The sequence below is a fragment of the Mobula hypostoma genome, chromosome 12 (assembly GCF_963921235.1).
Source record: "Mobula hypostoma chromosome 12, sMobHyp1.1, whole genome shotgun sequence".
Taxonomy (NCBI): domain Eukaryota; kingdom Metazoa; phylum Chordata; class Chondrichthyes; order Myliobatiformes; family Myliobatidae; genus Mobula; species Mobula hypostoma.
Genome location: NC_086108.1, coordinates 41,247,512 through 41,391,690, shown reverse-complemented (window position 1 = coordinate 41,391,690; position 144,179 = coordinate 41,247,512). Strand labels below are relative to the sequence as shown.

At 41.4% G+C, this 144,179-nt stretch overlaps 1 long non-coding RNA gene across 1 annotated transcript; it reads left to right on the top strand.

Annotated features, from left to right (window-relative positions):
• Positions 1-40,547: 40,547 nt before the first annotated feature.
• On the top strand, positions 40,548-140,109 carry LOC134355145 (uncharacterized). The gene is made up of 4 exons (XR_010019962.1): positions 40,548-40,720; positions 120,255-120,341; positions 128,955-128,973; positions 140,074-140,109. It is a non-coding gene; the product is annotated as an uncharacterized LOC134355145 (long non-coding RNA).
• The last annotated feature ends 4,070 nt before the right edge of the window (positions 140,110-144,179 follow it).

The following is a 144,179-nucleotide window of genomic DNA, read 5'->3' as shown; positions in this document are numbered from 1 at the left end:
TGAGCAAAGTTATGCACACTGGTCTAGGAGCATGATGGTCGAAGGGTAATAACTGTTCCCGAACCTGCTAGTATGGGACGTAAGGCCCCTATACCTCTACTCTGTTGACAGCAGTGAGAAAAGAGCATGGCCTGGATGGCCCGGATTGTTGATGATGGATGTTACTTTCTTGTGGCCGTGCTCTTTGTGGATGTGCTCAATAGAGAGGAGGGCTTTTCCTCTGATGAACTCCGCTGAATCCAACACTTTTGTAGGTTTTTCCATACCAGGGCATTGGTGTTTCCATACCAGGCCATGGTGCAACCAGTCAGAATATTCTCCACTGTTATCTATAGATGTTTGGCAAAGTTTTTGGTGGCATGCCAAATTTATGCCGACTTCTAAGGAAGTAGAGGCACTGTTGTGCCTTCTTTGTGATGACACAACTGTGCTTGTCCCAGGACACCTTTGCAGTTGGGATGAGTTTTTTTTCACTATTCAGGCTAATGTGATTTTCTCTGCTTTGCAGCAGTTCACAAATTAGAATGTGAAAGACAAATATGAAGTGAAGGACATTTTTCACCAATGTGTTTGTCATGCATTGGCAAGCTTCAGTATTCAGTAATCATATCTTTGGTCTCTGATGAAGATAATCACACATTGCTGTTGGAAAGTAAGTTTCAGAATTTCCAGTGAAGTAAGACCATACAGATACCTCAAAGTGAAGTTGGTATGTGATGTGGTGGTGTACCTGATTACCTGATTTGGGGTGCATTGCAATCAATCTGTGTCTTTTGATTTGAATGTGTTGAACTTCTTGAATGTTGTCAGAGCTGCACTTCGGTAAAGTAGAATGCATTGCATCACATTCATGCTGTGGTCAAAAGGCTTCTGGAGCTCTGTACAAGATGAAGGGTCTTGGCATGAAACAGCAACTGTTTACTCTTTTCCATAGATGCTGCCTGGCCCACTGAGTTCCTCCAGCATTTTGAGTGTGTTGCTTGGGATTTCCAGCATCTGTAGATTTTTTTGTGTTTGTACAAGTTCATTTACTTTTTGGCAGTCACTGGGGATCGAGATGGCTAACTTTGTGAATTCTGCGGAGGCTGATGAGTCCAATAGAGGAATGATGTATTGGGAAGGAGTTGCTAACGGGGTAGGCAAGTCATAGTTACTTGCAAAACATCTGTCCTTCTGCCACTTGCACAAGACTGTATACTCCCAATGCAAAGAATCAAAATTCTCAATAAACGAGATGTAGCTGCTTACCTGCTCTGTCAGTAACACCATTTTTGTGTCCGGTCCTTGTGTGGTTCTGGTTATAGTTGACCTCTCTCCCTGAAACTTGATCTTTGTTTGTGAGATTGATTTTCTCTGCCAGCAGCATTCTAATCCTACTGCTCAAAATACACGCAGTCCCAAGCTGTGGCTTTATCAGACTGGGTTACACTTTCAGCCTGACGCTGCACGTGGCAGGCTCCTGTAAATTTATTCAACCAAGGTTGGTTCCCTGGTTTGATATTATTGGTGGAGGTACACTAAGCCAGGTGGTTCAATGCAATCCTGCTGATGACCAATAATGCCTCATACATATCTAGTTTTCCCCCCAGATTAGTTTCAAAAGTTTCAAGTTTCAAGTTTCAAAGTACATTTATTTTCAAAGAATGTATAATTTATACAACTGTGAGATTTGTTTGCTTACAGGTAGCCACAAAGCAAGAAACATGAAAGAACCCAATTAAAAAAAATAAGGACCTGTACCTGATGTGCAAGAGAAAGGGGAAAAAAACCCACAAATCATGCAAACAACCGAAGTGAGCAACAACATTCTGAAACAAATTGAGTCCTCAGATCTGAACCCCAGAGCAGCCCGGAGTATGCCCAAAGCCTTGGTATCAGTTTGTCATATTAGCAGGCACAAAGCACAGCAGCCGGGGCAGTCTTCATAGCCTCAGTGCCATGGAAATGGGGGTAAACATTGTAGAGAGCACGTGAAATCTGTTCTCATCTCTGATCCTGACACTCTGTATTTCAAGTCTATCTGGGCTACTGGGTAAATTGTCCAAACAGTATATTGTACATTGCACTAGGACTTGAGAACGGCTGCTGTGAAAAGCTCTGGGCCTAGACCACACCACCCAGTGACATCTCTAACTTCCGTTAATGCCCACCCTCCCCTTCATACCACATCCCTAATTAATTAATTAATTAATTAATTACTTTCTTTACTTTTTTCTCCCTGTCCCTCTCACTATAACTCCTTGCCCATCCTCTGGGCTCTCCTCCCCCTTTCTTTCTCCCTAGGCCTCCCGTCCCATAATCCTCTCCTTTCTCCAGCCTCATATCCCTTTTGCCAATCAACTTTACAGCTCTTAGCTCCATCCCTCCCCCTCATGTCTTCTCCTGTCATTTCGGATCGCCCCTCGCCCTCCTACTTTCAAATCTCTTATTATCTCTTCTTTCAGTTAGTCCTGATGAAGGGTCTCGGCCCGAAACGTCGACTGTACCTCTTCCTATAGATGCTGCCTGGCCTGCTGCATTCACCAGCATTTCTTATGTGTGTTGCTTGAACTTTCAGCATCTGCAGATTTCCTCGTGTTTGCGTTTTTAACCTCGCTCTGGGCCCAGATTTCAATGCCAGACCGAAGCAGCTCTCAAATTCTTCAAATTGGCTTGGGACCCAGAGTGATCCAATCTCATACCCGGGCCAGTTGTATGGACACTGAAACTCCTCAGCCTCGACTTCTCCTCCTGAATGCTCAGTCCATCCGTGTTAATTCTTCAACACACCGGCATGGCTCATCTTCTGAACTCACTTCACCTTTGCTCGCCTCTTCATTGTTTGTGGTGATAATTTACCACAATTTACTTCAGAAAAGGTGTTATTACTCAAATTTCTTGCCTTTTGAAATACCAGTGAGCTGTCACATGTTTGGTAGCACAGAGTTAGTGCAGAATTCTTCATGTCAACTTCTGTGCAGGTGACAAAAAAGATGGAACATGCCCTCAGTGTGAAGAATGTCTCCACGGGCAACGTATGTGGTAACACAATCACAAATATCAGCAAAAATACAGTAGATTAATGGTAATAATGTCATGTAGGCTTATCCCACATGATAGTTCTGTAGCCACTTAGTACAGTCATTCCATCCCACACCCTGAAGGAAGATGGTATCAGGTTTTCTTGCCCGTGTGTGGGCTAATATCACAAGCCATCATAGTATTTAATGCAGTAGACCAATTGGGCTGGTGTCTCCATCCTATATGTGAAATATTTCATAGCCAGACACAATGATTAGGAATGTGGGATGTTTGCTAATAGGTGTGAATTTGTTGACAGAACAGCATTAAGAGTTCACGTGACTGCACTGTGGGACAACCTTTACAATTCTGGAATATTCCCAGATGTTCATGAAGAAAGCTTTTCCAGATCATTAGGCTGGATATTGTCGTATCAGTCATAGGGGTCTGATAGGTCTAATTTTAACTGTAATGCTTTGCTACAGAGTGAAAATTCCACTCGTTTACTAGGCATTTTCAGAGAGCAGTTAATAGAGCAGTTGCTCATGACCTTAAGGCACACACAGGGTGGAAAAGACAAGGATGACAGGCTTTTTTATCTGAATGATATTCGTGAACTTCTTAGGTTGCAAAAGTTTCAGTTTCCATGAATGATGCTAACTTTTGGCACTATACTGAACTATCAAAGAGGACTCCTGATTGTGAATGTAGTAATGTGACCATTCATCAGTGAACAAAGGGAGCTATTGTTAGGACCCCCAAGAAAGGAGCACTAAGTGATTGCAACAACTGGCATGACATCACACATTTGTCAGTGCCCAGCAAGGTTCTCGCCAAAGTCATTGTCCAATGGATTACAGATGCTGTCGATGTCTGCTTGAGGAAGGAGCATGCTGGTTTCAGGAAGAACAGAGGCTGTGTTGACCTGATCTTCACACAGTGCACAGAATGGCAGAGACAACTGTGTGTGAATTCTGAGGACTTTGAAAAGGCTTTTGATAACATCCACAGGGAGAGCCTCCGGTGAATTCTCGGATCATAGGGGTTCCCTTCCAAAATTGTCCAGCTTATTCAGAGTTTCTAATTTTATCTGCACAGCTGGGTATTGCAATTTGAGCTTTGAAGTCAAGGCAGGAGTGAGGCAAGGTTGTGTGATGTCAACGATATTGTTTAACCTAGTTATTGACTGGGTTATGAGGCAAACAATGAATGGTGAGCAGCGGGTTATTAGGTGGACTCTATTCTCTACTTGAGAAGAGCTTGACTTTGCAGATGACCTCACATTGCTAGCACATACACACCAGCACACGCAAGAGAAAACTCAGCATCTGTGTACCTTTGGTGGACAGGTTGGACTCAGAGTCAGTAAGAGAAAGACTCAGACCATGAGACAATGAGACAATGTACAGTCTCCTCCTCCCTTCAAGGCATATGGCATTGACTTACCCAGCAGTGGCAGATTCACCTACCCGGGCAGCATCATTTGGCAGGAAGGTGGATCAAGGATGACATCCAGTGCAGACTCAGCAAAGCTAGAAACATCTTCAGATCATTGAGCAACTTAGAGGGATCAATCAAGTAGAGCATCCACACCAAGGCGAAGCTATACCAGAGCTGTGTTCTGTCCACACTCTTGCAACCTTGCCAAGCTATTGTCATTCCACACCATGAGCCATCGGAAGATCCTCCATATTTTCTGGCCAAGAAAGATCTCCAACCATGCCCTAATCCTTCAGTATCGTCAACAGGACATAGCCAATATAATCGTGAGGTAATGGAGATGGATTGGATACATGATGAGAAAAGAGGCCGACTCCAGCATCAAGACAGCACTTCATTGGACCCCTGAAAGATGGAGGAAATGTGGGAGACCAAGACAATGTGGCACCATACCTAGAGGCAGAAATGAGGACCCTGAACCATGCCTGTGGCATAATAGAGAAGGTGGCCAAAAACAGACAGAGATGGAGGACCTTCATTGTTGCCTTAAATGCCATTGGCATAATGGGCAATAAGTAAGTAATCAGTAAACAGTTTTACAATAGTTACCGACCATAAGACATTGAAGCAGAGAATGGACCATTCGGCCCATTGAGTCTGCTCTGCCATTTGATCATGGCTGATCTATTTCCCTCTCAACTCCAAGAACACAAAGACAGTAAGAATCCAACACATTGCTGCAGCTCAGACAATGACTGAGAAGGAGCATCTAAAGACATGCTATGAAAGGACGTCTTGTGAAGTGGATATACCTAATGTCAAGTCCTTAAAAATATCTATTAGAACATAAAGTGATCAACCAATAAAGTAAAAGAAATATCAAAGGGGCAAATTATGGGCTCGTAGACAGCTCAGATGGTTAAGGTAATAAATAGTGCACAGTACTAAGCCAGAGCAAGAGCCCTCATGCCTTTTCCGTTCTTCAGTTATAAAATGGACATACCATCCCTCAGTTCCTATATTTGAGTATGACTGATACTGGCTAATTCCTGTGATGGGAGATTGCTTTATCATGAGCAACCAAAGAAATTAGATTTATATTCATTGGAGTTTAGAAGTATTGGAAAACATAAGATTCTGAGGGGACATGATAAAGTAGATGCTGACATGTCTCCACTAGTGGGAGAATTTCAAATGAAGAGCAGCTATTTAAAACTGGAAGCATAGGAAATTCTTCTCAGAGATGTTGATAAATCTTTGGAATTCTTTATCCTGGAGGTCTGTGGAGCTCAGATCATTGGGTATACTTAGAAGAGGAAGTCGAGCATTTTTCTGAAAGATTAAGGAATTAAAGGCTGTAGGGCACTGTAGAGCAGTGGAGATGAAGCCTAGTGTAGATTAGCCATGATCGTAGTGTTGGATCAGGTCTGAGGGGCTGAGTGGCCTACTCCTGCTCCTATTCTCTTATGCTTTTATGTTTGTACATGTAAAAAATACTCTTGATTTTCTTCAGGAATATCCAAATTATAATCTTACAAATATGCCAACAAATTCTGGTTCTGCCAATAGAAAGAAACACAATCGCCATATCCATCCCCTTGAATCCTGGGATGATTTTCATTTGATCACTCCTCAGTCTTCCAAACTCTTACGCAGATCAAGTTCATGCAAACTGTAACTTTTTGCCAACTAGTATCAACTGATAAGTCTGCAATATTTCTATCAAAATTGACATGCCATCTTTGGTTTAGTGTGCTCAATCCTGAATGCCGTGTTCCATTTGGAGCCTCCTGTAGAATATTAGAATGTCAGTTCAATACTTTGCTTTCCTAGAGACAGAGGCTCATGAGGCAGTCTGATTATTTTTCTGCACTAGCACTCAAGATTTTAGCAATGAGTTTATATAGGCACCATCTTTGCTCTGCTCCTATGTGACAGATGACAGATGGAAAGCACTATTAGAAACGTTCTCTTTGCACTGGGTCTCAAACTTTCTTACCAGTGTTTAGGAGAGCAAGCAGGTGACAGACTTCATTGCCTTGAGGGGTGGAAATGGAACCCTTGAAGCCTCGGCCCTTGCTGAATTGTCTGCAAACCTGGGAAGGCAGAATCAGCCCCTTGGAATCTTGCTCAAGTCCCAGTGTGTCAATGCCAGTCGGCACTGATGCAGTCTCCCCAAAATATCACTTAGTCCAGCAATCCTCCCTGCAAACCCGCATACGGAAATGACAAGGGTGCTGTAAGAGGCAGGAAGGATGCTCAGGAAAAGAGTGAAACATCTTGCTGATATCTATTTAGTTGCCTGGCATCATACTCGGGGAGTCAGAAAGATATGAAAAGGAGGGTGCAGGAATATCATGAGCAAAGGAGCATTTTCCTGCAGAGGGTGTCACCATAGAAACTATTAAAGCTCCTATCAACCGCCACCCCCTATTGCCATGGAGACAGGGCCCAGCCTCCCTCACACTCAGACCCCTCTGACAGCCTGTTCATTGCCACTCAGCTCAGCCTAGAGAAACTTTTTGCCACAAGTATGGGTGGGTCAGATATTGGTAGTTCAGATATGCTACAGACTAAAGCTGACACACGTGGCCAGGTCCTATCAGCTTTGCTTCAGTAGACTGGACCCACAGAGTGGGATGGCAGGAAATTTATGAATCATTCAACGAGTTAATAAATTTCAATGGCACCTCCAATTATAAACAAATATTATACATTCTGAAATTATTGCAATATAGTTTTAACCAAACAGCTTTACATCTTGGACTGTTATAGTTCGCACATAAATCATTTTATGACAGATCAATGCACCTTGCTATTAGAAACCTGACTGTTTAGTCAGCATGTTGTCTATTAGCATTCATTTTGCCTGTCAAATTCAATAAAGAGACTAATTTACTAATGTTGTCAAGGGAAATAACATAGATGATCCAGAAAACAAAAGACTGTTTATTTAGTTCAACGCACCCAATGAGTTGGTCAATCACAATCTTCTTAGGCCATATTGTCCAGCTGTGACGATTGAGAAATTGAAATTGACTAACACATTGAGTGAGTTGAACTAAGCAAACAAGCTTTTGTTTAATGGATCACTCATGTTATGGAAGTTGACCTCTTTATCAAAGACTGTCCATGAAGGAGTCAAGCATCTGTGGTATCATTTTTGCCCTTGCTTCCTCTTGATGGAAGGCATGATCCCAAATTGTGCTCTGTCCAGCACTTCAACTCATCATCCAACAATGGCAAACAAGCTCAGGACTACATTACCCTGAGGTTCAAATATTCTGGTTGATAAAGAGGTTCATTTATTAATTCTTTTGAATGAGGGATTCAAAACATTTATATCTTCTGATTCTACAGCAATCATAGGCTCCCTGTGACTTGAAAAATATATCACTGTTTCTTCATAGTTGCAGGGTCTAAAATTCTGTAATACTTTTGAAGCAACATTCTGGGAATACTTTCACTGGACGTGGTTCAAGAAAATGACTCACCACCACCTTCTTGAGGATATTGGATAGGGCAGTAAGTGTTGCACCTTCCAGTGTTGACTGCATCTCAGAAATTAATAAATAAAGCAAAACAGTGAAAATCGCTTTGAAATATTCAAACTATTTGTGTTAACCCTTCCACAAAAAGAACAAGATCCCAAGATTGATCGATGCTGTCAGCTGAGTTAACTGAGGTGACCAAAGGGTGGGTGTAGTTGGCTGATGTCCCATTGAGAGAAATAAAGGAAGAGAAAATAAATTGGATTAGTCCAGATTTACAGATGAAGAATGTTACTTGGTTGACATAATAAAAAGCTTCCGACAAGACTTCCTATGTTGGGGCAGCAGACAAGGAAGTGGGAAAAGGTTGAAGAAAATTCCTCAAGTGTTTGTGGGCAGTTTCCACTCGGTTGTGATCAACAGTCGGTTTTCTCAAGCTGTGTTTCTATTTTCTATCCAAATTTATTTGCATAATTTAAAAAATAATGTCTCCCATAATCATTGTGGAATCAGGCAATACTTTAAAACATAATTGCTAACACACTTGCCTGTTTTATTTTGTAATATTTAAGAGTGAAACATTTCAGTAGTTTTGTTACTATACCTGAAAATAGACTTACCACTGAAAAAGGAAATTTTATGAATCAGGTGTCTCATCTACCAAACACAAATGGCCTGATTTTACATAATTGAAAATGGCATTAAAAATATAGAGAATAATTTACTCCTCTCATTGGTATGCACTCACAAGTTTCTAAGTAGATAAAATATTTATTAATACTTAAAAGGTCTCTACTAGTACCGTTACTTTTAAGCAAGAGTAAGCTGAAGAGCATACAGCTAAACTCAATGAGCAAAAACTCACCACAGTGATCATCACAACCTGAGGAAGTGGTCCATTCTCTGTGACAGCTTTCGGTACAAAGCATTTAAAACAAATAAATATACCTCTGCATGAAAGTTCTGCTTGAAATTCCTCACTCTTTTAGGATGTTTTTAGTGCCTTTGAATGAAGTGAACCAGAATGTTAAATATGATTCATGTGGAGACAATAACTTAACATTTATTTTTAGTTAGAATTAATCTTCATTGATTTAACTAACAGATGTAATTGACGAAATGAAAATTTCAATATGCACTGCACACAAAATGCTGGAGGATCTTAGCAGGCCAGGCAGCATTTATGGAAAAGAGTAAACACCCGACATTCGGGCTGAAATCCTTCATCAGGATTGCAGCATAGAAATCTATACAGATTATATTAATGTACGGATTACAATATGTACATTAATATAATGTGTATAGATTTCTATGCTGCATCAAAATGTGGCTTTAGTTACATATAAATTTCTTTCTTTATTAAAACAATGCTTTTTTCTAACCAAACCGTCCTATTTGCTTTCCAACCTAATGATGTAGTTAACAAAGCTTATACCTGTTTGTCCATCCATTGTTGTCCGAGTTTGATACAGCGGAGACACTTGCCAGGTCACTTGAAAATGTGGTTCAGTCATTTGTTTGGGTGGGAAGCTGGAGATGTATTCAAACAAAGCAAGAATCAAAAATTCCCCATCCCCTCCCACCTCTCCTCTCCAAAGGTTACTAATTTATTTTCAACTATTTGCCACTTTTTTGTCACTTAGTAGGTTTTAATTCAAAAATTAACAGAAGAACTGTACTCATATTTTTAACTTAAATGGCATTTGAATTCATGTCCTCACTATCTGTGCGGACTTATTAGCTGGTCCTTTATGTGGTAAAATTATGACTCTGCAGTTTACTTTATTGTTAGGGTTTGCTTTGTTCAGTTTGTTCACACTGGATTTGAATAATAAACAGTCTCAAAATTAGCTTTTCACTTATTAAATTCAAAGTCAATACTGAGAGATTTGGGGAGGTAAGGTAATTTCACAAATTCTCGAATTCAATAACTTTTAAACCACAAGTGTTTATTGGCATTTGTATGAGGATTTAAAATACTCAGAGGAAACTGTTAAAATCACAGAATTTTACTGAAAATATATGGCATTGACTGGTGCAGTACCCAAAGACCTGTGTGGCGGTATTGCATTTCCTGTCATCAATCCCCACCTGGTCCTTCAGATCAGAAAACCAGCAAACTTCTTCCATGCTGCCCAGTCTCAATCCTTTCATCTGAATACAGCGACTTAGAAGTCTCCATTAGTTTTGTCTAGCCCTGTGCCTCTATTTGTCTAAAAAATACCCTCTGAGCGTCCCTGAGGTGAATCAGTTCATAAACATTTCACAAAAGTGATAGGAGAACTTGATACTTGCTTAAGCTTTTGATCTTAAGTTTTAGCATTTCAAATTTCCACTGAAAACAATGCAACTGCGTTTAAAGGTGCAGTATAACTTCTCTCCTATCTCAGTGAAATTCATGAAACTGCTGCTCTTCACAAAGAAGTACAAAACTCATTTAATTTTTAGCAATAATTTTTATTTACTCAATGACATGGGTAAACTTATAAAATATCAAAAGAAAACAAACCCATTGTACGTATGCTTGTGAATAATTTGCTAAAATACGAAAACAAATTGCATATTGACAAATATTTTTACATATTGACAAAAGATGAATGCATAAAAATGCCAACCGACATGCATATTGTTAATTTCTATTTCTGTTCCAGGGTCCATTCAACTGGATACTAATCTGCTTTACAATATTAACTGGAGGATAGACTTGGTATCTGTGAATTAGATCTATGTTGTTTTATTTAAAGCATCATACTGTACATTTGCAAAACATTTATTTCCATTCCTTTTTACCTCTCTGCTCATGCACAACATATTCATTTTTGAAACAGTGGATGGATGATCCAATCTCAGCATCCAACGTGGTTGCTTTGTGGCAGATTATCAAGATCTGTATCAATGAGGAAAGGGAAAAATAGCTTTCTAATTATTCATTGTCTACCTGTGAGGAAATACATGCTTTGTTTCTAGTACCTCACCCTGATGCTGTGACTCCATAAGGGAAAAAGTTTAGTTTTGCTGTGTTGAATTGCACCCTAACACACCATCAATTCTTGAGCTAAGTGATTATTTAGTGTGGCTCTTAGCATTGTCTTTTCAGTCTTGCACCAGGACTCTCAGTCACGAAATCTCTGCAACGCCTGCAGGACAATTCTACAGATGCTGGAAATCCAGAGTAACACACACAAAATGCTGGAAGTCAGCAGGTCAGGCTGTATCTATGGAAATCAAAGAACAGTCGCTATTTTGGGTTGAGATCCTTCATTAGGACTGGAAAGGAAACAGTATATAGCAATGGGAGTCAGTAGGCTTATAAAAGATATTGGTAGACAGTTTGTCTCCAGAGAAGGCAAAAGAGAGATTGAGAAAGGGGCAAAAGTTGTCAAAAGTGGACCAAGTAAATTTAAGGACAGAAGCTGGGGGCAAAGTTGATGAAATTGATGAGCTCAGATTGCGTGCAGGACACAGCAACAATGCAGTGCAGAAAGAGCTGGGAAGAATTACCAGGGAAGCCTTGGAATATTAGCTATTCCATGTAGCCAACAAAAAGGCAGGGATAGCTGGGACCAATGTGGGTACCCTTCGAGCCTGGAGAAAATGGGAGGAGACGAAAGAGAAATTGTTGAGTGTGAGGATGAGTTCTGCCAGACAGAGCAGAGTGGTGGTGGGACAGAACTGGTTAGGACTATTGTCAAGGAAGAAGCTGAGAGCTTTAAGGCCTTCTTGGTGGGGGAATAGAAGAGTAGAGCAAGTGGAGATCTGTGGTGAAAGTGAAGCAATCAGGGCAAGGGAAATGCAAGTTGTTGAGGAGATTGATCACAGATGTAAGAAAGAAGGGACTGAATCAAGGGAGATAGAATGGAGTCAAGGTATGTGGACACGAGTTCAGTGGGATAGCAGCAGGCAGAGACAACGGGTTGGGTTTGTGGATCTTGGGTAGGAGGTAGAAACGAGCAGTGTGAGGTAAAGGAACTACAAGTTTGGTGGCAATGAATGGGAGTTCCCCAGAGTTATTGAGGTTAGAAGTGGTGTCGGAGAAGTTCTGAGTGGGATCCTTTACAAGGGGTGAGAAAGAGGAGGTGTCTGACAGTTGCTGTCTGGCCTCAGCAAGGTAGAGGTCAGTCCACCAGACTACAACAGCATCCCCTTTGCCTGCAGGTTTGATGGTGAGGTTTAGTTTGGTGGGCAGACTTAGTGGGAGAGTGGAGGGCAGTGCATTCAGAAATGGAGAGTGTTAAGTCATTTTATTTGAAATCATTAGAAACATTTTAGAATTTCTTAAAGCTAATTTCCATAAACTAAGCTAATAGTCATAGACGAGAAGTGATTGATAAGTTTGTGGCCTAAGGTAGAGGGAGTCAATTTTACAAAACCTAGCACATTTGTTTTTCAACATAGTCCCCTCCTATATCTGTCCTGATGAAGGGTCTCGGCCTGAAACGTCGACTGCACCTCTTCCTAGAGATGCTGCCTGGCCTGCTGCGTTCACCAGCAACTTTGATGTGTGTTGCTTGAATTTCCAGCATCTGCAGAATTCCTGTTGTTTCCCCTCCTATATTTACACACTTAGTCCAGCGGTCATGGAGCATACGGATCCCTTCTTTGTAGAAATAGGCACCTTGGACCTCCAGAAAGTGGTCTACAGCAGGGCTGATTGATAAGTTTGTGGCCTAAGGTAAAAGGAGATGAACTATGCAGCTGTCATTACATTCACATGCACGTGTTCAACTCTTTGCATGAAAATACAGAAAGTTTGAAGTTAATAACTTATCTCCTTCTACCTTAGGCCACAAACTTATCAATCAGCCCTGCTGTGGACCGCTTCTGGAGGTCCAAGATGCCGATTTCTACAAAGAAGGGATCCATATGCTCCACGACCGCTGGACTAAGTGTGTAAATGTAGGAGGAGACTATGCTGAAAAATAAATGTGCTAGGTTTTCTAAAATTGACTCCTCCTACCTTAGGCCACGGACTTATCAATCACCCCTCGCAGAACAGCTGTAATAGTGTTGTTTACTAAATCAGTCTTTATTGGTTGGACAACACTGGTCCAGATATGAAAAAAGGGAACCTCTGTGGGTAGAGGACTTTATTTTAGAGTCTATTTTCCTGCCAAGTATGCTGCACTTCTCAGGAGTTGTCTGCCAAACTTTAACAGTCTGGTGGCTCTCAAAACGTTGTTGCCGCTAGTGGAAGAAAAGCCCATTTAATATTGAAAGACATATATTTCAACTGAGCATCATTAAGAACAAAGTGTAAGATAATGAAGTTTGAAGTTGCCTACCATGGCATTATTTATCCTGATCTGCATGCAGAGGTGACCAAGCGGTTCTGAAACAAGGTGGCCTTTACAAAACAGAGCAATGTCACAAAGTAATTCTTCATGGCATCAGATGCACAGGGATAAGTCTCGCTTAATATAGCTATGATGCCTGACACACATAAAGCCCATACTTACAAATGAGTGCTTGGCAGATCAGCAGAGTGGATTAATGGCTGCAGGAAGGCTTCTGACATGTCTTGCGATGTGACTTACAAACTGTTCACGAAACAAACAATTCACAAGAACACAACCTTGTAACCTGTAAAATCTGATTTCGGAATTTAATGTTAGGCTGAAATGTTCCAAAGGGTTTCTAGAATCAAATATGCCACTACTGTATATTTAAGTAAAAACCCAATTGTTTTCTTATTAATTTCTGATTTTAGTCTTGAATCAGAAAATAATAGTATGACAATCGTATAACCCTTTTTTGGGTCATATCCATTTTACCTTTGCTTTCTGGATATCCTCTGCATCAGCCAATAAGTCACCATCAATGGGTAAGTGTTGACAAGTTGACAAAACTGCACATCTCTCTTCCCAATCCAAGATTAATTCTGACTTTCTGGATGACAATTGCAATCTCTCAAACCTCTCCCAACAGTCCTCAAGATCTCAGTAAACCTTGTCTGATGCCTGCCCTTCCACTCCCTTGGTCTCTAACCCCTATGACCTGTAAGTCAGATCCGTGTTTGCTTCTGTGTCCTCTAAAATTGTCCTGTGCTTCATGTTCTGCAGAATTTTATTACATAGGTTCTTTGAGAAAAATACTCACTGTCCCATTATGATGCACTTTCTCTGACAATAAATATTTCTATGCTTCCAAGTTCAGGGATGACATTCAGTAGTAATTGGCCAACTACTTCAATGCACTAAACAAATATATGTTAGGTCATAGTTAAATATTTCACAATAAATGAGTTGATATTTTTGACAATTAAATGCTATTTTGAGGAGTCTGATATGGCAATTATTTTCGCATTTCCTGCCTTTGCTAAGTAATTATAAATGTGAGCTATTTTAGTCAATGGACAACAGGGGACTCTTCAGTTTATGAGGTGGTCTGTAGTGATATGATAAATAATGCCCCTTCTTCAAACATCTAAATTAATGAGCTAAAGTCAGTTTACTTGTGTAAACCTGCCTATAACTTATCTCTACGATACAGGCGATCCCTGTTTTACAAGGCCCCACCAGACACGTAAGACAAATGCCTGGTCTGTTCTTTTTTTTAAAAAAAAAAGTGAAGTCATTTTCTTTAACCTGGCATTTGAAGCGTAGAAATGTTACATATCAATCTTTAGGCTCTCAGTCGTCTAATTCCTACAACAAACTTGATTATAAAAAAATTAAGTGATTATTTCAACTTCCAACCTCTCACAATTTTAGACAGAGAAGAAAGATTCTGACTAGAAATTTGGAGTTCACTGTTTAATAAGGGATCCTGTAAGAAGATCAGAAACATTATGCTTGAATAGAAAGCTTTACTTTTCTCCTTCACAGTTGCTATGAAAATCAATGTTTAACTGCTTTAATAATAAATCAAAGAAAATAATATTTGGATCTAATTATTCAGCCAGCCAAGCCTGTAATCACAATACCTGTAATTCCTGATATAATTGTGCGCTGGCATTGTTAACCTTAGACCCTTCTTCATTTTTGAAAAGTCAGTAAAAATAGTCAGTGTTGTAAATATATTTAGATTAGATTAGATTAGGTTCAACTTTATTGTCATTATGCCGAGTACAGATAAAAAGCCAATGAAATGCAATTAGCATCTGACCAGAAGTGCAAAAGAATAGTGTTATTTACAAAATAACTGTGAATAAAAAGTAAGTGCTACAGCATGCAAATATAAAAGTACTGAGACAGTCCAATATGGGTGCAATACTGCTTAGTGCTGTGATGTGAGGTTCAGCAGGGTCACAGCCTCAGCCTCTTCCTGAGTCTGCTGGTGCAGGAGTGGAGGCTCCTGTAGCGCCTACCAGATGGGAGGAGAGTAAAAAGTCCATGGTTAGGGTGAGATGCATCCTTGATTTAGCAATCGAAACGAACCATAACAATAAACTGCTCACTTCAAGTAACACATTCAATGTGTCATCTAGTAAATTACCGTACTAATTAAAACTGTACAATTAAAACTGCATCAAACAATCTATTTAGCGCAAATACTATCTGTAAATTCCATTAGTCACTACAAGGCTGGAGGAGGCTGCAGACTATTCCAGCTCCTTTCCAAGCACACTCATCACATTCATCAGATGCTGTAACACAGGAGTGAACAATTGCTTTAAGCAGCTGAGATGGCTGTTCCATCAAAAAGTGTAGCTCTTTTCCTTTGAACATGGCTGAGCAAGATATAAAAACAAACCAAGTGAGTTTTTTGTAAAAAAAAATTATGTAAAATTAGATAAAAATTTATGGATTTTCAGAAACCACATTTCAGCTCCAAAAAATGTATGTATACAGAAAATATTGATTAAGACAGTGTCATTTTGAAATTAAGAAACACAAGAAGTATTTGTCACAGCAAGTTATATTTTATTTTTCATTCCTTTGTATTAAAAAACTTTTTTGCATCAGCGATAAGATGATTGCAACCAATGTGAACTTTGAAAGTATTGACAAAAGGTTGTTTGCACAGATAGAACAACAGAATAGATAAAATATGAGGTGTGTTTGGCTTTTTGTTTTAAATTCATATCATGCAGGCTATTTTATAATTAGCTTAAGAATCTAGTTACTGCAAGTAATATAGTCTTAAAATAGTTCACTCAATACCATAATAATATTCACTCAATAAATCTTTATGGTTTGAGATTGCCACTGTCATGATAGGAGAAGAGAGGATGATTAAAGAGAAGAGACTAGATAATGTGTATAATTCTTGGGCTAAGGAGACAGCTGTTCATGTTGTGTGCCAGTAATTGTAAAGATTGAACCAAATTTATGACTTTTGACCTACAATAAACTTTATTAGTCTATCTCTAATTAGCCTTAAATAAATAGAGGGGCCTAAAACTCTTGGAGTCATTATAAGCAACTCAAGTAATGTGAAGTGGATCCTGGTACATTTCTTTCTCAATGATGTCTTCATATACATTCATGCATTTTTGCTATTTGATCTCATATTAATCTTAGACTGCTGGACACTCCAGGGAAATCCAACCTTTCTGCACCAGCCAATTTTAGAAGTTCTTAGTTGGCACGCTGTGACTCTGAAACAAGAACTAACCTCACAATGTAAATCTAGACAAATATCAAGACTAACTGGTTTCTATTTCCTTTCTTGTTTTTGATAAGTTGCTGACCCAAACTCACCTACATAGTCACATCTCATGCCTTACTGAATGTCTCTAGAACATACATATTCTATTTGGATCCCAGTTAAACTTCCCCCTTCCGTATTTCAGATTCATCATAATTATGAGTATGTTTGAACAATACACCATTTCTTGAATCACTAAATTCACTACATCCTGAGATCCAAGGATTATGTCATCCATGAACATATCTATTGACTTCACTTTCTAACAGCATAAACTCTTTATTTCAAAGCCATCCTGGCCTGTAGTTCCACTTTATTCATTACTGTATTTGGTACTTCAACAGAATTTCTTTTAATATACCGCACATTTCCACAGCTCTAGAATACCAATACTCTCAAGTTTAAAGTTCAAAGCAAATTTTATTATCAAAGTACATATGTCTCTGCTGTACATGCTTGTCAGGTGGATTAGGGAGTCAATGCCTTTTTCATTTCTGGTATACAGCTTGATGTATAGGAGGTGGCTGACGGTCATGCCACTGTTGAACCTGTGCCCATATCCACTCTTTTAGGCATCTGATGGGCCTCTCTCACACTCAGTTAACTTCTAGTATTGTCCTCCAACAGCCCGTTGAGTTCTTGATGAAGGTTGGTAGTGTCTTGTTTACTTTGTATAGAGACAGACATTCCAGGATCCATGTGTGTGGCATTGAGTCATATGCTTTCTGGTAGTCAATCCAGGCTGTGCTTACATTGGTTTGCCTGGTCTTGGCGTCTCACACTACTGCTTCGTCTACCAGTAGCTGGTGTTTGGATCCTCTGGTTCCTTTACTAATCCCCTTCTGAGCATGGCTCAGGAATTTACACATGTTCCATGGGTATTATAAAAAGAGAGAACAAAAGTGAGGCAGTGTTGTGTTGGTGGATTCGTAGTCCATTCAGGAATCTGATAGCAGAAGGGAAGATGTTGTTCCTAAACCATTGAGTGCATGTCTTCAGGCTCCTGTACCTGCTCCCTGATGGTAGCAATGAAGCAATAAGAAGAGGGGATGTCCTGAATGGTGGGGAGGCTACTGTCCATGATGGAGCTGGCTGAGTTTACACCCCTTTTCAGTCTCTCGTTCAGATGGGGATAGCTTAGTAGCCAAAATCCAGCAGTAGCCCACTGAGTCCCACAGCTCACAACACCTTCTCCTACCCTGATTTCTTCTCTCAACACTCCCTCTCTTCTGAAATCTTGCTTCGTTAATACCAGCGTATAGCATTCTTTATGATGTCATCTCTCGGAGGGACAAGATTGTTTTAAAGTGACTGAAAGATGATTGTTTAAAAAGTGGGTGGACCATTATGCCATGTAGCCTGCATACTACAGTCTATTCTCGTATTAGATTGTATTGTGTTGCCTTTCAGTAAAAAAAATCATTCTTGCTCATAAATTGAATACACCCTAATGAAGTTACAGAGTCATAGAGTAATAAAGCACGGAAACAGGCCTTTCAGCCCAAATGGTCCATGTTGAGCACAGCATCCTCCCGGTTATCTGTGTTTGAACCATAACCCTCCAAACTCCTCTCCGCCATAAACTTATCTAAATTACTCTTAAATGCCCCATTTGTAATCACCTTGACTCCTTCCTCTGGCAGTTTTCCTCCAGGTACTCACTGTCCTCTGTGTAAAGCATCAGAATCAGGTTTATTATCACCGGCATGTGACGTAAAATTTGTTAACTTAGCAGCAGCAGTTCAATGCAATACATAATCTAGCAGAGAAAAAAAATAAACTAAATAAAATAATAATAATAAATAAACATGCAAAAACAGAAGTACTGTATATTAAAAAAAAAGTGAGGTAGTGTCCAAAGATTCAATGTCCAATTAGGAATCAGATGGCAGAGGGGAAGAAGCTGTTCCTGAATCGCTGAGTGTGTGCCTTCAGGCTTCTGTACCTCCTATCTGATGGCAACAGTGAGAAAAGGGCACACCCTGGGTGCTGGAGGTCCTTTATAACGGACACTGCCTTTCTGAGACACCGCTCTCTAAAGATGTCCTGGGTACTTTGTAGGCTAGTGCCCAAGATGGAGCTGACTAGATTTACAACCTTCTGTAGCTTCTTTTGGTCCTGTGCAGTAGCCCCTCCTACCAGACAGTAATGCAGCCTGTCAGAATGCTCACCATGGTACAACTATAGGAGTTTTTGAGGGTATTTGTTGACATGTCAAATCTCTTCAAACCTCTAAGAAAGTGTAGCCGCTCTCTTGTATTCTTTATAACTACATCAATATGTTGGGACCAGGTTAGATCCTCAGAGGACTTGACACCCAAGAACTTGAAGCTGCTCACTCTCTCCACTTCTGATCCCTCTATGAGGATTGGTATGTGTTCCTTCGTCTTACCATTCCTGAACACAATCAGCTCCTTTGTCTTACTGATGTCCAGTGCCAGGTTGTTGCTGCGGCACCACTCCACTAGTTGGCATATCTCACTCCTGTACGCCCTCTCGTCACCACCTGAGATTCTACCAACATTGGTTGTATTGTCAGCAAATTTATAGATGGTATTTGAGCTATGCCTAGCCACACAGTCATGGGTATAGAGAGAGTAGAGCAGTGGTCTAAGCACACACCCCTGAGGTGCGCCAATATTGATCATCAGCGAGGAGGATATGCTATCACTAATCCACACAGATTGTGGTCTTCTGGTTAGGAAGTCGAGGATCCAATTGCAGAGGTCCAGGTTCTGCAACTTTCTCAATCAGAATTGTGGGAATGATGGTATTAAATGCTGAGCTATAGTCAATGCACAGCATCTGACGTAGGTGTTTGTGTTGTCCAGGTGGTCTAAAGCCATGTGGAGAGTAATTGAGATTGCGTCTGCCATTGACCTATTGTGGCAGTAGGGAAATTGCAATGGGTCCAGGTCCTTGCTGAGGCAGGAGTTCAGTCTAGTCATAACCAACCTCTCAAAACATTTCATCACTGTCGATGTGAGTGCTACCAGGCAATAGTCATTAAGGCAGCCCACATTATTCTTCTTAGGTACTGGTATAATTGTTGCCTTTTTGAAGCAAGTGGGAACTTCTGCCTGTAGCAGTGAGAGGTTGAAAATGTCCCTGAATACTCCCGCTAGTTGGTTGGCACAGGTTTTCAGAGCCTTTCCAGGTACTCCATCGGGACCTTCTGCCTTGTGAGTGTTCACTCTCTTTAAAGACAGTCTAACATCAGTCTCTGAGACGGAGATCACAGGGTCATCAGGTGCAGCAGGGATCTTCACAGCTGTAGTTGTGTTCTTCCATTCAAAGTAGGCATAGAAGGCGTTGAGTACATCTGGTAGCGAAGCAGCACTACCAATCATGTAATTGAGTTTCGCTTTGTAGGAAGTATTGTCTTGCAGATCCTGCCAGAGTTGCCATGCATCCAATGTCGCCTCCAACCTCGTTCTCTCAGGTCTCTTTTAAATCTTTCCCCTCATACCTTATTTCTGCCCTCTAATTTTGGACTCCCTAACTCTGGGGAAAAGACTGTGACATACCAACTTATCCATACCCCTCATAACTTTATAAAATTCTGTGAGGTCATTCACCAGGGAATAAAGATCCAGTGTGGCCAACTTCTCCCTCCCTATAATTCAGGTCCACTAGTCCAAGCAGCATCCTTGTAAATCTCTACTGTATCCCTACCAGCTTGACAATCTTTTTACTATATCAGGGTATTCAAAAATGTATACAATAATCCAAGTGTAGCCTCATCAACAACTCAACAACAACTGTGAGAAGGCAGGTGTACGGGGTTGAGTGGGATCCGGGATCAGCCATGATGGAATGGCGGAGCAGAGTCGATGGGCTGAATGGCCTAATTCTGCTTCTATGTCTTATGATCTTATATAAGTGCAAATTACAATGCCAATTACAAAGTATTTTATGTTACCCTGAATACATTTCCTAAAAGGAGAAAAAAATAATTGGCTTATTCCTTTAGCTTTCAAGTATAAGACAAAATAAAATGAGTGAAATGTGGCATTTCTAAATCCACCCTTCCATAACCATGAATTGCAGACAATCAAATCAATTTTAAGTAATTTTCTGTATATAGTTGGTTATGAAAGTAGGATTCGAGGCTAGAATGTGAGTTGCATCTTACATAGATATGCACAGTGGCTAATTTATTAGGCACACTTGCTTGTTCATGCAAATATCTAATCAGCCAATCATGTGGCAGCAGCTCAATGCAGAAAAGCATGCAGACATGGTCATCAGTTTCAGTTGTCAGACCAAACATCAGAATTGGAAAGGAATGTGATTGAGGTGACTTTGACTGCAGAATGATTATTGGTGCCAGACAGGGTGGTTTGAGTATCTCAGAAACAGTTGACCCCTGGGATTTTCACACACAGCAGTTTCTAGCCTTTAAGTAGAATGGTGTGAAAAACAAAACAAAAAAATCCAGCGAGTGGCAGTTCTGTGGGCACAAATGCCTTGTTAATGAGAGAGGACAGAGGAGAATGGCCAGACTGATTCTAGCTGTCCTGAAGGCAGCAGTAACTCAAATAACCATATGTTACCTAACAGAGGTGTAAGGAAGAGCATCTTTGAATACACAACACATCAAATGGATGGGCTACAGCTACAGAAGACCATACAGGTTCCATTCCTTTAGCTAATAAAGTGCCCACTGAGTGTATATTAACTAGATCTTTTCTTTTATAACAATTGTAATTTTAGAATTTACTTAATACCATGCTGATGTTATGGTGAGGAAAGCTCATCAATGCTTCTACTTCCTCAAGAGGCTAAAGATATTTGGCGTGTCCCTGTCGACCCTGACCAATTTTTATTGAGGCACCATAGAAATTGAATTCTGTCTGGATCCATGATGGCTTGAGATGGTAAATGCTCTGCATGTGACCACAAAAAAATTGCAGTGTTGTGGGCACAACTCACCATCTCACAGGAACCAGACTTTTCTCTATGGACTCTGTCTATACTTAGTGCTGTCTCAGTAAAGCAGCCAGCATAAACAAAGAACTGACCTACACTGGACGCTCTCTCTTCTCTCCTCTCCCAAAGCCTGAAGGCAGGTACCACCAGGCTCAATGGAGCTTCTATCCCACTGTAATCAGATTCTTGAATGGACCTCTTGTATGATAAGATGGACTCCTGACCTTACAATCTATCTCGTTATGAGCTTGCACATCATCGTTTACCTGCACTGTACTTTTTCAGTAGCTTTTATACTTTGTTCTGCATTGTTATTGTTTTAGCTTATTCTGCTTCAATACACTGTAGAATCTGTATGAATGGTATGTAAGACAAGTTTTTTACTGTATCTTGATACATGTTACAATAATAAATCAATATTAATACCATAACAAAAGATGTTTACTTGCAGAATGCTTTTCAACGCTTCAGTCTGAGACGTTCAATATATATATCTCCAAACCTACAAGGTAGGGATTTTAACCAATATATCTGCAGATTATGTGACTCTTAACTGTCTACTGAAATGCAGTAAACTATATGTCATATTCATTCAGTCTTAATAATAACAGAATAATTCCTTTCACACTTCATGCCTTTGTGGATATCAGTGATGATGGATAAATGGCACTCATGTAAGTTTGTAATAAAGATACTGGCATATACATTTTTTACGGGTGAAAAGGAAATTTAATGTATAAAACATAGATACTTTCCCCAGGACATCCCAAACATCTTTCAAATGTTGTTACCATTGTAATTGGCAAAATATGGCCAACTTATGCTCAAAAATCTACTCTAAGTAGTAACATGATGATTATGAGATACTGGTGAAAAACTTCGTCTTTGTTTCTGGTAAAAATGATGGTAAAATTGATCCTCCTTGATGACTTAAACATTGAGATTGGAAAAGACATACTCTTCTGGCAAGGAGTAATCGACAAGGAGAGAATTGTGAATGCAAATTCCTGTAGGCTCCTCCTCACGATAAAACGCTTGGAGCACAGGGCTGTCATAAATAATGGTGACTAAAGGGTCAGTCTGCATGGAGCGAGTAGATAATGCTCAGCTCTTATCTGTTCATAAAGGAGAAGGACAATGCAGTTGGAGAATTCAGGGAGGAGGTCCTCAACAAAAACTAGGACAAATTAAAGGTACAATAGTGTGCAAAGGTCTTAGGCACACACACCCACACACACACACACACACACACACACACACACACACACACACACATATATATATATATATATATATATAAAGATGTTGGGAATGGTGATGGTGGAACATCACAGGCGGGGTGTAGCACGGGTGCAGACATATCAATCCCTGAGACACCAAACAAAATAATTTGATTCCAAACAATTGGTTTATTGATCATTTCAGAATGCCTCTCTGATGTCTCCTGCTCCTTCATCTCTCCTTTCCTCCTTTCCCAACCCTGATTCCCTTCTACCTGCCCTTTCCTACACTCAGTCCACAATAGAGACCCATATCAGAATCAGATTTATCGTCACTCACATACGTTTTTTTGCGGTAGCAGTACAGTACAATACATAAAATTACTACAGTCATGTACAAATGTCTTAGGCACCCTAGCTATATATATGTGCCTAGAACTTTTGCACAGTACTGTATGCATTGAAATATTCATTTCATCAATTACACGTGTTAGTTAAATCAATGAAAATTAATTCTAATTAAAACTTAAATTATTGTCACCTATTTGAATCATATCACTGGACAAAAAAAAAGTTTGCTTCTTGAATTCTTTTGGGTGTATCTTACGAATTTTGGGCTGCTGATCATGAAAGTTGCCTCGAAATTTCCCTATCACGCACCATTTTTTTTGAAATTGCCTATGTTTGTTATTTCAGTTCATAATTCAAGTCAGTTAAAATGTTGCTGAAAAGTTTTCTATCTTGTCCGTACATGCCTGGGCATGCTTAGGCAGGGCAGTTGCTGCATGGTAGGACAGGTTTTAGAAAGGCTATAAAAGCATCCTGTTCTAAGCATTACATTTACATCTTTATTGGTTTGTAGTCATGTTGATGCACACACTCTATGCGCATACCATATTGTGAGTACTCATTATAATAAAGTAAGTGTATTTTCAGGAGTATTTGTGATAGCAAAATGTCTCAACAATATTGCAACAGCTGCGATACTTTTTGTTATATTTGTGGTGAGTATACGCTTAAGTCCCTAAGATGGAGCATGACTCCTCTTATTAACAAAGCCTATGAGCTCTACTGCAGGTGTAAAATTGGTGACCAAGACAAAGCCTGGGCTCCTCACATTTGTTGTGCAACATGTGATGTCGATCTTAGAGCTTGGCTCAGAGGTACTCGGAAGTCAATGCCATTCGCTGTTCCGATGATACAGCGAGAGCAGAAGGATCATGTGACAGACTGCTACTTCTGTCTGACCAGTGTGTCTGGTCTCTCTGCTAAAACAAGAAATCCACTGAATACCCCAATCTCCCTTCCTGGGTCACACACCGATAGTCTTCCAGTACTGAAGCCACCAGGGACTTGAAGTCTAGAGAAGGCAGATGCCATGATGCACGAGCCAGGAATGAAAGAAGACACTGATACAGATTTTGAACCCTTTATGTTGAGTGAGCTTCATCTGATAACTCAGTCTGAGTTTAATGACCTGATCAGAGATTTGGGTTTGTCAAAGGCAAAAGTAGAATTACTGGGTACAGACTACAAGGATGGAATCTGCTGTCACCAGGCACAAAAATTTCCATTAAGGATTTCAGTATTTGAGATGGATATTTTCTAGAATAACTGATGCCAAGATTAAGGAAAGCATTTTTATTGGTCCGCAAATCAAACAGGTCATCAATGACAAGCAATTCGAAGAACCTCTAGTGGAACTGGAGAAAATCACATGGAAGGCATTCAAGGATGTCGTTGAAAATTTTCTTGGCAACTACAGAGCATCAAAATACATGCAGCTGATTGACAAATACTTCAAGCATACAAAACCATAAAGTGCAACATGTCACTAAAGATTCATTTTCTGAATTTCTATTTGGACTTATTCCCTGCAAATCTTGGCACTGTCAGTGATGAGCATGGTGAACGGTTTCGCCGGGACTTTGTGGTCATGGAGAGATGGTATCAGGGCATCTAGAATCCATCAATGCTGACTGATTATTGTTTGACAATTAAGCGAGAAGCCTCAGACACTGAGTACAAATGAAAATCATCAACAAAACATTTTTAGTTTAGTTGAACTATTGCAAAGTGTTAGCATTGTTACACAATTTAACACTTTATATTCAATAAAAGTTAATTTCTTGTTTCTACAACTTCCCTCATCATACAAGTAGTCTGAAATTATATTTCTGTTCACCTTCAAGGGGTCTGTCATAAACAAAGAAACATATCTAAGGAAGCAACACTCTGAAAAAATTTGCTGCCCAGTGTATACTGGTTTTCTTCATTCAAGGCATTCAAAAAGAATGATGAATTTCAAACGAAACATGCATGTAGAGGTATTATACTGTATATATTTGTTTTAAATGCATTGCATGGAAAGCTGACCCAGAGAATGGCCCACGCCCTCAGGTTGTGATGATCACCCTGGTGAGTTTTTGCTCATTGAGTTTAGCTGTATGCTCTTCAAATTACTTTTGTTTAAAAGGAAAGCTCACTTGATTCCAAACAATTGGTTTATGGATCATTACAGAATGTCCCTCTGTTGTGTCGCGTTCCTTCCCCCTTTCCCCACCATGATTCCCCTCTCCCTGCCCCCTTTCCCACTCTCAGTCCACAATAGAGACCCTTACCAGAATCAGGTTTATCATCACTCATATATGTCATGATTTTTTTTTCTTTTTGTGGCAGCAGTACAGTACAATGCATAAAATTACCACAGTACTATGCAAAAGTCTTCGGCACCCTAGCTATATGCATGCATCTAAGACTTGAGCACGGTACTGTATAAGATGCCACTGTGGGCTTAAAGGTGGATAAATTGTAAGATCTGATGAGATGTATCTCAAGCCGCCAAAGGAGGTAAGGAAGGCGATTGATTGGATTTGACAGAGGTTTACAAATCTTTGCTGGCCACAGGTAGGTCTCAGATAACTGAAGGACAGCAATTGTAGTACTTTTATTCATGAGAGGCAGCTGGATGTGCCAGATAATTACAGACCTGAGTATCTGTAGTTAATAGTATGGAAGTTACAGTAAATAATTCTAAATAAGATTAGATCACAATTAGGTAGCCAGGGCTTAATCAAGAATAGTCATCATGGCTTTGTTAACAGATATCCTGTCTAACCAACTTGACTGAATTGTTGAAAAAGTAAAAGTAATGATGGGAGCAGTCTGATTGATATGGTCTACATGACATTCAGTAAAGTCTGTGATAAGATTCAACATGAGGCACTGTTCCAAAAGTTTATAGCTCATAGGACTCAGACAAAGTTATCAAATTGGATCCAAACTTGACTCAAGTAAAAGCCTAAATTAAAGAGAAGAGGAGGATGTGAGGAAGAATTATCAGTGCTTGAATGGCTGGAATCTGGGATGCACTGCCTGAGGAGGGTTTGGAGGCAGGAACTCTCATAGCATTTAGTAACGCTTGAATCTCTAAAGTACGGAAGACTATGGGCCAAATGCTGAAAGATGGGATTACTATAGATATGTACAACAATGTTGATGCTGTCAAGGATTCAGTAAATGCACTCCTCAGGTCAGAAATCTGCATACAGCATACAGTTGATTGAGTTCTCCATTCTCCAGTCTTATGCCTGGTCAGAGTGACATATGGTAGTAGTATAGGAAAAGGAGATTCTCCAAGACTCTGCTATATAATCCAAAAGGATGTCATTGATGAAGTAAAGCGTATGTCTTTGAATTCTGCACTTTGCACACGCGCGCGTGCGCGCGCGCACACACACACACACACACACACACACATATACACACACACACACACACACACACACACACACACACACACACACCCTGCAAAACCTAGAGAGATTTAATGACGGAAGGCTAGCAGTTCTGATTGACTACATTTATCAAGCTCCTTCCATGTCTTTTATGCTCTGTATAAGCTACTTAATGCTGCCTATGTTCATTGATATGCTTGGATATATGTCTCAATAAATTTTGTGACAAATAGTACCTCTAACCTAATGAAACATACCAGAAGTACTTTTAATGAAGTGTTATAGATAGATATCAGTTCGGTTGAAGGACCATGTGAAAATAGATAGAGAGGCTGAGAGGCTTAGGGAGGAATGTTCCAGAATTTTGAGCCGAGACAGCTGAAAATTTAGCTGCCAGGGATGGTGCAATTAAAATTAATGGTTGTTTATGTGGTGAATAAATACTGTGAATCGTTAAGGCCTCAGCACAATCTGTCACCGATCACATATTGCTAATTAGTCCATTATATCCATCCATTATCCTTACACCTTGCTTTCTGTCATGTAGACAATCTCCCAACAAAGTTAGTGATTTTAATTCAGCTCCAACACATACAAGTATATTCATATTTCCTGAAGCCCTACTGCATGTCTGGATTGTTAACAGTGCCTTCCAGTCTGAATCAAAATATGCAGGGTGTCAAAACTCAGCTTAAGAAGTTACCTCACAGCACAGTAGAGGGAAGTAAGCAGGGAGTGTTATTATGTCATAACATCTTGTTAGTATGAATGGGTTCAGAGCTTGAGTTGAGTTTTATTGGTCAGTCCGACATCAAAGCATGAAGTTCAGAGATACAGTAATCTGAAGGTCAGGTGCTACTTACCTGATTTCTCACTCCACCAGTGGGCTAAGCATGCAGTTGACCAGAAAAGGACAAACTTTTGAGATGAAAGGCTGGCTGCACTTCACTTCTACAAGGATGGATGGCTTATGGAGCATGACCTGTTTTTGAAGTGTTGATACTTGCAGTCATTGATCCTACTTATACTGCAACAGGAGAGTACTGGATAAAAATCCATTATGATACCTAGTATAAAAAAAATTTGAAGTTTTGAAAAAATACGGTACACAGGGCTGAAAAAACCGGCTTTGATGTTCCTCAAGATTTAACTGGAATAAATTTTAGCTCATCTGGTTCTGGATATTTGGAGCCTAGTCCCTGAGGAGGAGAAAAGTCCTGTTGGTGAAGAGTTGTCAACGTTTTAAAGGGAATGAGTTTAAGGATATGGAAGCCCAATACATCTCAAATGTATTGCAATAGCTGCAAAGCACTTCAAGACATCCAGTCATAAGATTGTAAAAGTTACCAACTAAGTGTAAGTCTTCCCTTTTTGTTTATATCCTGGAGTCATTTTTGACTCAGGTTTCTTATCACTGAAGTAAGTCATGGAAATTATTATTTTGTGGCAGCAGTAGAGTGCAATACATAACATATACTATAAATTATAAAAAGAAATAGATACAGTATAAAATATTTAAATGATAGTACAAAAAGAGAACGAAAATAGTGAGATAGTGTTCCTGGGCCCATTATCCATTCAGAAATCTGATGGTGGAGAGGAAGGGAAGTTTATATGCCAGATCTTTAGCATGTTACAGTAAGTCATAACATCTTGGTTCAGAACCAAAAATTCACTTACCTGAAGTACAGGATTTTTTTAAAATGTTAATCATCAGCCCCAGAGGATGGGAAAAATGATTATTTTGACCTTGAATGAATGATGATTATATATAACGCTATAACCAGAAGTTGTACAGAGCCTCAGCTTGATCAGTTGAAACAAAATGGATGGAAAATGAGAACTGCACACATTTCTAAAATACACACAGAATGCCCTTGATATATTGATTAATCTATGGCTAGGAAGACATATTGCTAGAAAGTAGTAGGCATCTCAATGGCCAGTCACTAAAACTCACTGTTATGTTACTCAGCCTCTTATTTTCATCTCCCATCTCAGGAATTTTGTTACTCAGTCACTGTTACACTACAGCCCCTAATCTATGAAGACCTTCATCAAACAAGGCTGTGTCCTTGCCCAGGATTCCTCACAATCTTCCTTACTGTCACGTTGCACCCATTTCCAACAAATGTCTCATGGCTATGAAACTAGTCATCAAGACTAATTGGAAACTGTTCAATCAACAGCAAAACCTTATGACCAAAAGCCACGCATACCTTCATGTGGAGCAGTGTTTAGGCTGATTCTGCATTTGCGCAAAATTGGAGGCTGAGTACTGGGTCATGGTTAACTAATCCACTGAAGTGGGAAAAAATGTGCCTCAAATCTATCATCTATAGGACAAAGATCCTCTGTCATCTGCCCCTGCTACTTTTCATTCCTGTCCAATAACAGGGATTCACGATGAGACCAATGATCTACCCAGGTCTTCGTGAAGGTAAATTTCAATGACGAAAATCACTATTGACGTCACTGTGTCAAAACCATTTTTGATCAATTGAAGAAAAGGGTGTTTGAAGAGCAAGTCCACAAATCTGGGACAAAACTTATGGTCTACAAGGCAGATGTGATACTTACTTTCTTGTATGCTTCTGAGATTTGGACTATGTATGGTAGTTAAAGTAATCAAAAGTGAATGCAGTCAAAGAAGTCACCACAAAATCCTTCAGTTGATTGCAAGGATATATAAACCGAGGTCAGTGTTCTTTCCCCATCATTCAGAACCTATTTGTTCACATTAACTTTTTTAGTCAGGCCCAACACCAGACACCCAAAGCAAACATTCTGTTCTACACTCTGTAACAGAAAGGGATTAGCAGGCAGACTAAAAAAGTTCAAAGCTGCATTAAGCACTGACTATTAGGAATCCAAAGTCCATGTATGATCACACAGGAGAAGAAGATTCGAGATGGTTTTGAGAGTTTTGAGTAAGGCCCATAGAACATCAGAGTCAAACGTACACAGCAGAAAGGAATGCATCAGCCCACAGGCGACCCTGTGAGGCATTTGTAAAAGAGTCTGTGATCCCCACATTGGGCTTGTCAATCACCTCAGAGTAGAAGCAAGTCATTTTCAATCCTGAGGAAGTATATAAGAGTAAAATTGAGTTGATAGATCTCAATAATGTGTGCCAAGTGAGATTTTAAAATGTTTATTTTTCGTTGTAAAGTCCAAAACAAAAAAGCATGTGGGCTAGATTTTAGCTGACTGACAGTGGGCACTGCAGAGGGAGATTGAAATCTGGCTGAGTGGTGCCATAACAATAACCTCTTACTCAATGTCAGCAAGACCAAGGAGCTGATTATGGACTTCAGGAGAAGGAAACCAGAATTTCATTAGCCAGTCCTTATCAGAGGATCAGAGGTGGGCAGGATTAGCAACTATAAATTCCTTGGTGTTATTATTTCAGAGGACATGGCCTGGGCCCAGACGTAAGTGCAATTACGAAGAAAGCACAGCAACACTTCTACTTTCTTAGGAGTTAGCGACAATTTGGTATGACATCTAAAACTTTGACAAACTTCTATAGATATGTAGTGGATACTACAATGACTCGTTGTATCACGACCCGGTATGGAAACACCAATGCCTTTGAACAGAAAATCCTACGAACAGTAATGGATATGGCCCAATCCATCATGGGTAAATCTCTCCTCACCACTGAGCACATCTACATGAAAAGCTGTCACAGGAAAGCGGTATCCGTCATCAGGAACCTCCACCATCCAAGACATGCTCTCTTCTGGATGTTGCCATCATGAAGAAGGTACAGGAACCTTGTGATTCACACCACCAGGTTCAGGAACAGTGACTATCCCTCAACTATCAGGTTCATGAATCAATGAGGATAACTTCACTAAATTTCACTTGCCCCATCATTGAAATGCTCCCACAACCTGTAGACTCATTTCACCCCGCCACTTGCAAAAATGCCATTCCCTGTTCCCAGTTCCTCCGTCTCCGCTGCATCTGCTCCCAGGATGAGGCTTTCCATTCCAGGACATCTCAAATGTCCTCTTTCTTTAAGGATTGTGGTTTCCCTTCTACCGTCATCAATGATGCCCTCACCCGCATCTCCTCCATTTTCCGCACTTCTGCCCTCACCCCATCTTCCCGCCACCACAACAGGGACAGAGTTCCCCTTGTCCTCACCTACCACCCCACCGGCCTCCGGATCCAGCACATTATCCTCTGCAACTTCCGCCACCTTCAACAGGACCCCACAACTAAGCTCATCTTTCCCTCTCCACCCCTCTCCGCTTTCCGCAGGGATCGATCCCTCCGTAACTCACTTAACCACACATCCATCCCCACTGATCTCCCACCCGGCACTTATCCCTGTAAGCGTAAGTGCTACACCTGTCCCTACACCTCCTCTCTTGCCACCATTCAGGGCCCCAAACAGTCCTTCCAGGTGAGACAACACTTCACTTGCGAATCTGTTGGGGTCATCTATTGCATCCGGTGCTCCCGGTGTGGCCTCCTCTACATCGGTGAAACCCAACGCAGATTGGGGGACCGCTTCGTCGAGCACCTCCACTCCATCTGCCACAACAGACAGGATCTCCCAGTAGCCACCCATTTCAACTCTGCTTCCCATTCCCATTCAGATATGTCCATACATGGCCTCCTCTACTGCCATGATGAGGCTAAACTCAGGTTTGAGGAGCAACACCTCATATACTGTCTAGGTAGTCTCCAGCCCCTTGGTATGAACATAGAGTCCTCCAACTTCCGGTAATTCCCTCCCCCCCCCTCACTCTACCCCTATTTCACATAACCTCCCGCATAGTTCCGCCTCCTTCTACTACTACGCATTGTTCTTCTGCCAATCACCTCCCTGCTTCCCCTCCCCCACCCCTTTGTCTTTCAAATTACTGTTTTTTTCAACTACCAGCATTCTTCAAACCCTCCCCAAAGTTCTTCCTTCAGTCCTGACGAAGGGTTTCGGCCAGAAACGTCGACTAATCTTTTCAACTGATGCTGACCGACCTGCTGAGTTCCTCCAGCGCATTGTGAGTGTTCCTTTGACTGATTTCATTTCATGTTCTCAGTATTTATTTATTATTATTATTATTATTTCTTACTTTTTATATTTGCATAGTTTTCTGTCTTTTGCATACTGGTTAAATGCCCAAATTGGTGTGGACTTCCATTGATTCCGGAATGGTTATTATTCTATTGGTTTATTGAGTATGCTCGCAAAAAAAAATGCATCTCAGGGTTGTATATGGTGACATATATGTACTTTGATAGTAAATTTACCGTGAACTTTTGAACTTTGAACTTTACATTTTAACTCACCATTTCCCTTCTCTACCGCGTATAACAAGTTAGTTCACTGACTTTTCCAGATCTGATGAAAATTCATCAACCTGAATTTTTGATTCTGTTTTCCTCTCTAGAGATGCTGTCTGACCTGTTGAGTATACAGTATCTATTGCTTTCCATTTCCCACAACTACAAGCTTGTAACTTTTCAGATATTTTAACTATTTTGTGATTGCTGTCTTTGGAAATGGAAAACAATGAAGAGGCAATATTTTATTGCCTATCTGCTGATTTCCTGAAGGTCTTTCAGGTTGGCCATATAGTGCAAGACTATGATCAGGAGCTGACTTAATAGCTGAAAAACATTAAAGAACCATGTGTCTTATAAGAAGCTAAACCTTCTGCAGTCGCTAGTTTCTGGTGGCAGCCCACACAGGAACAGATACTGCATATGCAATGTCATCACTTACATTATAATCACCAGGCTATTGACCTGTAATACTTTAGTTATCCACTAAAATATCCCAGTTTACAGAAAACAAGACATTGTTAATTTGCTCCAATTACCAAACGATAGCTCACATAGTCATTATCTACAAGCTTATTGAGGCTTAAAAGCAGAAATAAAATCTCCCCTTCACTCTTTGCTAGCAAACTTTGTCTGCCTGTGTTGCCATGGCACCAATCTCCCAATGAAAGTCATTGGTTAATAATGTAATGGTCAAATTACCATGTATCTCCATTGCAAAGCCAATCCCCTGTGACATCAGTCTGATAGTCTACAAAAGATCAAGTAGTATGGATGGTGGTGGAGGGAGTTTCACATGCAACTCATCCAATCTACAGCGACATTGCTTACTTCACAGCTACTATAGGCTCAAGTAATTAGGCAAATGTTTTTTGACATGGGAAGCAATAGAACAGAGAAATCTAACAAAAAATTAAAAAGAGGCAACAATAATTACTGCAGTAAAACAATAACCTTTCTCTTTAAATGATTAGCAACAGCTCCTATCTTGAATCACAGAAATATTGGCTTCTGGACAAGTATTGGATTTCAAGATGCAAAATGTGTGCATGTCTGTAATTATTAAAATCCCAGGAACATTCACAAGAAATGATATGAGAAAGGATACCTTTGAGAGAGTTAGAATTTGCAATTATATTTAGTGTACAGTGGTAATGCCCTACAGCAATACAGATTTCAGTCTAAAGTGTGCATGCTTCAGGGTACAAATATAGTACATCGTAAAGTCAGTACAAAGCTGCCCTTGGGGTATACACGTGGAGTGTGGAATTGGTTGCTGCCTCTCAAGTTGTTGAACTGAAATATCATGAAGGCGTAATCAACTGCAAACTAAAGTATCAACAGAATCAGTGAAGAAAAACTCCTATTGGTAAAAGATTTTAGTTTATGGCACCTCCCTGCTTCCCCTCCCCCACCCCTTTGTCTTTCAAATTACTGGTTTTTTCAACTACCAGCATTCTTCAAACCCTCCCCAAAGTTCTTCCTTCAGTCCTGACGAAGGGTTTCGGCCCGAAACGTCGACTAATCTTTTCAACTGATGCTGACTGACCTGCTGAGTTCCTCCAGCGCATTGATACTGATGCTGCTGATCCTGCTGGAATATGCAATGTAAGCTTCTATTGATTATTCTATTGCATTTCATGAACAATAAAATTCTCCTCAATACTGAACAATTCATATGGCTGTGCATTTTGAACTATAAAGCCTTTCTTGTTTCCGTGAATCACAATGTTGGAATGTTAGAATGTACAGAAGATAAAGTTTCTTATGTGCTCAGCTGGACTGATTCAATGACATGCTGCATTTTGACCTGCCCCCCACACCTTCACAAGTTAATGTTCTTCCCTTTGAAAAGCTATGGGTTGAAAATACTTGCATTACAATCTCAGTATCTTATAGAGGGAGATGATTTGATCCTTCATGTCTACAGCAGCAATTTGGCACAACTATCTGAATAGCACTTTTCTCCTGACCCTGAAATTTCTTTACTTCTTCCATTTCCTTTTGAAATATGTTTGCTGAATACCCTTTCAGAACTCCTTCAAACAGTACATTCCAGATCATAGCATCACATCAAGTTAAACAAATTCACCTCATAATTCCTTTAGTTTGTTTGCCAATCATTTTAAACAATTAGAGATTGTTCTGCTCTGCTCCTGACTTTGAATACAGAAGATCCCTAACCACTCCCCTATGATATAACTTCAGTAAAACACTTGAAGGAGACCGTGAACATAAGAGGAAGGAGCAGAAATGGGTGTCTTTTATCTTAAGCTTCTTCAATGTCTTGAGTCTCCTCTGCCATTCAGTAAGCTCAGAGTTGATCTGAACTTTGACTTCAACTGTTTTCTTGTTTAATCTCCATCACAACTTGCCTGACATATACTGTATTTATAAAAATGTACCTGTTATTTACTCTTTGGTTTAACATCTTCTCGTCTTTGATGCAGGGAAATTCTACAACATCTTAAGACCGTAAAATATAGGAGCAAAATTAGGCCATTTGGCCCATCGAGTTTGCTCCACCATTTCATCATGGCTGATCCATTTTCTCTCTTAGCCCCAACCTCCTGCCTTCTCCCCATATCCTTTCATGCCCTGAGTAATCAAGAACTTATCAAATTCTGATTTAAATATACTCAATGACTTGACCTCTACAGCTGCCTATGGCAACAAATCCCACAAATTACTATCAAGAGAAAATCTGCAGATGCTGGAAATTCCATAAATTCACCACTCTCTGGCTAAAGAAATTCCTCCTCATCTCCATTCTAAAAGGACACCCTCTATTCTGAGGCTGCATCCTCTGGTCTTAGATTCCTCCATCATAGAAAACATCCTCACCACGTCCGCTCTGTTGGGGCCTTTCAACGTTCGATAGGTTTCAAAAAGGTCACCCTTCATTCTTCTGAATTCCAGTGAGTTCCATCAAACCCTCCTCATCTGACAAGACTTTCAATTCCAGAATCATTTTCTGAACCTCCTTTGAACCTTCTTCAATATCAGAACACAAGAGGCCCAAAACTGCTTGCGGTACTCCAAGTGAGGCCTCATCAGTGCTTTATAAAGCCTCAATATTACATCTTTGCTTTTATATTCTAGTCATGTCAAAATGATTACTAAGATTACATATGCTTTCCTCAGCCTGCAAATTAACCTTTCGGGAATCATGCATGAGGACTCCCAAGTTCCTTTGCACCTCAGATTTATGAATTTTCTCTCCATTTAAAAAGTAATCTATGTCTTTATTCCTTCTACTAAAGTGCATGACCATACACTTCCCGGCGCCGTATTCCATCTGCCACTTCTTTGCTCATTCTCCTAATTTGTCTAAGTACTTCTGCAGGCTCTCTATTTCCTCAAAACTACCTGCCCCTCCAAGTATCTTTGTATAGTCCACAAACTTGGTCACAAAGCTATCAACTGTCTCATCTAAATCACCGACTTATAACGCCAAAAGAAGTGCTGCTAACACGGACCTCTGTGGAACACTACGAGTCCCTGGCAGCTGACCAGAAAACGCTCCCTTTATTCCCACTCTTTGCCTCCTGCCAATCAGCCAATGCTCTATCCATCCTAGTATCTTTCCTGTAATACCATGGGCTCTTAACTTATTAAGCAGCCTCATGTATGGCACCTTGTCAAAGGCCTTGAGAAAATCCAAGTACACAACATCCACCAATTCTTCTTTGTCTATCCTGCTTGTTATTTCTTCAAAGAATTCCAAAACATATGTCAGGCAAGATTTTCCCTTGAGGAAGCCATGCTGACAATGGCCTATTTTATCATGTATCCAAGTATCCTGAAACCACATCCTTAGTAGTTGACACCAACATCTTCCCAACCTGTGAGGTTGGACTTATTGGCCTGTATCTTCCTTCTCCCTCTCTTCCTTCTTGAAGAGTGTAGTGACATTTGTTATTTTCCATTCCGCTGGAACTATGCCGGAATCTAGGGATTCTTGAAAGATCATTAGCAATGCCACCACAATCTCTTCAGCCAGCTCTTTTAGAACCCTGGAGTGTAGACCATCTGGTCCAGGTAACTTGTCTACCTTCAGATCATTCAGTTTCCCAAGAACCTTCACCTTAATAATGGCAACTTCATACACTTCTGCCACCAACACTTTCCAACTTCCAACATATTGCTGGCTCCTTCCACAGTGAAGACAGATACAAAATAATTACTCATTTCATCTGCCATGTCCTTGTCCTCCATTACTACCTCATCAGCATCATCTTCCAGTGGTCTGATATCTGCTCTTGCCTCTCTTTTACACTTTGTACTGTATATCAGAAGAAACTTTTGCTATCCTCTTTAATATTTTAAAGTGCAATGATTCATCCTTCAGAAATGAAATTCCTCCTCAGCTTTGACTAATTGTCCAACCCTTCAGGTTGGCTCTGATCTTCCTATGTAGGGAAACATTCTCACAGCATTTACTTTGTCAAGCACATCTGGAATCTTTACACTCACCTCTCACTTTCCTAAACTTTGAAAATCCAACTAAATGGTTGGAATTTATTTGATGTTCTGTTTCTACTGTTTTACTATTGAATGGCTTAGACTTTGCATGATTGACATAAAAGCCAAACTTTTAGAATATAAAGATGATAAAGTAGATGTAAGACAAAACTACTTGTTAATGTTCTTACTGATGATGAATATTTCTTGAATTCACAATGGTGACAGTGTACAAAGGTAGAGTGTTTAAATACAGTATACCAGAAATGGAAGATTCATAGTAAATACTCATAGTAAAAATTGAACAGGTTGGGGTCATATATCGAAAAATAATAAATTGAGAAACTGAGTTAAGATCTAATAGATATCCTTAAAAAGACGTTAAGTTTGATAGATTGGATACTTAGATTGTTCCAGTTTTGTTGGAAACAAAAGCATTGGACCATTAGCATGAGATAGTCATAGCAGCAAACTTGAGGGAAAACTGCTTGGGGAGTGGTTAGAATTTGGAACTCACAACTTTAAACATATTGCTTAGATGAAATTTAAGGAGAACATTGATAAATTAGTATCGGGGAAAGACATTTTTCATTCTGCTGAGCCAGGTAAAGTGATCTGTGATCTGAAATGTTAACTCTATCTCCACAAATGCTGCCTGACCTGTTGAGCATTTTCAGCTTTCCCTGTTTTGATATTTCAGACTCCTCGCTTTTGCAGATATTTTTCTTTTGTATCAGATGAAGGAAGATAACTGCAAGCTTGCAAAGAGAATGAACACCAGCAGAGACCAGACAAATAGCTGCTCTTGCACCGAACAGCTTTGCACTTGCATAAATGAAGCAAGAAACTGGGAAAATGATTTTGTCTTGGAGCTCTGTGGTTTTTTGTATACCACAGTTATGTTCTAAAAAATGCATTGAAGCTGGTGGTTTTAAGTTCAAGGTCGCCGCCTCAGAACAGCAGCAGTAGCTGGACTTGTGGTCACTTAAAGAACCCACAAAGCACCACAATATAAAATAATGTTCAATGAAATACTTACAAATTCTGGATCTTAACAAAAATCAATGCCAGCAAGCAACCAATCAGTTTGCAAGATTTCCATAATCTATGTAATGCTCTATAAAATATGTAGAATATCTGAAACTAAAATCAATGAAAGAACCCAGCAAAATTGTTTCATATGGAGAAGTGAAGGGGAGAAATGAATTAACAGAGAACTATTGGGACTGGAAGAATCAATAATTTACAATGGCAAACAATAATGCACTTTAAAACAAATCTTTTGCATAACACTCTGCACTATATTTTGAAGGGATTTATTTTAGTTGTTAATCAGACTATGTCTCAGGTCATCACTGAATATTATTCATACTAAAAAACAAATTTCATAACAGTTTACTTTGTAAGGGTTTCATGTTTATACCTTTCCGAAATAAGTTTTCATCTCTTTGAGATATCCCTTAAAATCTGCCATAGTCCTTCCATTATTTTGACTAGGCCAAGATTAGGAAACAGAAAAAAGACAAGATAATAAAAGCTGATTAAAGAAAGAACGGCTCCAGTTACGTCAAACTTTCATACACGACTGTGTCATCATTTTTTTTTGTATATGAGGGCTTTTCAACATTTTCAAGACATCAGTTCTTGCTAAGATTATGATCACTTTGCTGTCAATGTTTGGGTTAATTTATATTGTGACTGCTTAACTACTATTTTATATTATAATTTTAGAGTTTTGTTAACTTAAACTATTGATTAGAACACAGAATATGAACTAGATATGAGTCACATAATGTTTAAACGATGAAAGCACAAATTACTAGAAGGAGCCATTTTTGTAGGACACTGTGTAAGTTGGATTTAGTTCAGTATATTAAGTCTTCTCATTTATTTTGCCTTTAGTGTTGCTTTGACAGCTATATAATGTAGAAATGATGACTACAACAAAGAATCTGGGAGAGTGGTGAACAGCAAGGGGCAGTGAGTTCTATACTAATGAGCACCTATAATTCTGTGAATATTGAAGCAAGAGAGTAAAACAAACTAAGAGTGAATTAAGACAAAAAGGGAAACAAAAGTTAAGAAACAATTAAGCTGGTGAGTTAATTCTCTTTAAGCAATATACAGTCTGGCGGAGTAAGACGTTACAATTATGATTGTTCATGTTCTTGATAGCGAGTTTGACTGCTAGTCGTAAGTAATTATTACTTCATTAAGAGGGTATTTATGCAATTAATTACAGGGCTTAATTTTAATTGGCAATTAATTTGCAAATCCTGCAACTTTGTGAAAATCAGGAGGTATTTAAGAATTAGATGAGTGCGGAGATTCACACTTCATGGCATCTCTCTCTCTGCCTTGTCAGAGCACTAGCCAATTTGCACACCAATAATAACATGTATCGGTCAATACTTCTCAGCAAAATCAACATCTTTGAACAGAGCCCATTTGGCCTCTTAAAAATTAATATATCCAGCTGCACACTTTCACTAACTCACTGCCAGTCACTCTTAGACAATAGCTGTATCTCAGTCTGCAACTTGATCTCTACAAGGGCCTTTATATCATTTACCATCCGCTCGTCTCTATACACACATGTTAACCCTCATTCACTCACCTTTACAGCTGTTGGGGCCAGAGGCAAGTACAGGCAGATTCAGCTTGCTGCTCCCCGAGTTTTACTCGTCACTGTGCTGAACTGAGGCTGTGGCCTGCAACTAACGGGTTCCTGTATCGGCTGCAGTGATGACTGGTCTTGTGGCTGTGGACGCACTTTTGTGAACTTCAGTTCTGAATGTTATTTGCATCTTTTTATTGTTTGCACAATTTGCTTTTTTCTGCAAGAAGGTTTTTACTGTCTTCTTTTTTAATGGATTCTTTTGGGTTTCTTTGTTTTGTGGCTGCCTGTAAGGAGACAAATTTCAAGGTTGTATATAGTATACATAACTTTGATAATAAATGCACTTTGAACTTTGAACTTTCACCTACTGACCCTCAACTAATCACCTCTTCAGAAAACCAGTTTCTTAAATATATTCATAGAGACTAAAAATACCTGCGCCTTTTGAGAGGCTCACCCAATGGCCGTGCAAGGACAGATAAGAAACCAATATTTCTGTGCTTACAAATTAATGTTTTTAAATAATTAAAGTTAGCAATTGGGGCACTGTATCATGCTAGCAACCAATACACAGAAACAAATTGATTCACTATTCCACCCAACGAGTACTGTACCGAGTCATCCAATTTTAAATTGCTTCGATTATTTCAATTTGTTCATCAGCTTCCCCTTGCTAGACTCAACCACCTTAACTTTTCCTTTCAATCTGCGTCAATAGCACCTTGGTGACCTGCATCTCCAATTTCTGCCTCCTGTAATTGACACTGGACCACATCAGGACATTGATTAAAGCTTGCTGAAGGAAGAGTATGATTTCCTTTAGTTTTCCTCTAGCTGTGTGCTAATAATGACAATATATCTTTTCTTTTGTGATTACCTGAACAAGATGGCTCTATAGGTTTATTTGTTTCCAGTTGAACTCTTCTTCTGCAACAGCACTGCTCTAATTAACACATTCCTTTCTTCAGAATACTTCTAAGCTTGTCTCATTTCTGTACAGATTATAGAGTCGTAAAGTCATGCAGCACAGAAGAAGCTGCCCACGGAGTCGATGCCTACCATCATGCTGTCATTTATACAAATCCCAATGTTTAATGTTCTCCAAAATTCCCATCAATCCCTGCAGACTCTCCCACACATCTGCATGCTAAGTCCAATGCACAGAGGCCAATTAATCCACAGCTGTCTGTGCCAATGAATTTCACTATTAACTACACTCTGGCTAAAGAAATTCCTCCTCATCTCTGTTCTAAATGGATGCCCCTCTATTCTGAAGCTGTGTCCTCTGGTTCTAGGCTCTCTCACTATAGGAAACATCCTTTCCACATCCACTCTACCTAGGCCTTTCACTATTCAATCTACTTCAAGGAGAGTCCCCCCTCGTTCTTCTAACCTCCAGCGAGTAAAGGCCCAGAGCCATCAGACACACTTCAAACATTAACCTGTTCACTTCCAGAGTCATTCTCGTGAACCTCCTCTGGACCCTCTCCAATGCCACACATCTTTTTTTAGGTAAGAGGCCCAAAACTGTTCACAAAACTCCGATTGTGGTCTGTCCAGTGCCTTATAAAGCCTCAGCATTACCTGCTTGTTTTTATATTCTAGTCCTCTTGAAATGAATGCTAACATTGGTTTTGTCTTCCTCACCACCAACTCAACCTGCAAGTTAATCTTTAGGGAATTCTATACATGGTCTCCTACATCCCTTTGCACCTCTAAGTTTTGATTTTTTTGTTCCCCTTTTAGAAAATAGTCCCAGGGATGTGAAAAGAACTTGGGGCATCTGTGGAAAACCCACATGATCTCTGGAAGAATGGGCAAAATCCTCACAGACAGCACCGAAGGTCAAGAGAAGCCACACTGTCAGCGGTGTGAGGCAGCGCAATACCACTGAACCACATTTCTTTACATAGCTGCTTTCATGAAGTAAGGATTTCAGTCTAAAAATGTAAAAATTGAATCTAGTTGGTGTTGATTCTTTATTATACGCATGCCTACAGTCTGAATCTTTGTAATTCTGCCTGAGCCACACAAATACTGAATATATATTAATATGGGCAGAAGTCTCAGTTTTGACCTCTGAATTCCAATGCACCAATTATTGACACTCTTTAAATTTGCTATTTATCTCCTCATTTCCTCACGGTGCTATACACTACCTTCTATTCAGATTAACTATTGCATGGTAAAAAAAAGGTCTTAGTAAAAGACTTTTCTCCTTGGAGGATGAGAGGTGACCTGATCGAGGTGTATAAAGTGATGAGAGGCATTGATCGTGTGGATAGTCAGAGACTTTTTCCTAGGGCTGAAATGGTTGCCACAAGAGGACACAGGTTTAAGGTGCTGGGGAGTAGGTACAGAAGAGATGTCAGGGGAAAGTTTTTTCACTCTGAGAGTGGTGAGTGCGTGGAATGGGCTGCTGGCAATGGTGGTGGAGGTGGATACGATAAGGTCTTTTAAGAGACTTTTGGATAGGTACATGGAACTTAAAAAATAGAGGGCTATGGGTAAGTCTAGTCATTTCTAAGATAAGGACATGTTCGGCACAACTTTGTGGGCCGAAGGGCCGGTATTGTGCTTTAGGTTTTCTATGTTTCTATGTAAAATGTTCATGCCAACAAAACATAATCTTTAATAGAAGCACTATTTTTAAATGTATTCACTAGATGAATTAAATGCAGCATTCACTTACTGAACTCATTGCCTATTCACAAATTAGGTTTTCCAGCTCTCATAAATGATTTTAAAATCAGAACGACTGGTCTATTGTGTGTTGATATGACTTAAATAGATTCACTGTTTCCTGAAGACACTGGGATAAGATTAATCCATTCCCATATTTAACCTTGGACTCAGCACTGCATGGGGAGCATACTCAGGGTAAAGTAAGCTCAGAGCACTGGTTGAATCTGGCAGCCTGCCCAATGAGAGTAAGCAATATCAAACTGCCTGCCTCACTCACAGTGAAACTAAATTTCCTTTGAAAACCCAGCTAGAATTTCTAGGACCGTTCCAACCCTATGCTTCGTCTGTACACTTTCTTATTTTCTGGTAGAGGTAATTGCACAGTGGAATGAACCCCTTTTCTTCACCTGGACTCAGGGGTATCCGCACTGGATGAAATCAGCATACACTAGTGTTAAATTAGGGGTTACTTGTCAGTGGAGCTCGAAGGGCATGAAAGGTCCATTCCGCACTCTATCTCCAAATAAAAATAAAAACCAGGCATGGTTCTCCCTATAGAATGGCTGAGGTCCACATTGAATGCTTCTATTAAATGACAGATCAGAGGAACTCCATGCCTCAATTATTAAGTGAATGACTTTTATGCTGGAGGTAATTGAAGCTAAATGAATTTCTAAAGGCTATTAACCACAATCAGGGAGGGCACCAAGTTCACTGCTTTAATAAAACAATTAATGGAAGGTAGAATATACTGTATGAGCTCAGCAAAAGCAACTATTTAAAGTGAGTGAACTTCAAAGTAATTTGTCTAGAAATTAAAAGCAGTTTTAAAACAGATGTCCAGAAGATTTTGAAATATACTCCATTTATCTTAAAAAATTTGGCAAAAACATCTGAATAAAACTAAGACAGAAGTGAAAACAGTGAACTGAGGCTGCATAGAGTGGCTGCTTAAACTAGTTCGTTCCTCACAAAGTCATATGTGTAAATGAAAATAAAAGATTAACGCAGATACTGGAAACCTGAAGCAAAAACAGAAAATGCTGGGCAACTCATCACATCAGGGAGCATCTGTGGAAAGAGAAACAATCAACGTTCTGAGCCCATGACCCTTCAAATTGATCCCTCAACATGCTAATATACTAGCAGGTCTCAAACTTGCTAGGACAGAACATCTTCCTTCTAAGTCATAAATCCAGATCTCAACCAGTTTAAATATATAAGGGAATACTAATAACATGTTGGTAAAATTTAAAGGGGTGTGCTCAATTAAAGGTCAGTTTCACAATAGTATACTGATAAAGGTTGGAAACAAATTCCTGAGGCCTTCAGGAAGTTCAAACCACATTTCAACTGTGACTAGCCTTACCTAAATTAACTACAGAATTTGAAAGCAACAGATAAGCTAAACGAAAAGAGGTCTTATAAACAACTTAAAGGAGAAGCTAACTTGCAAGTGCTGAGATTTTATGGAAAGTGGAAGGTTGAATTTAGTAGGCCAGGCAGTATCTATGCTAAAAAGTACGTTTTTGGCTGCGACCCTTTGGCAGGACTGGAGAAAGAAAGATGAGCAGTAGGTTTAAAAGGTCGGGATGGGGTGGTGGGAGAGAGAAACACAAGGTGATAGCTGAAACTGGGAGGGGGAGGGACGAAGTAAAAAGCTGGGAAGTTATTGGTGAAAGAGCTACAGGACTGGAGAAGGGGGAGTTGATTGGAAAGAACAGAAGGCTATGGAAGAAAGAAAAGGAGCTCCAGAGGGAGGCGATGGGCTGGTAAGGGGATAAGGTGAGAGAAGGTAAAGAGGATGGGGAATGGTGAAGAGGGGAAGGGTCATCACTGGAAGGTTGAGAAATCGATGTTCATGTCATCAGGTTGGAGGCCACCCAGATGGAATATAAGGTGTTGTTCCTCCAACCTGAATGTGGCCTCATCACGACAGTAGAGGAGGTCCATCGCCTCCCTCTGGTGCTCCTGCCCCCTTTACTTTCTTCAATGGCTTTCTGTTCTCTCCTATCAGACTCTCCCTTCTCCAGCCCTGTATCTCTTCCACCAATCAACTTCCCAGCTCTTTACTTCATCCCTCCCCCTCCAGGTTTCACCTATCACCTTGTGTTTCTCTCTCCCCTCCCCACCTTTAAAATCTACTCCTCTTCTTTTTCTCTCCAATCCTGCCGAAGGGTCTCGGCCCGTAACATCAACTGTACTTTTTTCCATCGATGCTGCCTGACCTGCTGAGTTCCTCCAGCATTTTGTGTGTGTTGCTTGGATTTCTAGCATTGCAGATTTTCTCTTGGAAGGATGAATATGTCCAAATTATTGACAGCCCATTGTTAAAAGCACTGTGCCCAATCCCAGGGATGAAGGGTCACTGTAGCCAAAGAAAACATTTAGCATACATTGACTGTAATGATTCCAAGGCTCAGAAACTATAAGTGCGACATGAAGTATGCAAGTGATGTATGTTGGAAGGTCAAGTAGAGTAGGACATTTACAGCAAATGGTAGAGCACCAATAAATGCTAATTAACAGGTGACCTTGGAAGTTGAAGTCAATAGTTCTATGAAACTGGCAACATAGGTGGATTGGGTGGTGAAATGGGCATGTTGTTCTTGCCTCCATAGGTCAGGATGTAGTTCATAAATGCTGGGATAGTACATTGCAAACCTACAATACACTGGTTTAGACTACACTTTGTGGAGCTCTGGTTGTCATAATATAGAAATGATTTGGTTGTACTGAGAGAGGGCAGAGGAGATTTACCGGGTTTGTGGACTTTAGTTCTGTTGAGAGAGTGCATAGGTTGGGTTTATTTTCATTGTAGTGGATGAGTCTAAGGGGTAGACTTATAGAGATATATAACATTATGAGAGACATGGATAAGGCAGGAGAACAAATTCCCCTTCTTTCCTCTATTCCCCACTTCAACCTTCCACTCCCTCGCACTTGCCTTTCATTTCCCCCGGGTCCCTTCTTCCTTCCCTTTCCCCTGTTGTCTGCTCATCTCTCCCATCAGATTCTTTCTTCTCCTGGCCTTGACCTTTCCCACCCACCTGGCTTCACCTATTACCATCTAGCTAGCCCCTTTCCCCTCCCCTCACCTTCTTTCATTCTGGCATCTTTCCCCTTCCTTCTCAGTCCTGAAGAAGGGTCTCGGCCTTTTTTCCATCAAAGCTGCCTAACTTACTGAGTTCCTCCAGTGTTTTGTGTGTGATACTTTAGATAGTCAGAATCCTTTTCTCATTGTAAGGGTAAAAAAAAACGGTAGGGCATACAGTAGCTTTAATGTGTGAGGAAGGAGTTTTAAGGATGAGTTGGGATTTTTTTTTTATTACATAGAGAGCATTAGATAATAGCAACTTGCCAGCAGAAGAGATGGTGGAGTATAAATCATTATGTTTAAGAGACATTTAGACAGGCACTTACATAGCCAAGGCATAGAAAGCAAGTGGGATGAGAAAAGACACACAAAAAGGTCAGAGTAAACATGGTAGGACAAGGGACATGCTTCTATGCTGTACAACTCTATGAATCTGTGTTGGGAAATTGTAGCTATGAGGAAGGATGTGAAATATCAGAGTGGACAAGATTGGTTAGTGATTTGATAGATGTTTTGAAAGGTATGATTAGTTTTGTTGGAGTGAATAATAAAAGAGTATTTCCATTGGGTGTGGCATCAGTGATGAGGGCTTTAAAATCATCATTGGATGAGGGGGCTCAGAAATATTTTTTATTGGGCATTACAGGAAAATGAAATTCTTCCTGATAGGGGTTGGTTGAATCAGAGACCATAGTTTTTTTTTGTTTTCTAGGGGTAAAATTGATTGATATTCACTGTAACAAAACCAGGTAAAGTGAGTGAAAGGGAGCTGGGCAGTAAGAGTATTTTTGATTTGTATAACAAAATGCTGGAACCGACAAGACGAGTTGAGTCACCTTTAAACCTCTGTGGTTTGATGGAAATCTCATTCTAGCACTAATCCAACATATGAGTTCTTTTATTCCTTTCATGAAAAACAATGAATGCCAATATTCAGAATGAATTAGGAGGTTGTGCACACTGAGGTGAATCTGTAACACCACAAAGGAGAAAAGTAATCTGTAACTTCACAGGTAGATGCCTCTGTTAAAAGCTCTGAGGAGTCTGGAACAAACTGATAGCATTTACATTGAAAACACTGATTTTAGCAGAAGCCAATGTATGACAACATAGAAACAGAGCTATTAACTATTACATATTGATGTGAGAAATTTTCTAGAAGGAAATGTGTGGTAGAAAGTGGTTATTGATGCCTAGAACATGTAGAAGGGAAGGAATGGAGTGTGCCAACAAGATTATAAAGATAACTCTTGAGACTTCAGCTATTTGAATTCTCACAAAAAAACCCATGAAAAGAAATGGTGCTATATGATGCACTATCTCTCAAGCATGACATGGGAGAGATCTGGGTTTGACAAAACAATTGCTAAAAAATGTGACACCAATAAAACTGAATAAGACAAGAGATCAACAAAGGATAACAAATGTTTTCACTAAGTGATCTGGAATGAGCAAGGAGGTAGAAAAAAACACCGTTGAAATAAGATGGAAGATTGTGTTCTCCCAGTTGAATTCTGAATCATTCTGCCTTAAAATTAAAAGGAGAATCACTTCTGCAGATGCACATGGGAAAAGGAAAATGCAAGTCAGGCAGTAAATCTGCTATGCACTAATATATACAAAAGCACAGAGAGGGGTGCTAACATGCTAAAAGTACAGAAATATACACACTGGGAGATGTTGTTTGCTACAGTTGTTTGGCAGACTGGTATGCATGGGATTGCTCACTTGTTCTGACATAATTAAGAATAGTACCTCACTGTTACAGATACTACTTTACATTGGAAGAATGCAAAAATTAAGAGCTACAACAATATTGAGATGTCTGAACAGGCTGTTTACACTGTTTACACTGGCTTACCACTGTCCCGAATCGAGGACCAGATGCCTGACATATATAATAAAGGAACAGAATTAAGAGAAATCTAAGGGAAAACTTCTCATATGCAGTTTGTAATTGGAATCTGCAATATGGTTTACCATTGTAGCTTCTCAACAGCACCTAAGATATGGTTTCATAGCAGGACATATCCTAACAATCAAAGAAACCTTTATTAGAAGAAAGATCCAGTCCTTGCCTGGTTGTCACTCTGAGCAACATTTTTACAGATGACATGAAATCACCAGCTCTTGAATGACAAAACTGACATGCCAGCTTTGACAATTGACGCATATCCTCCACATTACCAAGAAGTAAGACAATGATTGACTGATGTATAAATATAGGGGAAATAGCATTGTAACAGGGAGGTTTAATCAGTACTTGAGACAGCATCCATCATTAAGAGCCTCCATCACCCAGGTTATATCTTCGTCGCATTGCTACCATTAGGAAGGAGGTACAGAAGCCTAAAGGCACACACTCAACGATTCAGGAAAAGCCTCTTCCTCCCTGCCATCTGATTTCTGAATGGGCATTGAACGCAAGAACACTATCTCACGACTTTTTGTATTTCTACTTTTGCACTACAAATTTCATTTATCTATTATATATTGCACTGTCCATGAATGGAAAATCTTACAAAAGGTAGTGGATTCGGCCCAATACATAATGGGTAAAGCCCTCCCAACCTTTGAGCACATCTACATGAAACACTGTTGCAGGAGAACAGCATCTATCATCAAAGATCTTCCCCTTCAGGTAGAAGGTACTGGTGCCTCAGGACTTACACCACCAGGTTCAAAAACAGTTACTACCCCTCAACCATCAGGCCCTTGATCAAAATACACGCATCTATTGAGATGTTTCCAGAATCAATTATTTCACTTTAAAGACTCTATATCTTGATATTTCATGCTCAATAATCTTGAAATATATCTTGATATTTCATGCTCAGTTATTTATTGCTATTTATTTAAGTTGCATTTCAACAATTTGTTGTTTTCTATGCTCTTGCTCTTTTGTTGATCGTGTTTGCACTTACTATTCTATAGATTTGCTGAGTATACCTGCAGGAAAAAGTATCACAAGGTTGTGTGTCATGATGTGTATGTACTGTACTCTGATAAATATTTCTTTGAATTTTGAACTTTGAACGTTGTACTGGCGCTGCAAAGACAACAAATTTCACAGCGTATGCCAGTGATTCTTATTCTGATTCTGAGAGGACAAGTAGTGATGCATAGGGTCTGATTTTAAAAATCAGTGGAAATTTTTGATAATGTTGCAACCACAAGGGACACACTGTACGTCATTGAGACCAAGACAGGTCAGCATATGATATGGAATGGAATCCATCTTTGGCCTGTGTTAGAACTAATAAAACAGAGAGTAGAAAGAGCAACACAAGAAACATTAATTTACAATAACAGGACAATCAGGCACCACATCATTAAAACGGAGAAAGATTGATCATGCCCAAGACCGCAAAATGAAATTGAAACGCTCCACCTCAGTGGTACTTTAAGAAGCATAGCATGTTTTAAAGCAAATATCCAAGTTTATTATTTTTAAGAAAATGGGGATATTGTTGCAAAAATAAAGGGGTATTCCACATTGTTGTAGGGCAAAAAATATTTGGACTTACTATTCTATGTAACTCACTATTCAAAGTAGAGATCATATTTTGCATCTCCTAGCAACACATGTCAGTAGTCTGAAAATAAACATTATAAAAGCCACAGATCTGAGTCTTAAAATGCAATTAAGAAAGAGAGTTTTGCAACAACAAAAACATAATAAATCCCATCTGGATGGGAATTTCCATCTGGAAAGCTTTGATGTAACAACCAAGGTCTGGTATGACAATACACCTCACCATCTAGGCCACATCCTGGAATCATTCTTTGCTACTGTGTTAATTCATGATAAAACTGCATCATAAAAATATATGGTAAACTCGTGCAATCAATTAATAACTGCAGTAAAACAGAACACATTTGAGAATTAATATTCAATTAACATCATTATGTAGCACATTACTAACAAAATTCTTTCATTATTACTCTATTGCCCCTTCCTGTTTGCAGTGACCACATGCATCACCACTGTCCAAAGCTGTCTGCACAACATTGGTCCAAGATTTTACAACATAACATGCTGGATTTGGATTCCATTCATCTATGCTAAATAGGAAGAAAACACTTTCTTTTGACACTGCAGACAAACCTGGCATTCATGGTTTAATCTTATTGAACAGAATTCAGCTTTACATATTTTGGAGGGAGAGGAAACTAATCTTCACTTGCATGGCACTTCAACCTGTGGTCAGTGTATGCATTTTGAGTTATGGTTCTAGATCCCACTGTATGCTCCAGATTCAGCTTGGGCTATTTTCATTCTTGATATCTACAATTATTGAAACATCACCATCTAGCTTATACATCACCTCTTTACTACAGTTATTTTGCATGCTGCAATTTAATATTATAACTTTTTATTATTAGCACAGTTCTTTAATCAGGCTACATTACTACATTAAGGCTATAAAGATTTCAATTGAACCATGGGCCCTTCTTCAACAGAACTGCTGGACAAGGGTCGGAGAATGGGAAACTTTGTTTATTGAGGTTCATGCAGGTTTAGGAAAGAAGCAATAAGATCACAATGGGGAGGAAGTGGAAGGTCCACCAGATTTTCCTGCATTCAATTCATTTCATGTTAAAATGATGTATCCTGGGGATTTCTTGTCTGCCTTGATAATCCTACCCACTGCTCTTAGCTTTAGGAAGGGACAAGTCTCATTGATCTTGAGATGATCTACAGATAGTAAATCAATGCTATCTCCAAGACTTTCAGCTTCCATCTCTGTAACTTCTTATCTTCTTTCACAACTGCCTCAGCTTAGCTACTGTTGTACCCTTCATTCATGTATTTGCCAGCTTCCGACTTTACTATTCAAGAGCACTTTTATTTGGTCTTCTAACCTTTGTAATTGGGGGTCCCCATCCAAATTCTGATATATGTTTCCTAACTTACACTATGTTCTATTCTTCCTCTAGCCAGCAGTGGTTGATCAATATTAGACACCTGTTAATCAGTCCTTCAATTTAAAATATATATAACTTACTTATCCTATCCTAGCTTCACTGCTGTCCATCTCTGTAGACTCATCCAGTCCCACAGCCTTCAGATATATCCATAGTCAATCAATTCACTTTTGGTGGCTACGCCTTAAGATATCAAGCTCTGAAATTTCTTCCCTAAAACTACCCATTTTTAGGAAGTTCCTTTAGAAACAAATCTCCTTGAATAAATAATTTGGTCATCTGCCTTATTATTGTTGGTTCAGTATCACATATTTTTTGAAGATGCTCTTTTAAAATGCCCTGGGTTGTTTTTCAATTACTAAATGTGCCAATATAAATGTAAGTGTTGTTTTTTTTGTCAGGGCCACAAGAGAAACCCCAAAATGTTGACAGCTAAAGCCTTGTTTGGGAAAGAAATATGAAAAATATTGTCTCTTCTTTGGACATTTACTGGCCCAACTTTTCTGACCATTGACAGTACTGAGAGCTCCTGTAGATACCAGCTGATAGAAGAAACAGTGCTGTTTTGGGTGGAGTTGTGAGTGATGCCAGTATTTGCCACCTCAGGAGAAAACTGTTACATGTAAAATTATAAATGGTAATTGCATTGGTTATTGGAGCGTAATCTGAATTACTGTACAACCCATCATCAGGGATATGGAAATGGGAAGGCAGTTCTGTATATTGTATTGTGGAGTATTTAAGCTTTAAGTTCCTCGGGGTCAATATCACAGATGACCTGACTTGGTCCAACCAAGCAGAGTTCACTGCCAAGAAGGCCCACCAGCGCCTTTACTTCCTGAGAAAACAAGAGAAATTTGGCCTGTCCCCTAAAGCCCTCTTTAATTTTTATAGATGCACCGTAGAAAGCATTCTTCTAGGGTGCATCAAAACCTGGTGTGGAAGTTCAAGCAACACACATTAATGTTGCTGATGAATGCAGCAGGCCAGGCAGCATCTCTAGGAAGAGGTATAGTCGACGTTTCGGGCCGAGACCCTTCGTCAGGACTCACGATCAAATATCGTTGTGATGATTGTACGTTCTAGTATCAATTGTTTGGCGACAATGAAGTATAAAGTATTTCTGACACATATTCGATCAACTTCATTTTTACAGCACAGGATGTGCAAAATTCAAAAGATCCTTGGTATTATGTAGGCAAATAAAAAGTTACAATTGAATAATTATTAATGGCTGATAAATAACATTATAGATATGTAATATGTCAAAAGCGAAATTTTTAATATTTGTGCCCTTAAAGAATTCAGACTCCCAATTGGTATTTGCAAGTGAGAAGGCAGCAGAGAGGACACAGATAGAGAAAATTTCAAGGGAAGATAATCTTGAAACATTTTCTTTAAATAATTTGCACTATTATTGAAATAATTCCTGATGAGAATAAGAAAGATTTAAATGCTTGAAGAGTCCAAACTTCAATGTTCAAAGTAAATTTATTATCAAAATATATATTGTATTTGTCACCATATACAGCCCTGAGATTAATTTTCTTGCGGGAATACCCAGTAAATCTAAGAACCATAATACAGTCAATGAAAGACCAGGACTAACAACCAATGTACAAAAGACAACAAACTGAACAAATACAAAAGAAAAAAAGAAATAATAATAATAATAAATAAATAACCAATAAGTATTGAGAACATGTGGTGAAGAGTCCTTGAAAGTGAGTCCATAGATTGTGGGAACGGTTCAGCGACGGGGCAAGTGAAGATGGGTGAAACTCTAATTGTCACATGAAGTATGCGGGGGATGCATGTTGGAAATTCAAGTAGAGGTAGGATATATACAGCAAATGGTAGAGCACCAATAAATGCTAATTAACAGGGGACTTTGGGAGTTTAAGTCAATAGTTCCCTGAAACTGGCAACATAGGTGGACTGGGTGGTGAAGGTGGCATGTTGAAGGCATGTTAAAAGTGGCATCCTACTTATTCAAGAGCCTAATGGTTGAGGGGTAATAACTGTTGCAGAACCTGTTGGTGAGAGTCCTGAGGCTCCTGTACCTACTTGCTGATGGCAACAGCGAGAAGAGAGCAAGTCCTGGGTGGTGGGGGTCCCTGATTATGGATGCTACTTTCCTGTGGCAGCGCTCCATGTAGATTTGTTCAATGGTGGAGAGGGCTTTACCCATGATGGACTAGTCCGAATCCACTATTTTTGTAGGATCTTCCATTCAAGGGCATTGGTATTTCCACACTAGGCTGTGATGCAACCAGTCAATATACTCTCTACCATACATCTATACACTTTTAGATGTCATGATGAATCTTTGTAAACTTCTAAGGAAATAGAGGCACTGTCATGCTTTTTTTGTAATTGCACTTACTGAATGTGCTGGGCCCAGGACAGATCCTCTGAAATAATTAACACCAAGGAATTTAAAGTTGCTGACTCTCTCCACTTCTAATCCCCTAATGAGAACTGGTTCATTTACCTCTGGTTTCCTCTTCCTAAGGTCAATGATCTACTCCTTGGTCTTCCTGAAATTGAGTAAGAGCAGTTGTTGTGGCCGTACTCAGCCAGATTTTCATCTCCCTCCTCTATGCTGATTAATCTCCATCTTTGGTTGGGCCAAGGACAGTGGTGTCGTCAGCAAACTTAAATATGGCATTGGAGCTGTCTTAAGTGCAAAGTGAGTAGAGCAGGGGGCTGAGCATACAGCCATGTGATGCATCTCTGCTGATGGAGATTGTGGAGAAGATGGTGTTACCAATCTGAACGAACTGGGGTCAGTAAGTGAGGAGACTGAGGATCCAATAGCACAAGGAGTTTTCAAGGCCAAAGTCTTGTAGCTTATTGATTAGTTTTGAGGGGTCATAGTATTGAGTGACAAGCTGTAGTTGACAAGGAACATACTGATGTAGGCATCTCTGCTGTTCAGATGTTTTTGAGCTGAGTGAAGAGCCAATGAAATAACATCTGCTGTGGACCTGTTATGTTGGGAGGCAAATTGGAGTGCATCCAATCCACTTCTCAGGAAGGAGTTGATATGTTTCATCACCAACATCACAAAACACTTAATCGCCATGGATGTAAATGCTACTGGACGATAGTCATTGAGGTAGGTTACCACATTCTTCTTAGGCACCGATATAATCGAAGCTTACTTGAAGAAGGTGGGTACGTCAGACTTTTGAAATGAGAGGTTAAAGATATAGGTGAACACTCCAGCCAGTTGATCAGCACAGGTCTTTAGTACCTGGCCAGGTACCCCATCAGGGCCAGATGCTTTCTGTGGTTTCTCCCTCCTGAAGGATGCTCTCATGTCAGCCTCAGAGACTGAAGTCACAGGGTCACCAGGGCCTTTGGGAGATCATGAAGTTTCATCTGTGTTTTGATAGTCAAAGTGAGCATAGAATGCATTGAGTTCATCCGGGAACGAAGCCCCCTTGTCATCTGTGTTGCAATGCAATGATAACTGCGCAAATTACAAACACAATCAAATCTGCAGATGCTGGAAATCCAAACAACACAACACAAAATGCTGGAGGAACTCAGCAGGCCAAGCAGAATCTATGGAAAAGAGTAAACCATTGACGTTTCAGGCCACGACACTTCATAAGGCACAAGTTAGCTAACTTTGGTGACTCATTCAATAGAAACATCAGGTGCCCCATAGACTATCCTTCAAAGGTAGGTGAAGTATCAAATGTCACTGGGAAATGTTGGCATACTTTGAACTTCTTGTGGTTATTGTGACAAGAGTCCTTGATGAGGATGGCTTGGACCCAAATGCTGGAGTATCCCAGGCTAGGATCAGGACATGAGAAGACTGGATCGAGAACTGAGCACAAAACAAAATGCTGGACAATATCTCTGGTTGGATTTGATCTCCATTCAGGTGCTCTTTAAATACTCAAATCTTGGTGCCCAAAACATAGTTGCCTATTAGCCTGATAGTTGTGAACTATTAAAGGGGCCCTGCAAGTTATCCATACTCTGGAGAGTTAGAGTGTCTAAACCCTGGAAGCTGGTGCCATTGGCTGCACCTTGTAACAGTTACGTCCATAGGAAAATGAGGCAGATTATTGTAACAAGAGTCCTTAATGTGGATGGTTTGGACCCAAATGCTGGAGTATCCGAGGCTAGGATCAAGAATAAAACTGCCTCATTCAATTTTGCCTGATTCAAAATATTTTATATTTTTTCTAAGATACAAATATTTCTTCCTGGTATTCAAATAAGAAAATAAACACTTCTATTATTTTTGGATTATCTGTTGTGTTCAGTTTTGATGGAGACAAAACATCCATTGTTTTTTCTATTTTTCACAAGTGGTTTCAGTTGCAGTCAGCTGAATTACAGTTTTTAATCTTTGATTCCATTAGCATCTTGCTGTAGTTGATATTCATTTAAAACCTCATTTCTGTGCCATAAATCCCTAATCAAACTTCTGGGAACGACTGCATAGAAAAGCTAACTGGCTGTTTGGAAAACATTCTGAGGATTGTAAGGCCCTTGCTTAAACAGAGATCAGAACCAAGTCCAAAGGATATAATAGAAGATTCTAACAAATTAGCCTAGTGCTAGTCATTATTGCCATTTGCACTAGTTATTAATAGATGCCAGATCTCATTAGTGACCAGGTGTTGAAGGACTAATCATTGCATCGTATAAGCACGACCTCTGTACGAAGTTGCCCTTCCAGTCACTTGCAATTCTTTTCCCCTCAGCTTAAACCTTTTCCCTCTGATTTTTTGTTTCCTTTCCTTGGGGAATAGACTGTGCACGAAGGGCTTGTTTATGGATTGTTTGTTTGCATGATTTGTCCTTTCTTTTTCACACATTGGATATATGCCTGTCTCTGCGGTACGGGGTTTTCCGTGAATTCTATTGCCTACATTTGTTTTATAGCTGCCTACAAGAAGATGAATCTCAAGGTTGTATATGGTATGATTTGAACTTTGAACTCCTAAAGGTTTTATACATCCCTTGGTTTCCTAAACTCCAAGGATTAAATTCCCAGCCTACTTAATCTCTCTTTATGACTGTGGATTTCAAGTCAAGTCCTGGCAACATTCTTGTAAATCTTCTTTGCACTCTTTCCTGTTTAGTGATATATTTCATATAATAAGGTGACCAAAACAGTGCATTATACTCCAAATGCGGCCTCACCAACATCCTGTACAACTGCAGCATATCATCTTAACTCTTATATCCAGTGCTCTAACTATGAAGACCAGTGTATCAGATGCCTTCTTCACCATCCTCTCTACTTGTGACACCACTTTCAATGAACTATGTGCATGTACTCCTCTGTCCCTCTATTCTACAACATTCCCCAGAGTGCTATCATATACTGTGATAGGGTAGCACGGTAGCATAGTGGCTAGCGCAACACTTTACTGTGCCTGCAATTGGGGTTCAATTCCCATTTCTGTCTTTAAGGAGTTTATACACTCTCATCGTGACTACATGAGGTTCCACCGGGTGTTCTGGTTTCTTCCTACATTCCAAAGAGGTAGAGGTTAGAAGGGTTAATGAATCGTGAGCATGATATGTTGGCACCAGAATTATGATGATGCTTGCGGACTGCCCACAGAACATCCTCGAATTGTGTTGATCATTGACACAAACAATGCATTTCATCTATGCTTCAATGTGCACCTGACAGATAAAGCTAATCCATTTCTTTGCTTTTTGCTGTGTAAATCCTACTCTGACATTGAGTTCCCAAAATGCAACACATTGCTTTTCTCTGCACTGAAAACCATTTGCTCATCGTCAACCCATTTACAAAACTTAGCTGATCAAGGTCTCCCCATAACTTTTGATAACTTTCTTCGCTTTCTAAGATACCATCTGTTTTAGTACCACCCACAAACTTACTACCCATAGCCTGCGTATTCTCATCCAAATCATTTTTATAAATAATGAACAAAGCTATCAGGAATGGTTTACTTCTGACACACCACAGTAACAGGCCTCCAGTCAAAGAAACAATCTCCTAATATCTCCCTCTGCTCCCTACCATCAAGGCAATTATAAATACAGATTTATAATTGTTCCTGGATCCCTCCAGATCTAATAGTCTATGTGGAACATTGTCAAAGGCCCCGCTGAAGTCCATATAGACAATCTATTGAAGAACAAATGCATCAGGCATGATTTCCCAGGCACTTGCTATCTCAAATCAGATATTGTCTGGTAGATCTTAACTCTCAAGTTTCCCACCACTGATGTCCAACTCACTGGCCAGTATTTTCCAGGTTTGACTTTGCCATCTTTCTTAAATAACACTACAACATTAGCCACTGTCTAATTCTGTAACTTTACATGTGGCATTAAGTGATGCAGTCATCTCTGCAAGAGCCTCTGCAATTTCTTCCTTAGCTTCCAACAAGGCCTTCCGAGGCACTTGGATTTAACTTGGATATGCTCTAAGGCTGCCAGGACCTTCTATCTGGTCATTTGTACATGGTCCAAGACATCACAGATAATTTCTCTAAATTCTACAATAAAAAATGATGAAAAGCAATCATTAAAAATCTCACTCACCCCATATGGCTCCACACTTGGATGGCTATGCTAACTCTCAAGAGGATCTATTCTGTCACTAACCACACTTCTACTCTGAATATATTGTACCTGTAAAATCTCTTGGAATTTTCCTTCCCCTTGTTCTCTTTTTACCCTCCAGATATTTCTCTTAAGGGTACTCCTACACTTTTTATTCACGTTGAAGGATTTGCTTGTTCCCATTTACCTGAACCTGATATTACCTCCTTCTTTATCCTGACCAGAGCCTCAATATCTCCAGTCACCCAGGGTTCCCTAAACTTGCCAGCCTTACTCTTTGCCTGAACAAGAACTATGGACCCTTACCTCATGGAAGAGAGGAGAGATGCATTGAAAAATTTCCCATTTGTTGCATAACTTTACCGCATTCCAGCAGGAAGCTTGAGGAGAGGCAAGGTAATCTGGGAAATGGGAGATATTGGGCGTGATCATGGGGGTGGTGATTTGAGTTTTTAAATAACACTCTTAAGTTACAAAAATGAATTAGTCCATCTCTATTTGTACAGCAAGGCTCTTAGTGAATGGCATCACAAAGTTAGCTAAATATATTGGCAAAATCTTTTCTAATGTGTTGGTGAGTGACTCAAAACAATATACGTTTGTTTTGCACTCGTCATCACAAAGGGGATTTTAAAAAAAATAATAAAACTACTGAGTAATCAGCTATGCTTCCAAAAATCCCACAATTCAGCCAGCAGTTTTTGAGTCTCTCCCACATCAATTTTGTGTTATCAAGTCAGTAGTGGGACCACAATGGGGAAGGAAATTGAAATGTTACTCATAGTCTAAACTTCACCCTCCCTCATTCCTGGTGGTTGAAATACCTCCCAGAAATCAGTAACAATCTGATGAATATCAGGATATACCAGGAATATCAGGGTATATACTGGACATACCCAGACAAAAAGCCGTGGATGTACCAGGAGATTCATACTCTGCTGAGAGCTAGGTCGGTGGTCTTCAAGACCGGTGATCCAGAACAATTCAAGGAGTCCATGTATGACCTATGTAAAGCTATTTTAAGGGTGAGAAAACAATTTCAGTTGAAGTTAGAGATGAAATTGGATGCAAGTTAGCTCTGTCAGCTTCTTCCCACAAGGTGAAGCCTAACATCATGAATGGCTGTGATACTTAAACTCACAGATCTGCTCAATGCCTTTTGCGCATGCTTTGGAAGAGAGCATAGAGTTGCACCTGAGAATTCCTGCAGGATCTCGTGACCCCGTCATCTCTGGCTCGGAGGCCAGCATCAGAGCATTTCACAGGAGTGTGAACCCTTGCAAGGCATCAGACCCTGATTTGTACCTGATAGGGCATTGAAAATCTGTGCCAACCAACTGCCGGGCATGTTCAAGGAGATCTTCAATCTCTCACTGTTGCTGTTGGAGGTTCCCACCTGCTTCAAAAGGGCGACAATCATACCAGTGCCCAAGAAGAGCAGGGTGAGCTGCCTCAATGACTAATGCCCAGTTGCACCCACATCTACTGTGGTAAAGTACATTGAGGGGTTGGTCATGTCTAGAACCAACTCTTGCCTAGGAAAGGATCTGGAAACACTGCAAATTGCCTATCACCACAATAGGTAATATACCAGATGCAATCTCTCTGGCTTTACACTAGGCCTTGGATCACCTGTGCAATAGCAATACCTACATCTGGCTCCTGTTTATTGAATCATACCTTCTCAGCTAGCCTACAAGCTCTAAAACCTGGGCCTCCGTACCTCTCTCTGCAACTGGATCCTTGATTTCCTCACCGGAGACGGCAGTCAGTGTGGATGGGAAATAACGTCTCCTCCCTGCTGACAATCAACAAGTCTCTCACTAACTCTTCCTTCAGTTAGTCCTGACAAAGGGTCTTGGCCTGAAACGTCAGCTGTACCTCTTCCTAGAGATGCTGCCTGGCCTGCTGCGTTCACCAGCAACTTTGATGTGTGTTGCTATTGTTTGCAGAATTTCAGATGAGGAGGTGTACAAGAGCAAGATAGATGAGCTGGTTGAGTGGTGTCACAACTACAAACTTGCACTCAACATGAGTAACCCCAAGGAATAGATTGTGGACGTTAGAAAGGGGAAGCTGAGGGAAAACACACCAGTCCTCATCGAGGGATCAGCAGTGGAAAGGGAGAGCAGTTTCAAGTTCCTGGAACTTAAAGCTCTCTGAAGATATATCCTGGGTCTAACATATTGATGCAATTGTAAAGAAGGCACAACAGTGGTTGTATTTCATTAGGGTTTTGAGAAGACTCGGTATGTCAGTAAAGACTCCTGCAAAACTCCACAGGTGAACCCTGGAGAGCACTCTAACTGATTGCATCACTGTCTGGTATGGATAGAGCCACTGTGCAGAATCGGACAAAGCCGCAGAAAGTTGTAAACTCAGCCAGTTCCATCGTGGGCACCAGCCTCCCCAGCATCAAGGACACCTTCAAAAGACAATGCCTCAAGAAGGCAGCATCCATCATTAAGGACCACCATCACCCAGGACACGCCCTCTTCTCATTGGTACCATCAGGAGGAGGTACAGGAGCCTGAAGACACACAATCAATAATTCAGGAATAGCTTCTACCCCTTCACCATCAGATTTCTGAATGGACAAATAACCCATGAACACTGCCTCAGTATTTTTTGCTCTCTTTTTGCACTACTTACTTAATTTTATATATATATATATATATATATATATATATATATATTTCTGATTGTTGTGTTGACGCGTGGCCAAGAGGTTAAGGCATTTGTCTAGTGATCTGAAGGTCGCTAGTTCGAGCCTTGGCTGAGGCAGCATGTTGTGTCCTTGAGCAAGGCACTTAACCATACATTGCTCTGCGACGACATTGGTGCCAAACTTTCCTAATGCTCTTCCCTTGGACAGCATCGGTGCCATGGAGAGGGGAGACTTGCAGAATGGGCAACTGCTGGTCTTCTATACAACCTTGCCCAGGCCTGCACCCTGGAAACCTTCCAAGGTGTAAATCCATGTTCTCTTGAGACTAACGGATGCCTATATTTCTTATTGTAATTTATAGATTTTTGAAACTATTATGCCTTGTAATGTACTGTTGACACAAAACAACAAATTTCACAACAAACGCCAATAATATTAAACCTGATTCTGATACTGATATGTATTAATTAAAGCAATTTGCTGTGCAAACTCAAATGCCATTTTATTGCTGCCTTTTGGATCAGCACCTAATGATTCATTTGCCAATCATATGTGAATACTTGATAACAATTTTATGGATTTATGGAGAGTTGTAGACAGGAACTCACGATAACTGATTTGTAGAGAAATCGGAAGCTGATTTGGCCATATATATCGGGGGACAGGAGACGGCAGATGAACTAAATGAGTATTTTGCATCAGTCTTCATTGTGGAAGACACTGTCAGTGTGCCGCAATGTTGTTGTAGTATGTGAAGGAAGAGAAGTGGGTGTAGTTACTAATACAAGGGAGAAGGTGCTTAAAAAGCTGAAAGACCTGAGGGTACATAAGTCACCTGGACCAGATTAACTGCTGTCTAGGGTTCTGAACTACTACTTCGTCGACTGAGGCCTAGGGACCTGGCGTCGGGCAAAGTAAAGGTTCTGAAACGGGTAGCATTAGAGATTGTGACGGCATTAGCAATGACCTTTCAAAAATCATTGGTCTCTGGCATAGTGCCAGAGGACTGAAAAATTGCAAATGTCACTCCACCCTTTACAAAAGGAGGAAGGCAGCAGAAAGGAAATTATTGACAATTTGGCTGATGTCAGTGGCTGGGAAAATGTTGGAGTCAATTGTTAAGGATGAGGTTGCGGAGTACTTGGTGACGCAGGGCAAGATAGGCCACAGTCAGCATGATCTTCTTAAGGAAAAATCTTGTCTGATGAACCTGTTTGAATTCTTTGAGGAGATTACAAGTGAGATAGATAAAGGAGATGCCGTGGAAGTTGTATATTTTGACTTTCAGAAGGCCTTCGACAAGGTGCCACACATGAGGCTTCTTACCATGTTAAGAAACCATGGTATTATAGGAAGGTTACTAACATGTTTAGAACATTGGCTGATTTGTAGGAGGCAGAGAGTTGGGATAAAAGGATCCTTCTCTGGTTGGCTGCCACTGACTAGTGGTGCTCTGCAGGGGGTCAGTGTTGGGATTGCTTCTTTTCATGCTGTATATAAATGATTTAGATGATGGACTAGATGGCTTTGTTGCCAAGTTTGCAGATGATATGAAGATTGTTGAACGGGCAGATAGTGTTGTGGAAATAGGTCGGCTGCAGAAGGACTTAGACAGATTAGGAGAATGGGCAAGAAAGTGCCAAATGAAATACAACGTTGGAAAATGCATGGTCATGCACTTTGGTAGTAGAAATAAATGTGTAGACTATTTTCTACATGTGGAGAAAATCCAAAAATCTGAGATGCAAAGGGACTGGGGAGTCCTTGTGCAGAACACCCTAAAGGTTAACTTGCATGTTGAGTCTGTGGTGAGGAAGGCAAATGCAATGTTAGCATTCCTTTCAAAAGGTCTTGAATACAAGAACAGGGATGTGATGCTAAGGCCTTATAAGGTACTGGTGAAGCATCACCTTCAGTCCTGTGAACAGTTTTAGGCTCCTCATCTAAGAAAAGATGTGCTAGCATTGGAGAGGGTCCAGAGGCAGTTCACAAGGATGATTCCGGGAGTGAAAGGTTATCATACGAGGAATGTTTGATGGCTTTGGGTCTGCACTCACTGGAATTTAGAAGAAAAAAGGTGGAGCTCATTGAAACCTTTTGAATGTTGGAATGCCAGGGGAGTAAATGTGGAAGGGATGTTTCCAATGGTGGGGGAATCTAGGACAAGAAGGCACAGCCTCAGGATAGAGGGCAGTCCATTTTAAAGCAGAGATGCAGAGACATTTCTTTAGCCAGAGGGTGACTTTGAGGAATTTGTTACCACAGGCAGCTTGGAGGCTGGGTTGTTGGGTGTATTTATAGGTTTTTAACTGGACATGGCATCAAAGGTTACAGGGAGAAGGCCAGGGAATAGAAACATAGAAACATAGAAAATAGGTGCAGGAGTAGGCCATTTGGCCCTTCGAGCCTGCACCGCCATTTATTATGATCATGGCTGATCATCCAACTCAGAACCCCGCCCCAGCCTTCCCTCCATACCCCCTGATCCCCGTAGCCACAAGGGCCATATCTAACTCCCTCCTAAATATAGCCAATGAACTGGCCTCAACTGTTTCCTGTGGCAGAGTATTCCACAGATTCACCACTCTCTGTGTGAAGAAGTTTTTCCTAATCTCGGTCCTAAAAGGCTTCCCCTCTATCCTCAAACTGTGACCCCTCGTTCTGGACTTCCCCAACATCGGGAACAATCTTCCTGCATCTAGCCTGTCCAATCCCTTTAGGATCTTATACGTTTCAATCAGATCCCCCCTCAATCTTCTAAATTCCAATGAGTACAAGCCCAATTCATCCAGTCTTTCTTCATATGAAAGTCCTGCCATCCCAGGAATCAATCAATCTGGTGAACCTGAATGGGGCTGAGGACTGGAGAAGGAAAGGAGCAGCTATGATTGAATGGTGGAGCAGACTCGATGGGCCAAATGGCCTAATTCTGGTACTGTGTCTTATGGTCTAATATTTTCAGTGTAACTTGTAGTGGAGAAGTCAGTCATAACAACCTAATATGTTAAAATTGTGCTAATGCTTTACTTGAACTTCTTCATGGCATTAAAGCTGAAGATTGTCCACATAAAAATGGTCCAATTCATGTCCAACAAAGTTATACATCTTCTTTAAGGCAAAGTGAAAGGAAAGTGGCAGAAACCTCATTCTGCTTGATGATACCAGAATTTGCACATCACCCGTCTGAATTCAGCTCTTGTAAATCCACAGCTTGGTCTATTTTGTACTTGTGGAGCCCCAAATTGGATTATTACACGACACTTACATGGCACCATGTTCACAGTCTTGATATACAGTATGCTTGAGGCTTTCTGATATCATGAACATATCTGTGATCAACAATGGATTTGAAAAATGACAGAAGAATGGCATATTATTGGATGTAGCTCTGATTATCACACCATAGGAAGCATGTGATTAAACAAATTATGTTAAGTTTGAGAGTGTTACAAGGGGAGAATGGAGAAGATGGGTCTGTTTTCCCCGAAGCAAAGGAGTCTGAGCAATGACATGATATAAAAAGCTGTGAGATGCATAAATAGGCGAGAGAGCCAGTGTCTGTTTCCCGTAGAAGGGAATTCTAAAACTAGAAGGTCTAGATTTAATATGTAGATTTAATCAGTAAGACAAAAGAGCTGATTGTGGACTTCTGGAAGGGCAAGACAAAGGAACACATACCAATGCTTTTAAAGGGATCAGAAGTGGAGAGAGTGAGCAGTTTCAAGTTCCTGGGTGTCAAGATCTCTGAGGACCTAACCTGGTCCCAACATATTGATGCAGTTATAAAGAAGGCAAGACAGCGGCTATACTTCATTAGGAATTTAAAGAGATTTGGTATGTCAACAAATATACTCAAAAACTTCTATAGATGTACTGTGGAGAGCATTCTGACAGGCTGCATCACTGTCTGGTATAGAGGGGCTACTGCACAGGACCAAAAGAAGCTGCAGAAGGTTGTAAATCTAGTCAGCTCCAACTTGGGTACTAGCCTACAAAGTACCCAGGATATCTTTAGGGAGCGGTGTCTCAGAAAGGCAGTGTCCATTATTAAGGATCTCCAGCACCCAGGGCATGCACTTTTCTCACTGTTACCATCAGGTAGGAGATACAGAAGCCTGAAGGTACACACTCAGTGATTCAGGAATAGCTTCTTCTCCTCTGCCATCCAATTCCTAAATGGACATTGAACCTGTGAACACTATCTCAGTTTTTTAATACCTGTATATATTATTTCTGTTTTTGCACAATTTTTAATCTATTCAATAAATGTATACTGTTCCTATTTTATGTATTGCATTGAACTGCTGCTGCTAAGTTAACAAATTTCACGACACATGCCAGTGATAATAAACCTGATGCTGATCCTGATGTGAGGTTAAAGAAGTTTACAGTGAGTCTAAAGAATGCATTTTTCACACAGAGTAGTTGGTATTTGGAATATCTGTAACAAACTCCATTCTCTCCTTTCAACAGAAATCCTCCCTGGAACTTCAAATTGATAGAAACTTTAGTTTCTCAGTAAGCTAGCCTCATGAGTTTCCACTCCAAGAACGTTCTAAATGCTTTAGCTTTTGCCCTTTTGATTTGTTGCACTGTTAAATGTTCTCCACAAAATATGATGCACATTAATTTTCACTCTTCTTTTAAATAATGATGTATGACTGATAGGTGCGTTTCTCTTCATAATTACTGTCTATGGTGAGAGTGGAGGAAGGCATCAAAAGGGGATGAAAAAGGTGAAGGAGATTGAAAGAAAAGTTGGTGGTTGGTATAAGCGAAGGGGCAAAAAGGATCCAGAGTGGTATTGCTTTCTACGTTAATCTGTGCTACTTGGCTCACTTGAAGGGAAAATAGAGTTTTAATTTGAAGGGATATCATGAAAAGGCCCCAAACATTGACTGTTTATTCATTTCTATAGATGCTGCCTGACCTGCTGAGTTCCTCCAGCATTTTGTGTGTGCTGCTCATGGAACTAAGTGCAGTGGTAATACTGTAATACCAGATTCGAAGACATTAAAGAAAGCAGCTCACCACCACTTTAATGGAAATTAGGGATGGTTAAAAAAACACTGATTTTGACATGATTCCCAAAACCCAAACTGGATTAAAAAGTTGTACATGAATAAAGTGAAACAGCATTGCTGAAAAAAGTAAATGACAGCATTTGCTTCTAAAATGGATTTTTGGAAGGAGAAAGCACAGTAATTATTGACTACTGAAAATCATGGACTGATTTGTTGATTAAGGGTAAGTCTGAAACAGAATTGTATTTACACACAAAAAAAAGGCTGTGGAATGAAATGGTTGCTCTCGCCCTGTCAGAAAGCCCTTTTGACAGAATGTAGTCCTGGTAGCCACATCCATAACACCTCTCCATCAACAAGATCCAGCACTTGGATTAAAAAGCTGTCCAACCATATTACAGCTGCGTGAGAGTCACTACTTACACATGACATCTAACCAAATGTATAGAAATAATTTGAAAACTAAATTGCCGACTTAGAGATTAAGTCATCCAAGTTGAGACACAGAACATCTTGTTCTGATTTCTTTGGCTTTTTAGAATTTTTACTACATTAACAAAATTTCAAAATTTCAAACAAATATTGGTACTCAGTTTAACAGTATACACAGCTATATTTATAGAACTTAATAGACCCTGGAGAAATTGAGCCTGTGCATTCATTCTGATGGTAATGAGTTCCATGTTTAAAGGACAGAGTTTTACTTATAGGCTATAGTACGTGAAATGTTCATGATGCTGCTTTATGAATACCTTGTGACAATTTTCCATTATTTTGCCATAATACAAAGTTTTGAGGAAAATACTTGAACAACCCATTGTATTTAAATGGTAATTTACGTTGAGTGAAACATCCTAAGATGATTTATAAGAACATTATCAAGTATGATCACACATAGCCACTGAAAGAGATGTTGGTATGTGACAAAAACCACAATCAAAGAGGTACATTTTGAGGAGTGACTTAAGGGAGGGTAGGCAAGTGAAGTTGAAATGTGAGTGTTTAGTAGTCCAAATGTTAGGCTCCAGTCAGTTAAGGACTAGTTGTCAGTAAATGTAAAGGAATGGCATGAGGCCAAGATTGGAGGAATGCTTAGATTGTGAAGGTTTGTGGACCTGAATGATTTATATTTCGCATCTGCTCTCAGGATGAGGCTTTTCATTCCAGGACGAGGGAGATGTCCTCCTTTTTTAAAGAAAGGGGCTTCCCTTCCTCCACCATCAACTCTGCTCTCAAACGCATCTCCCCCATTTCACGCACATCTGCTCTCACTCCATCCTCCCGCCACCACACTAGGAATAGGGTTCCCCTGGTCCTCACCTACCACCCCACCAGCCTCTGGGTCCAACATACTATTCTCCGTAACTTCCGCCACCTCCAACGGGATCCCACCACTAAGCACATCTTTCCCTCCCCCCCTTCTCTGCTTTCTGCAGGGATCGCTCCCTATGCGACTCCCTTGTCCATTCGTTTCCCCCCCCCATCCCTCCCCACTGATCTCCCTCCTGGCACTTATCCTTGTAAGCGGAACTAGTGCTACATATGCCCTTACACTTCCTCACTTACCACCATTCAGGGCCCCAGACAGTCCTTCCAGGTGAGGCAACACTTCACCTATGAGTCGACTGGGGTGATATACTGCGTCCGGTGCTCCCGATGTGGTCTTCTATATATTGGCAAGACCCAACGCAGACTGGGAGATCGTTTTGCTGAACACCTACGCTCTGTCCGCCAGAGAAAGCAGGATCTCCCAGTGGCCACAAATTTTAATTCCACATCCCATTCCCAATCTGGTATGTCTATCCATGGCCTCCTCTGCTGTAAAGATGAAGCCACACTCAGGTTGGAGGAACAACACCTTATATTCTGTCTGGGTAGCCTCCAACCTGATGGCATGAACATCGACTTCTCTAACTTCCGCTAATGCCCCACCTTCCCCCATACCCCATCCCATATATACCCCATATATACGCACATTCTTTCTCCCTCTCTCTCCTTTTTCTCCTTCTGTCCCTCTGACTATACCCCTCGCCCATCCTCTGGGTTTTCCCCCCCTCCCCTTTTTCCTTCTCCCTGGGCCTCCTTACCCATGATCCTCTCATATCACTTTTGCCAATCAACTTCTGCCCCTCCTGTCTTCTCCTATCATTCTGGATCTCCCCCTCCCCCTCCCACTTTCAAATCTCTTACTAGCTCTTCCTTCAGTTAGTCCTGACAAAGGGTCTCAGCCCAAAACGTCGACTGTACCTCTTCCTAGAGATGCTGCCTGGCCTGCTGCGTTCACCAGCAACTTTGATGTGTGTTGGTTGATTTCATATCAGATGTCCTTTTGTTTTAGACCAAAGAATAGGCCATGCTGTGCATGGAGATGAAGGCTTGCTTTATACTTCAAATAAATCAGCAAAGAGACATTGTAAATTTGCTCCATAGAATTAATTTCTAAGAGAATGGAATGACCAAAGCATGCAGATAAGGAGTAAGTACCCTATGCAAGAGTTTCAATTAGGTGTATGAAAGGCTGAATGACTCATAATTATATATCTATCTTGAGGACAACTGTCATTGGAGTATAAAAAACTCACAATCTCCTCAGCTTGTCTTCTGCAGTTGGTTATATTAGCTCTGGGTGGTCAGGAATTGCCAAATTGATGAAGGTTTGTAATAATAGTCTGCAGGTTGAATTTCCATGCTAGTCATATACGACAGAAAATATTTTCACCATGGTCCACCATGGCAAGCAGTATCTCCTTGGAAGATGGAGCTGTCCCGCCTCCTTCCAGGGAAATGGAAAATAGGGTTCGTACTAAGTGTACAAAAGTCAACAGGAAATAAAAATACTGCTTTAAGGAACTGCAAATGCCTAGCTATCCTTCTCTGCAGGAAATCCTGCCAGCTCCTCCCCTGACACAAGGAGAGTATCATAGCAAATGCAGGTAATTCAGCACATGAGAAAGTGTCCTGTAATGAGGCAGAATTATAAGATGTGCCAAGAAGGATGTGCCTGTGCTGAAAAGAATCCCTAATACTCAGATTCTTAAGGGCAATTAAAAGCTGAACGCCCCTGCATAGTGGTTGATGCCGGACACATCAAAGGACCACTTCACAGGGAAGTTTGCTCATCATATGACTCCCATTACACCTGATGTAAGGATGGTGCAAAATGGAATCCAATTCTTCTGTAGGAAAGGCTTTTGTGAAGGAACATAATCTTATTTTTACAAGGTGTAAACTTTTAAAATCCACACTCACAGTTCATTAATTCTGTTCATACATCAGTTTAGCAAATAAGGCATTTCTGCAACAGGAATAGATGTGACAGGCAGTAATGCCATTGCTCATTCTCTCACCTTAGATGGTCATTGTTTCACAGGGAGCCCTCTAATAATATTGATAGATCTCAGTACTGGTAACTGTGGGCTGTGCATCCTGCTACAGAGGATAGGCACTGACTTTGTGCCAAAGACCCAACTGTGGCACAGATTTGCATGTAAAATGTACCCTATAAACTACCAATGAGAGTTCTATATAAAAGGCAGAGGCTGAGCAAATGGAGGTGTTAATATTGAATCAAGATGTCTGTATTTTTTGGAAAGGCAGCTCACAAGCTGAGGGATCTGATTTCTATCCATGAGAGGCAATACATGTTAGACTTAGACTTTTAGGAGCCCTGGCATGGATTTGAAGAGTTTTTGAGAAGGTCTCTGTGGATCCACTGACAAAGTAATAAAACTTTTCAAATACTATATATGTTGCTGATGAAGTGTTCTCAGATACCTATCAGAAGACCCACTGAGACCTCGTCAAGACTTCATTCAGACCTCTGCCAGGGCTCCCAACCGTCTGATGCTTACTGAGACTTCTAGATGGAAACTGAATCCTGCTGCTATGACTTACTTTGAGACAGCCAGTGTCTGGTGTTTATAGACAATCATTTGAGGACATGCACACTGAAGCCATGGGGATAAAACTTAAAGAGCAACTGCATCCTCGCAGCATGACTCAGAATAAAAGCTGCTTGGACCAATTAATCTGACAACACAAATCTGCTTTCAGCTCCAAAAGCCAAATAGCTTTTCAGCAGCTCAGAATTAAACTGTTAGCCCATAACCAAACCTTATTTGAAGCTTTGTCAAAGATCCAGCATGAATGGAAATTATTGATCAGTTACAAATTCCAATTGGGAGATATGATAATGTCCTGTACTGCACACCTTTCAGTACGAACAGCTGCTAATTATATTGTGTGGGACTGAATAAGCATTAATAGATTAAGCTGATTAAATATAGAATTCACACAAAGTTAAATTAATCCATGATCTTATTCAGATAAATATTCTTCGGGCACTCTGGACACTGAATTACATGAAGCCACAATTTCTGTATTAACAAAAGAGATTATTGGCAGGATTGTGTCTTTGTCCTAGTTATGAAGTACTGCATAGCAACATTCAAAATTACCTTATACAATACTGCTTTGTGATCATCAGTGGCAAGTGGAACATTCATGCATTATGAAGCGCAGTGTGAGCTCTTATGATGGAATATTTTGGAAGAAAGACTGCACGAACATTTCAAAGAGGTCCAGAACTGACATAATCGGAAACTGGTCATAACAGAACATGCACAATGGGTTGAATGGCTTCCTATGTTGTACAGTTTCTATGATTCTAGAACAAAGTATTACATTTGACATTGAGGTCAAGCCATAGAGTTACAGACTAATACAGCACAGAAACAAGCCCTTCGGTCCAACTAGTCCATGCTGACCACAGCAACCTCCCCCCACACCCTCACTAATCCTAATTGCCCATGTTTGGCCCATAACCCTTCAAGCCCTTCCCTTCCATGTACCTATCCAAATGGCTCTTAAATGTCGTAATTGTACCTGCCTTGGCCGCCTCCTCTGGCAGCTCATTCTATGGAAACTCGCTACTCTCTGTGTAAAGAAGTTACTTCTCAAGTCTCTTAAATCTCTCCCCTCTCAACTTGTATCAGTGCCCTCTATTTTTTGATTCCCCATTCCTGGAGAAAAGACTATGACTGATCACCTTATCCCAACCCTTCATGATTTTATAAACTTCTATGAGGCCACCTCTCATTCACCTTTGCTCCAGAGAATAAACATCAAGAGTGGCCAACCTGTCCCTATAACTCCTGTATCCTCAAATCTCTTCCGCATCCTCTTTTCATTGACAATGTCTTTCCTATAACAGGGTGACCGAAACTGTATACAATTCTCTGAGTGCGGTCTCACCAATGATTTATATAACTGCAAAATAATGTCCTTACTCCTAAATTCAGTGCTCTGACTGATGAAGGCCAGCATGTTGAACGGTTTCTTCACCATTCTGTCTTGTTACATGACTGCATTCAACAAACTGTGTCCTAGTGTCCCAGATCTCTGTTCTGCAACACACAGCAGTGCCCAGCCATTCACTATATAAGTATTACTCTAGTCTGACTATTCAAAATGCATCACCTTAGAATTATCCATTTGCTATTCCTCAGCCCATCCATCTAACTGCACAAGATCTCTTTGCAAGCTGCTTAACAATCAACAGGTGTCCCGAATTTGGTATCATGAGCAAACTTGCTAATCATGCCACGTACAATACTTGACACAAATTATGAATAACAGAGGCTCCAACACTGACTTCCAGGGCATCCTACTAGTCATAGGCCTCCTATCAGAGAATCAACCTTCAATCACCACTCTCTGCTTCTTATCATTGATGTTTAATGTAATTTATTTATTTTTTTTTATAGTACAGAACATTACAGGCCCTTCAGCCCACAATGTTGTGCTGACCCTCAAACCCTGCCTCCCGTTTAACCCCCCACCTTAAATTTCTCTATATACCCGTCTAGTAGTCTCTTAAACTTCACTAGTGTATCTGCCTCCACCACTGTCTCCTCTGTACCCTTTCCAATGTTTCCACATCCTTCCTATAGTGAGGCGACCAGAACTGGACACAGTACTCCAAGTGCGGCCTAACCAGAGTTTTATAGAGCTGCACCATTACATCGTGACTCTTAAACTCTATCCCTCGACTTATGAAAGCTAACACCCCATAAGATTTCTTAACTACCCTATCTACCTGTGAGGCAACTTTCAGGGATCTGTGGACATGTACCCCCAGATCCCTATACTCCTCCACACTACCAGGTATCCTGCCATTTACTTCGTACTCTGCCTTGGAGTTTGTTCTTTCAAAGTGTACCACCTCACACTTCTCCGGGTTGAACTCCATCTGCCACCTCTCAGCCCACTTCTGCATCCTATCAATGTCTCTCTGCAATCTTCGACAATCCCCTACACTATCTACAACACCGTCAACCTTTTTGTCATCTGCAAACTTGCAGTTAATTCTGAATCCATCTCACCAGCTCCCTTGAATCTCATGTGGCCTAACCTTCCAGATCAGTCTGCCATGCACAAACTTGTCAAAGGCCTTACTAAAGTCCATATAGAAAGCATCCACTGCCCTACCTTCATCTAACCCCTTAGTTACCTCTAAAAATCCCTGACCTGTTCTTGAATAATAGAACAACATTAGCCATCCTCCACATCTGGAACTTCATCCGTGGTTAACAATGAAGCAAATATCTTTACAAGGACTTCCATAATTTCTTACATGGAATCCCATAAGGTGCAAAGATGCAATTTGTCATGCCCTGGAGAGTTTCCCACCTTAGAACCCTTCATGGCTGCAAATACCTCCTTCCTCATTATTGTGTGAACCTGAGTGCAGAATATGAGCTAGAATTAACTCAGATCCAAAATAAAGAAAATGACACAAATGAATTCTGAAGGCAAAATCACAGACAACAGTACTAGAAATGGAATTCCTGCATTTGAGTACTAAGTGCGCAGAACGAGGCTTTTAAGTAAAAACTTTCCATGAGTAACATAGCAAGCAATAATTGGCAGTCTGAGTCTTAAAGGGACAGCAGCAGCTATTCACAGTCCAGGGAACTGGAGCACTGAAACTGGGATGCCTGCTACTATTCAGTCAGAATCATGACAGCAACCATTTCTCCCCACTCACCACAGCTCCAGATGTCCAGGGCAATCAGGATGGTGCTGGTGAAAATCCTATCAAGGTAGGGTCCAGGATGTCCTGTAATGGAATCCAGCATTTCTTGTGGACCATATTCTTCCCAATCTATGAGATACTGTTTTTTTTTTACCTTGAACAACACTGGAGTCCAAAAGTCTCCAAACTGTGCAGGCAGATTGTCCCTCAACAACTCTGGGAGGCAGAGGAGGTTTGGAAACAAGAGCCAAGGAGCTGGCACTCAAGGGCTTGAGGTGGCATAGTCATAGTCATAGTCATACTTTATTGATCCCGGGGGAAATTGGTTTTCATTACAATTGCACCATAAATAATAAATAGTAATAGAACCATAAATAGTTAAATAGTAGTATGTAGATTATGCCAGTAAATTATGAAATAAGTCCAGGACTAGCCTATTGGCTCAGGATGTCTGACCCTCCAAGGGAGGAGTTGTAAAGTTTGATGGCCACAGGCAGGAATGACTTCCTACGACGCTCTGTGCTGCATCTCGGAGGAATGAGTCTCTGGCTGAATGTACTCCTGTGCCCACCCAGTACATTATGTAGTGGATGGGAGACATTGACCAAGATGGCATGCAACTTAGACAGCATCCTCCTTTCAGACACCACCGTCAGAGAGTCCAGTTCCATCCCCACAACATCACTGGCCTTACGGATGAGTTTGTTGATTCTGTTGGTGTCTGCTACCCTCAGCCTGCTGCCCCAGCACACAACAGCAAACATAATCGCACTGGCCACCACAGACTCGTAAAACATCCTCAGCATCGTCTGGCAGCTGTTAAAGGACCTCAGTCTCCTGAGGAAATAGAGACGGCTCTGACCCTTCTTGTAGACAGCCTCAGTGTTCTTTGACCAGACCAGTTTATTATCAATTCGTATCCCCAGGTATTTGTAATCCTCTACCATGTCCACACTGATGCCCTGGATGGAAACAGGGGTCACCGATACCTTAGCTCTCCTCAGTCTACCACCAGCTCCTTAGTCTTTTTCACATTAAGCATACATGGAATGTAGGGTGAATCCATATGGTGCTCAGCAGTTGGAGATGATTGGTAACTGGGTTGTTGTGCCGCAGGATTTTAAATGGATTGACGTAACAAGGGGCCAATTTTCTAGATTCAACCCATATGGGGACTTCTCTAGTTGAGAACCAGACCCATTGACCAGGAAGAAGTGCTGGTCCCCACCCTATCTGGTGGTTGGCCTGGTCTTGTCATTGCTGAGAATTGGCCAACAAATCTCACCTTAACACATTTCTGGACCAGTTGGTCCGCTGATGAAACCTTGACCTCTGCTTCTTGTTCCAGGAACAGTGAAGAACAGGACCCAAATTTGTATTTGAAAGGGGACATCCCGATAGTTAGACTCTGAAGTGTGTTGTGCACAAGTTCTGCCCAGATTAGGTTGTCACTCCAGGATTCCCCAAGGCTAGACATCTGAGTGGTCTCTCCAAGTCCTGGTAGATCCTCTACGTTTGCCCATTGGACTGCGGACGGAACCCAGATGACAAAATGGCAGAGGCCTCAATGAGCTCACAAAAGACTACACAAACTGAGGGCCAAAATCAGAGACTATGTCCTTGGGGAAACTGAATCTTGAATAAGGGCTGTAACATGACCTTGTGGCCTCTGAAGCCAATGGTAGTTTGGGAAGGAGTACAAAGTGGCAGGCCTTGGAGAATCAGTCCACGACCACCACGATTACTGTATTACCCCGAGATGCCAGAAGCCCAGTGACCAATTTCACAGAAAAGTGGGACCAAGGGCAAGTAGGAATGGGGAGAGGCAGGAGCAGACCTTGAGGTGTGCTCAGGAGTCTTTATTTTGTGCACAGACACCACAAGCTAATACATATTCCCAGGCATCTTTAGTCATGCCTGGCCACCAGTAATGTCTCTTGATGAATTCTAGGGTGCGAGCCAGCCCTGGATGCCAGCCAGTTTTGAAGCATGTTCCCAGCTGAGCACCACTGAACAAACAGATTCAGGAACAAAGATACATTCAGGAGAACCAGTACTTGGGTCTGTCCCATTTTGCTCTTGGGCTTGGTGAACTATCAAGTCTATGTTCCAGCAGATGGGTGGCCACCATTCTAGAACTGGAAATTGTAGTTGAAGGTTCTTCCCCGTTAGGTGCTTCGAACTGTTGAGAGAGGATATCTGGTTTTTGATTTTGATCTTGATCCTGGTAGTAAGTAATAAGGAAATTGAACTTATTAAAGAACAGGGACAAACATGTCTGCCTGGAATTCAGCTTCTTTGCATTCTGTATGTAGGCTAGGCTTTTATGGTAGTCCATACCACAAACAGATGTTTGGACCCCTCCAACCAGTACCTCCACTCCTCCAGTGCTAGTTTAAAGACCAACAATTCCCGATTCTCAATGTCATAGTTTGCCTCCATGAGAGAAAGACATCTTGAGTAGAAGGCACAGGGATGCAGTTTGTAGCCTGAGACAGGTTGTTAGGACAAGATGGCTCCTACTCCCATGTCCAACGCAGCAACCTCCACCACAAAAGGCAAGTATGGGTTTTGTGAATCTAGGATAGGTGTAGATGTGAATATTTCTTTCGACTCCACAAAAGCTGCCTCGGCCTCTGCGGTCCAGCGGAAGGGCCCAGTAGATTTCTTGGTGTGGTTAGTGAGCGGCACCGCCAATGAACTAAAATTTTGGGTGAACTGCCTGTAAAAGTTGGCAAAACCTAGAAACCACTGAAGTTGTTTCATGGAGGTGGGTTGCAGCTAATTTTGCATAGCAGAGTTCTTATCGGGGTCCATTTGTAGAATTCCATAAGATATAACAAACACAAAGAAGGAACTGAGGGTACATGGAATTCACTCTACTTGAGCTTAATGAATAGTTGATTCTTGAGAAGCTATAGTAGGACCTGCCGGATGTGCTGGGCGTGTTCTATGAATGGACTGGGAGAAAATGAAAACAACAGGAATTCTGCAGATGCTGGAAATTCAAGCAACATACATCAAAGTTGCTGGTGAACGCAGCAGGCCAGGCAGCATCTATAGGAAGAGGCGCAGTCGACGAAGGGTCTCGGCCTGAAACGTCAACTGCGCCTCTTCCTATAGATGCTGCCTGGCCTGCTGCGTTCACCAGCAACTTTGATGTATGTTGTTGGGAGAAAATGAGTTATTTTGTCTACGTGGACAAAGACTAAGTGGTGTGGCATCTCTCGGAGCACGCCATTGATGAAGGTTTGAAATACCATGAGCGCTTACCAACCCGAAAGGCATGGCCCGGTATTGGTAGTGGTCTGTAGGTGTGTTGAGTGCTGTTATTCATTTACCTCCCTCACGAATGCGAATTAGGTTGTAGGCATACGGATATTCAGTTTGGTAAATATTGTAGCTCCCTGGAGAATCTCAAAGGCCATGTTCATGAGAGGGAGAGGGTACAGGTTTTTAACTGTGATTTTATTTAGCCATCTGTAGTCTATGCTGGGCCTTAGTCCACCATTTTTCTTGTGACGAAGAAACACCCAGCTCCAGTCGGAAATGTGGATGGTTGAAAAAACCCAGACTGCAGTGCTTCTTGGATGTAGTCCTCCATGGCTTTTCTCTCTGGTGCCGATAAGAGAGTACAGCCATCCCAAAAAGGACAAGTACTCAACATCAGATCATTGACACAGTTGTAGTCCCTGTGATGTGAGGCACTAGGGTGGTGGCCCTTTTCGTGCTGAAGACCTCCAGCAGGTCTGAATATTCTGGAAGTATTCTAGGACAAATCATATGCCCTGGTTCAGATGTGGGAGGTTGAACAGGTAATTCGGGAGGCATGTAGTCCTGGAGGTAGTCTCCGATGTTAACTCAGGAGGTATGCTGGGAAGTGAATTGGAAGTTGTCTTAGGTCCCTTTTGGAGGCATTTTCTTTTGGACTGGTTTGACCGGCCCAGAACGATGCCAGTAGTCCAAATGGCTCTCGGGTTGTTGGATGACAGCCAGAGATGTCTGGGGAGAAATAAGATATGGAGCTGGATTGATTCCACATGCTGGCCATTCTTGAGCTTGGGCAGGGATACTTAGTGGTTGATCTGCCCCAGCAACAAAGATGTTCCACCAAGGACAATGGCAACGAGCTGCTGGTTGAGCCACAAAAAGGAGATTTTCAATCTGGCTGGTATAAGGTCCAAAAAATTCCTTGCTGCACCGGAGTCAATAAAGGCAACAGGGAACGTTTTTGGTCTCCCCATGAAAGCAACACAGGGAGTACCACTCCAGAGGGAGCTGAACTGGAAGTGAGGCCCGCAACAGTCACAGACCTCCCTATCTCCATGGTCCCGTGAGTTTCCCGGCAGCTTGGGACAGGAGGTGGTATAGTGACCAGCTTCTCCATGGTAAATGCAGCACCTCTCGCTTCTCCTTTCTCTTTTGGCTCGAGAGAACCTGGTTCAGTCTATTTGCATAGGTTCCTCGGAGGCTGGGATTGGCAGCAGTTGAGCAGGGGTCCTAGCTCGGAGAATTGGAGAGGATGGAGGATAGTCAGAGAGAGAGTCCCTTTGGAATAATTCCTTTCATCTATCCCTTCTCCTTTCTGTTAATCAGTTATCAAGTCGAATTACCAGGTCCATAAGACCCTCTAGACCCTCCACTGGGTCTTGGGTTGCGAGGGCATCTTCTAGCTCATCACCTAATCCCTTATGAAATCAAGCTTTCGTATTCTATCTGCTCTCCACAGCCAAGGTACGAAATTCTGTGTAATAATTGGCTACAGATGGATTCCGCTGGAACAAGTTGAGGAGCTTTATCTTGGACCCATGTCTTCCAGTGGAATGATAGAACACCTCCTCAAAGCCTCTGAAAAGTGGTTTGCATTGGCACAGATGGGTGAATCCTTCTCCTAGAGTGCAGTAGCCCAGGCAAGGGCTCTTCCACTAAGATGATATAGGCTACCTTACTGTGTTCCGACGGCAACTTGGACCGTAACTCGAAGGCTAAGGATCATTGTACCAGGAATCCTCGGCACACTTTGGGGTTACTGCCTTACCATTCGGGAGCCAGTAGGTGAACAAGTATTGACAGAGTTTCCAGCTTGAACTGGCAGCTACTCCAGCCGAACTTGAATCCTGCTGACCAGAGTCAGAGAGCTTCTGAAGAGTGGTGAGGATCTCCTGATGCATTTTGACATATTTGCCTACAATTACTCCCTGGTAGACCAATGCAGTTCACAGACATTCATACTCAATTCATGGCTCAATCATGCTGTAACAAGAGGGTTATGGATGGTAGTGAACCTAAGTGCAAATTAAGGTTGAGAATTGACTCGGACTTAAAATAAGCAAGATGACACAAGCAAAATCCAAAGGCAAAATCGTAAACAGTGATACTAGAAATGGAACTCCCATGATAGGGCACTGAGTGCTCAGTATGACGTTTTTAAGTACAGACTTTCCATGAAGAAAAGTGGCAGGCAAAAACTGGCAGTCTGAGTCTTAAAGGGATAGTGGCAGCTAATCACATTCCAGGGAAATGGAGCGTCTACTGCTGTTCAGTCAGGACTTTGGCGTATTATATGCATATCATACAAAGCTTCATTGCTTTTTGCCCTCATTTCTTTGGCATCCATGATATTCTTGTTAGTAAACACTAAGGAGAAATAGATATTAAAAATCTCAGCCATTTCCTGTGACTCAATGCAAAGGCGGGTCCGATAGTCTTGGGCGTAGTGTCTCCATAGTCACTGTTTTGCTGATAAAATAACTGAAGAACCTCTTGGGATTATTTTTAACCCTGCCTTCCAAATTCATCACATACCCTCTTTTTGCCCTCCTGCTTTTCCTCTTCAGTCTGCACTTAAACATTTTATATTCATCAAAGAATTCATTTGTACCTAGCTGTCTAAAAGTGATGTATACTTTATCCTTTTTCTGACCAGAGCCTCAATATCTCTTGTCAGCCAGGGTTTACCCTTCACCTTTTACAGGAACCTGCTGCCTCTGGCTTTGGATATGACCCTTTTATAAGCCTCCCAGTTGTCAACTGTTCCTTTAACTTCAAACAAAGTCGTCCAGTTGGCCTCAACCAAATCCTGCCTAATATCCCCAAAGCTGGCCCTGCTCCATTTCATGACTTTAACGTTGATCTATTCTACCTAGTTCCATAACTATTTAAAACTAATAGAGGTGTAGTCATTGGACCCAATGTGTTCCCCAACTGCCAAGAGCTACTTCAGTTAGTTGGCCTGCCTCATTCCTGAACAGAGAGGCTGAGTATTGCTCCACCCTGAGTAGGTTCCTCTAAATATTTTGTGTGGAAATCATCTTGAAAATGCCACACAGATTCTGCTCCATCCAGGCCCTTTGCCTTCTAGGAGGCCCAGTCGATACCGGGAAATATGAAATCTCTGTCCTATTAGTCTCACAATTTCTTGACGCATTTGCTCCTCAGTATTCCCACTGACTTTTAATATAGTCCTACTAAGGTGACCATTACCTCTTATTTTGAAGCTCTACCCAAATGACCTAGCTAAACAATCACTCAAGAATATTCTCTGTAAGCACCACTGTTATATCTTCCCATTCTCCACTCCTACCTGTTCCCCTGTCACACCTAAAGCACTGATATCCCAAAACATTGAGTGGCCAGATCTGTCCTTCTTACAGCCGTGTTTCTGTTGTGGCCACGGTATCCCAGTCCCAAGAGGAAATCCATGCCCTCAGTTCATCCGCTTTACCTGTTAAGCTACATGCATTGAAATAAGTACAATTTAAAGCAGATATCCCATCTGCATTTTTCATGTAACCGGCTATCCTGACTGCAAGGCTTACACACTTAGGTTGCTACACATACCCCTGTCTTCATAATGACTTCACTCTCTCAAGTCCCACATCAATCTAGTTTAACACACTTTGTTTGCAAAAGCAAATTTCCCTGATAAGACTTTGATTCCCCTGTGGTTCATTTGCAATTTGCCATTTTCTCATTGGTCCTTCTTGTGCGGGTCATCACTACCCCAGAAGTGATCGCAATGATCCAAAAACCTAAATCCCTGCCCCTTGCACCAGCTCTTCAGCAACACATTCAGCTGGCCTATCCTTCTGTTCCAGCACTCACTAGCATGTGGCATTGGCAGTAATCCAGAGATTACTATACTCAAGGTCCTGCATTTAACTCCCTATACTGTTATGATTTTGTAACGTACCAGCAGCAAGAGATGACAAATTGAGTCGGGTTTTAATATTAAAACCACTATATTTATTTACATCTACTCAAAAATAAAGAAAATTAAATAAACTACTTTCTTAAACAGAAGTTAACAGTGTTATGCGTCTATAGCTCCCTTACAGTCAAACTTAGAACTCGCTCTTAACAAATCTTACTCAAGCACAGTCTTAAAGTGCCAGTTCAGAGTCCCAGTAATTCACGAAATAGGTGAGAGGAGAGACGTGTGGATTCACAATGCAGCGACGAGGCGATCATGATGAATTCCAAAGATTCCATGGCTTGCAAATGAAGAAACAGTTAGCGATGATCCCAGCCGAGGAATACTGTTCTGAAGACCACGAAGAGCAATTTCACAAAGTGACTCACGAAATCCACATCCATGGATCATACGATGAACAGACACGTCTCCACAATGCACAGCGTGCCGCTGATTAACCCAATCCTTTGGGTATGAGTAAGCATTAGACTTTACCCTTTTTGATCGTGAGCTATTCGCGATAGCTTGAAGTCTGCAATCTTCACTCTCTCTCTTTCCTTCAATTCCTTCCTAGCACTATGCCCACATTTCTTTTATACTGTCGGCCTACGTCATAAGGTAACGCTCGCAGAAACGAAACTGTGGACCCCCAGTAAAACGAAACTTGGGACACGTGACGCCCACAGTAAATGAGCCTATGGACTCCCAGGAAAACGAAACAGTGGATACATAACAATACTTACTGAGGGACTTCATACCTCTTTCTGCCTACAGCATTTGTACCACTATGTAAATTACCTCTGGCTGTTCACTCTCCCCCTGGAGAATTTTTTGATAGTCTAATTGAATGCCCTCAAGATGCTTGATCTGAGACTTACTTGTAGCATACTCTAGTCAAGTTCTCATTAAGGGTGATTTCTTTGCCTTCTTATTGGGTTTATCATTAAACTTTGTGAAGAGCCTGATAGGTAGTAGACAATTTAGTCCGTGTTGCACAGATTTTACAAACAATGCTTTCATCAACCCAAGTCTCAGGTAGAAAGAAATGCAATTTTGTAGCATTTTTTCATGATATCAGAACATCCCAAAATAATATACGTACAGCCAACTATGTGTTTTTGAACTGTAGTCAGTGGAAATGGAATTGGAATTGGGTTATTTTTGTCAGATATATTGACATGTAGTGAAAAACTCGTATACTATTCATACAGATCAAATAATTACAGAGTGCATTGAGGTAGAATCAATGCAGAATAAAGTGTAATAGCTTTAGAGAAACTGCCATGTAGGCAAATAAAATGGTGCAAAATCATAATGAGTCCATTTTATTGTACAAAGGAACCATTTAATCATGTTGTAAAAGCAGGGCAGAAGTTGTCTTTGAGTCTGTTGTCACCCCTAGATTGCAGGAGCCAGGACAGGGAAGGGAAATACGTGGCTGGTACAGAATAACACTGTGGTCGTTCCTCAATGACAATTATTGTTGTTCCTCTCCACACCTTGTGGTGCATTGGGTGGCAAACTCACTGCTTCTCTAGTATTTGTCTGATTTTTATGAGGCCAAGTTGTCAGTTCGATGCTCCAGGCAGCACACATGGAAAGTGTGCAAGGAGCTGGCTGGATTTGAACCTGTGATCACTTGCCTTGAAGTCCAGCGCAGATGCTACTTCACCTTTGGCTGGCTTACACCATATTGGATGCTGTTGAGGGGAGACAACCTAATCTGCAGTGATCAGGTCTCTGGTGCTGTGGCTCAAAAGGGAAGGGGGAAGAGGAGGGATGCAGTGGTGATAGGAGATTCCATAGTCAGAGGAGTAGATAGGACAGTCAGTTGACGAGATTAAGAGACCCAGGTGGTATGTTGCCTCACATGTGTCAGGGTACGGGTTGTCTATTACAAGGGAGAAGATGCTTAAGAAGCTGAAAGACCTAAAAGTACATAAGTCAGCTGGACCAGATGAACTGCACCCTAGGGTTCTGAAAGAGGTAGTATTAGAGATTGTGGTGGTATTAGAAATTATCTTTCAAAAGTCATTGGACTCTGACATGGTGCTAGAGGACTGGAAAATTTCAAATGTCACTCCACTCTTTAAGAAAGGAGGAAGGCAGCAGAAGGGAAATTATAGACCAGTTAGCCTGACCTCAGTGGTTGGAAAGATGTTAGAGTCAATTGTTAAGGATGAAGTTATGGAGTATTGGTGACACGGGACAAGATAGGACAAAGTCAGTATGGTTTCCTTAGGGGAAAATCTTGCCTGACGAACCTGCTGGAAACCTTTGAGGAGATTACAAGTAGGATAGATAAAGGGGATGCAGTGGATGTTGTATATTTGGCCTTTCAGAAGGCCTTTCACAAGGTGCTACACATGAGGCTGCTTACCAAATTAAGAGCCCATGGTATTACAGGAAAGTTACCGGCATGGTTAGAGTATTGGCCAATTGGTAGGAGGCAGTAAGTGGGAATAAAAGGATCCTTTTCTGGTTGGCTGCCAGTGATTATTGGTGTTCTGCAGGGGTCAGTTTTGAGATCACTTCTTTTTATGCTTTATATAAATGATTTAGATGATGAAATAGATGACTTTTTTGCAAAGTTTGCAGATGATACGAAGATTGGTAGATGTTCAAGGAACAGGATACAGAAGGACATAGACAGATTAGGAGAATGGGCAAGAAAGTGGCAAATGAAACACAATGTTGGAAAATGCATAATCAGTTACTTTGGTAGTAGAAATAAATGTGTGGACTATTTTCTAAACGGGGAGAAAATCCAAAAATCTGAGATGCAAAAGGACTTGCATTTCAGTGGGATGCAAGTGTCCTTGTGCAGAACACCCTAAAGGTTAACTTGCAGGTGGAGTCTGTGGTGAGGAAGGCAAATGCAATGTTAGCATTCATTTCAAGAGGTCTAGAATGCAAGAGCACGGATGTGGTGCTGAGGCTTTATAAGGCACTGGTGAGGCCTCACCTAGAGTATTGTGAACAGTTTTGGGCTCCTCAGCTTTGAAGAGGTTCACAAGGATGATTCTGGGATTGAAAGGGTTATCATACAAGGAACGTTTGATGGCTCTGTGTCTGTACTCACTAGAATTTAGAAGGATGAGGGGGGATCTCATTGAAACCTTTTGAATGTTGAAAGGCCAAGACTGACTAGATGTGGAAAGGATGTTTCCCATGGTGGGAGAGCCTCAGGGTAAGGGGGTGTCCATTCAAAACAGAGATGCTGAGAAATTTCTTTAGCCAGAGGGTGGTAAATTTGTGGAATTTGTTGCCATGCGCAGCTGTCGAGGCCAGGTCTTTGTGTGTATTTAAGGCAGAGGTTGATTGGTCTTGATTGGACATGGCATCAAAAGTTATGAGGAGAAGGCCAGGAAATAGGGCTGAGGAGGAGAAAAAAAAGGGATCAGCCATTTTTGAATGGTGGAGCAGGCTCGATGGGCCAGATGGCCTAATTCTGCACAATGTCTTATGGACTTATAGGTCCATGACACTCTGAAGGAGGAGGGGAAACAGCCAGACATTTTGGCACATATTAGTGCTGATGACATAGGAAGGAAAAGAGAGGAGGTCCTAAAAAGAGAATTTAGAGAGCAAGAGAGGAAGCTTAGAAACAGGACCTTCAGGGTAACAAACCCTGGATTGCTTCCTGTGCCATGTGCCAGTGAGGGCAGGAATAGGATAACTTGGCAGATGAATGCATGGCTGAGGAATTGGTGCAAGGGGCAGGATTTCAGATTTAGGGATCATTTGGATCCCTTCTGGGGAAGGTATGATCTGCACAAAAGGGACGGGCTACACTGAACTTGAGGTAATGAATACCTTTGTGGTCAGGATTGCCAGAGCTGTTGGGGAGGGTTTAAACTAATTTGGCAGGGAGATGAGAACCAGAGTGATACAGCTGAGAAAAGGGATGTTAGTTTACAATCAGCGAGACTGACAGGAAGGACAGGCAGATGATGGGGCAAAATTGCAGTCAGTGGGATGGGTTGCAGGGTGATGGGAGACACAATTGTAAACGGTGACAAATATGGGACTGAAAGTGTTATATTTGAATACATGCAGTGTAGGAAATAAAGTAGATGATCTTGTAGCACAGATGGGGATTGGTAGGAATGGCTTTGTGGGTATCACGGAGTCATTGCTAAAAGACAATTGTAGTTGGGAGTTTAATATCCAAGGATACACAAACCATTGAAAGGACAGGCAAGTAAGTTTAGAAGGAGCACTGACTCTGCTGGTAAATAATGAAATCAAATATTTAGAAAGAAGTGACATGGGATTGGAGGATATAGAATCTGAGTTGAGATGCTGCAAGAATTAAGAAACCCTGATGGGAGTTATTTACAGGCCTCCAAGCAGTAGCCAGGATGTAATCTGCAAATTACAGTGGGAGGTGGAAAACTGCATGTCAGAAAGACAATGTAACGTTTGTCATTGGGGATTTCAATATACAGATACTGTAGATTGGGAAAATCAAGTTGATGCTGAATCCCAAGAGAGAGAATTTGTGGACTGCCTCTGAGATGGTTTTTAGGAGCAGCTTGTGGTTGAGCCCTCTAGGGGATGAGCAATTCTGGACTGGGTGTTGTGTAATGAACCGGATACGATTAGGGAACCTTATGTAATGGAACCCTTAGGTAACAGTGATCATAATATAATTGAATTCATCCTGCAGTTTGAGAGGGCGAAGCTAAAGTCAGATGTAGTGGTTTTACAGTGGAGTAAAGGGAATTACAGAGTCATGAGAGCAGAGCAGCCGAAGTTGATTGAAAGGGGACACTAACAGGGGTGAGAGCAAAGCAGCGATGGCTGGAGTTTCTGGGAGCAATTCAGAAGGTGGAGGATTGAAGCATCTCAAGGAAGAGGAAGTATTCTAAAGACAGGATGATGCAATCGTGCCTGATAAGGGAAGTCAAAGTCAACATAAAAGCCAAAGAGAGGACATATAGTAGAGCAAAAATTAGTGGGAAGCTAGAGGATTGGGAATTTTTTAAAAACCAACAAAAAAATCATAAGGGGGGGAAAGGTGAGATATGAAGGTAAGCTCACCAAAAATATAAAAAATGATTTTTTTGGATATATAGAGTAAAAGAAAGATGAGAGGAAATATTGGACTGATGGAAATTGACACTTAAGAGATAGTAATGGGGGACAAGGAAATGGCGGATGAACTATAAATATACTGCATCAAACTTCGCTGTGCAAGACACTAGCAGTACGTCGGAAGTTCAAAAGTGTCAAGAGGCAGAAGTGAGTGCAGTTGCAATTATGATGGAGATGGTGCCCAGGAAACTGAAGGTAGATAAGTCACCTGGACCAGATGGAATACACGCTAGTGTTCCAAAAGAGATAGCTAAAGAGATTGTGGAGGCATTAGTAATGATCTTTCAAGAATCACTAGAGTCTGGCATGGTTTCAGAGAACTGGAAAATTGCAAAAGTGATTCCACTCTTTAAAAATGAAGGGAGGCAGAAGAGAGGGAATTATAGGCCAGTTAGCCTTGCCTCAGTGGTTAGGAAGATGTTGAAGTTGATTGTTAAGGATGTGGTTTTGGGGTACTTAGAGGAATATGACGAAATAGGCCAAAGTCAGCATAGAGAAAATCTTGCCTGACATATCTGTTGTAATTCTTTGAAGAAATAGCAAGCAGGTTAGACAAAGGAAAATTGGTGATGTTGTGTACTTAGATTTTCAGAAGGCCTTTGACAAGGTGCTGCACATGTGGCTGCTAATCAAGATAAGAGCCCAGTGTATTACAGGAAAGACACTAGCATGGATAGACCATTGGCTGATTGACAGGAGGCAACAAATGGGAATACAGGGATCCTTTTCAGATTGGCTGCCGGTGGGTAGTGGTGTTCCGCAGGGGTTGGTACTAGGGCTACTTCTTGTAACACTGTATGTAAATTGATGGCTTTGTGGCCGAGTTTGCAAATGATATTTTTACAAGAATCACCCCTTGTAATAATGATCAGTGAGGCACAGAGAACCTGTATTTACCAACAAGAAACTTTTATTATTTCAACTAAAAAGCACATGAGTTCACAGCTTATCTACCTGTGTGCTCCCTACTGGAACCCCTGACACTCCATGAACATTCAATGAAGAGAAAGGGTATTACACGCGAAAGGAATCTACGCTGGCCAGGCATTCCTTGTGGTCCCGATCTCCCTGTGTCATGGTCCGGATCGGGTTCCCTTTAAATTTACTTTGTTTGTGTTACGATCCGGACCACTGACTCCCTGTTTCCCTTTGGTTCCCTGTTTTCTCGTGTCCCTTGGTCTTGGTGATTGGAAGCAATTTACTCTTGGCTGAATCGGCAGTTTATAAGTCTCCGGCTTTCAGCCGTTCTTCGCGAGAGCGTTAACGAAGTCACTGAAGGTACTGCGAGCCAATGTCATATGGCTGGATCAAGCCTAGTCCCCTCCCGAAGCAAGTGCCAGCAAGCTGCCTTCCCTTGTCAGAACGGGTCAGTCGAAGTTAACCTGCCGGGGTGAGTCAAGAGCTCGCCGCTGCTTGGAGCGTACTTGTGCCCAGTTATAGTACTGTCCATCATTGTGTGGTCTCTGTATCCATGTCCTGTGTCTAAAAGGGGTCCCGGCCCTGTACCCTGGAAGGGTCCTGACCCTGTATCAAAAAGAGTCCCAACTCCGTCCTGTGTCTAAGGAGGATTTCCGGATCAGTGTTTATGTCCTGTGTCTGAGTCTGTCCAATGAATAAGAAGAGTCCCAACTCCGTTCTGTGCTAAGGAGGATTCCTGGCTCAATGTTTTATGTCCTGTGTCTGAGTCTGTCCAATGAATAAGAAGAGTCCCTGGCTCTGGAGGTTTCAAGTATCAAGTCCTGGCTCTGGAGGTTTCAGGTATCAAGTCCTGACTCTGAGGTCCGTAATTCTGAGTCCTAGCCCAGACCCTTAGTCCCAGTATAGTCCAGGGCCTGAGTCCTTGTCTGTTACGCTATTCCTGCTTCTGCTTTGCTCTCCTTGTAACAAGCAATAAACTCAATTTAAGTTGTGTTTGTGTCTTGCATTTGGGTCCACTCCCAGTGCTCCTCTTGTGACACCATGTGTCCATGGGGTCCTCCTTACCCGCAATGGTTAGTCTCTGGCTGCTGGAGAGTTATCACCTGTGTGTATTTGAAGCTCCTGAGTCTTATACTGTTCCTCATCAATTGACCCATTGGATCTCCATCCCATTGGCTCAACGTCTCCTGACCTACCTGGGTCACCTTCTTATTGGTCATTGTACCAGGCTACAATCAACATTGTTTCATGGCTCTGCCCACCCCAGCCTTGTGTATTTGTGACTTTACACTCTGACTGGTCCAAACCAGTTAAATGAGGCAACCCAGACAGAGTCTAACGAGATTACAGGTTGCTTCTTTGGTAGGTCCATTTTACATAACAAGTGGCTACTCCTCTGAGAATGGTCTCATCCGGTTTATTGCTTTCATTAGATTGTCCCTGAGTTAAGAATCCGTTCAGAGTCCACGCCCTTTACATAACAAATGGCTACTTGTTTGAGAATGGGCTCAGGTTTAGCAGGTCATTACCTGAAGCTTCCTGTGTCCACATTCAATTGCTCTGATTAGATTATCCAAGAGCAAGTATCAGTTTAGAGTCCACAAAATGGGAGAAACAAAGACAACTGGCTTGTCCGCTTCCCCTGTCCTTGATTAGACTGCCATTTCTTCTGGCCAACAATATGAAGATAGGTAGTGTTGAGGAAGCAGAGAGGCTGCAAAAGGATTTAGACAGATTAGGAGAATGGGCAAAGAGGTGGCAGATGGAATACAGTGTCGGGAAGTGTATGGTCATGCCCTTTGGTAGAAGGAACAAAAGCATAGACTATTTTCTAACTGGGGGGAAAGTTTAAAAAATCCGAGGAGCAAAGGAATTTGGGAATCCTTGTGCAGGATTCCCTTAAGGTTAACTTGCAGGTTGAAATGGTGGTAAGGAAGGAGAAGGTGAAGGATAATCCAAAGAGCTTTTACAGGTATATTAAGAGTAAAAGGATTGTAAGGGATAAAATTGGTCCTCTTGAAGATCAGAGTGGTCGGCTATGTGCGGAACCAAAAGAAAAGAGGGAGATCTTAAGTGGTTTTTTTGCATCTGTATTTACTAAGGAAATTGGCATGAAGTCTATGGAATTAAGGGAAACAAGTAGTGAGATAATGGAAACTGTACAGATTGAAAAGGAGGAAGTGCTTGCTATCTTGAGGCAAATTAAAGTGGATAAATCCCAGGACCTGACAGGGTATTCCCTCGGACCTTGAAGGAGACTAGTGTTGAAATTGCAGGGGCCCTGGCAGATATATTTAAAATGTCGGTGTCTACGGGTGAGGTGCCGGAGGATTGAAGAATGGCTCATGTTGTTCCGTTGTTTAAAAAAGGATCGAAAAGTAATCCAGGAAATTATAGGCCGGTAAGTTTGACATCGGTAGTGGGTAAGTTATTGGAGGGAGTACTAAGAGACAGAATCTACAAGCATTTGGATAGACTGGGACTTATTAGGGAGAGTCAGCATGGCTTTGTGCATAATAGGTCATGTTTGACCAATCTATTGGAGTTTTTCGAGGAGGTTACCAGGAAAGTGGATGAAGGGAAGGCAGTGGATGTTGTCTACATGGACCTCAGTAAGACCTTTAACAAGGTCCCGCATGGGAGGTTAGTTAGGAAAATTCAGTCCCTAGGTATACATGGAGAGGTGGTAAACTGGATTAGACATTGGCTCGATGGAAGAAGCCAAAGAGTGGTGGTAGAAAATTGCTTCTCTGAGTGGAGGCCTGTGACTAGTGGTGTGCCACAGGGATCAGTGCTGGGCCCATTGTTATTTGTCATCTATATCAATGATCTGGATGATAATGTGGTAAATTGGATCATCAACAAATTTGCTGATCCAAAGGTTGGAGGTGTAGTGGACAGGGAGGAAGGTTTTCAAAGCTTGCAGAGGGATTTGGACCAGCTGGAAAAATGGGCTGAAAAATGGCAGATGGAGTTTAATACAGACAAGTGTGAGGTATTGCACTTTGGAAGGACAAACCAAGGTAGAACATACAGGGTAAATGGTAGGGCACTGAGGAGTGCAGTAGAACAGAGGGATCTGGGAATACAGATACAAAATTCCCTAAAAGTGGCGTCACAGGTAGATGGGGTCATAAAGAGAGCTTTTGGTACATTGGCCTTTATTAATCGAAGTATTGAGTATGGAATGTTATGATGAGGTTGTATAAGGCATTGGTGAGGCCGAATCTGGAGTATTGTGTTCAGTTTTGGTCACCAAATTACAGGAAGGATATTAATAAGGTTGAAAGAGTGCAGAGAACGTTTACAAGGATGTTGCCGGGACTTGAGAAACTCAGTTACAGAGAACAGTTGAATAGGTTAGGACTTTATTCCCTGGAGCATAGAAGAATGAGGGGAGATTTGATAGAGGTATATAAAATTATGATGGGTATAGATAGAGTGAATGCAAGCAGGCTTTTTCCACTGAGGCAAGGGGAGAAAAAAAACCAGAGGACATGGGTTAAGGGTGAGAGGGGAAAAGTTTATAGGGAACATGGCAGGGGGGCTTCTTCACACAGAGAGTGGTGGGAGTATGGAATGAGCTGTCAGATGAGGTAGTAAATGCGGGTTCTTTTCTAACATTTAAGAATAAATTGGACAGATACATGGATGGGAGGTGTATGGAGGGATATGGTCCGTGTGCAGGTCAGTAGGACTAGGCAAAAAATGGTTCGGTACAGCCAAGAAGGGCCAAAAGGTTAAGTGCTGTAGTTGCTGTAGTTTTTCTATGGTTTCTATGGAATGCGATATTTGCATTCGTTTCAAGAAGATGAGAATATCAAAGCAAGGATGTAATGTTGAGACTGTATCAGGCAGTGGAGAGATCTCACTTGGAGTATTGTAAGCAGTTTTGGGCCCCTTATTTGAGAAAGAACATACTGACATTTGAGAGTATTCAAAGTGAGAGTTCACGAGAATGATTCCAGGAACGAAAGGGTTATCATATGAAATTGAAGGCTCTGGGCTTGTACTCACTGGAATTTAGAAGAATGAAGGGGGATCTCATTGAAACATATCAAATGTTGAAAGGACTAGATAGAGTGATTGTGAAGAGGATGCTGCCTTTGTTGGGGAAGTCCATGACAAAAAGGCACAGCCTCAAAATAGAGGGATGTCCATTTAGAACAGAAATGAGGAAGAATTTCTTTAGCAAAGGATAGTGGATCTATGGATTTCGTTGCAACAGGGTGCATTTTAGGCAGAGGTTGATATGTTCTTGATGAGTATGGGCATGAAAGGTTATGGGGAGGAGGCAGGAGAATGGAGTTAAGAGGGAAGTAATCAGCCATGATTGAATAGCAGAGTAGATTCAATGGGCTGAATGCCCTAATTCTGCTCCTATGTATTATGGTCTTATGGTTGTATGGTTTCAGGCTTTTCATCTTCTACACTATGGGAAGATTGGAGAAGAGAAGATATTGCAATATTGTAATGTTACAAGATTACTGTGGTAATATTGAAGGCATAGCAGCCAAGTTATGGGTGCAAAATGCCACAACCAGCAGTGTAATATTGACCAGTCTTCTTCAAATCAATGTTATAAGTCCTTCTATGAACAGTCAAGAAAGCAGACATGACCTAGGTTTAACACTTGTTTGAAATTTCAAGTCATAAGTAATTCTGGAGTTCTTTTACAATTGGAACACACCTCAAACCAGAAAAAGTAACGTCCTTTGACCTGACAAATGATATGCCAACTAAGTCGGTGAATTATGTCCATGTTGGAAGCACAAACAACCATTAACAAATCTGGATACATAATTCTCAAACTTTGGTGGTGGGCACAGGGAGAGAACAGACTGACTGGGGTGACTAGGCTTTGGATGCAGCTCAAGACTTCTTTGGGTTTTTAGCTACTTTTATGAACAAGTTATGGACTGCAGCAGCCCAATTCTAGACATGGGACCTCAGCATGCGACTGTCCATCTCTGGCAAAAAGAACTGACTTAAATGGGTGAAATGATTGATGAAGTAGAAATATTATATTCTGAAATGTTATTTAAGATAAATATAGCAAGAATGCTCTCTATGGGCTAGAAACAGCTGGACGGTCATCCCAGATTAGTAGTACTGAACAAGCTGCATGGTGAACACAGTGCATTGTACTCTGCCTCCAAACTGTAATCCCCAAACTTCAAAGGAATGAATTTGAGGAGAGCCCTATTCAATGTGACATTACAATCACAGAGTGTACTTAGTGGAGCTAACAGTGGATGGATTGCTTGGCAAAAGTATTTGAAACTAGAAAGAGGTAGAACTTGTGTGCATATCACAAATAAATCAAATATATTGTTGGTGAAATAATAGATTGTTGTATTTTACAAGCACTCTGTCAACAGCTCTCATGTCTGCCCCATTAAATACCATGACTGTAGACTAGTGGAGCCTGCAATTCCCACACAGTATCTGCAGATGTTAGTAACAATGCTACGTGAGTACATTAGTGCTTTTGTATCCAGTTTTAGGTAAAGCTTGAATGAAACCTAGAATCATCCAATGTCCGCTTTTCTCAGCAACTAATTTTTATTTTGCTGAAATTAATACCAGTCTACTCCTACAAAGATGATAGGCAGGAATACTTGAGCTGGTCCATCAAGTTTGAAAGTATTTTGCCATTATGCATTATGATTTACCAATCTCTCCAACCACCAGATTAGGCACTAACTGGGCAAGTCGAAAAGCTAATGCATAATCATCAGAGAAAAGCTTTCAGGAAAATCCTTCAGCAACTGACCAATGTGGGAGACCTCCTTGAATCTGGGGAACATCAACCAATGTCCCCATTGCACTGGTAAAAAACTGAAAGTATGGAATATAGTTCAACCCTGCCCCAGCTTCACTGCAGCTGAAAATGAAATTGTTTTCTCCCTTTTCCAATTGTGATGAAGCATTGAACATTTCTCTCTCCACTGATGCTCTCTGACCTGCTGAGTGTTTACGGTATCTTCTGCATTTATTTCAGCTAGCCAGAGACTGCAGTTCTCTTCTGATGTTCATCCCATCTAAGCCTGTAAATGGTGGGTTAACTTTGAAAAAAATCCTCCACAAGACAAATAATATTTTGAACCCTGTAATTTGCAAATATAAGTCCTGATTTTTATTTTGGAACTTTTATTTGAACTCAGTATCCAGGCAATAAAAAAAGATAAGCTTGTGAAAAGCACCTTGGCACTAACCATTCTAGTTATTGCATCAGTCATACAGAACTAATGCGACTATTTCCTCAGTAAGTCTAACGCTAGTGCAAGGTGCATGCAAGTCTAATCCTGTCTTACTTCATTTCAAGCCATCAATATATCAGTAGCCTTTCCTATCTCAATGTGAATAAAGTACCTAAAACAATGACAGTCTTCCTAGCGAGTTAGATGCTAACTGATACTTTTGCTGGGCTAATTCCTTTGAGCAGAAGTAGGAAGTATGATGTATTGACTGCTCTATATGTAGCTTATACAACTAGGAAATGGCCATCTCTTAATGCAGAAACCAACACAGACCTATGATTAATGAGATGCAAATCCTTAATTAAATACCCTGTCAAATTTACTAGTGGTCACACAAAATTGACTTCTTGTTAATCTGTAGGTGAGGTAAAACCACCCTGCAGAAATGGACAGTAGTCTATCATGAGTGAGAGAAACTCTGTCAGTTTGTGTGTGTCAGTATGGGAAACATGTATATGCTGTTTTATAAATGTTCTGTTACATACGTGTAATGGCATTGACTGCTTTGTTCCTTTCCATTAAGAACGGAGCAGCTGGAACTGCATGTGTTTTATTGCTGGCTTATGCCATCTTGAATTTCTAACTTGAAGATACCCAGTTAGATATCATATTGGATTTTTTTTTTGCCTAGAGCCCTTAGTTATTATCATACATAGATTCTATGTCAAACCTCGCCAGCTAGAACAAAATTAACCTCGCCTGTGAAAGCAAAGGTCTAGAGGTGTGGAATCTTCTATCTTAGAATTATCCAATTCTCTCTGTGAATGGAATTGCTGCCAGGTCCACAACTACCAGACAACCTGTAGTTGCTGCAAACACTCTCTCCTGTGAAATTTCACATTCTTCTCATGCAAAGGAAAACACAGACGATCATTTCATAGAACTTAAGATGCTTAGAAAAGCTGAATGTAGCTGATATTCAATATTAACAAGCAAGGTATCTTAAAGGATTAAACTGAAGAGCTTGTTAGCTTTGAAAGCAAAGCAAATGTGAAATCCCCTCCCATAATAATTAGCAAATAAATTTTTGGCATAAAATCACTAAAACAGATACATTTTCATTCATGAAATTAATCTTGCAATCAAGACTTAATGTGAATTTTTAAAATTTGCAGAGTCAAAAGTGACATCAAATCAAGCCTGTTTCCTTGTTTCAGAAAGATAGATGCGATGTTGAAGACTTAAGGAAGTTTTCAAATGAGATAATCAATCCTCAGAGTCACACACTGTGAGGTCTTGAGGTCACCATTGCAATTAGACCAGAGGTGATGATAAAATTCTGATTTTAACAAAACAAAACAATGTAAGAACTTTGAGCAAGAGAAAACCATTTAGCTCTTCTAGATTCCTCTACCATTCTTCAAGAGCTCAATATTTGAGTATCCTCAACTCACACCCCCCCCCACCCTGGGTAGAAAATTCCAAAGATACATCAATCTCTTTGTAAAGAAACTTATCCTCATTCCTCTTATTCTAAAGTTGTATCTCCTGTCTCCTGACATTTCAGCCAGGGGAACATCCACTCTGCAGGCAGCCTGTCAAATTCTGAAAGAGCTTGGGAAATTTCACATGAGAACTCCCCTCACTCTTGAATGGGTGAATAAAACTTGACGGGTTGTGAGACCAGAGTTAGATCTGGTCCTGTCAGTACCTCAGTGGTGAAAGGGATGGAGCTAATGATACCCTTTGTTTTCCCCCCTAGCACTATTCATTAGTGCTACAAATGAGGAATACAAAGGAATCTATATTTATAGAACAACACATGAAAATGCTGGAGGAATTCTGCAGGTTAGGCAGCATCTATGGAGAGGAATAAAACGCCAACACTTTAAGCCAAGAGCCTTCATCAGTACTGGAAAAGAAAGAGAAAAGGCTAGAATAAGAAGGTGGGGGAAGGGGACGGAGCACAAGCTAGAAGGTGATACGTGAAGCCAAGTGGGTGGGAGGAGGGTAGTGGGTGAGGAAGGGGGATGAAGTCAGAAGATGGGAGGTGATAGGTGGAAAAGGTCAAAGGCTGATTAAGAAGGAATCTGATAGGAGAGAAGAGTGGATCATGGGAGAAAGGGAGGAGGAAGGGCATCAAAGAGAAGAGAGGATAAGAGGGGAAACAGAATGGGGAATGGAACAAGAGAGAGGAGGAGGGGAGAGAACTTACCAGAAGTTAGAGAAATCAATGTTGATATATCAGGTTGGAGGCTACCCAGAGACAATATGAGGTAATGCTTCTCTAACATGAGAGTGGCTGCATTGAAGCAGTAGAGGAGGCCATGGACTGACATGTCAGATGGGAATGGGCAGTGGAATGAAATTTGTTGACAACTAGAAAATCCTGCTTGCTGCAGACGAAAAGAAGGTGCTCAACAAAGCAGTCCCTCAATCTAACTGACTGAAGGTACTCAACAAAGTGGTCCCCTAAAAAATATTTATGGAAGGTGTGGGGGGTGGGGGAAGGAGTGGTGTTTATTAGGAACAGAAGAATATGTGAAAGTCAGAGGCAACAGAATAGCAGAACCTTGGTTGAATTTTTGCTTTCTCTTTGAGAAACTGGCTGATATTTCACAGGACAGCCGATTGTTCAAGATCTCAGTAAGGGATCAGTGAGAGGTCATGTAGGGGAAAGGAAGAGAGTGCAGAATGGATCACAAGAAAGCTGTCATAAGAACTTCTCCTAGCTCTGATAAAAGATTATTGATCTGTTTCTCTCTCCATCGATTGGCTAAATATTTCCAATATTATCCCTTTGTATTTTATGAGGAAGCAGGACACGGTTCCACATTACTGAATGGGAGATCTTTAAAAGAAAACATGGAGTTCGAATGGAGGCAGACCTGAAAATAGCGTGGGAATGGAACCTGAAGTTCATGAGGAGTCTACAGGTCATAGATGTGGAGGTTGAAGGCTGTAGGGAGTTAACTACAGTCTGGATTTGAGATTTGAAGGAAGTACACCTTGTACTCTTGTATCAACCCCATCGTTACACCCATTTTCAGCTGCTGGGTTGACTCAGTGCTGGGCAGTGTGGCTCATGGATGTTATATCTGCACTGGTTCCAAAATGTGATGTGTGCAGTCTAAGTGACATATTATAACTGTTTAGGGAAGGGTTTTCAGACCTCTTCTCATTCAGCTCAGTTAGAGCAGTAGCAGGTCTCTTTCAGCAGAATGGAATCTGGCTTGTTCTTTTCAGGATTCAGCCACTACCTCTTCTCTTGTCTCCTCTGGGCAAGCGGTTCTGGTTAACAATTTCCCCACTGAGCCAGATGGCCCAGATGGGACATTTCCTGTTTTGTTACAGTCCCTCAGTGACAGTTTGCAATAAATGGAAATCCGTCCTGACTGAGTGGAGATGGGATGTTGCTGCTCTGGACTTCCTTCAGTCTGCAGAGACAGCCTGTGATTACAAAAAAACACAAAGCGGGTTTCAGAGAAACTTGAGACTGCTCCTCCTGCACCATTATAATGGTCTCCTTGCATGCAGAGTGACCCTTATCTGAATATTAATGCTAAAAGGTTATAAATCACTTAATGCTCTGTCAAGTCAGAAAATTAACTCTGAAAGTGTGGCTTAAAGCAACAGAATGAAGATTGCAGTTTACTCACAGTATTCTTATACATAGTAATCTCCGACTATATTGTTTACACTTGATGAAAGGCTAGAAGTTACCTTATTTTCACCTTTCATTCATTTCTTTTTGCTCAATCACTTTCACCAGTCTACTTAGTACTACTTCAGGCTGAAAGTGTGATCAGACTCAGAGTGAAATATTGCAACATAAATTGAAGTCCCCTTTAGAAAGTTTGGTGTGACCAACTAATGGTCTCATTTTCTTGTGATGGTGGTAAATTTTACAATGCGTGTTACATGCAGGAGTGGAACAGACTCAGTGATGTCACCCGGTCAATGCATCAAACAGAATGAAGGTATTTCCTCAAAGGAAGAGAGGAGGAAATGGGGAATGACTCAGCCATTCCACTGGGTTGCCTTCTAGCTCTGCTGGACTCAAAGTAAGATGAAGTGATTCCCAGGGGCAGCTTGACTGCTCACCTTTCAGAGACTCCTTCAATATTCGAGAATTTATTTTGGTTTAGCTTCTTCCACCATTCCAACTGGTAGAGTTTAAGATCTCATTTCCAATTCAGTTATCTAAGCACATAATGGACAGAAAATAAGTGCTGGACTTTCTGTACTCTGTGGTAGCTTCTTTGCTTTGTGTTGTCTGTTTATGTGTTCTTTGATTTTGAGAGGCAGCAGAGTAACAGTGCTGGATTGCAACCTAGGCTTTAAATGGCAAACCGAGTCATTAAAGATTAAAGATAAGTGAACTGCAGTACTGATGGAACATGATTTTTTTCAGTGCTTATTAAGCTCAAATATCTTCTTGAGTAAATAGAAGATAACAACTATGGTTGTGTTAAACTACACAGTCTGAGGTGGTAGCTCTGATCCTTTCCCCATAAACCATGGAAATTAACCAATTTAATAACCACACTTGGCAAGATTCAGACAGCTTTCCAATTGAGAAATATTTTCTGGAAGGCAAGTGAGATGAATCAGATTTAAATAACTGTTCACTTCAAGAAGGAACAGCAAGTCCATGAGATACTAGAATTAACTGACTTAGCTTTTCCAGTGGAGATCTACTGTATCTGAAAGATAATAATTAATTACCAGATCTAGAGTAAACCAGAATACTTTTTAAATGATAAAGGCTGGATTTCACCCCTTGAATACACAGAGCAGTTAAAAGCCAAATCCTAAATCTTAGGCAGAAAATGTTCACTAAGAAGATTAAGTATGAGGTAATAAAATGATATTGCCTTTTTGTGCACTTGTGGCTAATAGAGAGCAGTAACTAAATCCACTTTTTTATAGTTTGAAATCATTCCAAAAAAGGTGCTAGATTTATTTTTAATAAATCCACAACGAGTGGAGTGTGCATGTGTAGTGAGTCTCCACTCATTTTTGTAAATAATAAAAATGAGACACTTTTTGAAAATGAAACTCTTTGGAGGGTTTACTGGAGCAAAGGTACTTTGCTGTTAGGCTCTAGTTGACAGTCAAGGCCTACATACTGTGGAGCTGCCACAGGACTGCTGGTGCCAATCCCATCCACAGTTTGCAGAAGAGAACACATTGCCCCTGAAATGGCATACATTTTACGGTTGAACTTTTATTAAGCACCACACAGCAGCATTGTGTGCTATCCAATGATGCTAAGTAACAGTTTTTTTTAAAGTGATGCAAGAATGATTATAGAACAGGGGTTTGCCAGGTCAATTGAACTGGATCTTACACCATTCCATTGAGCAAGGGGATGGGTGAGAATGTACAAGCATTTGGTGGTAGTTGAAGATGGATGCAACTATAGTTTGGAATATTTGTTGTGAAGTGCACAAGGGACCAGGGGCTCACCTGTGATGGTCCTTTAAATCATTTGTCTAATTGTGTTATCTAGACTGAAAAATGACCATTTGTGGAAGGTCATGATCAAGATCAATCTGTTGCCTGAGGAGCAAATCACAGGCCGCTCATACTCGAGTTTCTGGTACATCTGGGAGAGCCCAGATGCTGGGGATACACCGAGCAAAGTTTATCCACACCCTCCTCAATCAAAGGGAAAAACAGTAAAGGAATGATCATGTTTGAAAATGAGGAAGATTTTTTTTCTGCAGTGATAACTCAAAAAGCTAAATTTCATTATTTACATATATAGATTTGACTACTCATCATGATTTCATAATGACGCTAAAATTGACAAAACAGTGCAAATAATTTTCAATCATTACTTTTTAAGCCGTGCATAATCAGATGTACAAGTACTTAAGGTTTATTTTCACAGTGTCCTTGTGATGAGAAAGCAGTGGCAGAACGACTGAGTTGAAATACGCTCCATTTTCAAACTAAGCAAACGTGAGAAAATTTCCCTTATCCAGCATAATTTTCAGCTGTTTGAATGCGTGCATATTTTGGCACACTGTAAGTGAGATAAGGATGAGAAAAAGTGCAGTACAGGCAGCATTTAATTAATGATTAGAAACTAATATTAGTGTGAGGATAAATGACTGAAATCTTGAGAAACTCTGTGCAGCTAACTCAGTGACTTTCTTGTTAACAATCTGTCTTATTCTCACATATTTCCTTTAAGTTGTGCTGAATGGAACTGTGTCAGCTGGGAAAGGTAAGGCAAATTTAATGCAGGCTAAAGGTTTCCCATAATAATTCATACTTAAAAAAATCATAGAGCACGTCTCTCATCTTAGCATTTAGGTTCTTTGATATAATTCTCAGAACTGTTTTTAAAGCTAGTATTAAATTATCATGAAGATTAGTTCACTTTAAACTTTAGAACAGGGGTTATGAACCTCTTTTATGATATAAGTCCCTACCATTAGCCACCAGGTCTGAGGATCCCAGATTGGGAACCCCTGCTCTAGAAGGATAAAAAAGCTTAGCTTTAGTGGGAGGTGAAAGGAAAGATTTTGTTTGAGTAAATGTAATTCAGTTTGTCCACTGTCCTATTAAAACACATGAATTGCAAATGTGAAGAAAGCCTTAAAAATTGGGTCACCCCCACTCCATTTGAACACTGTAGATTACAGGGCGATATAAAACAAACAAAGGACTAGATTGAGTGTATTCAGTTTACTTCAGTCAGTTTCTACTTGCACTTTCCACTTGGGCCAGATCCTAACTCAGGAAGGCACAATTTTTGTATCCACCAGTGCTAACTGGCAGCTTGAGGATGCAGAATTTTGGAAAGGTTACAACATAGAAGGAAGATATACATAGAAGGCAGTCAGTACTGCCACTGGCTGAATTGCGCCATTGAGATTGTGCCAGTGTAAACAAAGCCAATCTAGCTAGTCCTACTTCCATGACCTCTTCCCAGAGTTCTGCAAAATTCCTTCCTTCTAAGTACTTGTTTACTTACTTCCTAAACATCACAAATGAATTTGCTACACAACCTCTTTAATCCTCTCAAGCTATCACACCTCAACCACTTGCTGCACAAAATGCTACTCCCTTGTGTTTCTCATCTTTGGTTCTTTTGTCAGTCTAACTACGACCCCCCCCCCCCCGCCCCCGCATGATTTCTTTAAACTGATATAACAAAGGAAAAGGTTTCTTTCTACGTAATCAGTCTAGGCAGGCCCTTCACGGGTTTTAGAACTCCTCCACCCAAGCAGAATGCTCCCAGTTTCACCTGTTCCTATTTATGTTTTTTGGTGACATGGGCAACAATAGGGCTTCGCTCCCAGATGGGCTCAATACCTTCTATGTTTGCTTTGCCTGTCAAAGCACGGAGGAACCTTCATGAACTCCCACAGCCCACAATGACCCTGTGATTTCAGTCTCTGAGGCTGACGTGAGAGCATCCTTCAGGAGGGTGAACCCACGGAAAGCGTCCAGCCAGATGGAGTACCTGCTCAAGTACGAAAGGCCTGTGCTGATCAACTGGCCAGAGTACTCATTGATATCTTTAAATATTTGTTTTGGCAGTCTGAGGTATCCACCTGTTTCAAGCAGGCTTCAATTATATCGGTGCCTAAGAAGAACGTGGTAACCTGCCTCGATGACTGTCGTCCAGTAGCATTCAGTACATCCACTGTGACAAAGAGCTTTGAGGCTGATGATGAAACACATCGACTCCTGCCTGAGACACAACCTGGATCAGCTCTAATTTACCTACCGGAGGAATAGGTCTACAGCAGCTGCCTTTTCATTAGCTCTTCACTCAACCTGGGAACATCTGGACAGCAAAGATGAGTACATCAGGATGCTCTTTATGGACTACAGCTCGGCATTCAATACTATCATCCCCTTAAAACTAACCAATAAGCTTCAAGATTTGGTCTCAATACCTTCTTGTGCAATTTAATCCTCGATTTTCTCACATGCAGACCCCAGTCAGTTTGGACTGGCAACACCATCTCCTCCACAATCTCCATCAGCACAGGGCTTTGCAACACGAGGCTTTGTGCTTAACTCCCTGCTCTACTCACTTTATCCTTTTGACTATGAGCTAAGCATAGCTCCAAAGCCATATTTAAGTTTGCTGAAGTCAATACGTTTGCTGAAGTTCTGGTCACCTACACTACAGGAAGGATGTGGATACTATAGCCAGAGTGCAGAGGAGATTTACGAGGATGTTGGCTGGTTTGGAGAGCATGACTTATGAGAATAGGTTGAGTGAAGTTGGCCTTTTCTCCTTGGGAGGCACAAAGGATGAGAGGTGACCTGATAGACGTGTATAAGATGATGAGAGGCATTGATCTTGTGGATAGCCAGAGGCTTTTTCCCAGGGCTGAAATGGCTAACACCGGGGGGGCATAGTTTTAAGGTGCTTGGAAGTAGGTACAGGGGGATGGCAGAGCTAAGTTTTTCACACAGAGTGGTGAGTGCATGGAATGCACTGCCAGTGAAGGTGGTAGAGGCGGTTACGATAGGGTCTTTTAAGAGACTCTTAGATAGGTACATGGAGCTTAGAAAAATAGAGGGCTATGTGGTGGGGAAATACTAGGCAGTTTCTAGAGTAGGTTACATGGTCAGCACAACATCTTGGGCCGAAGGGCCTGTAATGTGCTGTAGATTTCTATGTTCAACACTGTTAATGGCTGAATCAAAGGTGGTGACAAATCAGCATATAGGAAGGAGATGGAAAATCTGGCTGAGTGGTGCTACAACGACAACCTCTCACTCAATGTCAGCAAGACCAAGGAGCTAACTACTGACTTCAGGAGGAGGTCACTGGAGGTCCATGAGCCAGTCCTCATCGGCGATCAGGGGACCAGAGGTGAAGAGAGTCAGCAACTTTAAATTCTTTAGTGTTATGGCTTCAGAGGATCTTTCCTGGGCCCAACATGTAAGTGTATTTACAAAGAAAGCACGACAGTGCCTAGACTTCCTTTGAGATTTACGAAGATTTGGCATGATATCTAAAACTTTGTGTGATTGAGAGTGTATTGACTGGCTGCATCCATGTTTGGTAAGGAAACACTAATATCCTGATGGAAAATCCTACAAAAAGTAATGGATACATCCCAGTACATCACGGGTAAAACCTTCTCATCATTGACCAGATCTAAACTGAGTGCTATCACAGGAAAGCGGCATCCATTATCAAGGACTCCCATCACCCAGGCCACATTCTCTTCTCACTGCTGCCATCAGGAAGAAGGTACATGAGCCTCGAGACCAACATGACCAGGTTCAGCAACAGTAATAACACCTCAACCATCATGCCCTTGAACCAGAGAGGGTAGCTTCAATCGCCCCATCACTGAACTGTTCCCACAAGCTATGGAATCACTTTGAAAGACTCTTCATCTCATGTTCTCAATATTCACTGCTTTTTAATATTATTATTTATCTTTTGTATTTGCTCACTTTCTTGTCTTTTGCACACTGGATATTTGTCTATCCTTCTGTAGATGTTCTACTTCCTTAAAACTACTTGCCCCTCCACTTATCTTCGTATTGTTTGCAAACTTTGCAACAGGGGCATCAATTCCATTATCCAAATCATTGACATATAAGGCTGATATATTGATGTTTACGGTAATGCAAGTCACCACAGCAGCAATAATAGAAGTGTGACAAACATGCAGCACTTCCTGATGAAATAGGAAGACTTGGCACAGGTCTGTTCATGTGATAATGAAGGGGCTGTGAGGATGGTGGTTGGGATGGAGGGAGGTGGGAATAACTATGGTGGTGGAACCAGCGCCAAGGGATAAGAACTTGGAGTTCCTTGGCACCACCTTCTCCAGCGAGAGCCATACAGTTTACTGGAGCATTGAGCTGTTCTCTGCACAGCTTCGGATTTTGTCTGAGCACAGAGCTTTGGAATTGGTCAATAAAAGTGAGGGGAAACGTAAAGATTTTTAAAGAAAGAGCAAGGCCACAGTGCACAGTATCACAAGGCAGAATGAATCATAGTTAACAAAATTAAAGACTTTTTACCTAAGGGCACGAGATATTCATTACAAAGAATTCAAAATGTAGGTAAGCTAACAACACATAGAAATAATTATTTAAGGTCTAATAGCCATTGTCAAATTGGCTACAATGTGCGTATGGCTGGGAACTACACATTCTAGATTACGTAACTTTTAAAAGTGATATGCAAAGTAGAAAAGGTTGTGGCTGCATTATTGAACTGCATAAAAGCAGGAAAATAATGAAATATAGCTCCAGAAAATTAGGTAGATTCAGCTGGGTGGAGCTAACTGTACATGCGTTCCTGTACATGGTTCTAACTCCATAATCAAGTTTGCAGACGACACCACAGTGGTTGGTCTGATCAGAGGGGATGACGAGACGGCCTACAGGGACGAGGTCCAGCACCTGGCTGCGTGGTGTGCCAACAACAATCTGGCCCTTAACACCCAGAAGACCAAGGAGATCATTGTGGACTTCAGGCATGCCAGGAGTCACACTCACGTCCCCATCTACATCAACGGAACTGTAGTGGAGCGTGTATCAAACTTCCGAATCCTTGGTGTCCACATTTCCGAGGATCTCACCTGGTCCCTGAACTCCTCCAACCTGATCAAAAAGGCGCAAAAGCGCTTTATTTCCGGCGGAGCATGAAGAAAGCTCACCTCTGTCCCAGGATACTGACGGACTTTTTCCGCTGTACCATTGAGAGCATAGTCACCAACTGCATCTCAGTGTGGTATGGCAATTGTTCCATATCAGACCGTAAAGCACTCCAGCGGGTGGTGAAAACTGCCCAGTGGATTATCGGCATCCAATTGCCCACCATTAAGAACATCTACCATAAACGTTGCCTGGGCAGGGCGAAAAGCATTATCAGGGATGCATCTCACCCTAACCATGGACTTTTTATTCTCCTCCAATCCAGTAGGCACTACAGGAGCCTCGGTTCCCGCACCAGCAGGCACAGGAAGAGCTTCTTCCCTGAGGCTGTGACACTGCTGAACCTCACATCACAGCGCTAAGCAGTATTGCACCCATATTGTACTGTCTCAGTACTGTTATAGTTGTGTGTTATAGCACTTCTTTTTATTCGTAGTTATGTTGTAAATAACACTATTCTTTGCATTTCTGGTCAGATGCTAAATGCATTTCATTGGCTTTGTATCTGTACTCGGCATAATGACAATAAAGTTGAATCTAATCTAATCTAAGAAAGAGTCAGAGCAAGAATATTGTAATGTGAGCTATTGTATAAATCAAGAAATTAGAGGTCCATGTAGCAAAGATAATGCAATAATGATAATGGGAATGTACTAATTCAATAGCCCCGATAAAGGGTCACAACTGTTTATTTCTTTCCATGGGTGCTGCCTGATCTGCTGAGTTCCTCTAACATTTTGTGTGTGCTGCTCTGGATTTCCAGCATCTGCAGAATCATTTGTACCTACAATACAACAATGAGAGACTTTAATTACATGCAGCATATACTGGCCAAACCAAATCCACAGTGGAAGACTTGAAAATGGCTTCATGGAGTGAATGAGATTGCTTTCTAGATCAGGACCTAATTTTTCCAGTCCTCATAAGCTCTAAGTTTTTAAATAAGAAAAGACAAAACGCTGTAAACTCTCTGCAGATCAGATAGCAAAAGCAGGGGATAATTGAATTTAGATCTTTGATGATTTACAGTGTTTTCTGTTTTTATTTTAGTGTCCAATCTCTGCAGCATTTTCTTTTGGCTAATTCTGGCTTGTACTGCCACGTTCTGTTAGTGCAATTCCTTTGAACATAATTCACATCCATCAATTAATTTGACATTCAACTGCAAAGAGAATGGGTGGTCCCCTACTTGCAGGGTATTATTCTGTGGTGTATCTTCAAGAAATCCAAGCTGCCATTCCACACTTTCTGCTGAATCAGAACTGAATTGTTTTGGGCTTTTGAGTTCATTGTTACACTAATAAATTTGGCCCATTGAATGTGGTTTGAACTCAGATTATACACGTCTTTTAAGCTTTGCAGCAAGGTGGCCATTGAACAACTTGACAGCATGCTTTGTAAATTTAGTCAATCTGAATTTAGATTAGCAAATCACGAATCTCAACTGGGTTCATGCCTGACATTCCTCAAGGTAATATAAAATAGCATTGATGCTGTTTTAAGTGGTACAATCAGCATAATCTCAAAAACGGTGTCAGGTCTTAGCTGCACTATCGTTCTATATGACTGCTATCTGACAAGCCTTCATTGTTACTAATCATGCTGTGGACTAGACAAGATTTCGGGAGGCTGCTTAACCAAAGGCTACTAGTGTTTGCTACCCCATGTGTTATCAGAATAGGCTATAAAACTATTAGGTTGAGCAGATAAAATGCTCCGTTTATAAATGACAAACAGATCTGTCATTTGACGTATTAAGCATCATTATATGGAGAGATACAGCACGGAAACAGGTCCTTTGGGTGACCGAAACTTGCGCTGAAGAGCTTAAATTACTTCTTGATTTTATTAATTCTCTCAGCTAAAGCCTGGCAATGATTAATGCCTACTATTAACTACTCCGTGTACATGAATTTTACATTTTAACATTTCTTCTCATAAACTCCCCAAGGTTCCACAACACACCTCTCCGCTAATTTACGGTGGCTAGTTGAAGCAACCATTCTGCGTGTCTTTAGTCTGTGTGAGGAATCTGATGCAGCTATAGGGAGGAAGAATGTGCAAACTCCACACAGACTGAACCGGAGATCAGAATGAACTCATGTCTCTGGAATTGTGAGGCAATGGCTCTACTAGATGTGCCACTGTGCTGACCCATTTATCTGGCAAAAATTCTGGTGCGAATTGGTTGGGAGGTGTGTCACTTACCTATTGGATCTAAAGCAGTTTGGTGAAGTTTTCCACCCCAACTTAGGGAGTTTGTTTCATTCCTGAGCCAACTCATTGCGAAACAAACTCATCATATAATGTGATTCTGCAGATGCTGTAAACCCAAAGCAAACACACACAGAAAGCTGGAGGAACCCGGGAAGTCAGGCAGCATCTATGGAGGGGAATAAGCAGTCAACGTTTTGGTTCAAGACCCTTCATCAGGACTGGAAATGAAACAGGCAGGATTCAGAATATGAAGGCGAGAGACGGGGAGGAGTACAAGCTGGCAGGTGATAGGTGAGAGCAGGTGAAGGGCGCTGAAGACACTGGGAGGTGATCAGTGGAAGAAGCAAAGGGTTTAAGAAGGAGTCCAATAGGAGAGGATGGTGAACCATTGAGAACAAGGAGGGAGGAAGGGAACCAGAGGGAAGTGATAGGTAGGTGAGGAGAAGAGAGAGGGTAAGAGGGTAACCCGAATGGGGGTAAAAGACAAAAGAGAAAGGGAGGGGCAGTAGCTCCCAGCTTCTTATTTCATCTCCCGTTCCTCACCTGGTCTCACCTGTCACCTGCTAGCTTGTGTTCCTTCCCCTTATCCTACTTTCTTTTTTTGGTTTCTGTCCCCCTGCTTTTCCAGTCCTGATGAAGGGTCTTGGCCCGAAATGTCAACTGCTTATTTCCCTCCAGATGCTGCCTGACTTGCTGAGCTCCCCCAGCTTTCTGTGTGTGTTTGCTCTGGATTTACAGCATCTGCAGAATCTCTTGTACTTTCAATTTAACACCATCTTCATTATTGTCAGTCTTCAACTGAAATGCAAGCGTGGTACTGACACTGATCTTCTTACCATGCACAGAATTCCCCCCGGGATCAATAAAGTATGACTATGACTATGAATTGCATATTAAGGATCTCAAAGTTGATGAATGTACTGAAAGTTATTTGTTGAGTAGTATTTCTATCCTGGTTTTGATTTATGGATAATAATGTCTGCAAATGAGACGTCAAACTGTCCGAAAAGACAGTGTATACAGCTTCATTCTACACCAAGCATGAGTTTATTGCCCCAGTACTGCGTGATCCTCCACTCGAGCTGGGACTGAAATCTTTAACAGGCATATGTAGGTGATTGTCTTCATTGTGGTCACTTTGCTCAGGCACATTCCAAACCAGAGGCTGCCACCAAAAATTAATTATTAATTATTAATGGCTCCATCTGTCTAAGTAGACAATGAATGCGCCCGGTTTTCCGGGGTGCAGATCTGGGCGATGAATATGGAGATCCTGGGCTGCCCAGACATCAAGAACCCCCCACTCGGCCTCGCGGATGTATTCCAAAGGAATGCGAAGCAGTACATTTGGCATCAGCTTGGCTGCAGGAGTTGCCGGGAGGTGACGTGATACATCATCCAACTGCCTCAGGGGCTCCACTCCGGATTTGTGTTGGGTTTACTCCTTAGCCTTCTCTTCCCCTGAAGATACCCACAAGGCAGTGGGATCCGTAACCCTGGATATGGGCCCATACCGGGTACTGTCAGCCGGAGCCAGCTGAGCCCGGGACTCGTGTGAGGCAGAGTCGTCACTCCCTGTAGTGGTGACATATGGAGCCACTACCCACTACCCACCAAAAGTAGACATGTGAATAATTTTATTGAACCTTATAGAGAACTTAGGAAATGAATTTCTAGGTTTTCAAAATTGGCAGTTTTACTTTCTTTTGAAAAGTATAGGAAACATACATAGGAACAGGGGATATATGGTTTAGATATAATTCTGTTCTACTATGCATCTCCTTGTCCTGGATAAGGGATATCACTTGTGAACAATTTAGTAAAACGGGGAACTTAACTATAACTTCATGGCAGTTGCACAGTGCTTGGATAAGTCAGATTATAGAATCTCTGACCATCAGCTGCACCTTCCTTACCATGCTATAGTATAGTAAAAGTTTTTGTCAGAAACAGAAAGGGTGAGGGGAGCAGAGGGGCATAGGGGCATAGGGACAGAGTGGAGAACAAAGATTAAGAAATGGATTGAATAAGTGTGGGATAGAGGGGAAGTGAGAAAGTGTGAGAGTCTGAAAGACAGAGAGAGAGTGTGAGATAAAAAGAAGGAGGGGAAGAGGGAGAGGGGGAGGGACTACGCTTTGGATATGGTGCCAATTCTAGGTAAAGCTGAATCAAAAAGGAGTTACATTCACCACTGATAGGAGAAGAATGTACTATTGAATATCAGCCATTCGCTGCAATCTTGTGTTACTCTACATGTGGTTTACTTGATTAATTTCTATTAAAACAATCTACTTTGTTAATTTGCTATCAGTGCTCATATGGTGTGCCGTGTGTTGATGCAATCACTTCCAAGGTGGCTTAGAGAATACTGAAGTACTCTGGACGTCGATGATTTCGGGCTATAGAGACCCAAAGAGTAGAAGCCTTCCACCGGAACACAGAACAACAGAGCAGCAGTTTTTCTCTTACAGACTACACAAGATTCACTTGTGTAAGATGTGGGGAGACTATTGCATAAGGGAATGCAGGCTTAAAAACCCGATGTTTTTATCATGTTCATGACAGGGCTTGAGAGAGATAGCTGTACCGTTACACTGCTTTGAATTCAATCCCATTAAATTCAGGCCAACAAAAACAAAAACTGAGGATTTGGAACACGCCAGTTACAAAAAAGCCTTTTTAATCAGACACTAGGCCATTGACAGACTACAGAGTGCTGATAATTCACATGAAGAGACTGCGGTCTAACATCTGTGATATCTATTTGCTTCCATGTTACATTTTAATCATGTGTGGTTTGATTCTAATGAGACCAATGATGGCAACTGGGAACAACTCAGTATATATCATTGCATTCATAAATGATATTCATTTTTATATTCACCGCAAATTGATGCACTCAATTCATTTACCTGATGTCAAAGTTTAATATCTGCCAGTTTTATTCTGCCTTTCGTTGAGTCTTTCCCCACTAATGAGACACCTGGAACAATTGCCCATTATTCCAGTGTTACATACATTAAAAGCTACAAGGAAGCATGTAATTCACGCAGAGAAACACCAGGATGCAAAGAAATGAAAGAATGAGCTCTGTTGTTGTTTTGGTGGCTGCAAGGACAGTGGAACTATTAGCATAGGCCACTGACAAGTGAAACTGACAACTTCAGGATTTCCACATTTACAGCTTGCAGGAGAAATCAAAAAGTTGCTGGTAGTGATTCTCTGTTCTAACATGAGCTGCTCTGTTTTATGTTCTTTTCTACTGTAATTAATAGAAATGACAAAAAAGCAGGTATTTTTGAAGTAAGCACAATGCAAATGACCTTGAAAGACAATTATTTACTATGCAGAATGTCAATATAATGACATGCAGTTTGTAGCTTCCTCACACAGGTACTTCATAATACAATGCATTGTAATTTTATTTTTAATACTATTTATTTCAGCTTCTTATGCTCTAATCCTGTTTCAGTCTCTGAAGAAATGTTTAAGTTATCACCTGAACATTATTGTTTAAGCCTGTATTCATGAGAAGCTTTCCATGTGATTGGCTGCTCAGGAAGTGCAATGTCATCATTGTCACTGGACTCCAGGGACCTTCTGACACCTGACCACAGCAGCCAGCAGCTGGGAAAAAGAATGTCATTCCAAAGTGTCGCCTGCATCTTTCTTAGCAGCATTTTATCTTACTTATCTACTTAGGCATAAAGCAGAGGAACTGGCTCTTCAGGCCTAATGAGCGTTAGCTGATGTGTCGTGGGAAGATGGAAAGCATTGAGCTGGCTGCTGGCTGTGTGCCCAGAGACCCGAGTTCTTTGGGCACAGAGCTCACAAGAAGCGACGCAACAGACGTTTAACATCGTAAATCAGTGAGTTGTTGTTATGTCTCCCCCCTTGCTGCGAAACGGGGACACCTCTTTTTCCCTTATTAGGGAGAGAGAGAGCCTGTGGTATGTCGGATTACCGGGTGAACGAGTAGACTTTGGGGTACTGCAAATCTATGTCTTTATTGAAGCTTTGCTGCACGCGTGAGTGCTCGGTGTGTGTGTGGGGGGGGGTGCGCTGATGTTTTTTTTTGCTGGTGGGGGGGTTGTTGCCTTGCTGCTGCTTATGCGTGGGTGGGGGGAGCTGGGGGGGCGCTTTGGGGTTCTGACATTTAATTGTCACTCATTCTTTGAGGCACTCCTCTGTTTTCGTGGATGTTTGCAAAGAAAAAGAATTTCAGGATGTATATTGTATACATTTCTCTGACATTAAATGTACCTTTGAAACCTTTGAACTACCCAATTGCACCTGTGCGATCAACTAACCTGCATGTCTTTGAATGTGAGAGGAACCCCACACGGTCAAGGAGAGAATGTACAGACTCCTTACAGACAGCAATGAAATTGAACCCAGGTTCCTGCTGCTGTAGTAGCGTTTCACTAAGCGCTACGCTACCGTGCGGCCATCTCCATCATTTTGCTGCCACATCTCAGCAAAGCACAAAGTCTTGACCAATTAGATTCTTTACAAACAAACTGTCATCACATACAATGGTTATACAATACTTTGAAGATCCTCGTTTAAACTAATCTAAATGATTATTAGGAACTTGCTTCTTGAAGAAACACAAGAGATTCTGCAGATGCTGGAAATCTTGGGCAGTAGACACAAAATGCTGGAGAAACTCAGCACTTTAGACAGCATCTTTGGAGGGAAATAAACAGTCAATATTTTGGGCCAAGCATCTTCACCAGTATTGTTCATTTCTCTCTCTAGATGTAGCTTGATTTACTGAATTCCTCCAGCATTTTGTGTGTTTTGTTGCTTCTTTAAGGGTTTCTACAACCTTCTCCCATTACTAAAATGTTTATGCTTTTAATAATGGATGCTGTGTATACTGAGGTTCAAAAGCAACTTTTGCGTTAAAGTGCAGCTGATCTCTTGCTTTACCGACAGCCGTCATTTTCTCCTGGCTACTTCAAAGTTCATTTATTATCAAAGTAAACATTTGTCACCATATACAATCCTGAGATTCATTTTCTTGCATGTATACTCAGCAATGTATCAAAATGGTTGTTGTGATGTGTCCAGTGTGGTAGTGTAGTGGGTAGTGCTTGTCACTCTCCCTTTCAGCTTCCACCGCTGGCTAGCAGTTTTGTAAAAAGGCATGCTGAGTGTGTAAGTCTTTCCCTGCCAGTTCGTAACCTCTCCAACAGCAAGCCTCATGTAGTTCCTCCTCACTGGCGACACACGGAAACTGAACTTCTTTTGGACTCAGGCTGAACTACCGAGGACAGGGAAGAAGTCTGGCCCCTGCACACGTAGCACACAGGCCCACCAGTGTGTGGACATGCCTTGGTGCTCATGAAGTTATCCCCATTGATTCAAGAGCCTAATGTTTGAGGGGCAATAACTGTTCCTGAACCTGATGGTATGGGTCCTGAGGCTCCTGTATCTTCTTCCTGATGGCAGCAGTGAGAAGAGTGCATGGCCTGGGTGGTGGGGGTCCTTGATGATGGATCCTGATTTCTGTGACAGCGCTCCATACAGAAGTGCTCAGTAGTGGGAAGGGCTTTACCCATGATGGACAGAGCTATATCCAATACTTTTTGCAGGATTTTTCATTCAAGGTCATTGGTGTTTCCATACTGGTCTGTAATGTAACCAGTCAATACACTCTCCATACATATCTATAGAAGGTTATCAAAGTTTTAGATGTCATGCCAAATCCTTCCAAACTTTCAGGGAAGAAGAGACACAGCCGTGCTTTCTTCATAATTGCACCTACATGCTGGGCCCAGGACAGATCCTTTGAAAAGATAACACCAAAGAATTTAATGTTGCGGACCCTCTCCACATCTGATCCCCCAGTAAGGACTGGCTCACGAACATCCAGTTTTCCCTGCCTGAAATCAATAATCAGCTCCTTGGTCTTGCTGACATTGAATAAGAGGCTGTTGTTCTGGCACCACTCAGACAGATTTTCAATCTCCCTCCTACATGTTGACTCGTCACCACCTTTGATCCGGCCAACAACAATGACAATCAGCAAACTTAAAAATGGCATTGGAGCTGTGTTTGGCCTCAGTCATGAGTACAAAGTGAGCAGAGCAGGGGGCTAAACAACAGCCATGCAATGCACCTGTTCTGATGGAGATTGCGGAGAAGATGTTGTTGCCAATCCAACTGCAAATGAGAAAATCGAGGATAAAATTGCACAAGAAGGTATTGAGGCCAAGGTCTTGAAGCTTATTGACTAGCTTTGAGGGGATGATAGTATTGAATGCCAAGCTGTAGTCAATAAAGAGCATCATCTTTGCAGTCCAGATGTTTCCAGGTTGAGTGAATAGCTAATGAACTGGCATCTGCTGTGGACCTGTTGTTCTGGTAGGCAAATTGGAGCAGATCCAAGTTGCAGCTCAGGCAGGAGTAGATATGTTTCATCACCAACCTCTCAAAGCATTTTATCACAGGTTACTGTGTTCTCCTTAGGTACCAGTATAACTGAAGCTTCTTTGAAGATGGAAAACTCAGACCACTGAAGCGAGCGGTTAAAGGTATCCGTGAATAATCCAGCCAATTGATTAGCACAGGTCTTCAGTACTTGGCCAGCTACCCCTTTGTGGGTTCACCCTTTTGAAGGATGCTCTCACGTCGGCCTCAGAGGCTGAAATCTCAGTCACACCAAAATTAACTGCTGCTACTCTCAGAACTTTCCAATGAAGTTCTTCCTTTGTGCAGGTGGTCAGATTGAGCCCATGCATCTTGTTGAATGGCAATTAGCCACAGGTGATACTTAACCTTGCCATTAAAGAATCATTGGTAGGCAGGGAGGTAGTCACAGAGAGTAAATGTGGCCAAGGATGTACTACTGAGGCTTTTTAAGCATTGGTCAGAGCACATCTGGGGTATTGTGAGCAGTTTTGGGCCCCTCAACTAAGAAAAGATGTGCTGCATTGAAAAGAATCCAGAGGAGTTTCATGAGAATAATTCTGGGAATGAAAGGGTTAATGTATGAAGGGTGTTTAATGGCTCTGGGACTGCACTCGTTTGAGTTTAGAAGAATGAGGGAGAATCTTATTGAAAGGCTGAGATAGGGTAGATGTGGAGAAGATGTATCCTGTAATGGGTGAGTTTCAGACCAGAGAACACAGTTTCGGAATAAAGGGATGTCCATTTAGAACAAAGATGAGGAGGAATTTCTTTATTCAGAGGGTAGTGAATCTGTGGATTATTTTTATTGCCACAGACAGCTGTGGAGGCCAAATCGTTGAGTATTTCTAAAGTGGAGGTTAGTAGGTTCTTGATTAGTCAAGGATTCAAGAGTTACAGGGAGAAGGCAGGAGAATGGTTCTGAGGAGGATAATTAATCAGCCATGCGCTGAATGGCTTAATTCTGCTCCTATATATTATGGTCTTATCTGATGAATATCCACTCACTGCCAACATTACACTGCTAAATAAATGCATTGCTGTGTAAAAAGTGGGGATTTCCAGTTACCACAATAATAGACTGGAACAGTTAGGTCCATAAAAATGAGCAGTGGTCTCCCTGACATCTTAAAAGTGATTTGGGAATACTATGGGGTAAGATTAGATATAAAATTTTCTCTGGCATGAGATTCCAAGACAAGAGGACATTATGTTAATATTAAACATCGGTCCTTTTGGAGTGAAATTGGGTAAGGGTTCTGGAAGTTTAGAACAGCCATTCCCAACTCCAAGTAATTTGGGGTTTCCAATACAAGCCAAACTACTTTGAATAAGCAAGGCAATCAATGATTGAAGAGTATAAGCACAAGCATGAAGATAAATCATACAGTCTTATCGAAAAGTTTTAGGGTCTGAACAGCCTATTAAGCTCTGTTATTCCTGAAAGAAACAAAAACTGCCACTTCCCTGTAGAGGAAGGAACGTGTTGGCTGAAGGGAACTTCAGAATTTCAAAATGAGAAGTGAGGGATTATTGTGCCAAATGTGGAGCTGGTGGAAATGGAGGAATAACCAAAGCTAGGCATTTGAAAAAGCCCTGTGAGCAAATTAAAGGAAATTAACTTAACCTAGTAAAAGATGTTATTGCAAAATGCCAACCTGGTTTACGACAAAGACCTGTGCCCCAGTAAGGCCTGTGTCTGCAAATCTTTTCACATAGAGGTGCTAAAACAAGTCCACCTTGAAACTTGTGGAAGAAATCTTTGTCAGGAAGCTGAAAATGCCCCTAAGGTTCATCAGTTGCCAAAACACTGAATATTGATGATGTTCAGATTGATATACAAAATTCAACAATTGCTAAAAATTGAAATTAAACAAGTTGAAAAATTGTTTAAGAAAGCTTGAAAGCATTTCAATAAATTCTAAAGGTAACATTAAAATCCTAATGGTTTAATTGCTGACAGATGTTTTCTTTACTGAAGTGAACCAGATCCAGAGTGGATTTCCTATTTTATTTGCTGGAAAATCAGCGCAGAGCTTTGTCGCTGAAGTTGGGATTGGCAGTTTGCAGCAACTTTTTTCTTTGGTAAAACATCTGCTTCATCACTTTAATATTCTGGTGGTTGTATGAGTAAATTTTGAGCTTTCTTGCTGCAAACCAGGAAAATTCAGAGGTTATTTGCATAACTATTCACCTGCAAAATTCAACCCATTCTATTCACTGTGATGGAATATATTCTTTGACACAACAGTTTCCTTCATGAAAGTTAAGTTAATTGTTCCAACAAGCTATTTCTTCCTCAAAAGTCCATTATTTATATCTTAAAGCAAAAATACACATTGTTTTAAAATAAATCAATGGTATAGAGCACAAAAATAAAATAGAAAGCAATCATAATTCTTTGATTTCCGAAAGAGTTATGATGACTAAATTTTCTCCACTGGTGAAATGCAGCAATGAATTTATATGTATTAGTCAATATACATTAATAGGGTGGATAATTCTACCATTTTTCACAAGGGATAAGATCCAAACCAAACTGCTAATTCAAATCAATAAATCAACATGATTTCCATTTCTTCAGAAGCATTAAAATTTCAACTGACTGCTAATGAAAGATTCAAATCAACATGCCTTTTAGAAAATGGATTACTGTATGTATTGTGGAACATCTTGCTGTTCTTGCACTTAGTTTCTAGTCATGATAATGAAAAATGATTTGCTTCTTCAGAACCGGGAATGTTTCAAGCATTTTCTATTTTTCTTTCGGATTACCAATACCTGCAGTTGATTTTCTTTTAGTTTTCATATTTTATTTTCAAAATTATTTAAGGAATGGGATACCATCCTTGGCCGTCCTTAAAATAGTACTACGGTGTGCTTTGTTCTCACCCGAGAGAGCAAATGAGATATTGGTTTAATGTCTCATTCAAAAAGTGAGCAGTCCTGACTGTGCAGGACTCCCTCAGATCTGCAATAAAACTTCAGCTTAGATCTTTGCACTAAGGCTCCTGGACCACATCCTTCCTAATCAGAGGCAAAAATGCTCCTGTCTGAGCCACAGCTTCTAGAAATAATGTGCTGGCATTGGAGAAGGTCCAGAACAGGTTCATAAGTCTGATCCTGGGACTGAAAGGATTAACATATGAGGAGTTCTTGATGGCTAAATGGAGTTCAGAAGAATCGAAGTGGGGAGAACTCACTGAAACCTATCAAATATTGAAAGACCTGGAATGGAGTAGTCTTCGAGAAGATGTTTCCTATAGTGGAGGAGTTTAGAACCAGAGGGCCCAGCCTCAGAATGCAAGGGCGTCCCTTTAGAATAGAGTCAAGGAGGAATTTCTTTAGCCAGTGGATCTGCATCTATGGAATTCATTGCCACAGACGGCTGCCGAGGATCAGTCATTGGGTATATTTGATGCGGAGGTTGATGGCTCCTTGTTTAGTAAGGGTGTCAAAGGTTATGGTGAGAAGGCAGGGGAGAGAGAGATAATAAATCAGCCTTGATGGAATGGTGGAGCAAACTCAATGGCCTGAATGGCCTAATTCTGCTCCTCCTTCGTGAATAAAGTTGTCAAATATTTGAGTACGTAGTACCAATTCAACTTCAGTAAGTAGCTCGAATTAAAAAGGTGATGGTCTTTGGTTACATTTTATTCACATCTGTTTGACATATACTTTAATGGTAGAGATGCAATGTGGGAAAGCACTGTGAGTGGTGAGCATTCTCATCGGCAGCACAAATTCTCCACCCCCAATTCCGTTTGCAGGGACCTTGTTGTGCTTTGGACAAGTTTAATAATGTCATTTCCTCAAGAGCACTGGCTTTTCCCATGGCCACCGCATGTCAAGTCTCTGGACAAGATTTGCCATTCTGATGACGAAGGATTTTCAGAGGTTCATCTTCAAAGAAAATCTCATCTGGTGCACAAGCTCAATTGCTTAATGAGCATGAAAAGTTGATAAACTGCGAAGTGTTTTTCTTCCATAATTACTGCCTGATGCTAAGCATTTGCACCATTTTCTTCTTATGTGCTGTATTTCGCATTTTTCACTGGATAAAGATATTTATGAGAACAACTGATTGAAAATTAGTGCCTCCCTATGCTTGCCACATAGATAAAATTAGTTTTATTCTTTTATTCTTTTATTAGTTTTATTCTTTGTCTCAAAATGATTGATCAAAATGTTACATTTATTTTTTTTAGGGAAGTAGGGGCTTAGGCGGAAGCGGGCGAGGCGAGGAAGGTTTGACATTCATTTTCTGTTGCTATTTGACGAGAGGGGCATTATGAGTGTGAGGGCAGTTTGCTGTTCTCGGTGTCGGATGTGGGAGGCCCTGGAGTCTCCAAGCCTCCCGGACGGCTACATCTGCGCCAAGTGCATCGAGATGCAGCTCCTAAGGGACCGCGTTACGGAACTGGAGCTGCAGCTCGATGACCTTCGTCTGGTCAGGGACAGTGAGGAGGTGATAGAGAGGAGTGGAAGGCAGGTGGTCACGCCGGGGCCACGGGAGGCAGACAAGTGGGTCACGGTTAGGAGGGGGAAGGGGAAAAGTCAGGTGATGGGGAGTACCCCGGTGGCTGTGCCCCTTAACAACAGGTACTCCTGTTTGAGTACTGTTGGGGGGGACAGCTTACCCGGGGGAAGCGACAGTGGCCGTGCCTCCGGCACAGAGTCTGGCCCTGTAGCTCAGAAGGGTAGGGCAAGGAAGAGGAGGGCAGTTGTGATAGGGGACTCGATAGTAAGGGGGTCAGATAGGCGATTCTGTGGACGCAGTCCAGAGACCCGGATGGTAGTTTGCCTCCCTGGTGCCAGGGTCCGGGATATTTCTGATCGTGTCCAAGATATCCTGAAGTGGGAGGGTGAGGAGCCAGAGGTCATGGTACATATAGGTACCAATGACATAGGTAGGAAAATGGATGAGGTCCTGAAAGGAGAATATAGGGAGCTAGGAAGGGAGTTGAGAAAAAGGACCGCAAAGGTAGTAATCTCGGGATTACTGCCTGTGCCACGCGATAGTGAGAGTAGGAATGCGATGAGGTGGAGGATAAATGCGTGGCTGAGGGATTGGAGCAGGGGGCAGGGATTCAAGTTTTTGGATCATTGGGACCTCTTTTGGCGCAGGCGTGACCTGTACAAAAAGGACGGGTTACACTTGAATCCTAGGGGGACCAATATCCTGGCAGGGAGATTAGTGGAGGCTACTGAGGTGACTTTAAACTAGAATGGTTGGGGGGTGGGACTGAAATTAAAGAGGCTAGGCGTGAGGAGGTTAGTTCACAACAGAGGGATGGGAACCAGTGCAGAGAGACAGAGGGGTGTAAAGTGAGCGTAGAAGCAAAAAGTACAAAGGAGAAAAGTAAAAGTGGCAGGCCGACAAATCCAGGGCAAGCATTAAAAAGGGCCACTTTTCAACATAATTGTACAAGGGCTAAGAGAGTTGTAAAAGAGCGCCTGAAGGCTTTATGTGTCAATGCAAGGAGCATTCGTAATAAGGTGGATGAATTGAAAGTGCAGATTGTTATTAATGATTATGATATAGTTGGGATCACAGAGACATGGCTCCAGGGTGACCAGGGATGGGAGCTCAACGTTCAGGGATATTCAATATTCAGGAGGGATAGACATGAAGGAAGGGGAGGTGGGGTGGCGTTGCTGGTTAGAGAAGAGATTAACGCAATAGAAAGGAAGGACATAAGCCGGGAAGATGTGGAATCGATATGGGTAGAGCTGCGTAACACTAAGGGGCAGAAGACGCTGGTGGGAGTTGTGTACAGGCCACCTAACAGTAGTAGTGAGGTTGGAGATGGTATTAAACAGGAAATTAGAAATGTGTGCAATAAAGGAACAGCAGTTATAATGGGTGACTTCAATCTACATGTAGACTGGGTGAACCAAATTGGTAAAGGTGCTGAGGAAGAGGATTCCTTGGAATGTATGCGGGATGGTTTTTTGAACCAACATGTCGAGGAACCAACTAGAGAGCAGGCTATTCTGGACTGGGTTTTGAGCAATGAGGAAGGGTTAATTAGCGATCTTGTCGTGAGAGGCCCCTTGGGTAAGAGTGACCATAATATGGTGGAATTCTTCATTAATATGGAGAGTGACATAGTTAATTCAGAAACAAAGGTTCTGAACTTAAAGAGGGGTAACTTTGAAGGTATGAGACGTGAATTAGCTAAGATAGACTGGCAAATGACACTTAAAGGGTTGACGGTGGATATGCAATGGCAAGCATTTAAAGGTTGCATGGATGAACTACAACAATTGTTCATCCCAGTTTGACAAAAGAATAAATCAAGGAAGGTAGTGCACCTGTGGCTGACAAGAGAAATTAGGGATAGTATCAATTCCAAAGAAGTAGCATACAAATTAGCCAGAGAAAGTGGCTCACCTGAGGACTGGGAGAAATTCAGAGTTCAGCAGAGGAGGACAAAGGGCTTAATTAGGAAGGGGAAAAAAGATTATGAGAGAAAACTGGCAGAGAACATAAAAATGGACTGTAAAAGCTTTTATAGATATGTAAAAAGGAAAAGACTGGTAAAGACAAATGTAGGTCCCCTGCAGACAGAAACAGGTGAATTGATTATGGGGAGCAAGGACATGGCAGACCAATTGAATAATAACTTTGGTTCTGTCTTCACTAAGGAGGACATAAATAATCTTCCAGAAATAGTAAGGGACAGTGGGTCCAGTGAGATGGAGGAACTGAGTGAAATACATGTTAGTAGGGAAGTGGTGTTAGGTAAATTGAAGGGATTGAAGGCAGATAAACCCCCAGGGCCAGATGGTCTGCATCCCAGAGTGCTTAAGGAAGTAGCCCAAGAAATAGTGGATGCCTTAGTGATAATTTTTCAAAACTCGTTAGATTCTGGACTAGTTCCTGAGGATTGGAGGGTGGCTAATGTAACCCCACTTTTTAAAAAAGGAGGGAGAGAGAAACCGGGGAATTATAGACCGGTTAGCCTAACGTCGGTGGTGGGGAAACTGCTGGAGTCAGTTATCAAGGATGTGATAACAGCACATTTGGAAAGTGGTGAAATGATCGGACAAAGTCAGCATGGATTTGTGAAAGGAAAATCATGTCTGACGAATCTCATAGAATTTTTTGAGGATGTAACTAGTAGAGTGGATAGGGGAGAACCAGTGGATGTGGTATATTTGGATTTCCAAAAGGCTTTTGACAAGGTCCCACACAGGAGATTAGTGTGCAAACTTAAAGCACACGGTATTGGGGGTAAGGTATTGGTGTGGGTGGAGAATTGGTTAGCAGACAGGAAGCAAAGAGTGGGAATAAACGGGACCTTTTCAGAATGGCAGGCGGTGACTAGTGGGGTACCGCAAGGCTCAGTGCTGGGACCCCAGTTGTTTACAATATATATTAATGACTTGGATGAGGGAATTAAATGCAGCATCTCCAAGTTTGCGGATGACACGAAGCTGGGTGGCAGTGTTAGCAGTGAGGAGGATGCTAAGAGGATGCAGGGTGACTTGGATAGGTTGGGTGAGTGGGCAAATTCATGGCAGATGCAATTTAATGTGGATAAATGTGAAGTTATCCACTTTGGTGGCAAAAATAGGAAAACAGATTATTATCTGAATGGTGGCCGATTAGGAAAAGGGGAGGTGCCACGAGACCTGGGTGTCATTATACACCAGCCGTTGAAAGTGGGCATGCAGGTACAGCAGGCGGTGAAAAAGGCGAATGGTATGCTGGCATTTATAGCGAGAGGATTCGAGTACAGGAGCAGGGAGGTACTACTGCAGTTGTACAAGGTCTTGGTGAGACCACACCTGGAGTATTGTGTGCAGGTTTGGTCCCCTAATCTGAGGAAAGACATCTTTGCCATAGAGGGGGTACAAAGAAAGTTCACCAGATTGATTCCTGGGATGGCAGGACTTTCATATGAAGAAAGACTGGATGAACTGGGCTTGTACTCGTTGGAATTTAGAAGATTGAGGGGGGATCTGATTGAAACGTATAAGGTCCTAAAGGGATTGGACAGGCTAGATGCAGGAAGATTGTTCCGATGTTGGGGAAGTCCAGAACGAGGGGTCACAGTTTGAGGATAGAGGGGAAGCCTTTTAGGACCGAGATTAGGAAAAACTTCTTCACACAGAGAGTGGTGAATCTGTGGAATTCTCTGCCACAGCAAACTGTTGAGGCCAGTTCATTGGCTATGTTTAAGAGGGAGTTAGATATGGCCCTTGTGGCTATGGGGGTCAGGGGGTATGGAGGGAAGGCTGGGGCGGGGTTCTGAGTTGGATGATCAGCCATGATCATAATAAATGGCGGTGCAGGCTCAAAGGGCCGAATGGCCTACTCCTGCACCTATTTTCTATGTTTCTATATGTGGAACTGAGCTACAACACTGACTATGGTTCCCATTATTTGGTGCCTGCTGTCAATGTTTCATTACTATATTTTGTACAACACTTAAGGAAGATCTCCCTTTCACTCTCAAAAGGAAACACCTTGTGGTCTCTGCAACCTGTTGCTCAGTGTCCCTGATCCCAGTGTAGCTGCGCCGATCAAAAGATCAGGGAGTACGGATTTATCCATTGTTAGATCAATCAGTTCAGATGAAGTCTTCAAATTTCTAGGCATTTATACTGTTTATCATTCCACAATTCCTGCTTTGTGCCATATTATCTCACTGTACCGTGCCTTGGCCGAGGAAGTCACTCACTTTCATGAGATGCAATTGTTTTCACTGATCATCAGCTGACAGAACTTCCTGAAGAAGTACATTTGTTTCTTTGCTAGCTTCCAGATGGAGATATTTGTGCATTTCTAAAAGTAACAGTAACTTTTGTTTAGTTCATAATGTCAACCTGCACTATCGAGCTTCCTGCAGTTGTTAAGCATTTAAGTGAACTTTAATTATTCCATAGCCTAAAACTGGAGATGCTTCAAATGGTAAAGAGTTAAACATAATTGATCAATTTTAGAATGAACGTACAGCACTGTCAACAATTAATTTATTTCCATCTGAACCAGTTGGTTCCAAACCCTGGTTCTCAAGTATGTGGTAGGAATGAATACACCTCCTAAACAAATAGCAGCAAAGAAAAAAAGATTATTCATAATGAAACATGTTCTGTACAATTATTCTAGCTATTTCAAGTGTATTTGATAGATTCTATCGCACTATGTTGAAGAAGATCTGGAAGGATAGCTGCTGCAAGTGGCTAATAATACACATATAGAATAGCTGAACTTTATTACTTTGTTGTCAGTAGACATTTCCTGCTTCGCTAATGACTATATATTTTAAATTAGCTATAGATTATTCTGGATGTTTTGAGGTTGTGACGAAGATTATATTAATCTATGATTTTCTTTCTTTAATTTCAGTTTGAAAGTTTCTAATCCTATCCAGAGCAAAGAATATTCCATTCAATTCCAACCTTTAACTTTGAGCCTAGGAGAATACTGGATTTTTTTTTTAGTTTTAATATCCATATAGCTTCCTACATTTCCTAATGTGAAGTAGAAATTTAATCAGTAAAGTACAAAATTGTAAATAGTCACCTGTGAATAAAACTTTTGAGTATTTGATGTTAATGGCATGATCAGATTAAACCCATGAAGTTTTAAAATTAATAAGTAACTTATCAAAAAAAATTAAGGTGCAGCTGTTGCATCAAGATGGAATCATTAACTGTGATTAATGGAAAAAAACTCAATACTGACATTGGGAGTGAAACTTTGATGTTGGCTATTTTAACTTTCATTTACTGGGCAAGAATTTTTTCTACATGAACAATACTTCCGTGCCTGTGGTCCTACGAAGGGTCTTGGCCTAACATGTCGACTGTTAACTCTTCTCCATAGGTGCTGCCTGACCTGCTGAGTTTCTCCAGCATTTTGTGTGTAATACTTTCATGCAGTGTGAGGCTAATTGCATACTTTTTTGCCAATGTGGTAGAACTGCACAATGTGCACAGCCCACATTTGTGCTGAGTATATGCTGAAATGCTGAGTATAATTTGTATGTGAAGCTCGCATGGATGATGTAAAGTGCAAATTCCTCAGGCATGCTATTATGTTCATCTGATTAGGAAACATGTTGGGCCTCACAGAAAATCATACTCCATTCATAGCAGTTGTGCTACATAAAGGACCAACCATCATCAGTCACCCAATTATTGGATAGACCATCCTTATGCTTCAAAACAAACACATCCATTTTGGCCCACAAGAAAGGAAAATTAAAGGAAGTTATTGTGATAAATAGATGTAGGTTTCCCATTCTGCATCATCTTATCAGTTATATAAAGTGAAGAAAATATTTTAATTAAATGATTTGAGAAGGTCCCCAGACCCTTTAAATTATACTCAACAATGTTTCCATATTCTGATTCCTATCCCATAACAGCTAAACGTTTCTGCTAAAATGGTGGATGATTTTGGCAAAAAAGCACCTTGGTTCTTACATAGGTACCTTTTCTTCCACTGTCTCAGGAATGAGTTGACATGTTTGTGTTCACCCATCTGGGTCCATTATTCAATTGGCCAATATGAGTGCATTCAGTTATATTCCACTTAATTACTAATATTGCACAATGCTGACACTAAGACTTGACCCTACTCTGCTCTACTGTGAATTTGGTGACTAACTATATTAAGTACTTGATACGAGTTATTCCTCTTGTGTGAGATCTATTGGCACATCCCAAACGCTTGCCAGAATCCTCTGACACTGACCTTTTTCTATCCCATCAAGGTGAGACCAAAAAGCGCTAATTCTTTCAAATCAGATTGACAGCCATTGGAACAATGAAGAAAGAGGTCTGGACTCAAGGTGAACAAAGTAACCAATCACAACTGCTCATATTTTGACCAATAAAATTTAGCAATGATGATTAAAATAATCTCAGTTTGATTGGTTTTAAATTAAAAGGCAGGGACCAAAATTGCATTTTATTAAATATTTATATTTTTATATAAAGTGCTCACTGTTGTGCACTGAATCCATTAGCAGTTTCTTGTTGCATTTTAATGGCTCTGAGGTGTCTGGCACTTTTCCAAAGGTTTCCATGAGCACCACACAGAAATCCCAATACACTGATAATGATAAAAGTCTCCATTCTACCTCCAATAATGTCTTCACTGCGGCCAATTATTATAGCCACAATATTTCTCTTTTTAAGAAGTATTCAACGAAATCTGCTAACCGCTACACTACCCTTAGGGAGGCATGGTAACGTAGTGCTTAGTGTAATGCTACCTCAATGCCAGTGAACCAGGTTGAATTCCCATCACTGTCTGTTGGTATATTCTCCCCATGACTGCATGTGCTTCCTCCAGGTGCTCCGGTTTCCTCCCACGTTTCAAAGGCGTACGGGTCACATGGCTGTAATCTGGCAGCGCAGGCTCGGTGAGCCAGAAGCGACTGTTCCTGTGCTGCATCACTAAATAAATAAAATTAGAAAATATAAAAAGAACAGTAAAGTGCCGTTTCACTTCCAAAGCATTAATCTTAAGATTACATACTTAGAAATGTCACAAAAATCTTTACAGACCAACCTGAATTATGGAATCTGTTGGCAGTAGGTGGAAACGGCAGGTACACAGTAGATGCAATTTACTCACTAGTGTTATAGGCATCCGTTAGTCTTGTGAGACTATGGATTTGCACCTTGGAAGGTTTCCAGGGCGCAGGCCTGGACAAGGTTGTATGGAAGACCGGCAGTTGCCCGTGCTGCAAGTCTCCCTTCTCCACATCACTGATGTTGTCCAAGGGAAGCGCATTAGGACCCATACAGCTTGGCACCAGTATTGTCGCAGAGCAACGTGAGGTTAAGTGCCTTGCTCAAGGACACAACACGCTGCCTCAGCCAAGGCTCGAACTAGCGACCTTCAGATCACTAGACGAATGCCTTAACCTCTTGGCCACGCGCCAACACTAGTGTTAGACCATAAGACATAGGAGCAGAACTAGGCCTTTAGGCCAATTGCATCTGCTGTGCCATCCCATCATGGCTGATTTATTATCCCTCTCAACTCAATTCTCTTGCCTTCTCCCTGTAACCTTTGACACCCTGATTAATCCAGAACCTATCAACCACAGTCTTAAAAATACCCAGTTTCTTGGCCTGCACACATGTCTGTGGCAATTAATTCTTTTCCCCCATCTTTGTTTTAAATGGACGTCCCTCAGTTCTAAAACTGAACCCCTCCGGTCCTAGACCACCCCTCCCCAACATAATAGAACACGTCCTCTCCACATCCTATCTCTCTAGACCTTTCATTATTCGATAGATTTCAATGAGATTCCCCCCCCCACCGCCCCCCCCATTTTTCTAAACACCAGCGAGTTCAGGCCCAGAGCCGTCAAATGCTTCTCATATGTTAACCCTTTCATTCCTGAGATCATTCTCATAAACCTGCTCTGGACCAACTTCAACGCCAGCACATCTTGTCATGAGCCATCTTACTTAGAGCCGTTAAACCCTTGTGCTTTCTGTTTAAAACCAAACAAGAGAAAATCTGCAGATGCTGGAAATCTGAGCAACACACACAAACCTCCAGCATTTTGTGTGTGTTGCTTTCTGTTTAATTTTGTTGAATTTATTTTGACTGGCATGGGTTTTCAGCCTGTTGTGATGATGTAAATTGGACCCACAATTAGTGCTTATTGCGGGGTCCTTGTGTGTGTTACAAGAAAGATTCAGCTCGCGGTTTCACTTGGCAAGCCACCGATGTTCAGTTCAAACTCTGAAGAATAAACTCTTGTTTCTGTCTCAACATGGGAGTCTGTCTTCGTTCCACACACCATGATCCATCTCTTCTTTGATAAGGGGCCCAAAGCAGTTCACAACACTCCAAGTGCGGTCTGACCAATGCCTTATAAAGCCTCAGCTTTACATCCTTGTTTTTTGTATTCTAGTGTTCTTGAAATGAATGCTAACATTGCATTCGACTTCCTTTCAATTGACTCAACCTGTCAGTTAACCTTTAGGGATTCCTGCACGACGTTTCCCAAGTCCCTTTCCACAACTGATTTTTGAATTTTCTCCCCATTACAATAAATTCCACTCCTTTATTCCTTCTCCCAAAATGCATGCTCTTCCCCGCACTATATTCCATCTGCCAGTTCCTTGCCCATTCCCTATTCTGTCTAATTCCTGCTTCCTCAATATTACCTGCCCCTCACATTTCTGCATATCATCCACAGTCCTGGACAGAAAGCCATAAATTCCATCATTGAAACCCCCCATGGCCCACACAACATTGCCCTTTTTACATGTCTTTTCTATCTCCTGTGGTAATTTGTAGCCCACATCCTGGGCTTGTATAAAACTCCCATTAGTGTTTTTTTAACCCTTGCAGTTTCTTAACTCTATCCTCAAGGATTCTACACCTTTCGATCCTATGCCACTTCTTTCTAAAGTTTTGATTTTAATTTTACCAACAGAGCTACCCCACCCCCACTGTCTACCTGCCTGTCAAATGTGTAGCCTTGGATTATCATTTCCCAAATATGATCTTTTTTCAGCCATGACCTAGTGATGCCCACAATATCAAACCTGCCAATCTCCAATTGTGCAACAGGATCCCATCTACCTTATTCCATATACTGCATGTATACAAATATAACAATTTCAGTCGTGCATTCATCACCCTTTTTGATCTAGGATCTCTGTTACACTTTAACTCATCCCACAGACTGTATTGTTGCCCTGTAATCTGCATGTCCTTCCACACAGTCTCATTACACACTGCATATAGCTGTATACCAATGGCCACATTCTCAGCCCTATAACTCCAGTTCCCAAACCTCTGCCAAATTAGTTTAAACCCTCCCCCGCGGCTCAAGCAAACTTGCCCACAAGGATATTGGTCCCCCTTGGGTTCAGTTATAACCCTTTCTTTTTGTACAGGTCATACCTTTTCCAGCGGAGATCCCAAGGATCCAGAAAACTGAAACACTGTCCCCTACACTAATTCTTCAGCCATGCATTCATCTCCCAAATTATTCTATTCTTACTCTCACTGGCACGTGTCACAGGCGGCAATCCAGAGATTAATACCCTTGTGTTCCTACTTTTCAGCTTTTTGCCGAACTCCCTATATTCTCTTTACAGGACCTCCTCCCTTTTCCTATCTATGACATTGGTACCAATATGTGCCTCGACTTCTGGCTGCTCACCCACCCCTTTAGAATGCTGTGGACCCAGTCTGAGATATCCTTGACCTTGGCACCTGGGAGACAACCTACCGTTCGGGTGTCACTTTCACGTCCACCGAATCCACTTTCTGCCCCTCAAATTATAGAATCCCCTGTCAGTACTGCACTCCTCTTCTCCCTTCTGAGCCCCAGAGTCAGACTCAGTGCCAGAGACCTGGTCACTGCAGCTTCCCCTGGTGGGTTATCTCCCACTCAGCACAATCCAAAGCAGTGTACTTATTAATGAGGGCAACAGACAGAGACGGACTCTGCACTTGCTGCCCGTTACCTTTCACTCTCCTGACAGTCACCCAGGTGCCTGCCTCCTGCAACTTAGAGGTGACTACATCCCTGTAGCTCCCATCTATCACCTCCTCATTTTCTCATATGAGCTGAAGATCATGCTCCAGTTCCTTAACATGGTCTCTAAGGAATTGCAGCTCACTGCACTTCATGTAGATGTAGTTCTCATGGAGTCTGGAGGTCTCCCAGAGTTCCCACATCTCACACAAAGAACACACTACTACTTCCAGACCCATTCTTGTACATAGCTAGTGTGCCAAACGGAAAAAAACTTACTAGAAACTCTCTTATTTATTTACTTAGAACCTCCACCTGTGTTTCCCAAGCCTGTTCTCATGCAAGCCTGTTGACCCAAAGCCTGACCACTTTAACACTGTTCCAGTCTGATAATGGCCGCTCCACTTTCACTTCCCATCTGTTTATTGGCTCCGCGCTGATTGCAGCCCACCGAAACGAGCCAAAAGCAGCAGAGCTTTTTTAATCCTTGTGCTACATCACCAGTGAATGTCCTCTCATGCTGATTGCAGCTTGTTGGTCACAGCTGATTGACAAATATTAACTAGGGAAATAACAACTTAATGGGAGAGTTTTAAAGGGGTAGCAGGAGCATAGAAGCAGGCGTAGATGCATAAATCATTGAAGATGGCAGAACAAGTAGAGAAGGGCTGTTTTAAAAAGTACTTCCTTTAATGGTTGCAGGGGAATAGAAGCAAAGAAAGTATGCAGAAGTTACTATTGCCTCATCAGCACTCACATTAACTCTTCCATGGTCTCTAAATTAATAGATTACTATGATGAGTGAATGAACAGAATTTTTCAAAATCTAATTTTCAGAAGACTACAGGCATTACATTTAGTTTTCTGTGTTCTTCATCCTTGTCACCACCATCACCCTTTCTCTGGCATCTGTGTTTATATGAACCAGATTATTGGCAACCTTGGGACCATGTGTGATATCAGGATGAGGTTAGGCTTATGTGTCTGCACTATCAGTCCAAAAACCTTTATGCAACCTGGCCTGCTTCTTCCCTGCCAAACGAGAAGTTATCTAGTCATCTCTATACTTAGCTATTCCAATAGTTGGTCACTTTTGTTTTACACTATATAGGCATGAAGCCACCCCTGCCAACCCATGTCTCTGCTGCCCGGGTATTGGGTCTTACCAAGCCCCAGTAATGCTTTATCTCTGTGCACATTCACCAAGTGATTAGTGAAGCTATATTTTTAAACTCAATCCCCGTGTGGCCTGTCCCTCTCTAACTCTGTCATCTCCTCCAGTGCCGCAACTCTGCGCATTTTTGCTTTCACTGACTACGTCCAAATTTCCCCCCTCCCCCGCTTTTAGCAGGTATGGCATCATCCTTCACCGTTCAATGGTCCTGAGCTCTGAGGTACCCTCTCTACTTTTCTACATCTGTTTGAAGCTTTTAGTCACTTTTGTGTCCAAGCTCTTGGTCACCGGCTTCAATTTCTACTCATGCACTTCAGAACCAAATACTGTTGGGTAATGGTTTTGTAAGCCGTGGCTATTGCTTGCCAGGAGAAGCCTGTGATAGCTTTGTCATTACAGAGTCTAGCTCTCTAAAAGGATAAAAGGAAACTTCTGTACGTGGGCATTGGCACGCCAGCTCAAACATTCCACTTGGAAATGGTGGGTGATGAAAAATAGTTATACGGCCTCATCAGACAATGCCAAGTTAACTTTACTTTGCCAATCTTACTTTGCAGATCCATTCCCAACTTCACAACGTACTCTAAACATACGACAAGCCTTTCTGTGTCTGACGGCTTTCCTTCTGCTAAAACCACTCCTTCTGGAAAACCACTATTTATTGACTTAAAATAGTCCACATAAAGTTCAGAAATGTAAGCCTCTAAAATTCTTCAACACAACACTCCTTGAATTAATCAGTATCAAGCTACGAACTGAATATTGCTCAAAATATAATAGGTGGGAAGTCTTTATTCCTGCAGAGAGCTGGCTCCCCCATGCAGGCCTAACGTATGGAGCCTGCATCACTGAAGTCCCCTCTGGTACAGCTGATATCAAATCAGCATTGCACGTGGATTGTTGTCACAACCTGCATAACAAACCTTCAAACTTACGGACTCCGAGAACATCCACAAGCTGTAATACCTATGCCAATATCGCAAATGGTTCTTGTCATGCAGCAGGTGCGTCACCATGCATCGCTTACTACTGGTACTGATTCGCGTTTAGGAAATCACAGGGCCTGACAATCCCCAAAAGAAGAGTATTGTCCTCCTTGCAGGTATCAATGGAACGTGCAGCAGGAGCCATCAGTGGTTCCACCTCCACAGAAACAAAAGCTATAACCATGGTGTCACCAAAAGAGAGAGAGAGACAAGGAAAGTAGCATGAGTCACACCCTCTACCAGTCTCCTGTGTCTCCATGGGTTATCACTAAATTAGATACTGGCTTTAAATGGAAAACAAAACAAATCTGGCTGAATTAAAGATCATACAAAATGGCAAGAGGGGGTATTCCTGAATACAAGCACTGAGTTGCAAGTTAAAAGTTGATTTTTTTTTGAGTGTTTTGATTTTTAAAATTTAATCCGTGAAATACTTTTGAGTGAGCCTAGATTTACTCTTTACTTCCATTATGTCACCCACCTCCCCTCTGTCAGCACTAGCACAAGTGACTCTGTACTTTCTGAAATTCATATAATACTCAGAGGATGAGGGATGGAGGGGACTAATGCACTTCCAACAAAAAGTACCAAAAGATAAACTTGTGAAAAGGAGTCCCGTATTCTGAATGATACTGCTTCAATCTGCAAAACAATTTGAATATTCTCTGTAAGTGCTTTTAGACACAGCTGCAAGTAACGTCAAAGACATTAGCACACAATATTGAATGGTGCAACCTGCACAGCAATCAAAACACACAGCACAACACTGAAAGGCAAAAGCCACTTATAAATAACAAGAGGCTAAATTACTTTGACATCAAATTCTAAGGAGGTGCGGTTGCACAATAAGACTCAGTTTTCATCTGCTCTTTTGAATCCTGCGCAAAACAGTAACACAATATCTAGCCACATGTAGTATTGTCAACGGCTGCACATTCAAGCTAGAAACTTGAGAGGGACAAATATCAGAGGAGTACAATGTTATTTTTGATGGAGCATGTGTTCGCCATGCCAGTTCATTGGGAGGGTTAGTGTTCAGAGACGAGGGCTGGCTCGGGTTTCCTATTATCACTGCCAGAGTTTACTCCCCATTTTAAGTCCATTGCACCAAAATTGCTGTGAAATTATAATCAACTGGCTCTCATTCACAGCACATTCTATCCTAAAGGTTTTCTTTGTAATTGTGACATTAGTGTATGTAGTCATTAGTATACGTGAAGTAACAGAAAATTTTATTCGGTCTATCGTGCCTATGTCAGTTTGCAGTAGGAGCAATCCATTGCACTCCTTGCCCTGTGCCACTCCCCTTCAAAATGTGGCTTTCCACATATTTTCGCACTTCCCCTCTGGAAAACAGTTATAAATTCCACTTCAAGTAATACATTAATTCAACTTTCTACACTCATACAAATCTCTGTATTAAAACATCCCCATCGTTTCCTTGTTATTATCAGAGTTGGGCTCATACTAATGCCCTCTAATCTCCATTCCAATAAAATAATAGCATTGCCTGAAAAGGTTTTTAGAAAATTCAGATTGTGGAAGGTAACAGTTTAACTGTTTTTCACTTCCAGTTTCTAGTTATACTGTTAACCGATGAAAATCTTCTCCTAATTTTGGATTTAATCATAGCTCTTTTTTTGTAGCAAATGGAGACTTAATTTCTCTTCATCCCCTAGGATTCTTATCTCTAGATTCATATGAGAGAATCTCTTCTGCACCTACTCTCTGACCTTGAAATCCTTGCTTAAGTCAGGCACTGAATGTACATCTTGACAGAATCAGAATTTAAATTATGATGAAATTCAATAATCAAACACTGTAGAAGAATATAATGTTTAATTTATATTGTTTATAGGATATGCAGATGATTGGTTCTGAGTTTATTTGGATTCAAGATAGTTGCTGGAAAGTGCAATCTCGTCTTCAATAGGTTTCAGTATAATGAGAATCCCATTAGAAACTGTGCTCCAAATGTCATTGTAAACAGTGCAGGCTTGCACAAAAGACCCTTTTTTGCAGAATGTTTAATGTAAAACCTTCTATATCACAATACAATTTTCTGACATAAGATTCGTATTTAAAGATGATTGAATGTAAAAGGGGTCAAAAGCAAAGCGATCAAATGCGCAGCTATAGATCTCAAAGCAGCAAGCGGAATGTGCAGTATACCTTTGTGTGCAAACATATAAATGTAATATTGCTGAATGCAAGACCAGATTTATAGCAGCTGAGGCTGCCTTGCCATTGAAATCAATCTCATCCTTCCCTACAAGGGACAAATCACTGCTTAGTCACCAGGCATTTTTAAAGTAGTGCTCTTTGTTCCCAGAGAGATTGCTCCACTTGTAATTAGACCGTATGATAAAAGCCACTGAAAGGAAAAGATGAAAAAACTGCAGATGCTAGAACTCTGAAATACCCACAGAAAATGCTAGAACTACTCAGCAGGTCAGGCAAATTTTGAGGAAAGAATTAGAATCTCAAGTTCTTCAGAGCTAGAAGTTAGAAATCAATCTTATTTTTAAACTGCAGTACTATCTCCACAAGTGAGACTCCGAGCTTCCTGTTGCCTGCCAGTTTAATTCTCCATTTCAACCCCAGTCTGACCTCTCTGTCTTTGGCTTGTTGCACCATTCCGTCAAAGCCCAATAATAGCAACTCATCTTCAGTCTAGGAACATTACACTCCAAAGGATTCAGCAATTTGAAGATCATTAACATTGCCAGATTAGCCAGTTCTATTGAAAGGTCATCAACCTGTAATGTTAATTCATTTTTTCTCTCTCCACAGATGTTCTCTAATCTGCAAGGTAATGCCAGGTATCTCTCTTCTTGGACTTTGCACTCAGGTTCTTTGCCTGCCCTGGATCATTTTCATCTCTAATTGCCGATGAGACGTCAATGGCTGAACGTCAGCAGTCCTCCTCAAAGTTTACCCCTTATAAAAGTACTGCCCTATATTCTTTCTGCCCCAATTCCAACCTTGCTATCAAGCCCACAGACAAATGGGGTGCTGTTATAATTTGGCAGGCTGACCTCTACTGTGCTGAGGCCCAGCAGCAACTCTCAGACACCTCCACTTACCTACACCTTGAAAAGGACCCCACTCCAGACAATCAGAAAATTGTCTCCAACACCTCAGTAATTCTGGAAAACTCCCATACTCTGCCACCGAACTCAGGCTTCCCTTATCACATACTGCTCCTTTCTACCTCCTACCCAAGATCCACAAACCAGACTGTCTGGGAAAGCCCATTGTCCCTGCCTGCTCCTGTCCCACTGAACTTGTACCCTTATACCTTAGAATCAGATTTAACATCACCAGCATGTGTCATGAAATTTATTAACTTTATGGCAGCAATGCATGATGCAAACAAAGCAATACAAGATAACAGAGAGAAAAAAATACTGTGAATTACAGCAAGTATATGTGTACATGTATTAAGTAGTTAAATTAAATAAGTATTGCAAAAAAATAGGAAGTAAGAAGTAACACACCTAAAAATTGCTGGTGAACGCAGCAGGCCAGGCAGCTTCTCTAGGAAGAGGTACAGTCGACGTTTCGGGCCAAGACCCTTCATCAGGACTAACTGAAGGAAGAGATAGTAAGAGATTTGAAAGTGGGAGGGGGAGGGGGAGATCTGAAATGATAGGAGAAGACAGGAGTGGGAGGGATGGAGCCAAGAGCTAGAAAGTTGATTGGCAAAAGGGATATGAGAGGATCATAGGACGGGAGGCCTAGAGAGAAAGAAAGGGGGAGGGGGGAGCCCAGAGGATGGGCAAGGAGTATAATGAGAGAGACAGAGGGCGAAAAAGGAGAGAAAGAGAAAAAAATTAATAATAATAGAAAATAAATAAATAACGGATGGGGTACGAAGGGGAGGTGGGGCATTGACGGAAGTTAGAAAAGTCAATGTTCATGCCATCAGGTTGGAGGCTACCCAGATGGAATACAAGGTATTGTTCCTCCAACCTGAGTGTGGCTTTTGGCTTCATCTTGACTGTAGAGGAGGCTATGGATAGACATATCAGACTGGGAATGGGACGTGGAATTAAAATGTGTGGCCACTGGGAGATCCTGCTTTCTCTGGCGGCAGAGTGTAGGTGTTCAGCGAAACGGTCTCCCAGCCTGCATCGGGTCTTGCCAATATATAGAAGGCCATATCAGGAGCACCGGACGCAGTATATCACCCCAGCTGATTCACAGGTGAAGTGTTGCCTCACCTGGAAGGACTGTTTGGGGCCCTGAATGGTGGTGAGGAAGTGTAAGGGCATGTGTAGCACTTGTTCCACTTACAAGGATAAGTGCCAGGAGGGAGATGGGTGGGAAGGCATGGGGGGGATCGAATGGACAAGGGAGTCGCGTAGGGAGCGATCCTTGCGGAAAGCAGAGGGAGAGGGGAGGGAAAGATGTGCTTGGTGGTGGGATCCCGTTGGAGGTGGTGGAAGTTACGGAGAATTATATGTTGGACCCGGAGGCTGGTGGGGTGGTAGGTGAAGACAAGGGGAACGCTATCCCTAGTGGGGTGGCGGGAGGATGGGGTGAGAGCAGATGTAGTGAGGTGGTGCTCATGGGTTCAATGTCCATTCAGAAAATGGACAGCAGAGGAGAAAGAGGCTACTCCTGAATCATTGAGTGTGCATCTTCAGCCTTCTATACCTCCTTCCTAATGATGGCATTAAGAAGAGGGCATGTCTGAAGGGGAAGGGTGAGAAAGGATTGTGAGGTGATTAGTGGACTGGAGATGTTTGTAAAGTGGCAGGCAGGTAGTGTCAGTGAGGGGAGCAAAGTAGGTGTGGGTTGGGAGCAGGTGAATGATAGGTAGAGACAGACAAAGAGAGAGAGGAAAAATAATACGGAGAGGCAAATGAAGCAAAGAAGGTCATGGGAAGTGTGAAACTTGGAGATAGCTTCTATAGGCAGAACAGCAGAAACACAAGGAATGTTTAGTGCAAGACTGATAAGTAAAGAAGATGAGAAAAGGGAGAGGTGAATAGGAAGTCGGAACGGGAATCAGATGGGATGGGGGTGGGGTGGGGTGGTTGATTATGGGAAACCTGTAGGTGAACAGCATGGAATCTGGAGTGGAGGTGTTATGAAGTTGGGTAAAAAGGATCTGGAGAAGGTATGAGAGAAAGGGGACACATGTAGGTGGACTAGAGAAGGATTGGATGGTGGAAAAAGAAATAGGTGAGGGGAGGATAAGGGGAGAAGGGATGAAACAACTCACTGGAGTGGAGGATATACCTAAAATTCAATGGTCATGACTAAGATGGTAGACTAGCTAGGCAGAGTATAAGGTGTTGCTCCTCCAGTTTGCACTGGGCTTCAGCCTGGTAAAAGAGAAAGCTGAGGATAGATAGGTCAGTGTGGGAATGGGAAGAGGAGTTGGAATGGTCAGCAGTTGGAAGCTTGGATAGGCCACTGCAGACCACGTGTAGGTGTTCTGCTAAACGGTCCCAGAGTCTGCTTCTGATCTTGAGGGTGTAAAGGAGGCAACACCAGGAGCATTAAATGCAGTAAACAAGGTTGGAGCGAGACATCTGAAACTTTGCCTCATCTGGAATGGCTGCTTAAGTTCCTGGGTGTTGGTGAGGGAGGAGGTGAAGGGACAAGTGTTACATCTACTGTTGAGGGCAGGGGTAAGGGATGGATGGGTATAGAACGTTGAGTGTACCAGGCAGTCATGCAGGGAGTGGTTCCTTTGCAGGTGGAAAATTTTGGGGAGGAGAAGATTTGGCTGATGGGATCATCCTGCAGCTAGTGGAAATAACAAAGCATGGGATACTGGGCGTGGAGATTCATAGGGGGAAAGATATGAACCAGGGAACTCCATTCCTGTTCTGACTGGAGCAGAAGTATGAAGAACAGAGGAGATGCTATATCAGACTCCATTAATCACAATAGAAGGGAAGCCACAGTTCCTGAAAAGGGGGTACATTTCAAATGTCCTGGAACAGAAAGCCTTATCTTTAGAGCAAATACAGAGAAGTCATAGAAATAGAGATAATGAAGTGACATCACTGAAGAAAAAGAGGTGTAGTCTACGTAGCTGCGGGAGTCAGTAGGCTTATAGTAAGTGTCAGTGGATAGCTTGTCTCTTGGGATAGAGACAGATAGATCTAGAAAAGGGAGCAAAGTGTCAGAAATGGTCCACATGAATTTAGAACTGGGTGGGAAGGTGATAAACTAATATGTTCCAGACTAATGCCGTAGTTAATGTAACGGAGAAAGAATTGGTGAGTGGTACCAGAGAAGGTGTGGAGAAGGGGCTGTTCCTCGTAACATACAAAAAGGCAGGCACAGTTGAGCTTACACGGGTACCCATGGCTACACCTTCGATTTCTCTTTTCACTCTGTGTTTATTTTCATTTCCTATCTGTTCCTCCTCCAGAATGATCACTTGCAGCTAAAAGGTCTTCAGAACCACTCAGCAGCACCACTATTCACATTTCCATCTGCCTCCGTTCCTTTCAATCTCCCATCATCCTCTACGATTTAGAATGTCTTTAATTTCTAATTGTTCCTCGCTCTAATGAAAGTTTCAAGGACCCATAATGTTCACTCTTCCTCTCACTCTGCAGATGCTGCCTGACCCAAAGAGTATTTCTAGCCATTATCGTTTTCATTGCATGGATAGAGATTGCAGAATGAAGCAAATTCTGAGTGTGGACCAAAGGCCAAATTAGATTTAAGCTGAAATAAAGAGAGAAAATATTGGGAACATCTCAGCATTATTCCCAGCATTTTCTGTTCTCATTTCTTTTGCTCGCATTTTCACCTGTTTTTGACTTACATTTTGATTTTAGCTAGCTTATTTGTAGATTGTTAACTCTGTTATAAAACACTGCTACAATAACAATGTAAGCAATACTCTGTGATCCTGATACTCAGTGTATCAGTTTTTTTTTTGTACAGTTTGTACTACAGGCATTATTCTCTACTGTGTCCCTTCCCCTGTCCACATTGTTTAGTTCTTACTCAGCCCACTGCTGGTGACTAATTCATCCGACAGTCTGAAATCTTCCTCTCCGCGCCACCTCCGGGGCAATTGGAATGACTCACCAATAATTAGATTTCATAGAAGCAAGATTTTATGCGAGAAAACACCTGACTTTTTTTGGGGGGGGAGGAATAAAGCAGGGACAAAAATTGCTTAGTATAGCTTATGATATTGTTCTGGGGTCCAATGTGTGGCTGCTGCAAGCACAAGGGGCCCAGGTAAGCAGTGTCATAACACCATACAATGACTGTGTAGTTCATATTTGCTGTAAATAAATCCGTAATTTGTATTTACTTCAGAACTGGGAGAATAGCCTATACGCCATCCAGATATAGAGGCTCTCTAAGACCCCCATGTGTCTGCTCTGCATGGCTTAAAACAAACCTCTTTAAGCAGGACCCATTCCAGTTCTGGCTCACAGTACTTTGTATTGATCCCAATTTATTTACTGCTCAGTTGTCCCATAGGCTTTCCACCTCCTTCCAAGACAAATCCCCAACTTGCCCCAGTCTTACAATCTCTATCTGATAAAATCTATACTCCACAGATCAACTGATGCCCTGACTAGACCTTCCCCATTAATGGGATCCCACTGTGACCCACATATGCCTCTCCTCACCCCTTTCTGCTTTTTGCGGGGTTCAATCTCTGTGACTTCTTGGTTTGCTCACCCCTCTCCTGGCATTTTCCCACTCAACACTAGGAGGTGTAGCACCTGTTCCTACACCACCGTCCAAGACCATCCGCAGCCCTTCCAGGTGAGACAGAGACTCACGTGCACACCTCCAACATTGTTTACTGTACTCGGTACTCTCGATGACACCAAACACAGAATAGGTGAGCACTTTACAAAAAAAAATGTTGTGTTCCCTCTGCTGTAGCCAGCTGGAGCTCCTGGTTGCCAGTCATTTTAATCCCCCTTCCCATTCCCACGCCAACCTGTCTGTCCTCAGCCTCCTTCACTGCCAGTTAGAGGCTAAGCGCAAATTAGAGGAGCAGCACCTCAAGAGTAGCTTACAACCCCATCACATGAACATTGAATTTTCCAGCTTCAGAAAGCCTGCTTTCCCTTTGTCCCTTTTCTTTCTCTTCCCTTCCCCCCCACCGATCCTGCTACACCTACCCCATCCAGCCCCTAAGCAAACTGCTTCTTTCTCCTCCTCAACCACCCCATCTGCCCATTATATTGGATTCTCTCCTCATTGTCCCCTTCTTCCCACCTCACCTTCCTTATCTGATTCCATGCTCTGGCTTCCTTTTCTATCAGATTCCATCATCTTCAGCCCTTCACTGCCGTCTCCTATCCCCGCCCAGCCTCTGTCGATATATCTACACTTCCTTCCTCCCCCTGCCTTTCACCCCACCTTCACTCTAATCCTCAAGTCTAGATAGCCCTTGCTCCACCTTTCCCTTCGCTTCTTTGCACTGACTATCTCTCTTCTTCCTTTCATTCCAGATAAAGTTTCTTGACTTGAAGCATTGAAGTGTCTATTTCCTCTAGCCATCTTCTTTTCCTTCCCTGCTGACCTGTCAGCCAGTACCCTCTCAGAATTAGAATCAGAATGAAGATCACTGGCATATATTGTGAAATATATTGTTTTGCGGCAGCAGTACATAATAATAAAACTGTAAATTGCAATAGGTATATATTTAAAAACTCAAATTAAACAAATCCCGCTAAAAGAGAGGGGAATAAAAAGTGAGACAATGTTCAGGGATTCATTGTCCATTCAAAAATTACAGGCTTCATTACTTGTGATCCATTCCCTCTTCCTCCACACCACTTACTCCAGCCTCTGCTCCCTCTTTCACTGCAATCTGACCACCGCCTCGATATTAGCTGATAACCTTTTGTGAAAAGCCATGAGAACAGCACTCAACAACTTGGGCATTAGGTTCCTACTTTTTAAAAAGCAGCGGATGAATGACTAATGAATAAGACAATTCTGCAGGCGCTGAGGCAAAATTAGGTGCTTATATTTGCCTTTAGTAAAACAAACAAAAATTCTTAGCCAGGTTGCTTTGACAAAGTGCGTGTTGGCAAGATTAGGCTTCAGGGGGTTAGAAGTGCAGATTTCCTGTGGACCAGAGCCAGTGGATGCTGGGGAGAAGGAGACAAAACTTCTAGGTATCCTTTTCCTAAGGCGATTTCATTGCCGGTCTCCCATTTTCCCCCACAGTCTGCAAATTTGACCTCATCCAAGAATCTGTTGCATTGGTTAGATCATGTGCACTTATTGGCCCTATGCTCAATGCTGCACCCCTCTCTGGTAGTGCCATAACTTTAAAATTCCCATCAATACTTTCAAATCTCTCCTAACCTCTCCAACATCCTCCAGCCCTATGGCTCTTTGAAAATTATTTTATTTTTATTTATATATTCAGAGATAGAGCATGGTAACAGGCTCTTCTGGCCCAATGATCCCATGCACCCAATTACACCTATGTGACCAATTGACCTACTAACCTGTACAACTTTGGAACTTGGGTGGAAACTTGAGTACCCGGAAGAAACCCATATGGCCACAATGAAAATGTACAAATCCCTGTATGCATTTAGTTCTAGTCTGTTGTGCATTTCAATTAGTCGACTGCTGGGAGCTGTGGGTTTCAAATTTGGTTTCTAGTTTGGAGCAGGCTTGCAGTGACAGCCACACCTACAATTACACAGGCTAGGATGGAACGTCTCTCTTGCTGATCCTTTCTTGGAGTCTTGTTGCATATAGTTGGGTGTTGGATAGTGCAGCGTTGTCCCTGAACGGCCTCGAATTGCTGGCAAAGGGTCAGAGGTAAGGAAGTTGATGAGGAGGAGAGAGCAGCGGAGGTGGAGTGGAAACAGAATCATTGAAAAGATACTGAACAAGTGCCCAGGAAGAGTAGGGTGACTTGCCTTAATGATTATCATCCAGTAGCACTAAGATCTATAATGATGAAGTGCTTTGATATGCTGGTGATATTAAAACTGATTCTGATCTGAAATTGAAATGAACTATTAAAATTCAAAATATTAAAATATGACAATCAAAGAAAAGCAAAATATTTTTAAGGATGTTCATGTTGCTCATTGCCTCCTAACTTATAAACCTGCAATCACATTGTAATTGATGGGGTCATGGAAAACTGGCTTGAACTTCCATTTGGCACAGGGTCTGGGAATGAATTCCCCGGTGTAACAGTGGAGAATCCCAGCAAGTCTGGGCCCTGTTGCTGGGCTCAGTGCTTCACAGTACATGATGCAGTGCTCTACTTATGGTCATTGACAATTTGACTTGGAATCATTTGTCAAAAGTGAGCACAACTAAACCCCAATGTGTTAGATCAGTGTCAAATTTACCTGCTAATATCTGTGATAAGAAATCTTGCCCAGTTTTACTCGTAAAAGGTACTTTATAAACACAGGTGTTCAAAGTAAAATTGATTATCAATGTACATATACATCATGATATACACCCCTGAGATTCATTTTCTTTTGGGCATACTCAGCAAATTTAACAGGATCAGTGAAAACTCAGCTAGAGTGAAGAAGGTAACAAATTGTGCAAATGCAAATATAAATAAATAACAAGACCATGAGATAATAAGATAAAGACTCCTTAAAGTGAGATCATTGCTTCTAAGGACGTTTCAATGATGGGGCAAGTGAGTTTAGTTAGCTCCTTCTATTCAAGAGCCTGATGGTTGAAGGGTAGTAACTCTTCTTGAAGTTGCTCGAGTTCCTGAGGCTCTTCTGCCTTCTACCTGATGGCAACAGCAAGAAGAGACCATGACCTAGCTGGCTGGAATCTCTAATGATGGATGCTACTTTCCTATGACAGGTGTTATGGGGTGTCTAAGAATTCTGAACATCATGCTAACACAAATTTACATCTGTGGACTCAAGCCCGTGTTTGGATAGGAGGGTGCAAGCAAATTCAACAGTAACTTTCAAAAATGAATGAATAAATACTTGTAGTGATTGGATCATGCAACTTTGGTTATCTCTTTCAAAGAGCTGACATAGACATTATGAAACAAATGACATCCTTTCAATGTAATGTTATTCTATGGTTCTCCAATGCAAGTGAATGCAGACCTTCAATTACAATACCTGTGAAAGATGCTTTTTCCTCTTTAAGCTCATATTTGAGCTGCTGTTTCTTTTAAGCATTTGGTTAATCAACATTTGCAATATTGTTATAGCAACATAGAAAGCCTACAGCACAATACAGGCCCTTCAGCCCACAAAGCTGTGCCGAACTTGTCCTTACCTTTGAAATTACCTAGGGTTACCCATAGCCCACTACTTTTCTAAGCTCCATGTACCTAGCCAGGAGTCTCTTGAAAGACCGTATCGTATCCGACTCCACCACTGTCGCCGGTAGCCCGTTCCACACGCTCTGCATAAAAAACCTACCCCTGACATCACCTCTGTACCTACTTCCAAGCATCTTAAAACTGTGCCCTCTCATGCTAGCCGTTTCAGCCCTGGAAAAAAGCCTGTGACTATCCACACGATCAATGTCTCTCATCATCTTATACACCTTGATCAGGTCACCTCTCATCCTCCGTCGCTCCAAGGAGAAAAGGCCGAGTTCACTCAACCTATTCTCATAAAGTATGCTCCCCAATCCAGGTAACATCCTTGTAAATCTCTTCTGCACCTTTTCTATGGTTTCCACATCCTTCCTGTAGTGAGGCGACCAGAACTGAGCACAGTACTCGAAGTGGTGTCTGACCAGGGTCCTATATAGCTGCAACATTACCTCTCGGCTCCTAAACTCAATCCCACGATTGATGAAGGCCAATACACCGTATGCCTTCTTAACCACAGAGTCAACCTGCACAGCAGCTTTGAGTGTCCTATGGACTCGATCCCCAAGATCCCTCTGATCCTCCACACTGCCATTAATACTATATTCTGCCATCATATTTGACCTATCAAAATAAACCACTTCACACTTATCTGGGTTCAACTCCATCTGTCACTTCTCAGCCCAGTTTTGCATCCTATCAATGTCCCGCTGTATTCTCTGACAGCCCTCCACACTAACCCATTGCCCCACTTCCTCATCCAGGTCATTTATAAAAATAACAAAGAGGAGGGGTTCCAGAACAGACCCCTGAGGCACACCACTAGTGACCGACCTCTATGCAGAATATGACCCGTCTACAACCACTCTTTGCCTTCTGTGAGCAAGCCAGTTCTGGATCCACAAAGCAATGTCCCCTTAGATCCCATGCCTCCTTGCTTTATATCTGTAGCTTAAAATACGTGAATCAGTGATGAAGATTATCAAAAATTGCAGCAGAATCTAGGTAAGCTGGGGAAATAGACAAAAGGATGATAGATGTAGTTTAACTGACAAATGTGAAGTGTTGGATCTTGGTCAGTTAAACTAGGGCAGAATTTAAACCTTAAATGGCAGTGCTCTGGTGAGTGTTGTAGAATGGGAAGAACTGGAGCTACAGGTACATAGTTTCATAGAAGTGGTGACACAGGTAGACAGGGTAGTGAAGAAGGCATTTGGCTTGCTTGCCTTCATCACTCAGGGCATTGAGCACATGAGTTGTAAAAATACAAGTCGCTGGTGGGACTACACCTGGAGTATTGTGCACAGTTTCGGTCACCAAGCCATAGGAAGGATGTCATTAAACTGGAAAAAATTATAGAAAACACTCATACGGAACTTTCTGGAACAGGAGGGCTTGAGATATAAATAAAAAGGAAATAGAATAGGAATTTTCCCCTTGGGTCACCTTATCGAGGCATAGAAAATTATACAGGTCATAAGTAAACTGGATGTTCACAGGCTTTTTCCCAGGGCAAAAGAGTCTAAAACAAGAGGACGAAGGTTCCTAATAGTTTTCAGCAGAGGAATTCATTGAGTGTATGCCTTCGTGTTCTTTTGATTCTGTAAATTAGCAAAATCAGCATGGACACCAAGTGCAGATAATACTTTCATACAATGCTTTTGAAGATTGCATCTCCAAATCTTCATTTTCATTGTAACATTCAAGATGATTGTTGATATCTTAAAACTTTGTGTAGGTCCTAACTTGTTGAAGTAGTGAAATCATTTCACTTTCACTCCCAGCCGTTTCTGGCATTGCTAAATCTTAATGCTTGAAACTGCAGTGAGCAAAACAGTTACAAGTTGTCTTTCCTATTAATTTGTCTCCAACTTCTCAGTTATAAGAATCACTGCTTTTTGAACACAAGCACAAACAACTACTGCTATTTAAAAACTAAGCACAGTGTCATATCTAATATCCAGACAAGTGCACATGACTAACATTAGTTAGAAACTGTCCAGTACCAGTCTCCTATCCCAATTAAGCAACTTAGTGTTTTAAGTAAATTAAGGGAATCCTGGCTATTTTTTGATTGTTTTCTGTTCTTTAACAGTTGTCCCAAATAAGCGGCTGTGCAGGTTAACTGAAGGTCCAATTAACCGCTGTAGTACCTAAAACATAACAGTCTCCTAAGGATCTTCCAAGACCCAACATCTGGAAAACAGATTCATATGCTTCTATATTCTGACCCTTCGATCATCTGTCACCTTAATTCTCTGTCTTGGACCCACATTGACCTTGCTGTCTTTACCTTCTACACCATTCTAATGTGAGTTTTTTGATATAGCAAGGCATTTTTTGTCCATATATATCATTACTATTGGCTATCGGACTCAGCACTCTGTTTAACAATTTCAGGTTATGATTCTGATATTCCCATTACATTTCCTCCAGACCCAAATTTTCTTTCATTACTTGTGCAATCTTTCCTTTTTGCCACTTAGTCTTTCCAATCTACCTTAGACACTCTCATGTAGTTTGTTTGTCCCCACTCACTTCACTGTTTCATTGAATGTTTTCAATGCCTCCCAGAAGACTGACTTCAGTTACCAAATATTTTTCCCTTTTCCACAGGGGAAGATGAATATGGAACCCTATTTACTGGTCTCCATTTAACAATGCTATGTATATGAAAAATGACAGTGAGCCAGGATCAATACTGCAAATGACCTCACACAAAAACAACTGAAATATGTTGGTACATGATCGACACCAGCCAGACTAGAATGCATTGGTCACATTTTAAATGTCAAAGAGTCATTGAGTCATACTGCACTGAAATAGTTCAAGGTTCAAAGCAAGTTCAAATAAATTTGTTACCAAAGTACATACATGTCACCATGTACTATCTTGAGATTTATTTTCTTACAGGCATTCACTGTAGAACAGAGAAATAGGCTCTTCAAGCCATCATATCCATGCCATTCGTTGAACATAGCTGTACAAGTGCCAGTTACCTGTATTTAGTATGTAGACATTTATGTGCTGGTGATTCATGTGCTTGCCTAGATTCTTCTTAGAAGTTCTGAGAGTCCCTGTTCATAAGAAATAAGAAATAGGAGCAGGAGTGGACCATCAGGCCCATCGAGCCTGCTCCGCCATTCAATAAGATCATGGCTGATCTGGCCATGGACTCAACTCCACCTACCTGCCTTTTCTCCATAACTCTTAATTCCCCTACTATGCAAAAATCTATCCACCCTTATCTTAAATATATTTACAGAGGTAGCCTCCACTGTTTCATTGGGCAGAGTATTCCACAGATTCACCACTCTCTGGGAAAAGCAGTTCCTCCTCATCTCTGTCCGAGATCTACTCCCCCGAATCTTGAGGCTATGTCTCCTTGTTCTAGTCTCACCTACCAGTGGAAACAACTTTCCTGTCCCTACCTTATCTATTCCTTTCATAATAACGTCAGGTGTTAGCCCTTCTTTGATCAACAAACACCAAATCCCTGGGTTTTTCAAATCCTCAAACACACTCTGAGAGAAACTTGTCCACCCCAATGATCCTACACCCAGACATAAACAGAACAATATTGTATATGCTATCCAAAGCAATGAGAACTGCACAGATGGTAAGACAAAACAACCACTTCACAAATGGATGGCACAACATAGAAGGTCTAACACCTCAGGTCAAGATTTGACTGTATATCTACATCTAAAGGACAAGGGACACTCCATTGATGATAACAATGTGCACATTTTGGACAGGGAAAGCCATCTTTGTCAAACTGGAAAACCCATCCCTAAACAGAGGGGGTTGGGTATGACACTGTCTATCAGCTACTTACAAAGCGATCCGAACATCTCTAACCCAGCAGCTCCACAACAATTTGCACCTCTATTCACGCAATGACCCTCTTACTACCTCTGCGACTCTTAACAACCCTTATGTAATTGCTATACCTTTAAACATTTCACAGAGTTTAATAACTGGAAAACTAGCCACCATGGATCAGAACTGAAGAAGCCTTTCAGATGAGTGGTGAAATGTCTTCTAGACAACACAGCAAGTCCAGTTACCTTGATTTACAACTGCTTAATGTCCCCTCTTGTCTTAGATACTTTTTCCCACTATGGGTAAAAGATTAATACCATCTACCCTATCTACTTTATACCCCTCATAATTTTGTCTACCTCTATTAAGTCACCCCTTATGTACCAGAGAAAGGAAGCCCGTCCTATCCAGCCTCTCACGGAGATGCAGTACAGAAATAAGCCCTTCAGTGCTGGCAGTCGGATATCCATTTACACTAGTCCTACCTCACTCTTATTCATTTTAATTCTCCCCATATTCCCATCAAATAGCTGCAGATTTCACCACTCACTTACACACTGCAGCCAATTTATAGTGGCTAATTAACCTACTAATGTCCATGGCTTTGGAAATTGGGAAACTGGAGCACCCTGAAGAAAACCACATGGTCACATGGAAAATGCTTATGCGCCACACAGGCAGCACCTGAAGTCAGATTGAACTCTGGCTCTGTGAGGTATCAGCTTTACTGTTTGTGTCTCCTTACACTTGCAAAGCCCCAACCTAGACAACAAACTTGTGAATCACCATTTCACCTCCTCTAGCACAATCCTACTCTTTCTATGATGTACACAACTCTCCAATGTGGTCTAACCAATGCTTTATTATGTAGTTCAGAACCTCCAGACCCATTGCTTCAAGCTGTCCACCATTTGTGTGGATGGCAATGTTGCCAGTGATTGCAGCTGCCTTCCGAAATCCATGGAAGTACCTGGGAGAATGAAAGTAATTTAATGTGAGGATAAGACTCTGGATCTCACTATTTCAACACCCTCTTGGCAGGCTTCTCTCATTTTATAATCCATAAGCTTAAGGATCAGGACTCTGTTTCCAGTGTTCATATAGAAACATAGAAAACCTACAGCACAATACAGGCCCTTCGGCCCACAAAGCTGTGCTGAACATGTCGTTACTTTAGAAATTACCTAGGATTACCCATAGCCCTCTATTTTTCTAAGCTCCATGTATCTATCCAAGAGTCTCTTAAAAGACCCTGTCATATTCAACTCCATCACCATCGCTGGCAGCCCATTCCACACACTCACCACTCTCTGCGTAAAAGACTTACCCCTGACATCTCCTCTGTACCTACTTCCAAGCACCTTAAAACTGTGCTCTCTCGTGTTAGCCATTTCAGCCCTGGGAAAAAGCCCACGATCAATATCCACACGATCAATGCCTCTCATCATCTTATGCACTTCCAGATCCATCTGAGGTGTATAAGTTTCATTGGTTGAACATCCATCCAGTCTATCTATCGTCAGCAATGACTGTTGATGCCATACAGGGTGGTTTGATATCTCAGAAACTGCTAGTCTGCTGGGATTTTCACGCACAGCTTTCTGTAGAGTTTGCAGAAAATAGTGCAAAAAACCAAAAGAACGTCCAGTGACCAGCAGTTCTGTGGGCGAAAAAGCCTTGTTAATGAGAGAGGTCAGAAGAGAATAGTCAGGCAGGTTTAGCCTAACAGGAAGGTGGCAGTAACTCAAATAACCGCACATTATAGCAGAACATCTCTGAAAGCACAGTAAGTCGAACCTTTGTGTGGAATGGCTACAGCAGCTGAAGACCACACTGGGTTCCACTCCTGTACCTAGTAAAGTGGCCACCGAGTGTCGTCAAAGCGAGCAAAAATACTGAGGTAGTTTTCATGGGTGGGTCCATTGTCTGTTCAGAAATCTGATGCTGGAGGGGAAGAAGATGTTCCTAAAACATTGAGTGTATGTCTTCAGGCTCCTGTACCTCCTTTCTGATAGTAGAGACCTATGTAATCTCATCAACCCCTGCTGCTCACCAAGCTATTTTTGCTCCTCCAATGCATGATAGTTTGAACATGGCTGTGCTGGTGATGAACTGGTTAAATTACTGGAGAAGCAAACAAAAGGCCTGAATTACCAGATCAGAGTCTGAGTTCGAAGCGCTGTTATGACAGTTGCAAAACTTAAATGCATAGTAATGATGACAGGATCATAAAATTGGGTTCCCTAATGTCATTCAGGGGAGGAGTCCTATCATTTTATCCTCTCCAGTCCACACGTGGCTTCAGATCTTATGTGTGAATAACTTCTTAAATTACCCAACAAGCTACTCGGTTTCAGGAAAGTTAAGAATGTGTATAAGTAAAACACTGGCCTTACCAGCTATACTCATATTCTGGAGAGTGATGAGATAAAATTATTCTAACATGGGTGTTCAACCTATGACTTCCAAAATTCCCAAATGTTCTTCCTGTTTCATCCTAACTGAACAACCTGATCCAGCATCTCAAGTTGTTTAGCTTCAAGTGTCTGCATGAAAGTGTAGATTTGTGGTTTCTAATACAGGTTGTAAAACTGTCTTATAAAGCTCTGTGTAGAAAAGTTGCTGTGTTGAGTAATATAGTTGAAGGTAACATCAAACATGTCACAAGTAAACAGGCCAGAGTGCATTAACTCTAAACCTTTTGTTCTACAAAATTTGCATTGTCAGGTTAGAAACTTGGTGAATGAAAGTAATCACAGACCTGAACCACCACCTCAAGTTTCACTGCTCAACTTGTTTTCCTTCCCTGTATGGTTCAAAATATAACCCTGTTTTTTCACAATTCGTATCAGATAGACCACATCAAAATGGCAGTCACTGGAATGGTACATCTCAAA